We start from the raw sequence: 128,258 nt of genomic DNA on the forward strand, positions 1-128,258 counted from the left end.
GCCCAGGTCCCAACGGCTTCACTGCTGAATTCTATCACATTTAAAGAAGAATTAATTCCAATTCTTCTCAAGCTATCTAAAAACAATCGAAAGGGAGGGAATCCTCTCAAACTCTTTCTATGAAGCCTGCATCACCTTAATTCCCAAGCCAGAAAAAGATACAGATATGACAGAGAAAGAGAACTATAGGCCAATATTCCTGATGCACTTGGATGCAAATTCCTAAACAAAATACTAGCCAATCAAATTCGACAACACATCAGAAAGATCATTCACCTGAACCAAGTAGGATTTATTCCTGGTATGCATAGATGGTTCAACATCCGAAAATCAATAAAGGTGATTAACCACATTAACAAGCTGAAGACCAAAAACCATGATTATCTGAATAGATGCAGAGAAAGCATTTGACAAAATCCAATACCCTTTTATGATGAAAACCTTAAGCAAACTAGGTATAGAAGGCACATTTCTCAACATAATCAAAGCAGTTTATAACAAGCCCACAGTCAGCAGTCAACAAAATGGGGAAAAACTGGAGGCATTCCCATTAAGATCCAGGACCAGACAAGGATGCCCACTTTCACCATTGCTATTTAATATAGTCCTAGAAGTTTTAGCCAGAGCCATCACGCAAGAAAAAGAAATCAAAGGGATATAAATAGGGAAGGAAGAAGTCAAACTATTCCTATCTCCTGATGACATGATTCTATATATACTAAACCCAAAAGACTCCACAAAGAGACTGTTGCAACTCAAAAGAGAGTTTGGTAAGTAGCAGGATGTAAAATCAACACAGAGAAATCAATAGCCTTTGTATACACAGACAATGTCATAGCTGAGAAAAAACTTCTAAAATCAATCGCATTCACAATAGCTATAAAAAAAAGTAAATATTTTGGAATAAATTTAACCAAGGACGTCAAAGATCTCCATGATGAAAATTATCAAACATTAAAGAAAGAAATAGAAGACATAAAAAAGTGGAAAAATCTTCCATGTTCATGGATTGGAAGAATTAACATCTTCAAAATGTCCATACTACTGAAAGCAATTTATAGATTCAATGTGATACCAATCAAAATACCAACAACATTCTTCTCAGAGCTAGAAAAAATGATGCTAAAATTCATATGGAAACACAAGACCCCAGATAGTTAAAGCAATCATAAACAACAACAAAAAAAGCTGAAGGCATCACAATACCAGACCTTAGGACATACTACAGGACAGTTATAATCAAAATAGACTAGTACTGGCACCAAACTAGATGGATAGACCAATGGAGCAGAATAGAAACTCCAGAAATAAATTCACACATCTACAACCAACTTATCTTTGACAAAGGAGCAAAATTCAACTCCTGGAGCCAAGAGTCTTTTCAACAAATGGTGCTGGGAAAACTGGATCTCCACATGAAGAAGTATGAAACAAGACCGCTACCTCACACCTTACACAAAAATCTACTCAAATGGATTAGAGACCTAAATCTACAACTTGATAACATCAAATTATTAGAGAATATCAGGGAAACCCTATACAACATAGACATAGAGAAAGACTTCTTGGAAAAGACCCCAAAAGCATAGGCAATCAAAGCCAAAATTAACAAGTGGGATTAAATCAAACTGAACTTCTGCACTGCAAAAGAAACATTCAGGAAAATGAAGAGGCAACCAACAGAATGGTAGACATTATTTGCAAACAATGCAACTGACAAAGGATTAACTTCCAGAGTCTATAAAGAGCTCAAGAAAATTAACAACAAGCAATCCAATTAATAAATGGGCAAAAGAACTGAACAGACATTTTTTTTTTAAGATTTTAATTATTTATTTGAGAGGTAGAGTTACAGAGAAAGGGAGAGAAACAGAGAGAAAGGTCTTCCATCCACTGGTTCACTCCCCAATTGGCCACAATGGCTGGAACTGAGCTGATCTGAAGCCAGGAACCAGGAGCTTCTTCCAGGTCTCCCACGTGGGTGCAGGTACTCAAGCACTTGGGCCGTCTTCCACTGTTTTCCCAGGCCATAGCAGAGAGCTGGATCAGAAGAGGAGCAGTTGGGACTAGAACTTGCACTCATATGGGATGCCAATTCTGCAGGTGGAGGATTAACCTACTGTGCCACAGTGCTGGCCCCTGAACAGACATTTTTTGAGAGAAAATTCAAATGACCAATAGACACATGAAAAAATGCCCAAGCTGGCTAGCCAACAGGGAAATGAAAATTAAAACCACAATGAGGTTTCATCTTACCCCCGTTAGAATGGCTGTCATACAGAAATCAACAAACAACAAATGCTAGTGAGGATGTGGGGAGAAGGGAACCTTAATCCACTGTTGGTGGGAATGTAAACTGGTACAGCCACTGTGGAAGAAGTATGAGGGTATCTCAGAAATCTGAATACAGACCTACTATATGACCCAGCAATCCCACTCCAGGGAATTTATCCAAAGGAAATGAATCAGCATATTAAAGAGTTATCTGTAGCCCCATGTTCATTTCAGCTCAATTCACAGTAGCTAAGACATGGAATCAACCCAGTTGTCCATCCACTAAAGACTGGATAAAGAAATTATGGTATATATACAATATGGAATACAACATAGCAGTAAAAAAAAAAATCCTAATTTGCAACAAAATGGATGCTGGAAACCATTATACTTAAATAAGCCAGTCACAAAAAGACTTATACCATATGGTCTCTCTGATCTGTGGTAACTAAAAGAGTACTCAAAATGTAATCTATAGGAGCAATACTGACACTTGGAGATGCAGTGATTTTGAACAACTCTTGCCTTGACTGTCACGGAACAATGTTTTTCTTCTTAAGCTTTTTTTCCTTCATACAAATCAGTGAACTCTACTTAGTATAGGGTTAATTTTATGAGTATAAAAATTAACTGAAAATTGATCTCCCTAAAAAATAGGAATGGGAAAGGAAGGAGGAGGAAGAAAGGTGGGATTATGGGTAGGAAGGAGTGGAGGGGAAAGAAGCACCATGTTTCCAAATCTGTACATATTACATGCATGAAGTTGTATTCCTTAAATAAAATAAATGATAAAAGAACATGTGAAAAAGAACTGGTGACTTTGATTGAAATGGCAAATAATTCTTAGAGTAATTTTGAGGAAATTACATTTATATTTGTTAAACATTGATCTCTTTGACTGTCATATATTTTATGCAGTTTTCTATAGTGAAATAATGTTCTATAAATTTCTCCAACACACACACAAAGAAAATGTTTAAAAACCCAAAGAATAATGACAGTCTGCCTCCAGTGATACTGGTTAAGGACCTGCAAACTGACATGAGCAGGAGAAATTTGGGATTTTTTTTTCCCACATCATCTATGTGGGAGAAAGGATTATTGAGTTTGCAACTGAATTCATTAAAGACTTCTAATCTTTAGGATAGTACTCTTGCCAGAATTTCACATTTCATATATACTGGATAAGTAAGTGGTTGGAAGACATTCACTGCATTGCTTTCCAGGAACTTTCATAATCTCTTTCCTCTTAAAATATCAACAAGATGAGTATTAAAATCATATTAGCTTATTGTGGATGACAAGCATCAGTGGTGTTTTACTACTATTGGGTCTAGGTTGGTCCTTCCTCTCCTCACATTCAACAGAAGCTGGAGTTAACTCTTAAAAGAAAAGATGAAGTACCTACTAATTCAGCCAAGCAGGCATTTCTCAAATTTTCTCTTCCAAACATAGTTCCTAATACCTGTGATAGCTGTAAACTCCTTTACATATGACTTAAGTTCTACTTTACCCTAGTCAGTCTCAGGGAAAGGTGTTTCATAGGTCCTTAATCTTCCTTTATTTAGACTCCATGACAAAAGTGCTGTTGGTTTTTGCATTTTAGATCTCTGTTTTCAACTCCAAGAACCGCTTTAATTCCTGAGAGCTACTACTGGCAGACTTAAAATAAATGAAAGGAAATTTGCAAAAGAACTACTAAATTGAACACAAAAGATTAAACAGGGCCGGCGCCGCGGCTCAATAGGCTAATCCCCTGCTGCAGCGCCGGCACACTGGGTTCTAGTCCGGGCCGGGGCACCGGATTCTGTCCCGGTTGCTCCTCTTCCAGTCCAGCTCTCTGCTGTGGCCCAGGAGTGCAGTGGAGGATGGCCCAAGTGCTTGGGCCCTGCACCCCATGGGAGACCAGGAGAAGTACCTGGCTCCTGCCATTGGATCAGCGCGGTGCGCCAGCCACAGCAACCATTAGGGGGTGAACCAACGGAAAAGGAAGACCTTTCTCTGTCTCTCTCTGTCCACTCTGCCTGTCAAAAAATAAAATAAAATAAAATAAATTAAAAAAAAAAAAAAATATTAAAGAGCCAAAAGGACACTCTCTCTGATTTGTTCGCTACTGAATTGAATGTGCTGGTACGCAGTAGTTGTTATTATGGAATATTAAACTGAATTGATAAATACATTGTTTTTCCATGAAGTTGCTTTTGAGTTTCTTTTTTCAGAAAGGCAATTTCTTAAAAGTGTAAAATTTACTTTTCTGCCATTTATTTTACAGAAATTCAATCACTAGGAAGTATATTGAAAGTACATGTAATTCTAACTTAGACAAAATCTAGAAATCAGGTAAATAGTTTTCTGTTCGTAATCTGTTCTCTGTATTTCTAAGAGAGCCCTAAGATTACCATTAAGAGTTCAAATTATACTGGAGAAGCAAAGCTCATCAACCTCCAAGCACCCCTGGGTATATCAAATTAAACTGTAACATAACATTTAGAGTTAACTTTTTTATTGGTGTTACAAAAAAGTTCATGGGTTCTCAAATTATGACACCACAAAACTAAAGGGAAATACACCTAATTGTACAAATTAAATACAATGATAAAAATCAAGGACTTCAGGGAAAATTTCTTGGAAAAATACTTTTAAAAGACTTTTAACAAAACAAACAAGATTCAAACAAAATAGCCTTACTAACACTGATTTAATTTTAGTGGCAAAGCATGAAGAACAAAATGTTTCTGTACAACTTCAACTGGAACACCTGGGAGATTGTCTCACAGCTTTGATGAAGTATGTTAGGGTGCACATCTTTGGCTGGCTAGCTGGCAGTGATGGTCTTCTCTGCTCTCAGCCTCTCTTTGGGCTTGGAATAGTCCCAGGGCCGTCTATTCTCTGTGAACCCGTAAAGTTTTCTGAGTGCCACTCGAGCAGCTTCTTCCTCTGCAACCAGTACTGTTTCCCCAGGTCCTTCTGCAATCAACTTTTTATCACTGGAAAGACAGAGAAGTCCTAAGTTACATGGTGCATAACACAGTATGCAAAAACAGTTAGTTACAGCTTCTAAGTCTTATTTTAAATGACCAGAAGAAACACACTACTTTAGATATTATCATCTTTTAGATTTAAAAAAAATTTTATAGAGGGGTGAAAGAGAGGACAGCAAGTGAGCAAGTGAGCACTCTCATTTGCTTGTTTACTCCCCAAATGCCCATGATGGCCCTGGATGGGGCTAAAGTCAGGAACCAATCCAAGTCTCCCATTTGGTGGCAGGAACCCAACCGAGCCATCACTGCTGCCTCTCAGGGTCTACATTAGCAGGAAGCTGTGGTCAGGGGCCGGGCCAGCCTTTAAATCCAGATACTCTTATGAGGGACCCATGCTTCTTAACCCCTAGGCCAAATGCTCACTCTGTCTTTTCAGATTTTAGCTAGTTCTGCTGCAAGTTCATTGTATGTGGAGAGGGCTCCAAAAGTTCATGGAAAATGAGTTTTATGAAAAAACTGCATGGATTTCCAATGTTTTTTCACTAAAATAAACTTACGTTTTAGTTTCATTTTGGAGTATCTCCTTGGTATTTTTAATTGTTATTGGGAAAATTAGGATATATAATCATCTTCTTATAAAAACCTATAGCTACTACTAATACTCCTGGCAACTATGATTGGATTTTTTAGTTCATTTCAAATGTGTGATACAACTTGAGGAAAATTCTGTTGAAAAACTGTCTTTTGAGTTTATCATTTAAGATTTAACACAATGAGAATCAAATCCATTTTTAAATTATTTTTAGATCTCCAAAACTTTCTCAGCTTTAAAAAATATTTTATCTATTTATAACCCACTAGGTAAAAGAATTGTAACATGGGAGGAATTCACTAAGAAATATTTACTGTGACAGTAATTTGAGCAATAGTTAATCACGTAAGTTAAGCCTGCTAATACTCATATATACATACATATATATATATAATGACAGGCAGAGTTAGACAGTGAGAGAGAGAGAGACAGAGAGAAAGGTCTTCCTATTTCCGTTGGTTCACCCCCCAAATGGTTGCTATGGCTGGTGCACTGCGGCCAGCACTGCGCTGATCGGAAGCCAGGAACCAGGTGCTTCCTCCTGGTCTCCCATGTGGGGTCTCTCATGTGGATGCAGGGCCCACTCCACTGCCTTCCTGACCACAGCAGAGAGCTGGACTGGAAGAGGAGCAACTGGGACTAGAACCCAGGGTGCCAGCGCTGCAGGTGGAGTATTAGCCAAGTAAGCCGCGGCGCCGGCCAATATATACACGTACATATTTGCAAAAATTAGAAACAGAGAAAATCAGAGTGGTTAGTCCAATGATGCTGATATTTTATCATATCATCTTTAAGGTCACTACATAATATCTGAAAAAAAAAAATTAGTATCCAAGAAAAAAATCAGGTAGTAACATGGTAAACTACTTCATCACTTTCCCAAATTTCCTAGTGTCAATAAACATTTTTAATATGCCATCTGTAGTAGTTGTAATTTATTCTATTGTGTCCATATGTCATTTCTTCCTGTTGAATATAAACATTTCTAATTTTTTATCAGTTCAAAAAGTATTTACTGGTCATTATGTCCCAGCAACTGTTCAAGGAACAGGGCAGAAATACTCAAACAAGAAAGGAAAATCTTTGTTCACAAACTTCAGTCTGCAATTTTAAGACCGACCATTAGAAACAGCAAATCAGGGGCTGGAGTTGTGACATAGTAAGTAAAGCCACTGCCTTTGATACCAACATCCATATGGGCCCTGGTTTGAGTCCTGGCTGCTCCACTTCTAATCCAGCTCCCTGATAAAGCACACAGAGCAGCATCAGAAGATGGCCCACGTATCTGGGCCCCTGTGGCCATGTAGGAGATACAGAGGAAGCTCCTGGCTCCTAGCTTTGGATTGGCCTACCTCCGGCCGTTGAGGCCATTGGGGAGTAAACCACTAACTCTGCTTTTCAAATAAATAAAAAAAAAAAAGAAAGAAAGAAAGGACTGGTGCTGTGGCATAGCAGGTAAAGCCACCATCTGCAGTGCTGGCATCCCACATGGGTCCTAGTTCAAGTCCCAACTGCTCCACTTCTGATCCAGCTCCATGCTAATGCACACAGGACAGAATCAGAAGATGGCCCAAGTACTTGGCCCTTGCACCCACATGGGAGACCCAGAAGCAGCTCCTGGCTTTGGATTAGCCCAGCTTTGGTTGGTTGCAGCCATCTGGGGAATGAGCCAGTGCATGAAAGACCTCGCTCTGTCTTCCAAATAAATAAATGTTTAAAAATAAAAAAAAGAAAAGAAATAGTAAATCAAAGGATATGAAAATTTTAGATTCTTGGTATTTTATCAAAGTTATTCACAGCAATAATGTACTTTTTTTTCTGCTAGCCATCTATGAACTGCTGACAAAGGATGTGTTTGTGGTTTGACTGGCAAGAGAGGAAACAGTAGATAATCATGGGGATAAGATTTTTAAAAATATGTTAATGTAATTAGAGGTTAGATTAAGGAAAAGTCTCCCAGTCAAATTTAAGAAACTAATAGTAAAACTTTACTAACCAGTATAAGCCAACAAAATACAAAGGCAAAGCTGTGGTACTTCCAGACTGCCTGGTAAGTCTAGATTCAGGAGCTGAAATTTTCCTTTTCTTCAATTCTTCTACCAGAAGCCCCATGGGATTTATTATCTTCCACATCTCAAAGAGTTCTTTTCCGGTCATTTGAGTAATTAAGAAATCCTGCATATAAAAATATGGTTTAAATATTTAAATTAGTATAAACAACATAAGGGTCATAATTCAAAGTTCTTTTTTTAAAAGGAGGCTTTTTTGTGAAGATTTATTTGATGGACATAGTTAGGGAGAGAGACCCTCAATCCATTGACCATCCTCCATTATTTTCCCAGCTGTTCCCACATCTGATCCAGCTCCCTCTTCATGACCTAGGCAAATAGGTAGAAGATGGCCCAACTCTTTGGGCCCCTGATACTCATGTGGCCACATCCAGAGCCCATGTGAGATGTGGGCTTAGCAGGCAGCAGCTTAACTCCATACACAACATGTTAGTTACGGGGCCGGTGCTATGACATAGCGGGTGGTAAAGCCGCCTGCAACCATTTGGAGAGTGAGCCAGCAGATGGAAGATCTTTCTCTGCCTCTGCCTCTCTGTAACTCTGTCTTTCTTTTTTTTTTTTTTTTTTTTTTTTTTTTTTTTTTTGACAGGCAGAGTGGACAGTGAGAGAGAGAGAGAGACAGAGAGAAAGGTCTTCCTTCGCCGTTGGTTCACCCTCCAATGGCCGCCGCGGCCAGCGCGCTGCGGCCGGCGCACTGCGCTGATCCGATGGCAGGAGCCAGGAGCCAGGTGCTTTTCCTGGTCTCCCATGGGGTGCAGGGCCCAAGCACCTGGGCCATCCTCCACTGCACTCCCTGGCCACAGCAGAGAGCTGGCCTGGAAGAGGGGCAACCGGGACAGAATCCGGCACCCCAACCGGGACTAGAACCCGGTGTGCCGGCGCCACAAGGCGGAGGATTAGCCTAGTGAGCCGCGGCGCCGGCCTTGTAACTCTGTCTTTCAAATAAATAAATCTTAAAGAAAATAAACCACCCAAATCTGAAATGTTCCAAAAATCTAACTTTTTGAGCATGCTAAAAGTAATGCTAAAAAGTTTCAGATTTGGGAGCATTTTGAATTTCAGATTTCCAGATTAGGGATGCTCATGCTTTATGCAAATATCCTCAAATCCAAAAAATTCCCTATTCTGCTCAACCTGCCCAATGAGCTATGGCTCATCTTAATTCACTTCTGGCTCCAAAGCTCAGCAAAGTACCTAGCCATCAATGTTTAGCAGATTAATGAATAAAGATAATTCCAACTTGTTGATTCTCAGAAATACAGGACACTTCAAAAGGTTCATCCAAGGGGCCAATGTTGTAGCATAACAGGTAAAACTACCACCGGAGATGCCGGCATCCCATAATGGTACCAGTTTGTGTCCCAGCTGTTCCCACATCTGATCCAGCTCCCTCTTATTGGCCTAGGGAAATCAGTGGAAGATGGCCCAACTCTTTGGGCCCCTGCTACTCAAGTGGAAGAGCCCGGAAATAGCTTTCGGCTTCAGCCTGGCCCAGTGCTGGCCATTGTATCCATCTGGGGAGTAAGACAGCAGATGGAAGCTCACTTGCTCGCTCGCTCACTCACTTGCTCTCTCTCTCTCTCTCCCCCTCCCTCCCTTCCTCTGTATCTCTTTCAAATAAATAATACTTAAAAAAATGGAATTTATGTGAGTTAAAAAAACTAATCTTGAAATAAAAATTTTGAAACTCATGCACAGTTTTTTCATAATATACATTTTCATAATCTTTTGAAAGACTCTTCATAAGCATTGATTTTGAAAAGTTTTTGCATATAAATAAATTTGCTTTTTAATTACATCTTCCATTAACTTTTTGAGTACTCTTGTCTATATTTGAATTATCTATGGTTAATAGGATCATTAGTTGAGAAACACTAATATATGGTAAAAAAAAAAAAAATTCCCAAATGATCTCTTGAATATCCTACAAAAATTTCAAGAAGGTGATCAAAATGTCCTTAGTTTTAAAATTCTGTAGAGGCTTGCAGGAGAGAGAATAGAGATCAAGGAGGACTTTATGAGCATTTCTTTAGAAAAAGCTATCTAATTATAGGAGCAGCCATTTGGGGAGGTGTAGCTTATCTATTATATTATAGGTCCTAGCTAGGAAAGGAGGAAGGTAGGTCTCACCTAAGAACAAAGTCTAACCTGCCGGTTAAAAGAGGTATATCTATCCCTAACAAGATTATCAAACTTGGTATAAAAACTAAATGAACAGATTTTCACAGAGTGTTAATCATTTAAGGGACCTCACATTCAAATATCTGAATCAAGACTCTCTTCATGACTTAATGTGACCTCTTTATTATCAAAGAGTGAACAAAACTGTTTTCATCTAATGGCAGAAGATAAATCTTCTCCCAGTTAGTAAGTTCTAGGACACAGTCAAGTTGTACCAACTGCATGAGGATTTTATTTAGCTAAGCTACTGGTTAACACAGAGCTGCACTTCACAGGAGCTCAGAAATCCAAGACTCCATCACTTAGAAGAGCACAACAGCAGCCAGCTGGCACTTAAGCATGAAGCTCCTAGCCACACTAAGTCCTTGCATGTTCTCTGACGTCACTCATTCACAAAACACCTACTAGTACCTACTGTACAGGCACTACCCCTGATCCTAAGAATCTAAAGCCGAAAATGACATGATTTACAGCTCTTCATGAATCACAACTCAGCACTGAATATTCGCTTCTGATGATGTCCTCAATAAGAGAGATCTAGAATAATTAAGGGCCTACCATAAAAAAGCTGTGGGCCTTCTTTGGTTTTTGGTGGGAGAAATATTCACTTCCAAGGTAACATATCTAAGAGGTGAATTTCAAAAGGAAAATTTTCTTGTCTTCACCTCAAGCATGGCCAAGCACCATGTAATTAATAATTACCTACCCTGATGAAAAGCGCCGCCCGCTCGGGGCCGCTGCTCTGTAGCAGAGCTCCAATTACTGCAAAGAAAGTCTGCTGCAACACCGAGGGTGGGACAGGAAAGTCTGCGCTCAGTGTTAGCTGCTCCACAGCCAAGTTTCTAGCCACGTGACACACGACTTCCTCACTAGTGAGGAAGTCCACAAGCCTTTCAATGCCTTCGGCAGGCAAGTCTGGGTATTCATCTTCAAGAAACTGTGTGAGGCAAGTCCGTGAGAAAGATGAACCTTGTGTAGACAGTTCCTGATTATCTTTAATATTCAGACGCACAGCCTCTTTCTCTATCCCGAGTTTTTGGCGTTTGGCCTCCTCACTTTTAATATAGCATTTATTTACAAATGCAGTTTTGAGAAGATCTAAGGAAAAGGTTTCCTGTAACCGCGGTCCAAAAGCTTGTACTTCTGCATGGTAATCCCAGTTGGGCTTCTCTGAGCTAAAAATGTAAAAACAAAAAGAGATGGTAAAGAAAACAAAACGTTATTAAATATAATGTAAAAATTTTTCATTGTATTGTAACGTCATTAATTACTAAAAGGAAATGACAAAAGGATGTTTCTTTTTAAATTTTCACTTATTTGAAAGGCAAACAGGGAGGAGGGGGGGATGGAGAAAGAGGGGAGAGGCAGGCAGAGAGAAGAGCTAACGCTCCCATGTACTGGTTTGCTCTCCAAATGCCTGTAACAGCTAGGGGCTGTGCCACTCAGAAACCAGAATTCAAGAATTCAACCTGGGTCTTCCTGAGCAAGTGGCAAATATCCCACCATCTGAGCCATCAACTGCTGCCTCCCAGGGTCTGCATAAGAGGAAGCTGGAATCAGGAACATGGTCTGGATGTGAACGAAGACCCTCTAATATGGGATGTGGACATCCCTGACAGCTGTACTCACTGCCAGACCAAACTCCCAGCGGGTCATGCTGCTTCTTCATGCCAGGCTGATTTTCTAAATGCAGCATGAATCCTGGCAGTCCTTTACCATATCCTACATAAACGGCTGGATTACTTTTCCCTCTGACTCAATCGCCACATTTTCATTTCAGAGATTAAGCCACTGAGCTAATTTTTTTGGTTCTTTGTTTCTGTCCCAATTCTAGAACTTCATGTTCCATCTAGGTGTGAAACCTGAATCATATTTTCATAGATTCAGGCCACCAACAATAAATACATTATGCTTACTTTGTATTTTATTAAGTTTTAAAAATATCCCTTTCAGTCAGTTAAATAATCCATTATCAATATTGTAAGACTGGAATTCATGTCAAGTGCCTCGGGTAATCACTGATGTACATCTAAGTGTTAATTGTTAAATTGGGGCTGGTACTGTGGCATAGTGGGTAAAGCCCAGACCTGCAGTGCTGGCATCCCATATGAGTGCCAGTTTGAATCCCGGCTGCTCCTCTTCCAATCCAGCTCTCTGCCATGGCCTGGGAAAGCAGCAGAAGATGGCCCAAGTGCTTGGGCCCCTGCACCTGCGTGGGAGACCCAGAAGCTCTTGGCTCCTGACCTCCAATTGGCACAGCTCTGGCCATTGTGGCCAATTGGGGAGTGAACCATCAGATGGAAGACCTCTCTCTCTGCCTCTCCTCTCTCTGTGTAACTCTGACTTTTAAATAAATGAATAAATATTACAAAGAGATTCTACTTTTGCCTATTAAGAAAAGGACGTCCGTAGGATTGCGTGTTGAGTGTTCCTACTGTTAGGGGTACAAACCGGATGGACATTTGAGTGGTGCGATATTAAAGCAGCTATCCGAATTTCACACTACATTCAAGTCCCCAGAGGTGACCTAACTTCAAAGATATTCACTGTCACACTGCCTGTGAAAGCAACAGTAAGAAACGCAAAGGCCCAGAAAAAGAGACGGGGGTGAGGGAAGCATCTACCTATATTTGTAATGCCTTGTCCAGAGACACGAGGAAAAGCAAGAATCCGCGTGGGGAGCGAACGATGCCACTGGGAGACATAAAATTCTGCCTCTCCTTTTGCCAAACCTTTCTCTCGTGCGGGAAAGCTAAACGAGAGCGGAAACAGAAAGCCTGATTCTGACGGACCGGGCTTGCAGGCAGCAATGCTGCGGAGCGCGCTCCCGCCTCTCCCCCGCCCCCGCACCCCAAGAATTCTCAAGTTTTACAAAGCCGCGGTCACAACCCTCAGCGTCCACAGAAAGGCCACCACCTCCCGCAATTTCCAGCTGCGAGACTCTAAATGGAGTTCCCTAGCATTAAGGGGCGCGGGCGGGGGTAGGCCGGCACCGCCCACGCAAGCGGCATAAATCCCGCCCCTCCGCCTCAAGCCACGCGGCCACACTTCACGGGTGTCCACCGCCAACCTCGGCTCCAGACCGGGCCGCATCCGCCGCCGGGGAGGAAGCCCAGGGTCCCCGACCCCTTCCCAAGGCGGCTCCTACCGGCGCACAGGCGGCGGCGGGCATCGGAGTAAGCGCCACCGCTCTAACTCCTTCTGGAAGCGAAAGGCGGCGCGGAACCCCTTCTTCACTCCCCGAGCCGGTGGGACGAGCGTGGGGGCTGCAGGCGCCAGGAGGCAGCGAGGCCCCGGCCGTAGCAGCCTCACCAGCCCAGACGCCATTGCACGGAAGCGAGCCACAGCGGCGGAAGGAAGAACGTCGGACCGGTGTCTCGGGAACACAGTCCCTGGGAGCTGGGCGCGGAGGCGGGGCCGCGGTGCTGCAGGTTCCTGCGCATGCGCAAGCGCTGGTGCGGGCGGTCGTCCTGGATTGAGAGGAGCTGACCTTGAGAAGCCCTGGGTGTCCGAATGTGCATAAGAAGTTTCTTTGTTCCCTCAGTTGCTCTGTTATTCCTTTTTTTCTCGTTAAAGAGAAAAAAGAAACTTGTTTCGCTTTCGGTTTAAAGAAAGCGCTTGAATTCTCAAAACGAAAACATTTCTTGCTTTATTTAGTCAAAAGGGCCACTGTTGAGCAAATATTTATTGACCTTCTACTTTTTAAGCTGTCAGTCCCAAAGCCTTACTTTCAGAAACCCTAAATTCAGGGATACTGATTTACCCTACACTTTTTTTTTTTTTTAAGATTTATTTATTTATTTGAAAGGCAGAGTTACAGAGAGGTAGAGGCAGAGAGGTCTTCCATCCGCTGGTTCACCCCCCAGATGGCCGCAGCCGCTGGAGCTGAGCCGACCTGGAGTCAGGAGCTTCTTCCCGGTCTCCCATAGGGGTGCAGGGGCCCAAGGACTTGGGCCATCCTCTACTGCTTTTCCATAGCAGAGAGCTGGATCGGAAGTGGAGCAGCCGGGATTCGAACCGGCGTCCATATGGGATGCCAGCACTGCAGGTGGCGGCTTTACCCACTAAGCCACAGAGTCAGCCCCAACCCCAAACCTTTAAAAACAATTTAACAGTACAGTTTTTGAAACGTTCAAAAAAAAAAAAAAAACAACTGGAAAAATACACCAGAAAGAAGTAGTAATGGAATTATAACTTGTATTTTTTTCTTCGACTTCTGTTCTTTTTTTTTTTCACATGTATATATTTTCATTTTACTTGAAAGGTAGAGAGACAGATCCTTCCATCTGCTGACCAAGACTCCAAATGCCCACAATAGCCGGTGTTGGACCATGCTGAATACAGGAGGCCAGAACGTTATCTGGGTCTTCCACCTGAATGGCAGGAGCCCAGATACTTGAAACATTACTGCTGCTTTCTGGAATGTGCGTTAGGAAACTGGATCGGAAGTGGAAGAACTGGGACTTGATCCAGGCACTCTGTTAGGGGATTTGTACCTCCTAGGAGCATCTTAACTGCTGCACCAAATGGCCAACTCACCTTCTACTCTCTTTAGCAATGTAATGTTGCTTTTTTGTCAAACAACGTAAGTTTTAGAAGATGTAATATTTTGAAGAACCTCCGTGCTGTTTTCCACAGTGGCTGTACTACTTTTTATTCCCATGAACAGTGTGTAAGAATCCCTTTAGAGGGACAAGCAGCCTCTACCTGTGGCGTGGGCATCTCATACAGGCACCAGTTCATGTCCTGGCTGCTCCTCTTCTGATCCAGCTCTCTGCTTACGGCCAGGGAAAGCAAGTGCTTGGGCCCCTTTACTCGGGTGGGAGACCCAGAAGAAGCTCCTGGCTCCGGGCTTCAGATTGGCTCAGCTGCAGCCACTGGGGCTATTTGGAGAGTGAACCAGCGGATGGAAGACTCTCTCTCTGTCTCTCGCTCTCTTTCTAACACTGCCTCTCAAATAAATAAATAAATCTTTAGCAAAAAATCCCTTTTGGAGCCAGGCCAGAATTGCGGCATAGCAGGCAAACCTACGCTTGGATGCTGGCATCACAAATGGGCCTGGTTCAAGTTCCCAGTACTTCACTTCCAATCCAGCTCCCTGCTAATGGCCTGGGGAAGCAGCAGAGGAGGGCCCAACGGCTTGGACCCCTGCACCCAGCTGGGAAACCTTCCAAAACTGCTGACACCTGGCTTTGGCCTGTCCCAGACCCAGCCATTGTGGCCATTAGTGGAGTGAGGCAGCGGGTGGACGACTGTATCTCTGTCTCTCACTGTGTGTGTGTGTGTGTGTGTGTATCTGTATCTGTCTCCCTGTGTCTCGGTCTCTGTAACTCTGCCTTTCAAATAATAAATCTTTTTAAAAAACTCCCTTTTCTCCACATCCTCACCAGCTTTTGTTGTTGTTGCTGGTTTTTTTTTTTTTGCTTGTTTGTGTTTTGATAATAGCCATTTTAAGTGGAATGAGATTATTTGTCATTGAGCTTTAATTTGCATGTCCTTGATAATTAGTGGTGTTGGACATTTTTTTCATATACCTGTGGGTCATCTATTTATCATCTTTTGAGAGGTGTCTGTTCTTTTTCTCATTTTTTAATCGACTCATTGGATATTTTGCTATTGAGCTCTGGAATTTCTTGTATGTTTTAAGTTATTAACTCCTTTTCATATAGTTTGTGGACTTTTTTCTCATTCTGTTAGTTGTCTCTTCACTTTTGATTATTTCCTTTGCTATAGAGGAGATTTTTGGTTTGATGTCCTGTTTGTCTTAGATTTTCTTCATTTGCCTGTATGCTTTTGTCCAAGTTTTGTGTATGTTTTTGTCCAAAATTCTTTATTTTTTAAAGATTTATTTATTTATTTGAAAGGCAGAGTCACAGAGAGGCAGAGTTCGGGGGGGGGGGGTGTCTTCCATCCGCTGGATCACTCCCCAAATGGCTGCAACAACTGGAGCTGTGCCAATCTGAAGCCAGGAGCCAGGAGCCTCCTCCAGGTCTCCCACATGGGTGCAGGGGCCCAAGGACTTAGGCCATCTTCTGCTGCTTTCCCAGGCCATAACAGAGAGCTGGATCAGAAGTGGAGCAACCGGGACTCAAACCGGTGCTCGTATGGGATGCCGGCACTGCAGGCAGCAGCTTCACCCACTATGCCACAGTGCCAGCCCCCGAAAATTCTTGCGCAAGCTAATGACACAGAGTTTCTCCAGTGCTTTCCTTTAGTGGTTTTATATTTTAAGGTTTTACACTGAACTCTTTTTTATGGATATTTATTTTTAATTTTTCTATACAAGCATCTCATTGGTAAAAGTATATTTCATTTTGTGTTTTTTCTATTTTTAAAAATTATATTTAAAATATACGTATTTCATGTATTTCATATTTACAGGTTTAAGAACATATTGATACTTTCCACCATACTCTCCTCCCACACATGCACCCACCCTTCTTCCTCCTCCTTCTTCTAATCACACTGTAAATTTTTACAAAAATCTATTTTCAGTTTATACTCATAAGATTAATGCTACATTAAGTAAAGAGTTCAACAAATAGTATGAAAAAAAAAACTGTTAACAGTACAAACAAAGGCTGTAAGCAATCATTGAATCTCAAAATGTCAATTTCACTCCAATACATTACATTTTAGGTTACCACAGATCAGGGAAAACATATGGCATTTGTCTTTTGGGGACTAGCTTGTTTCACTAACTATAATGGCTTCCAGTTGCATCCATTTTTTTGTGAAGGAAAGGATTTCATTCTTTTCAATCTCTGAATAGAATTCCATGGTGTATATATACCATAATTTCTTTACCAGTACATCAGTTGATGGACATCTGGGTTGATTCCATATTTAGCTATTGTGAATTGTGCTGCAGTGACATGGGGGTACAGATAACTCTTTCATATGCTGATTTAATTTCCTTTCAGTAAATTCCCAGGAGTGGGATGGTTGGGTCATATGATATATCTATTTTCAGCTTTCTGGGGGTATCTCCTCCATACTGTCTTCCACAATGGCTGCACCAGTTTACATTTCCACCAATAGTGGATTATGGTACCTTTTTCCCCTACATGCTTGCCAGCATTTATTGTTTATTGATTTCTATACTGAGCCATTCTGACTGGGGTGAAGTGAAACCTACTTGTGGTTTGGATTTGCATTTCCCTGATGGCTAGTGATCCTGTGCATTTTTTCATTGTGTGTTGGCCATTTGAATTTCCGTCTTTTAAAAAATGCCTACTCAAGTTCCTTGCCCATTTCTTAACTGGATTGTTTAATTTTTTGTAGTTCAGTTTCTTAAGCTTTTTATAGATTCTGGATATTAATCCTTTATCAGTTTCATAGTTTGCAAATATCTTCTCCCATTTTGTCATTTGCCTCTTGCTGAATGTTTCTTTTGCAGTGCAGAAGCTACTCAGTTTGATGTAATCCCATTTGTCTATTTTGACTTTGATTGCCTGTGCTTCTGAGATGTTTTACAAGAAGTGTTTGCCTATGCCAATGTCTTGGAGAGTTTCTCCAGTGTTGTCTAGTAATTTCATGGTATCAGGTCATAGATTTAGGTCTTTGATCCAATTTGAATGGATTTTTGTACAAGGTGTAAGGTAGGAGTCTTGTTTTATACTTCTGCCTGCAGAAATCCAACGTTCCCAGCACCATTTGTTGAGGGCACTGTCCTTGCTCTGGGGATTGATTTTAGCTCCTTTGTCAAAGATTAGTTGTTTCTAGATGTGTGGATTGATTTCTGGAGTTTCTATTCTGCTGCATTGGTCTACAAGCTTTTTTTTTTTTGGCCAGTACCAGGCTGTTTTGATTTTAACTGCCCTGTAGTATGTCTTGAAATCTGGTATTGTGATGCCTCTGGCTTTGTTTTGGTTGTATAAGATTGCTTTAGCTATTAGGGATCTTTTGGGTTTCCATATGAGTTTCAGCAATGTTTTTTCTAGATTTGAGAAGAATGTCATTGCTGTTTTGATTGGGATCACACTGAATCTGTAAATTGCTTCTGGTAGTATGGACATTTTAATATTAATTCTTCCAGTCTATGAACATGGAAGCTTTTTCAATTTTTTGTATCATCTTCTATTTCTTTCTTCAAGGTTTTGTAATTTTCATCATAGAGATCTTATACCTCCTTGGTTAAGTTTATTCCAAGGTATTTGTTTTTGTAGTTACTGTGAATGGGATTGATCTTAGAGGATTTTTCTCAGCCATGGCATTGTCTGTGTATGCAAAGGCTATTGATTTTTGTGTGTTAATTTTATATCCTGCCTCTTTACCAAACTCTTTTATGAGTTCCAATAGTCTCTTCATGGAGTCTTTTGGTTCCCCCCTCTATAGAATCATGTCATCTGCAAATATAGTTTGACTTCTTTCTTCCCAATTTGTATCCCTTGTATTCCTTTTTCTTGTGAAGTGGCTCTGGCTGAAACTTCTAGTACTATATTAAATAGTGAAGTAAGAGTGGGAATCTTTGTCTGATTCTGGATATTAGTGGGAATGCTTCCAACTGTTCCCCATTCAATAACATCCTGGCTGTGGATTTGTCATAAATTGCTTTGAATGTGTTGAGGAAGGTTCTTTCTATACTCAAATGGCTTGAGGTTTACACTGAAGTCTTTATTCCATTGCAGTCCCACTACTGTTATATCCAAAGGATATGAAATCAATATGTTGAAAATATATTGTACTCCGATGTTTATTGCAGCACTGTTCTCAATAGCCACAATATGGAATCAACAGATATATCTGTCAATAAATGGCTGGATAAAGGAAACATATCACATACACAAAATGGATTACTACTCAGACATAAAAAGGACAGAATTTTGTCATTTACTGCAACATGGATGAAGCTGGAGATCATAAGGATAAGTGAAATAAACCAAGCACAGAAAGACAAATGTCATCTTATTTTGCTCAGATATGGACTCTTGAAAAGCTGAATTCACAGAAGTAGAGAGCAGGAATGGTAGTTGCTAGAGGCCAGGGAATGCAAAGGAGGCAGGGGAGAGATTTGTTAACAGGTATGAAGTCAATGCTCTATAAAAGGAGTAAGTTGTATTACACAGAAGGGTGATTATGGTCAACAATATTTATTAGGATTAAAAATAGCTAGAAGAGAGCACTTTAATGTTTTCATCACCAAGCAATGACAAGTATTTATGAAAATGGATAATCTATATATTCAGTTAAACATGATGCAACTTATGAATGTACCAAATATCACACTGTATATCATAAAAATGTAGTTATCTGTACATAAAGATTAATTTTAAAAAATTTTATATTAAATCACAAAAGGAGACTTCTCTGAATTCCCAGTTTTGAGTTTTCTACTGAGCAACTACATCTTCAAAAGAACTTCTCTTTCCATGGCCTCTTGTTAAAAGCATTGGTGTCCCTTGCAGTCACCCAGATTGGATCCTGATGTCTTTGACTGTTCCTGTTTGCACAAACACCCTCTTTTGCCAACTTACCAAGTCCTTTTCCAATTTATTTCCACAGCAGGTACCTGATGACTCACCTTGTCTTTTCTCCTGATTATTGTAAGTGGCCTCTAAACAGGCCTTGTACTTTCGTCCCTTCTCCAGACACAGATCACCCACATCCACCTCCCACATAACCCAGACTAACTCATGTTACTACTTAGTTCCAGAATCTTCAATGCTAGAACCATACAACTCTTTTGGATTTCTTGGCCCAAATTTTCAAGTGGGGGAATCCAAATGGTTGTGTCTCAGCCAAAAGGTTCCCTCTGGGGAGGAAGAGAGCAAAAGAGAGAGTTGGTACATTTTGAAAAAGCAAAACCATGAATTTCTGGTTGAAGTAAATGTCTAATAAGAACTGAAAAGAGATTATGATTGGCAGTCATATCACACTGCATGTAAAGTACTGAAAATTCATGGAATGTAAATAAATGTATTTGAAGAAAGTCCCGGCAACTTTCTTTCCTGCAATACTCTGTTTATTGGGAAAAATTAACTTAAAGCTGGTGGAAACACAATAATGTTAAGTTAAAATGAGATGCCTCTGTATTGAGAGATTCTCAGCAGTACGAAAATGAGAGCATCATTTGCAAGTTTAAAAATCTGTGGTTTCAAGACATTTCTCCCACTGACACCCCACAATACCCAGGAATTAACAATACTTTCAAAATTCATTCAGACATTTATTGATTCATTGAATAAATACATAGTAAAATTATTACATGTTTGCAGGAGCCAGGCCCAAAAAACTTGAAGGCAGAGAGAAGGCCAATGGAGTTTTTGTTGTTTTGTTATTGTTTTTGCCCTCAAGAACCTGGCTTTTCTTCAACTGCTGTTAGCTCTAATTTGACACTCACAGGTGTCAACAAGTTTCAGGTTTCCAGCAGGTCCAGGTCAGCTGGAAGGGTGGATGAACAAAGGCACACTAAGGAAGTGAAGAAGATGTGAAGAGGATTCACTTTAACCCCTGGTGAACACTTTAACCCTTCATGTCTTTAATTCAACTCACAAGAAAAACTGCAGGCAGAAAAAACTACCATAAAATAAAACTCTCAACTTAGAACTCTTTTTTTTTTTTTTTTTTTTTGACAGGCAGAGTGGACAGTGAGAGAGAGAGACAGAGAAAGGTCTTCCTTTTGCTGTTGGTTCACCTTCCAATGGCCGCCGCGGCTGGCGCGCTGCGGCCAGCACACTATGCTGATCCAATGGCAGGAACCAGGTGCTTCTCCTGGTCTCCCATGGGGTGCAGGGCCCAAGCACTTGGGCCATCCTCCACTGCACTCCCAGGCCACAGCAGAGAGCTGGCCTGGAAGAGGGGCAACCGGGACAGAATCCGGCACCCTGACCGGGACTAGAACCCGGTGTGCCGGCGCCGCAAGGCGGAGGATTAGCCTAGTAAGCCGCGGTGCCAGCCTAGAACTCTAAAATAAGAAAACTGGGGTTACTGATAAATACTGATATTAAATCTTTTTTTTTTAACATCTTTTTTCCCTTAGAGGCTGAATGTTCCCACCGGAGCCCTGGGGCTGCTTTTCTTTTTATTTTTTTAAAGATTTATTTATTTCTTTGAAAGTCTGAGATACACAGAGAAGAAGAGGCAGGGGGAGAGAGAGGGAGGGAGGGAGGGATAGGTCTTACATCTGCTGATTCACTCCCCAAATGGTCATAATGGCTGGAGCTGGGCCAATCTGAAGCCAGGAGTCAGGAGTTTCTTCTGGGTCTCCCACGTGGGTGCAGGGGCCCAAGGACTTGGGCCATCTTCTACTGCTTTCCCAGGCCATAGCAGAGAGCTGCATCAGAAGAGGAGCAGCCGGGACTCGAACCGGTGCCCATATGGGATGCTGGCGCTGCAGGCGGTGGCTTTACCCACTACGCCACAGTACCAGTCCCAGATGTAAATCTTCTTCACCAAAGCTATATCTATAAAATTTAGTTTTGGAGAATTTGACTTGGTAGATACAATAGCCATATAAGAAAACTCATGATAGTAATGCTAATTAGCAAAAAGCCTCAGTAAATCTAAGCAGTGAATAGAACAGTTATGAATTAAGTGAAAACAGATTCATTTAAATACATTAAGCAAAATAAAAATGAAAATACAAATGATTAGAAACAGTTTGTGGGGCCAGCACCATGGCGCAATGGGTTAGTGCCCTGGCCTGGAGCGCCGGTGTCCCATGTGGGTGCCAGTTCTAGTCCCGGCTGCCCCTCTTCTGGTCCGGCACTCTGCTGTGGCCTGGGATGGTGGTGGAGGATGGCCCAGGTCCTTGGGCCCCTGCGCCCACATGGGAGACCCGGAGGAGGCTCCTGGCTCCTGGCTTCAGAGGCGCAGCTCTGGCCTTTGGGGCCCTCTGGGGAGTGAACCAGTGGATGGAGGACCTCTCTCTCTCTCCATGTGTGTAACTCTGCCTTTCGAATAAATGAATAAATCTTTAAAAAAAAAAAAGAAACAGTTTTCCTGTATAGTAAAGAAAATTGATCAATAAATTAAATTGAACTAATGGAGTTCATCCCAGAAAAGACTTTCTCAAGACAATGTATCACTGTTAGTGTAATTATGATATAAACATATTAATTCATAATAATTAAAGGATTAACTTCTTTGATGTGGTAGCTCAAGACAAGATGATTTCTGAATACTCCCTTCTAGTATTTATACCCTACTATAGGCCGGCGCTGCAGCTCACTAGTCTAATCCTCTGCCTTGAGGCGCCGGCACACCGGGTTCTAGTCCCAGTCGGGGTGCCGGATTCTGTCCCGGTTGCTCCTCTTCCAGGCCAGCTCTCTGCTGTGGCCAGGGAGTGCAGTGGAGAATGGCCCAAGTGCTTGGGCCCTGCACCCCATGGGAGACCAGGAGCAGCACCTGGCTCCTGGCTGCGGATCAAGCGCGGTGCGCCGGCCACAGCGCGCAGGCCACGGCGGCCATTGGAGGGTGAACCAACGGCAAAGGAAGACCTTTCTCTCTGTCTCTCTCTCTCACTGTCCACTCTGCCTGTCAAAAAAATAAAAAAATAAATAAATAAAAATAAAAATATACCCTATTATAGTCCCCTCTCACATGTATTAGGGTTGGTGTGTGTAATCAACAAACCATCCATGTTATATTCCTTCTGAAGTTTTTTTTTTAAAGATGTATTTATTTATTTATTTGAAAATCAGAGTTACAAAGAGAGAGGAGAGGCAGAGAGAGAGAGAGAGAGAGAGAGATCTTCAATCTGATGGTTCACTCCCCAATTGGCCACAACGGCTGGAGATCTGAAGCCAGGAGCCACAAGCTTCTTCCAGGTCCCCCACATGAGTGCAGGGGCCCAAGCACGTAGGCCATCTTCTACTGCTTTCCTAGGCCATAGCAGAGAGCTGGATCGGAAGTGGAGCAGCCAGTTCTCAAACCAGTGCCCATATGGGATGCCAGCGCTTCAGGCCAGGGCGTTAACCCACTGTGCCACAGCGCCGGCTCCCCTTCTGAAGTTTTTAATAAAATACACTGTGGCTTCCATTTGGTCAGGTGCTGTTGGGAAGTCAGCTGTCATGTTGTGATGGTGATCAACAAACCATGAGGACTCATGTCTTGATTAGCTTGGGTACTTTGCCAACACCATGTGAATGAGACATCCTAGAAAAGGGCTTCCAGCCCCAGTCACCCATCGGTTGACACAACGCCCTGAGAGGCTCTGGGCCAGGATCCCTCAGCTAAGCTGCTTCCAAATTCCTGACCTTAAGGACCTATGTGAAATAACAGATGTTGTGTTACGTCGCTAAGCTTTGGAGTAATCTGTTACACAGCAACAGAGGACTAATATACGAGTGGTCAAATCAACTGGTCAATACATGTTAAAAATATATTCTGTATTCATGAGACTAGGGGGAAGGCCTTAATGGTGGGAAGTGAAGGATGTGAAGATTCTGCTGGATGCGGCAGGGATGGAGGGGAGGAACAGCCGTCCAGAGCATGCTCAAAGTCCTCAGAGCAAGCGTGATTACGACTTACTCAGCAAACACGTTCCAGAAAGAGAAAACGGTCCCACCCCTCAATCCCCATGGTGCAGATCCACTTTCCTGTCACTAGAGATACTTTTGAGAAACGAGTTCAAGAAATACTGAGATCGAAGATCTCAAGGGCAGTGTCTCCACTTTACCAACATTTCTCGACACTTCTGCTAATCCACACCAATTTCACGAAGGAAAATATTTTAAAAGGTGATTAAAAATCAGTAAAAACAGGGAAAATGTAAATGTTAGACCACCATGTTAGAGACTTGAAACGTCAAACTGCACTTTGTTACTGTTTTGTTTCCTAAATAAGCATTATAAAAGTGGTTGAATTCTTTTTGTAATGTGGTTATTTTGTGAGCCTGCAGCATGAACCTTGTCTAAAATCAGAGAACAATTTAAAAGAATTTCTGGCAAAACTTCTGAATGAGAGCATCAGATCTTCCTTCCTCTCCAGGACAAAACTATTTCTTCAGATCTTTTGGCCAGGTCCAAGGGGACAAAGCTTGTCCCAAAACAACAAACTTCTGTATATTCCACTTTCAGTGTGTTCCACAGATTTAATGTGTTTTGAACAGATATAAACATTGATTAGTACATAAAACAATAACTGCTGAAAATATGCTGATGCTGACAGTAATTGTACCAGTCAGGGACCAGTCAAGAAAACAGACCCTATACCAGATGGCTCCATGGGAGGAATGTAATACAAAGAACTAGTCACAAAGCCATTAGGAGAACTGAAAAGATCCAAGAGGAACCATAGAGTAGCCTAGAGATTAGCAGCAGCAGAACTGGATGGACAAAGGGGTGATACGGGAGCCCAATGAAACCTGGAACCCCAGAAGAGACTGCTAAGGGCTGAGACAGAAGGATGCTATATCCAGTGGGAATTGTGGTCACAGAAGAAACACACTAAGGAGAGTGAGGAAGATAAATACCCTGGTTTCTCCTTTCCTCCTACTCATCAAGTTCCCATCATTACTCCCATTTTACATATTTAGCAGGAAGTGAGTTGGCAAAGGAGTCTGGGAAATGTCATTTGTAGAAGTCAGCCTCTTCAACATAGACTGAGCAGGGTAAGTGTAGAGAGGGGTGATTTGATAGCAAGCAGGTAAATGACCAGCATGGTTATTAGGCTTAAAATATGAGAAACATGAAAAATAGAAAGTCAAGGCCATATCACAATGGTGACTCATTAATCTAACAGACTTTAATTCATTCAAATGTTAAAGGTAGGACTTTTTTTGTTAAATAATGATGATACTTATTACTACAATAAAACTATAATGTCCTCCATCAAGGAAGTCCAGCAAAAGGCACAGGTATATAGAATCAGAGAAGGTGCTGTAGGACAGACATTTGGAGATGAAGTCCAAGGTAAAGAACCTGAGTGAACAGTAATTGCTGCTGGGCATAACAGGTGCTTCCTATATCACCAATAAAAGGTGTATTATTCTCACTTTAGAGATGCAAAGTTGGTGAAGATCTTACCTGACTGGCCAAAGATTTCTCTGTTAGTTAATGGTAAAGCTCTTTGACTCTAAAGGTCATGCTTTTTCCACTGTTAGGATAACGCGATGCCCTTGATCACCTAGTTGGTAGTCAACAGTAGAAATCTAATAGACTTTGTCTTCTAACTCAGTAGCCCAGCTCGGGAATCAATTCTCTCTGTTTACTTAGAGTCCATCCATTTCAAAAGATTGCTAAGATCTTCTACTATCTCCACTTGAACCCACTCAGGTTCTGTCCTTAAAGTTTCATGGAAATTTCTAGTCATCTTATTTGACTAATTGTAGTATTTGAAACTAAACGTTGGTGTTTCCAAGGACTCTGTCCTGGTGCTTCTTTTTAATTTATATACACATTGCCTCCCAGACTTCATTTACTCCCATGTGTATAAGCAACACACACACACGCACACACACACACATTTCAGGAAAAAAGATTGTGTTTAGATACCAATTTTCAAAAATGGATAAAGGTGAACTAAATTTGGAATTTAATTTGCTCATGTTAATTCCTTCAAGACTTATTACAACTAAGATGTCTTACATACATTTTGGACAAAAATCAAATAGAAGTAGATGTTTTTTCAATAAATTGAACTCATTTCTTTTTTGGGTCAGTCTACTGCAGGTGTGCAAGGTAAGAGTTACCTGTACTTTGTTCACAATGAACCATTCTGGGTGATGAATCACCTTCTCTGCTTGTAGGTCTACATTAGATATAAGTCCCCATTAAAAAGGTAATCTGAGGCCCAATAAAATGTTTAATGAGTATACTTGAGCAAGCGGTGATTCATGACTTGGGTAGCTCCAAACCAGAAGTAGTTTAGGGGCTCCATTAAAGAGTGCCTCAGACAGGCATTTATACAGTTAATACGGAAGTAATAAAAGTGTGTGAAAATGGAATTGAAAGATAAGTTCTCTTGATAAAAAAATTTCAAGTTCATGCATAGTTTTTTCATAGTACATATTTCATCAAATTAAATAAAACGCCATCCTACAAGGAAAATATTGATTGGTTATAGTTATAAAGTAGCCTTATTTGGCCTTATTAAAAAGTTTATTGAAAATTATTGAAAAGTTCTAGTTATGTAAGTTTGTTGACTGCTTGTGATTGATTGAGGTTAAGTTCTGTTTCTCTTTAATATAGGCACAAAAAATAGTTCAAATTACATTTTGCTCATGTTTGCCATCTAGCAAGGTTAAGTTCATTTATCAGGCACTGGCATTGTGAGTAGCAGGTAAAGCCACTCCCTGAGACACTGCTATCCCTTATGGGTCCTGGTTCTTGTCCCAGCTGCTCCACATCTTATCCAGATCTCCACTAGTGCTTGAGAAAAATAGTGGAGTATTTGGGCCCCTGCCACACACGAGAGAGACCAGATAAAGCTCCTGTTTCTTGGTTTCAGCCTGGCCCCTGGCTTTGTTGTGGCCATATGGATAGTAGACCAAAGGATGAAGATTCTCTCTCTCTCTCTCTCTCTCTCTCTCTCTCTCTCTCATTTTCTCCCTCTCTCCCTCTCTCTCTTTCTCCTTCTCTCTCTGTAACTCTAACTTTCAAATAAATAAATTAATTTTAAAAACAAAAAAAGCTCGTTCATCAGGCCCAATTAGCTTTGTATGCTCAGGGATACTTTAGAAGGCCAAAGACCTGATTACATTTATTTGGCAAGGAAAGAGGGAGAGAGAGCTCTCCCATCCATTGGTTCAGTTCCCAAATGCCTGCAAAGGCTAGGGCTGGGCTAGGGCTGGGCTAGGGCTGTGCCAGGGGCCGGGCTGGAGCAGTCCAGGTTTCCCAATCCTGGTCCCCATCACTGCTGCTTCCCAAGGGCTGCACTGGCAGAAAGCTGGAGTCAGTAGCAGGAGACTGTGATTGAACCCAGGTACTCCAATGTGGGATGCCAGCCCTTTAGCACTAGACTAAATGCTTGCTCTCTGATTACAGTTTTGAACAACTCTTTGTAGATGCCTCTAACTCACTTAATTCCAGTTGTCTTACTGCCTGGAGATCCAGGATAAACTTGGTTCCCTGCTTGCTTGCCAACCATTGAGTGTCTGCTGATCCTGTCAAGGGCTGCGCCATATATACAATAAATTTTTTTCTTTTTTAAGGTTTATTTATTGATTTGAAAGGCAGAGTTACAGAGAGCCAGAGGCAGACAGAGAGAGAGGTCTTCCGTCCACTGGTTCACTAATCCAAGTGGCCACAATGACCAGAACTACACCGATCCGAAGCCAGGAGCCAGGAGCTTTGGTTCTCCCAAGTGGGTGTAGGGGCCCAAGGACTTGGGGCATCTTCCACTGCTTTTCCAGGCCATAGCAGGGAGCTGGATCGGAAATGGAACAACGGAGACTTGAACCAGTGCCTGGTACTGTGGGTACTGTGGGTGGCAGCTTTACCTGCTAAGCCACAGTGCTGGCCCCAACCACCATAAACTTTTAACTCTCAAAGTTGCATCTGCAGTCCAGACCTCTCCACTGTTTAGTGGTATATACAAAACCCTTGCATCTTCCTGTCTACTCAGCACTTGCACTTGGCAATCTAATAGGCACCTCAAGCTTCCTATGTTCAAAACTAAACTCTTTTTCTCCCAAAAACCACCCCTCCTGTGTCTTCCCAGCTTAGTAAATGGTCCTTCTTGCGGTTTCTCTGCTCACAAATCTTGGTGTCACTCTCAGCTTTTCTATTTCTTTTGTATGTTATATCCAACAAATCTCACTGGCTTCACCTTCACATATGTCCAGAATCTGATGCCTTCACCCCACCACCAGTACCCTTGGACCTCATCAGTTATCAACTGCTTTCTTTCGTTAATTTCCTGACACCCTCGATTTCATTCTTACCGTTTAATGTTAAAGGTAGATTCAGCCAGTATCCTGCTTAAAACATGCCAATGGCTCCCCATCTTATTTAGAGTAAAAGCCAGTCTTTACAATAACCTCTGGGCTAGACATGGTCTGTCTTGTGATCTCTGTATCTTTCTCTGCAGGAACTCTTTCTCAATCTCGTTGGCTGCCTGATGGTTCCTGCAAAGTTCCGTGCATAGGGGCCAGTGTTGCAGCAGCCCAAGCTTAACCATATGGGAACCGGTTTGAGTCCCAGCTGCTCCACTTCTGATCCAGCTCCCTGCTAATGCGCCTGAGAAAGCAGCAGAAGATGGCCCAAGTAGTTGGGCCCCTGCCACCCATGTGGGAGATCTGGATTGGGTCCCAAGCTCCTGGCCTTAACTTTCTGAACTTGTCTCAGGTTATATTCTTCAGAAACAGATACTGAGACAGAAGTTGGCACACGGGGTACTTATTAGGACTCAATATTTGTGAAAGGAGGAGAAGGCCACAGGATTAAGCAGAAGTCCGCTGCAATCCAGGCCTAACAAAGCCTCATCCAGTCTAGAAGGGAGTCCGGGGTGAGGATTGCCCATCCGTGTGTCCTGACCAGGCTTTTGTATTCCTGACTTGTTCAGTTCCAGAATGTGCAGCTGTCTGACAGGGGCACAGTGGTGGTCAGATCCTGAGGGTGCTGCACACTAGGACCCATCTGCTGACCACCCTTCTTCCACGAAGGTGAAGCTGTACAGCTTATCTCTGTATCCACACACCAGCCTGTGGGAAATGCCACACCCTTCCCTGTGGAACTTTCCCCACTGCACTTCACACACTCTCATGTATTAGGATTTATTTATTGCATCTGTGATCTAGTCCTTTGCTGGAAATGTAAGTTCCAATAGCAAAGGGAGTTTTGTCTCTCCTCAGTATGCTCATATCGTGCGTTTAATAAATGGTTGTTGGGGCCACTTGCAATGCTGGCAACTCATATATTACAGTGCTGGTTCGAGTCCCAGTTGCTACACTTCTAATCCAGTTCCCTGGTAATATGCCCGGGAAAGAAGTGGAAGATGGGTCAAGTACTTGGGACCCTCCCATCCATGTGGGAGACTGAGATGAGTTCTTGGCTTCAGCCTGGTCCAGGCCCAGCCCCAGCTCAGTTGTTGTAGCTATTTGTGGAGTGAACGAGTGGTAGAAGATCTTTCTTTTTCTCTCTCTGTCTGCTTTTCTTTATCACTCTGCTTTTCAAATAAATAAATAAGTACATAAATCTTTAAAAAGCCACATATTTGATTTACAATTATTTGTCACAATAAAAAAAGAGGTCACATTAATTTTAATAGTTTTATCTTGATATATCTAAAATAATATTTCAAAATGTAATCAGTATAAAAATTATTAATGCCATATCTTACATCCTAAAAATCTGGTATTCATTATGTACTTACACCACATCTCAATTTGGAGCAAGCACATTTCAAGTGCTTAATAGTTGGGTGGACAGTCCAGCTCTAGTGCAATAACAATATAGTATATTTGGGGAGGGTAGAGACTGGAGTGGAGGAATCGCTGGAGTCATTGGCTTTCTGTGTCCCTATCAAGATTGCTTAGCTTAGAAGCTGTTGCTATGCTCCATCCCAGACTACCAGGAACACATTTATAGTTGAGCAAGTGTGCTGACTGCCTTTGGGAAGGAGAAGGCACATTGTGAGAAGCCATAGGTGTCTGGGTAAGATGCCAGAAAGGACTTGATAGAGGATACGATTTTGTGTTGGATTTGGGGAGGGTTGAAGGAAGAAGGTTTCCCTCTAGACTGGATGTTGTCAGGAAGTTGGGGCATTCAAACATTGGATTCTCAGTAAGTCTTATCCAGACGGAGCAAGACTAGATAGAGGCTAAAAGCTGCAGTAGGTAAGGAAGTGGGAGTCAGTGCCATTAGCAGGATGAAGGGGTATCTGTGCATTTGTGGTGGGTGCCAGTTTATGTTCTGGCTGTGCTGAGACATGACTGTGGAGAGGTCTTGCCCAACGTCTAGATTCCGTAAGCAGGAGCTGTGAGCGCCCAGCCATCCCCTAGCCAACACTCACTCCTGGAGGACGGTTCCAGGCAGGTTCCTGGAGTGCCACGGCTCTCTTTCTCATAGTGACGCACCCTTACGCGAATGACTGCACTTCTCTGTAGATCAGTTTTCTCTTCTTCACGTGGGAATACGAAAGCACCACTTCTCCATCACACAACGGCGCCTTAGAATAGACGTAGAGCAGTAGTGTTTTGGGGAGAATCCCTCGTCTCCCTCAACTGCCCAGTCCATACCCAAGTGAGGACCTTACTTCTCCACTCTCATTTCTTTCCGTTATTTCTCAGCAGGCAGGCACCGTCTGTGCTGAAGGACTTTCCTGCTGCGCGGCATCTCTAAGCAATACGGGCCAGGCGGCGGCAGTACTCGGGCGCTTACGGCGGCGGCGCGGCGCCCACGCGGCCCGGGTAGTCCGGGGAAACCGGCGCGTCCCCGCCCGCCCGGCCGTCAGCTGCTGGGCCGCCCGCGGGAGAGGCCGCGGCCGCGCGAACATGGCGGCGGAGATCCACTCCAGGCCGCAGAGCAGCCGCCCGGTGCTGCTGAGCAAGATCGAGGGGCACCAGGACGCCGTCACGGCCGCGCTGCTCATCCCCAAGGAGGACGGCGTGATCACCGCCAGCGAGGACAGGTAGGGCCGGCCCGGCGTGCGCGGGGCTGCGGTGCGCCGGGGTGCGGGGCTGCGGGGTCTGTGGCGGCGGCCCTCCCCGCGCGGGGGCGCCCCGGGACTCGCACCGGACGCCCCCGCCGCGACCCTCCCTCCGGTCCTCGGGTCTGCTCCGCATCCCCCTCTCCAGCCCAGTCTCCTCCACGTCCGTCCGGCCCGGACCCCAGTTCCACAGCGCCCCTCCAGCCCGGGACCCCAGCCCGAACGCTCCCCTCCAGCTGGGCACTCGGGGCTGCCGGGCGCCTCCGGCCTCGGACCCCGGCCCCACCACGCCCCTCCGGCCCGGGACCGGTCTCCACCACGCCCCTCTGGCCTGGGACCCAGTCCTAGCGGGCGCCTACAGCTCCGGACCCTCGACCCGGTCCCGCTCCTGCAGCTGGGTCCCCAGCAGGCTCATGCAGCCCCGGGCCTCAGTGCCCCTGCGCCTCTCTCCAGGGATCTTGTCCTGCCGTGCCTGGGACCTGCACCTGGGGTTCGCATGGTGCCCAGGAGTTTCTGTTCCTCTCCACCCCATCAGCTCCAGATCGCCGCCTGTGGGAGCCCAGAGGGCTGGGCTCTGGTTCCCGCGGGTCCTGGTGCCCGGAATTTCCTTATGGCAGGGATCCTTTTTCCTTCTAGTTTGCTTATGGTTTGCACCTGACTATGCCCAAGGCCGGCCTCTAGGTTAGTTATTTTTGCTTCAGCTGCTACAACCACGTGAACTCTTATTTACTACTTTTATATATATATATAAAAGCCACTCATATTTAAAAATAGATGCATTTATTCTAAAGTGATTTTATTTATATCTTCGCCATTAGGAAAATTACATCACTTTCCATAATGAATAATAACTGCACACAGGACCTTTTTAAAAAAGCTCTGCTTTAAAATTTTATTTGTATTTATTTATTTATTTGAGAGGCAGAGAAAGAGCAAGCAAGCAAGCAAGCTAGCTCCCATCTGCTGGTTTACTCCACAGATATGCACAATGACTGGATTGGGCCAGCCAGACGACTGACCCAGGAATTCGATCCAGGTGTCTCATCTGGTTGGCAGGGACTCAACTAACTACTGGGGTCATGGCCCGCTGCCTCCCAGGGACTGCATTCGCAGGGAAGTAGAGCTGTCACTCAAACCCAGGCACTCAGTAGGCAGCGCAGGCATCAAGCCAGTCACCTGCCCCGCGTTCTCTCTTCCCTACACTGAGATGTCTTGGCTTGGATGCCCACCGCACTTGGGGAAACGCTGATTTGGTCCAGTTTTCTCATCTTGCCAAAGAGGTAGCCGAGACTGGAGGACACGGAGCTCCTTCCTGCGAATCACCGAGATTGGTGAGGCTAGAGAGGCAAAGCAGCACTGGCCACGGGCTCCCTGGTCTTCAGGGCTGTGTGATTGCATTGGGTGGGTGTTATTTGTTTTAAATAGTGACTTTAGAACCCTAAAGGTTTGGCACTTCAGTGGCTTTCTGATGGGAAACGCAAGGAAATAGCTGGTTTTCTTGAGACAAACTGTGTTTCTTTTGTACAGTTTGTGGTCTTAGTGATATTCCAGGGGAGTCTGGGAGGAGGGGAGCAGGAGGCTTAGTCCAGCCTTGTGTAACCCCACCTTTTGAGGGCCTTTCCTGAGTGGGAAGACAAAACCCAAAGTGCGCAGCTCCTGTTTGGCCTTTGCACTTTGCTTTCCAGTGAGCCGCGTGCCTTTTTCTGCCAGTGAACTGGAGAGCTAGTGTGACCGGAAGCCTTTGCAGGCCTCTCCCTCCAGTTTACTGCAGTTGCCCTCAGACCAGGTGGGGAGTGAGCAGTGGGATCCTGGGCATGGGTGTATGCGTAGGGAGGGAGTGGGATGGAGACGAGTGCATGAAACACAGGGGGAGAGGGGAAAATAAAAGAGGCAACAGACAGAGTAATGTTATTTACATGATAGGAGCTTAGATGCAGGCAACACCATAAAAGTTAGCGGTCTCTATTCAGTAAAATATTTTTTTCGTGACTCATGCATGTTGAGTAAAGTGCTGAATATTTGAGATTACTAGCCAGGAGCTATGCTGATAAATGTTTTATGGAAAGTGATTACTAAGCTGCTCTGGGACTGAAATTGTTCTAGGGGAGGTTTGGTCAGCTCATTTTTTCACTTGGACACTGCTTTACTACAGTGCCCTGAGAACTGGAGCTGGTGCTTCAGGTTAGTATTATTATTTTTAATTTATTTGACAGGTAGAGTTATAGACAGTGAGAGAGAGAGACAGAGAAAGTTCTTCCTTCTGTTAGTTCACTCCCCAAATGGCCGCTATGGCCAGCACTGCGCCAATCTGAAGCCAGAAGCCAGGTGCTTCTTCCTGGTCTCCCTTGCGGGTGCAGGGGCCCAAACACTTGAGCCATCCTCCACTGCCTTCCCAGGCCACAGCAGAGAGCTGGACTGGAAAAGGAACAACCGGAACTAGAACTCAGCACGTATATGGGATGGTGGCGCCACAATGTGGAGGATTAACCAAGTGAGCCACGGCGCTGGCCCATGTTATTATTTTTAAAGATTTATTTATTTATTTGAAAGAATTATAGAGAGAAGAATATAGACAGAGAAAGAGAGAGGGAGAGAGATCTTCCATCTGCTGGTTCACTCCCCAAATGGCCACTACAGCCAGAATTGGGCCAGGCTGAAGCCAGAAGCTTCCTCCAGGTCTCCCACATGGGTGCAGGGGCCCAAGCACTTGAGTCACCCTCCATTGCTTTCTCAGGTGCACTAGCAGGGAGCGGGATCAGAAGTGGAGTAGCCAGGACTAGAACTGATGCCCTTATGGCATGCTGGTACTGCAGGCGGCAGCTTAACCCATTGTGCCACAGTACTGGCCTCTGCTTTTGGTTATTAAGAGTCTGTGTTTCTGGCCCATGGAACTCCCGTGATGGTGGGATAACTTTTTTAGTAGGTGCTGCACTATGAGATTAATTAAAACACACAATTGTGGCATTTTCATCAGTGGTAGTTGTGGTGGTTTGTTTTCAGATTCTCATAAATATGTGTAAACTCCTCATTCATTGAGTCACTCATTCCTACTGTGTTTATTGAATACCAAGTCCTGGGAATACAACAGGGATCAAATGCTGTAGTGCCTTCCCTGATATCACTTTTCTTTTTTAAAGATTTTATTTATTTATTTGAGTGGTAGAGTTGCATACAGTGAGAGGAAGAGACAGGAAAGGTCTTCCTTCCATTGGTCCACTCCCTAGCTGGCTGCAATGGCCGGAGCTATGCCGTTCTGAAGCCAGGAGCCAGGAGCTTCTTCCTGGTTGCCCACACAGGTGCAGAGGCCCAAGGACTTGGGCCATCTTCTACTGCTTTCCCAGGCCACAGCGGAGAACTGGATTGGAAGAGGAGCAGCTGGGACTAGAACCAGCGCCCATATGGGATGCCAGCACCGCAGGTGGAGGATTAACCTACTGTGCCACGTTGCCGGCCCCCCTAGTATCACTTCTGATTCACAAATTTTTGTGGCTCTTGACTTGATAAACCAACACGTATGAGGAAGGAGAACACTGAGACCTCCCTTACTCATACAAAGACTTGTTGGACACTTACCACATGCAGGGCTGGTGCTAGACTTGTGGGGTGGAAAGACAGCTGACTCCAGTGTCACTCTTTCCTAGGGGCTGGCTGGTGTCGGGAAGAAGTAGCGCTGTATGCTCAGCTTGAAGGGCACTGGGGAGACACAAGAAAAGAAGGCTCCTTGGCTGGGGCCAGGTTCAAGGACATTCTGCTGAGGCTGTCCCTGGAGCTGGCCTTCCTGGATAGAGGAGTGATCTGTTGGAAGGCAGGAGGATGTGCATCCCTGTTTCAGGCAGAAGGGAGGCTGGCAGGGAATTTTAAGTAAAGAGCTATAGCTACTTGTAGGTGACCAAGCAAGAGGTATATGACAGGCCATGGCAGGGGAGAGGATGGAGAGCCAGAAGGGCCCAGGCCCAGTTTTGGAAGAGCCTTTAAGTGTGTCACTCTTAGGAACTTGACAGTCAAGAGCCATCAGAGAGTTCAAAACAAGCAAATGATGGAATTGGAGTTTGTACTTAGAAATAACCCTAGCTGGCCGGCGCTGTGGCTCAATAGGCTAATCCTCTGCCTGCAGCGCCGGCACACCGGATTCGAGTCCCGGTCGGGGCACTGGATTCTGTCCCGGTTGCCCCTCTTCCAGGCCAGCTCTCTGCTGTGGCCAGGGAGTGCAGTGGAGGATGGCCCAAGTGCTTGGGCCCTGCACCCACAAGGGAGACCAGGAGAAGCACCTGGCTCCTGGCTTTGGATCAGTACCGTGCGCCGGCTGCAGTGGCCATTGGAGGGTGAACCAATGGAAAAGGAAGACCTTTCTCTCTGTCTCTCTCTCTCTCACTGTCCACTCTGCCTGTCAAAAAAAAAAAAAAAAAAAACCCTAGCTAACCTTTTGAAGTCGCTTCTCTGTCAGTACAGAGTCAGCCCTTTATGTGTATTACTGCATCCAGCCTTTGCTCTCCCTGCTTAGGTATTGTTGTCTTCCCTTATCAACAGTTCCAAAATTGAGTACGTTCTAAAAGCCAGAAGTTTGTGTGGGGGGTGGGTGTTTGGGGTAGAGGTTACGCTGCTGCCTGAGAAGCCTGCATGTCGTATTGAGGTGTCTGGGTTCAAGTGCAGACTCCACTCTCCATTCCAGCTTCCTGCTAATGCACACCCTGGAGGCACCAGGTGATGACTGAAGCACTTGGATCCCTGCCACCCACATGAGTGACCTGGATTGAATTCCTAGCTCCTGGCTTCGACCTGGCTTTGTAGGCATTTGGGGAGTGAACCAGCAAATGGGAGATCCCCCTCTGACTCTCTGTCTTTCAAATACATTAAAAAAATTTTTTTTGAGGGAGGGGTTTGTATGTGTGTGTGTGTGAGAGAGAGAGAGAGAGCGAGCAAGCGAGTGAGAGAGAATTGGACCTGAAAATTCATTTGGTGACAAAACTTGATCTGAACAGATGGAGCTATTTATAATCTTTGTTTATCCCATGAAATGTGAATACTATGTTTTACTGTAGAAATAGCAGTGCACTTGGGGGCGGGATTTGTGGTATAGTGGGTTAAGCCACTGCTTGCGACACCTGCATGCAATTCAGAATGCCTGGTTCAAGTCCTGGATACTCTGCTTCCATCCCATATGCTTACTAATATGCTTCCTGGGAGGCAGCAGGTGGTGGTTCAAATATATGAGCCCCTGATACCTATGTGGGAGACTCGGATGGAATTTTTTGGCTCCTGGCTTTGGCCTGACCTAGCCCAGGCTGTTGTGGACATTTGGGGAAGTGAACCAGTAGATGTAAGATAACAATCATTCTCTCTCTCACTCTCGCTCTCACTCTCGCTTTCTCTCCTCTCTCTTCCTCCCTCCCTCCCTCCCTCCCTCCCTCCCTCCCTTCCTCCCTCTCTTTCTGCCTATCAAATAAATAGTGGTATTTTTTAAAAAAGAAATAGCATTACATTTAGTTGCAAGTGATATCCTGCTATCCCAAGTTTTGCTGGGAGTGTTTTGGAACAAATGGTAAAAGTATATACATCATGTTGTAATGACCGTTTAACAGGTCAGAAAACTGAAACACAAAATATGTTGAAGTGACTGCTCAAGATCTCATAGTTATTAAGTGATGGGACTGAGATTTGAACCTAGATATGACTCTGAGGCCCAATTTTTTTCTGCAATTCATCTGACTTTTCTATATATTTGGGAGGAGCTGAGACCAAGTAGTGTTGGTCAACGATTGACTCCTCTGGCAGCAAAGGGTAAAATGCTAGGATTCTACCTATTGTTGTGTTTTAGGTATTCTTTATTCCTTCCCAAGAATTTTTAGATCTTAAAATAAAATTTGCTTATACATTTTTTATGCAACTTTTGTTTTAATGCTCAGAAAAGTAACTTCTAGCATTTTAAATGGGCTCTGGCTGATTGATTTCATTTTATAAAAACTGAAAACCATGAGAATTATATGAGAGCAGTTTGGGAATAAAGGGAAAGATTGAAGGTCCTCCTGAAGTTAGTATCTAGTTTTCTAAGATGTAGGCCGGTGGTTCTTGACCAGGGGTGATCTTGTTTCCCAGTGGCCATTTGGCAATATTTAGAGACATTTTTGATTGTCATAACGGGGGAGTGAGGGCCACTGTCTTCGAGGTAGAGGCCAGGGATGCTGCTCGCTATTCTGCAGGGCACAGGTCAGCCTCTCCAGCCCTATCAGGTCATTCAGCCCCTATGTCAGTAGTTCTGGGATAAAAAAACATGGTCTAGTGTTAATGCATTTGTTTGTGTTGTCTCTCTAGACCCACAGCTCTTAAACTTGAGCATGCATCAGTATTACCTGGAGATCTTGGTACAGCATGGATTACAGGGCCCCTCTCCCCAAAATTTCTGAATTAAAAAGTCAGGAGGGGCCTGAGAACTGGCTTTTTTACCCTGTGCCCAGGTGATGTGGCTGCAGATGCTGCAGACCCAGGGGCCACGCTCTGAGAACCACTGCCTGGCAAGACAGGAAAGTTATTTGTCACTGTGCTTGCCTATATAGACCCACTGGGGGATGACACAATTTACCTCTTGTTTTTGTTTTTGTTTTTTTTGTGGTCAGCTTCTGAAATAGAATTTGCCTGGGGTCATTCACACATACTCACCTACCCCAATAAACCAAACCAAACTGCATATGATGGTGCTAAATACAGTCAAAGAGTATAATGCCAGCATATAATATCAAAGCTTAGTTCCATCATAGCTAGAGTCACAGGTAATTTCTGATTTGGGCAGTGAGCTTTAGGGGTCTGATTAGAAACCTTTGTGAGTTCGACTGTCATGAAGAGTTAACAGAGAATGCCACTACATGCATGAAATCATTTATATATAGTTTTTTAGAGCAACAAATACTGTAAGCTGTCTCATTTAAACTTCAGTTAGTATTGATACCAAAGCCTAAATTAGTGTTTTTAACTCTAGTTTAAATTGCCTGAACTTTGGAACTAAAAAGTTGATCTTTGGAATTTGAGCCAAGTGTAAGAATGATGAATTCCTTGAGTTCTCCACAATTCTTGAGTCCATAAGGTAGAGCTGTCTTTCTTATCTGTATACTGTCAAAGCAAGAACAAAAACCGTTCAGTGTGAAGTTTGGACACTGGAGCTGCAGCAGTGACTTTCCTGGTGAGGAAACAGAAACTGAGACTGCTTTCAGAACAGAAGTGCCATGTGGCGAGCCAGCAGCGCCCCAGTCCCCAGCTAGATTTGCCTTTTGGACTCTTCTGGGGACTGCACCGAGAATTTGGGCAGTCAGTTGGTTGAGTGATAGATTTTTAGAGCAAAAACTTTATTATAAATCTTTGTAAGTAAATTCAAGCTATAGGCCTGCTGTCCTCATTTTGGAAAAATAGAGTTAAGAGATAAGCATATTATGCTTTTTCTTTAGGGACCTGGGCTGGGGCTAAGATTAGTTTCTGCAGAAAATTCAGTACGTGTGGCCCAAACAAAGACAGCTCTCATGTGTTTTAAAATATTTTAGAATGTTGTGATTAGGCTGGTAAACATGAAAAATATATAAAATGAACTTTTAAATATTTTGGATCTTATTCCTTTTTTAAAAAAAGCATAATAAATATTTAATATATTTGTTCCCTTTTTAGATATTTCTAAGCACACTGAGGTGACTTGGGGGAAATATGTATATTTCCTGCTTGTTTGTATAAAACAACCCTGAATAAGCATGTTAAATGTTAAAAGTGTTGTGCTTGGGAGGGAATCCAGTATAGCTGGAAGTTGCTGGTTTATACAGAAAACCAGGGTGTTAACTGCTGTATTTGAGTTGTCAAGCAGTGCCTAAAAGTAGATTCTTTAATTTGTGTTACAAAATAAGCATAAGTGAAAAGGTAGGAAGCCTGGGTGAAAATGCATTTATTCCACTATTGCTCGAGTAGTCATTGTCACATTCATTTTTTTTTTTTTTTGACAGGCAGAGTGGACAGTGAGAGAGAGAGACAGAGAGAAAGGTCTTCCTTTTTGCCATTGGTTCACCCTCCAATGGCCGCCGTGGCCAGCGCTCTGTGGCCGGCGTACCGCGCTGATCCAATGGCAGGAGCCAGGTACTTATCCTGGTCTCCTGTGGGGTGCAGGGCCCAAGGACTTGGGCCATCCTCCACTGCACTCCCTGGCCACAGCAGAGAGCTGGCCTGGAAGAGGGGCAACCAGGACAGAATCTGGTGCCCTGACCGGGACTAGAACCCGGTGTGCTGGCGCCGCAAGGCGGAGGATTAGCCTAGTGAGCCGTGGCGCCGGCCACATTCATTTTTTATAGTACAGTTAAAAACATAGATTTATGGTTAAGACATAGAGCCAGCATACCTGAGTCTGAATCCCAACCGTGTTACTTGAGTCCCTTACATTGTAGTTTTCTCATCGGCAAAGTGAAGATGATAATAGTGCCAGTCTCATAGAGTTTTATGAGGAGTGGATGAATTAGAGCAGATGAAGAGCATTGGCTTGCACAATGTACTGGACAAGTAGTACCTACGAGTATTATTATTTTCATTCCTATTTGTTTTCCATTTAATTTAATTTCATCAGAAGTTAAATATGTTTCTACTTTGTGTGTATGTATGTTCATAAAATAACAATTTTCCTGCCTGAATAGGGAAATACCATTTGGGGAGTTATTTATAAACCTAAATTCTTGTCATTGTGTTTGACTCATGCCTTTTGTTTATTTCCATATTTGGTCACTTCCAAATCATCTCAGTCATATTAGTTTCCCTTAAGAAATCTTCTCCCTGCTGTGTTAGGGTTCCCAAGATCAGTTTTGTTAATTCACTGATAGGAATGGCACATTCACTTCCTTAATGTATCACAGCCAGACAGACAAAATAAAATCAGCACATGGGGCAAGCTGAGGAAACTGGCATGAATTTCCAAGAATCTTGTCATTGTGGACTCATACAGGACATGCTAAAGTCTTTCAGCACTTAGTTGTGACAACATGGGTGAAACACTGTGTATCAAGGAAGGTTATTAGAAACTCAATAATCAGGGTTTCTATGGGGGTCTGATTCTATAGGCACCCTCCTCCTGGTGTGTGCCAAAATTTTAAAGCCCCAGAAGAAAAGCAAGTGTTCAGCATAAGCCACGTATTTTGTGTAAACATTAAGCACAACAGGCCTCTCTTACAAGTTGAAAAATGGTGAGAACCCTTTGCAAATCCAAAGTCCAAGACACTTGACAAGGGCCAAGCAGGCCTTCCCAAGGGCAGCAGTGTCAGGTCTGCCTTGATAATTCTTTTCTGCATGGTTGCCTGTAATTATCCTAGGGCTTGGCTTGTCCCCATCCTCTTTTAAACCTCAATTACTGCAGCATCATATTAACCCATTTCCCAGAGTCCAGGAATGCCCTACTTGAAACTGTACTGCCAGGCTCATCTCTTCAACATGGCTTTTATCATGTCTTTTTCCTGCCCATAACATTTCATTAACTCCTTATTTCATCATGACTATAAAAGTACTTTGGGGACCTTATAACTAATTGGTTCCTGCCCGGCTTTATTTCCATCTTTATTTCTCACTTCTTAGTGGTTCCTCATATCCAGGAAAGCCACTGTAGTCTCTGCCCATCAATATCTGGTACGTTTCCCACCTGGACGCTTTTGTTCATGTGCCTACCTCCACCAGGCTCCTCCCATCCCCTCTTTCCCATATTCAAACCCCTATGAAACAGGTTCATTCAAGTTGTACCTCCTCCATTAAATAATTCTCCCCAGCTGTATTAGTCAGCTTGCTTTAGATTTAAAATTCCTGAGATGAATTAGAAGGAAAGAAGGTTTATTTCAGCTTACAGTTGAGGAAGTTCAAAGGCCAAAGTTGGGCAGTCCCATTGGGACCCTTTGGGACTTATGAGGTTAGAACTTGGAGGAGGAACAATCACCTGGTGAACCAGGAAGCAGAGAAACAGGAAGATGTGCATCATCCATGTCCATCTGTTTCTCTCTCAGCCAGCATGATCTGACCTTGGGTCTTTACCCTAAGAATCCAATCCAATCCAGTCACTTCCCAAAGGCCCCACTGTCATCCTATGGTTGGATCAAGTCTCCACCCTGAGTCTATTAACCATGAGCATTAATCCATTAACATTAATGTAAGACTTTGGGCACCAAGCCCCCCAGTACATGGGTCTTTGGGAGAATCCAAAGTACTATCCAAAACAGCACCAGCCTATCATGTTTTTTATGAGTTTTCTTCAATGCTTACAATATCTTACCCATTATGCTTAGTTACTTACAATCAGATATTAGTTATTGTTGCTTTGTGTTTATTCTTACTTTCCTATGTGGTCTGTATCTCCATAGGGCAGGTCATATGTCATCTCCTTCATAACTAGCCACTAGCTGATTGATACTCAACCATTGCTGTGTTGTAGGCATTAACTTTAATAGTCTGTCAATTTTTTCATGGGAAGCACATCATAATACAGTGAATGGTATTTATTTCTAGAATTCAAGAATTTCCTTCCCTCTCTTCATTGTGTACTTAGCAAACCTTTCTGAGTTGAGATATTGTGAACAAATAGACATCGGTTTAATGATGTGCTTTTGTCAAACTTCATAGTGAAATAATATTTTCAAGTATTCATTTTTCTTTGTTGACGATATGGTAGTTTACTAAGAATGGTTACCTTTAAGAAGGTCCAGCAGATTGTTCTTAGAGAACTCTGAGGTGATAGTCGTCTATTTGAGCTTTTCCCTGTCCTCCTCATCCTCTTGGTATTTGATCTGCCTGCCTTCCATCAACAGAGTCCATCTGTGCAACCTGATGGGAAGCAAGGGGTGCTTGGAGTGCAAGTGGTATTGATGGAGTACATGTTGGGTTCTAGGCTATGATTTGTGGAGAACACCCTTTAGTAAGCAATTCCAGGGATACCTGCAGTACCCCTAAAAGGCTTCCTACCACTGTGCTCTTCTCTGTTTTGTGTGCTTGACTCACTCACTATCCATGCAAACTTGTTAAATGTCATCCCTTCTCAGGCAATCTTTGCCAAATCCCCAGCCCACCTTCCATACTCCCGCTTCCTTCCGTTAACTCCCTCTTACCATGGTATATTATTAATGGTTCTCATTTATGTGTTTGTCTTTACTGATTAAATGGTGACGTTTGAAAAGTTTCAATACCTAAAACAGTGTAATGCTCGTAGCATTGTTTCACGTGCTGGTTTGATTGGCTCAGTCAACAGAACTATTGGGAATAAGGAAGCATAGAACAGAATTAAAAATAGGCCATTCTTCTTTACTGCCTCAAACTGTGCTTCTTTAAGCTTGTTTCAAGACTTCTAGACTGTGGAAAGAGTTTGAGATTTTTTTTTTTTTTAACTTAAGAATGTTGTATGGACCCTGCACTTCCTGTACCCTGTCTAGACCCCTCTTGCCTGCAGTGCTTGGAATGGACTTCAGACTTCTTTGTGGCAATAAGAGTTACAAGAAACCATGTTGATGCCAGTGGTGAAAAGAGTACAGTAGGAATGGTTCTTTTATTCAGAAAGCAGACTTCTTGGATAAATGATCTGGCATCTGACTTCTGGAGACATATTACCCGTGCAGGTGGTGCAGACGCTGTGGTCACCCGGGGACCTTCCTCTCTGTGAGGAAATCAGCTGACTCACCAATGTCACGGACCCTAGAAGGCGCCCAGTAGGTTGCAGTTAGGAATGGTCGTTTGTAGTTTCCCCAGCTAGTCATCTTTCTTTTACAAAAAGAGGCTGTTTTCTGTGCCTTTTAGTTTAGAAGCTCGGTGCAGTAACAGGCTCATGTGTTCCTTCTCTGTTACCAAAGGAGAAAGACTCCTTTCTGCGGAAGGAACCAAGTTCCAGAGCACTGGCTAGAAGAAAGTTGCCATTTATTTGATAAAAATAGATTCACTGAGGGTCATATTATTCTCTCTCTTTTTCAGACTAACATCTCAAAATTACAGAAACCATGTAGGGAACCAGAATTAATTTTTTTTGTCTGTATTCTTTGGATATACTCTCAGAATAGGAAAAACAAATATCCTTTTCTATAAGTGAGAGAAATGTTTGGAGGTTTTTCAGAATATGAAGTAACACCAGCATCCCTAAGAGCAACTAAAAAATAACATTTCCTCAAAATTACCATTTGCCCAGAGCTTAAAAGAAATCAAGACTTTGGACTTAATTTGTAATGTATAATATACTATGAAATTCTCATTTTATTTAATTGAGTAATCTCTAAATGTCAGTTGAAAGTTTAAAGATGCTAAAATCACTTCTGTTGTTTTAATGTGATTGGGTGTTTCTTGAAAAGTTTTCAAAATATATTAAATTTTAAAAATGCTATTGTTTCAGGTGAGATAGAACTTGACCACGTAATTTTATCAGAAATATTTGCCTTTGAGTCCATGTATCAAAGCATGGACATAATTTTCCTTCTTCGAACTATTTATTTATTTATTTAAAAGTCAGAGTTACAGAGAGGGAGATCTTCCATCCACTGGTTCATTCTTCAGATGGCCACACGGCCAGGGCTGGGCCAGGCTGAAAGCAGGAGCCAGGAGCTTCATTCAGGTATCTCACGTGGGTGGCAGGGGCCCCATCTGCTGCTTTTCTAGGGCACTGGCAGGGAGCTGGATCGGAAGTGGAGCAGCTAGAATGTGAACCAGCACCCATATGATGCCAACGCCACAGGTGACAACTTAACCCCACTGTGCCACAATGCCAGCCGCCTGGGCGTGATTTTCAGGGTACTCATACCAATAATATGTACTGAAAAATGTGTATTGAACTCAAATGTATTTATGTCCATGTGGAATTACAGATTTGAAGATATTGATCATAAATGCTTCCTGGTTTGAGAGACAGTTCTTTTTGGAGGAAAAAAAATCATCCTTTGATTCCATCTTTGTTCCTACTATATAGTAGCTTGAACAGATAAGGCTTAATAAACTTGGCAGTTCTCTAAAGTATATTTTAAACTTGCTTTTAATTAACTCTTGTGATTCCAACAATGGGGCTGGAAGAGATTAAAAAAGTCCATCTACTCTCTTTGATTTCCAGACATATGTTTTAGCATATCAGTGACAGTGTCCTTCCAATAAAATTGCAGTCTTAAATCAGAACTGTGGTCTTTTTTAAAAAAGATTTATTTATTTATTTGAAAGTAAGAGTTACTCAGAGTGAGAAGGAGAGGCAGAGAGAGAGAGAGAGAGAGAGAGAGAGAGAGAGAATCTTCCATCTGCTAGTTCACTCCCCAATTGGCCACAATGGCTGGAGCTGTGCTGATCCAGAGCCAGGAGCTTATTCCAGGTCACCCATATGGGTGTGGGGGCCCAAGGACTTGGTGTGGTGTTACATACACTTTTCATGTTTCTACCTTAAGAAAATTATAGAACATCCAGAATTATTATCCTTAGTAGATAGGGTGAAAAACCTCATTGTACAAAAGTTCTTCAAAAGCTTTGTAGAAAATGGAATTAAAAAATGAGTTCATTGTGGTATAATAAAGATTTGAAATCCATGCATAGTTTTTTTCATTATAAAGATAAGGGAAATGCATATTTTAAAAAATTACACATGGATTTCAAAAAAGTTTTTGCACCAAAATAACGTTGCTTTTAATTCCATTCCTCTCAAAGTTTTGAATTTCCCCTATTTCTTGTTCAAGAGTGACAACTTCATTTATATTTCTCCAGTAACTTCTTTAGATTCCAGAGACTCAAATTAGTGTCTATGCAAATTGAGAATGCTACACTCTTGTTTCAATTGAGAGTTAATGTAGGGGGCCAGAACTATGGTGTAGCAGGTAAAGCCACCACCTGCAGTGCTGGCATCCCATATGGGTGCCGGTTCAAATCCCGGCTGTTCTTCTTCCAATCCAGCTCTCTGCTATGGCCTGGGAAAGCAGTAGAAGATGCCCCAACTTCTTGGGCCCTTGTGCCCAAATGGGAGATGCGAAAGAAGCTCCTGGCTCCTGGCTTTGGATCAGCTCAGCTCCAGCTGTTGCGGCCATGGGATTGAACCATTGGAGAGAAGATTCCCCCCTCCCCTCTGCCTCTCCTCTCTCTGTGTAACTCTGACCTTCAGATAAATAAGTCTTTAAAAAAGAGAGAGAGAGAGTTAATGTGGGGTTACTTATTTCCTAAGTGCTTTGAAATCATGACACTTTTATTTTTAATTTCAAGATTAGATTCCTAAGTCGTCTTGAGGGTATGTTACTTATTTGGAATAGATGGCATTGTGTCAGTTAGCCCCTGCTGTGTATCAGACCACCTCAGAACTCACTGGCTTAGAGCAGCTTGGTATTCATTACTGTTCATGAGCCTACGGGGTCACTTGGGCAGCCCTGGTCTTCACTGGGCTCACCGATGCTTGTGATCAGCTGTGGGTCAGATCTGCTGACCTTAGCTGGTCTCGTTCACGTGTTTGGGGCTTAGCTGGCTACAGGCTGGAGGATGATTTCAGCTGGGACAGCTAGCTGTCTTTCTTTCTTTCTTTCTTTCTTTCTTTCTTTCTTTCTTTCTTTCTTTCTTTCTTTCTTTCTTTCTTTCTTTCTTTCTTTCTTTCTTTTAAGATTGTTTATTTATTTGAAAGAGTTGCAGAGAGAGAAAGAGAGAGGTCTTCCATCCGTTGGTTCACTCTCCAATTGGCTGCAATGGCCAGAGCTGCGCCAATCCGAAGCCAGGAGCCAGGAGCTTCTTCCGGGTCTCCCACATGGGGGCAGGGGCCCAAAGATTTGGGCCATCTTTTACTGCTTTCCCAGGCCATAGCAGAGAGCTGGATCTGAAGTGGAGCAGCTGGGTCTTGAACTGGCGCCTCTGTGAGATGCCGGAGCTTCAGGCCAAGGTGTTAACCCGCTGCGCCACAGCGCCACCCCAGCTAGCTGTCTTTCATGTTGTGGCTCACGGTCCAACACCCTCTAGTTCCTCTGACTTGGCAGGCTCCCAGGAGAGGGAATGCGAGCAGGCTTGGCCCCTGTGCTCAGTACTGACTTCAGCGCACTCTACTGGCCAGAGCATCACCAGCCACTCATATTCAGAGAAATGGATTCTACCTCTTGATGGGAAGAGCGGCAAAGCCACCTCATAAAGAGCGTGGGTGTGAGGAGAGAGGAAGAATTGAGCACACTTGGTAAAGTAACTGCCACAGGCATTCTAAAAGGGTACCGCTCATTATAACTAGATTCGGTGGCTCACCATTCCTAGTTAGCAGAAAAGTCAGGATTTCTTCCAGCTAAGAGGAAGCTTTGAAGTGTAAACACCTGAACTTTGCCATGTTCTGGTGTTATTTTTTGGAAAAAAGTAATTTAATGCTCCATTTTTTTCTTTATTGTTTATGAATGATTGCTTTGGAGGATAAAATAGGGGAATCGAGTCATATATATTTCTTTTCTATTATTTATTTTATTAATTTTTTAAAGTTTACTGTTTATCTATGAGCTGCTTTGCTTTTTTTAAACGAAGAGCCAGGAACTCCACCCAGGTCTCCCACGTGGGCGGCAGGGGCCCAGTGCTGGAGCTGTCCTATGCCTTCTCGGAGGCATGAGCAGGAAACTGGATCAGAGGCAGTGCTCCTGGGACTCACACCAGTCCTCCAGTATGGGATGCTGGTGTCCTAAAGCGGTGGTTTAACCCGCTGTGCCAGCTCCTGTTGCTTTGCTTTGAATGAATGTAGATTGTCACTGTCTCCTGATAAAATAAACACAATTGGACAGAACAACTAAATGGAGTCCAGACAATGTGATGCAACACTGATGTAGATTTACATGATTTTTGTACTGTTTCTCTTCTTGCTTCTGCCTCCTGGAGCATAACATGGAGGCAGAGGTGCGTGTCATCTCCCTGAAGATGTGGTGTCTCTTCCTCAACAGACCACCAGCTTCTCATGAGCCCTGATGTGTGTCTAGATTTCAGTAAGCAGCCTTGTCTGTGCCACCGCCACAGTACACGGCTGTGAACTTGTAAGCAGCTAAGCAGGGACTCGTGTTTATGAAGAGGCATAGTTTACTGCCTTGTATCTTTTAGGGTGGAGAGCCCGGTGCCTTTTGGGTGTCTTCTTTTCCCTGCCTCTCTGCATCTGATTTCTTTGCCCAGCTCTGCAGCCTTGCCCTCAGCTCTCTGCCCCTTTGCAAATGATACTTTCAAGGCCCCAGTCCACCCAGACACCTCTAGCCACTGTATTCAGGCTTGTCTTTTTGTTGGCGTCAGGGCTCCTTCACTCCTCTGCACTGACCTCCATGGATGTGGTGGATCGCCCACTGGGGGCAGGACATACCACAGACTCTCCAGCCTGACCCAAGGTGTGAGTTCACATCAAAGGTGTCTCCATGGTGACAACTTAACAGACACACTCAGAGGGAGTGGAACATTTTTACATTTAGAACTTCAGATAGCCACAAAGTAAGTCCCTGAGCACCCTAGAGCTCATTGCTAGGTATTTAGTTACTGCTTCTGGGGAGGTCATGAATGGACCCTTCAGCTCTCCAAGTCCTCAGCCTCCCACGAAGAACCAAAGTCATTGGCTGCCTTGTAGGTGTGTTCCCTTCTTCTCACCCTCCTCCTGCCCCATATTAACTTCCCATCTGCCCTGCCCAGCCTGATGCCACATGTTTATGTAATTTAATAATGCAATTTTATGTTCTGCCATTTTCTCATGGCTTTAGGTCTTCATAACTGTCATTAATGGCTATATAAGATTTTTGAGTCACTACATCACTCATTAACACAGTTCATTACATTTCTTCCCCAATATTTACTTCTTGAGTGATGCTTAAATGTACTTCTTTTTATGTGTCATTCTGTTTTTTCCCATTAAATAATTTCTTTAGAACCAATTACCAAGCCTGGAATTCTTGAATTAAAATTTATCATAATTGCAGTTGTCATTACTGATATTGTTATTATTATCATTATATCTTTCACTATATGGAACAAAATTTTTGCCAAGGAGTTAGTTAGTTCTAATTTACAGTGCTGACAAAAGTTATGAGAGCCCAAGAAATGGCATTTCATTGTTGTTTTCGATTGTTCTTTGCCCATCCCCTCAAAGTAATACTTTAACAAATTTTTCATCTGAACTATTTAAAACAATAATTTTTGAATTTTTTTGAGTTCCTTATGTATTCTATTTTTTTTATTGTTAATTTTTTTTAACTTTTATTTAATGAATATAAATTTCCAAAGTACGATTTATGGATTACAATGGCTTCCCCTCCATACCGTCCCTCCCACCCACAACCCTCCCCTTTCCCACTCCCTCTCCCCTTCCATTCACATCAAGATTCATTTTCGATTATCTTAATATACAGAAGATCAGTTTAGTATACATTAAGTAAGGATTTCAACAGTTTGCTCCCACACAGAAACATAAAGTGAAAAATAATAGATGATTTTTTTTAAATGATGATGAAATCAGATCAGACCTATTGTCATGTTTAATCCCAGTGAGAGTCAAGTTGGGAGTTGATAATTTCTTTTCTTTTCTTTTCTTTTCTTTTCTTTTCTTTTTTTTTTTTTTTTTACAGAGGATCAGTTTAGTATGCATTAAGTAAAGATTTCAACAGTTTGCACCCCCATAGAAACACAAAGTGAAATATATTGTTTGAGTACTCGTTATAGCATTAAATCTCAATGCACAGCACATTAAGGACCGAGATCCTACATGAGGAGTAAGTGCACAGTGACTCCTGTTGTTGACTTTACCAATTGACACTCCTGTCTATGGCATCAGTAATCTCCCTATGCTCCAGTCATGAGTTTCCAAGGCTATGGAAGCCCTCTGAGTTCTCCGATTCTTATCTTGTTTAGACAAGGTCATAGTCAAAGTGGAGGTTCTCTCCTCCCTTCAGAGAAAGGTACCTCCTTCTTTGAAGACCTGTTCTTTCCACTGGGATCTCACTCACAGAGATCTTTTGCCAGAGTGTCTTGGCTTTCCATGCCTGAAATACTCTCATGGGCTTTTCAGCCAGCTCCGAATGCCTTTAGGGCTGATTCTGAGGCCAGAGTGCTATTTAGGAAGTTCCTTATGTATTCTAGATACTTACTCCATACCAGTGTACAGCTCTCAAGTATTTTCTAGCATTCTGTGTGTTATCTCTTCACTGTGTTGATTGTTTCATGTGCTGGGTTGAATCATTTCAGTTTGATATAATCTCACTTGCTTATTTTTACTTTTGTTTCCTGTGCTTTCAAGGTCTTACCCAAAATTTCCTTTGCCCATTCCAGTGTCCTGAAACATTCCCCTATGTTTGCCCTAACAGTTTCATAGCTTCAGGTCTTACATTTGAGCCTTTAACCCATTTTAAGTTGACTTTTGTATATTGTGAGACATGGTTGGGGTACTACAGTTTCATTCTTCTACATGTGGATATCCAATTTTCTAGTGTCATTGAAGCAACTATTCTTTCCCTAGTTTGTGTTCTTAGACTTGTAGGTTTACTTCTAAGTTTTTATTCTGTTCCATTGGTATGTCTGTTTTTATGCCAGTGTCATGCTGTTTTTTTTTTTATGCTGTTTTGATTAGTATAGCTTTGTAGTATATTTTGAAGCTAGGTAGTAGAGTGTGTACCCTGTAGTTACACATGTATAACATTATAGTCTTATGTGAAGATACCTAATCTGTCCATGAACAATATTACAGCTATGAGTAAGACTCTACTTCTTCAACTAGAAGGGCAAAGGAACCTATGGCAGAAGGCCTGCACAGTAGCCTGGGGAAGTCTGAAGAGTGTTTATTAAGGCTCTGAAAGAAATGACACATTTCCTACATACCTTCTGGAAAAATGTCAGACTATTGTTTTAAAAAAAACTTAAAATAGAGCTTGGAAAAGAATGAACATGTTTTGGTTCTAAGGTTGATGTGTTAAGAAAAGACTTTGTTTTTTCAGATTGGCATGGTTTTGGAATGGCAAAGAAATTCAGCCACTAGAAAAATCAGTGGAATAAATAGAAGGAAAAATATAAAATTAGTTTAGATGTATGGTGTAAAGTTGTTAAACTACTAAAGGAAAGGAAAAATTAAATTCTTTTATCTTAGTGGAAAGATCAGCTTAGACATTCATCTAGATAGACAGTATTGCGGTTGATGTAACAATAAAACTATCTGATCTTGACAGGTTAGAGATTAAATGTTTATTAATATCACCCTTGAGTTTTTAATAGTTTATTACTATAAAATGTTAGTAAACTGTATTACTGTGTTGCTTTCAACTTACTGAATAGCAGATTTTGTTTCCAGTGTTGGAATAGGTTTTTCAGTCTAGAACTTGTGATTTTTTTTTAAATAAATGGCCTAATTTGAGCCAGTTTTTACAACCATTTTCTAAACCAAGGAGAAATATTCTGAATATAACACAAAACAAATTCCTATATTACTCATAGAAATAAGGCAACTCTGTTTGATCCATAGGATATTAGGCAGGCTAGCATATTAGGGGTTAAACTTAACATTGGATAAATTTATTCTTGGAAGTGGAAAGTTTTAGGGAGGAGGAACGATCTGGTTTGAAGAGAGATGAGAGAGAATTCCAGATAGAAAGTGTGAATGGAGAGCACCAACCATCAAGGTTGAGTGCTTAATTTGGAATCTGATTCCCAAACAAGCATGGACTTCTTTCATCATGGGTGTGGTCAACAATTTTCCAACTAAATACTGTGAGAGATCATGCAAACCTTGCTAATTTCCTAGTCTGTTAGGTGGGTTCTAGCATGAGTCCAATTTGTGCAGACTGAATCATACGCTCATATTTTTCCTCCAAAGGAAATAATATGTTCCAAAATACTGGAGTCTAAATCACTTCTGTTTTGACCTTGGGCTACATTGATTTCATTCTGAAGCTATGGGAAATTTCAGTTTTGACCATTCCGAGTTAAATGACTTGTTGAGTGAAATGAATGATCGTTAAGATTTCCTCCTCCCATGAGAATTCTGGATAGTGTCCTCTCTAAGAGTACAGAGGCAGAGCACATGCCACAGAACCCTCTGAGCTACCTATGCATTCATGACCCAAGACTTTTGGGATTGATGTGAAAGTTTTGACAACACATCAGGATTCTATTCTTCCTTACACTTAAAAAGGGCTAACAGATAGGTGGTTGTCAGGTTCAGTGGCTCACACAAATGCAGTGAGTAAGTGTATGTGGCCCTGCATGAAGCTTTGATCTTCAAGTGTCTTGTCCATTGTTACTGTGCATTTGGAAGGGCATGAGAATCCTTGGACAGATTAAGTGCTTAGCCAGGACTTGGCCATTCACTTACTGCAATTTTTTTGGTTTTATCCCCCATGCTGAAATGTATGCATGCGAGAAGGATTCTGGTTTAAGTAATATACAATATACTCAACATAATTTGTTGGTCAGACTTAAGAATCCTCATTATAAGCTCCAGTAGATTCTTTTTTTAAAAAAAAAATTTATTTATTCGAAAGAGTTACAGGAACCGGCGCTGTGGCATAGTGGGTGAAGCCACCACTTGTGGTGCCAGCATCCCATATGGACACCGGTTCAAATCCTGGCTGCTGCACTTCTGATCCAGCTCTCTTCTGTGGCCTAGGAAAGCAGTGGAAGATGGCCCAAGTCCTTAGGCCCTTGCACCTGCGTGGGAGACCCAGAAGAAGCTCTTGGCTCCTGGCTCCAGCCGTTGCAACCACTTGGGGAAGACCTCTCTCTCTCTCTCTCCGCTTCTTCTCTGTGTAACTCTGACTTTGAAATAAAATAATAAATCTTAAAAAAAAAAAAAAAAGAGTTACAGAGAGAGTGGGAGAGACAGAGAGACAAAGACAGAGACACAGAGAGATCTTCCATCTGCTGGTTCACTCCCCAAATTGCCACAAAGCTGGGCCTGGGCCTGGCTGAACCTGGAAGCCTAGAACTTCTGGGTCTCCCATGTGGGTGCAGGGACCCAAGCACTTGGGCCATCTTGTGCTACCTTCCCAGACACATTAGCAGGGAGCCAGATTGGAAGTAGAGCAGCTAGGTCTCTAATCGGCACCCGTATGGGATGCCGGTGTCCCAAGCAGTGGCTTTACCTGCTATGCCAAGGTGCCGGCCCCTCCCATTGACTCTTAGATGACGGAATTGTGCTCAAATGGTATCCATCTGTCATCTACCCAGAAAAGTGCTGTCTGGAGAGAAGAGTTTTTGGTAGGCTGATAAGGCCTATGGGCTTAGGGCATAGCCTGTGATGGACATACTTGGGGAATTAGGGGATGCAGAGTCTGGTTTGGGGTGTCAGAGGAACTAAATCTGTCAGCTGAACCTAGGATTTGAGACAACCACTGGCAGATGCTGGGGATAGGAGCTGTTTGATGCAAGTGGCTCCTTGGGAGACATCTCTGGCAATCGATTCACTGGGGATGGACCAGTGTGATGGAGACTGACAGCTGTGTGGGAGATGAGAGCCCTAGACTGTGGTGGTCATGTTGAGGACAAAGGAGGGACAGTGTGGTGTAGGAATTGTATTTTACTTCTTAGACATAAAACAAGACAGAAGCACCATTATTATACCTAAAAATTTGACAGTAATATTTAGTATCAAATATCTGATCAGTGTTTATATTTCTAGTTGTTTCATAATAATTTATATATTTTTGAAGGTTTTTTTTGGGGGGGTTTAATTTTTTGTTTCATTTGAGTGTCAGAGAGAGTGAGCAAGAGGGCACTCTTATTCACTCGTTCACTTCCCAAAAGCCCACAATGGCTGGGGCTGGACCTGGGCCAACGCCAGGATCCAGGGACTTAGACCAGATCTCTTTGTGGGTGTGAAAAACTCAGTTAGTTGACATTACTGCTGCTAATGTTTGCATTAGCAGGAAGCTGGAGCCAGGAATTAAACCCAGGTACCACAATGTGGGATGTGGGTATCTGAACAGCTAACCCAAGTAACTGTTCCTGTTTGCTTTAATTAGATCCAAATATGTCTATACATTGTAATTGCTTGATATATCTATTAAGCCTCTTTTCTTATCAGTTTGTACCTCATTTCTATTTTTCTCCCTTGCAAATTATTTGTAGAAGAATCAGGATCATTTGTGTACACTCTTGCTTTTGCTGAACGTGCGTTTATGGTGGTGTTTAGCATGTTCCTGCGTATGTATTTCATGTAAATCAGTAGTTGGATCTGGAGGCATGATCAGATTGCATCAGCCCTAGAGCTTACATCCAGTTCAAGTATAGCTATATGCCTACTGTGATGTGGAGTCGTCATATTTATTTGGATGAATGAAGGTCAACTTGCTGGTTATTATTTACTTTTATTCAAATATAGTAGTCTGTACATAATTTAAGTAAACTTAGAAGGTTCTAGTCAATGTGTATACCCAAAATAACGAACTTCCAGAGCCCTGCCACTTCCCTTGGATGTTCCCTTAAGTCCTTCTGCACTCTGTCCTTCTCTTCCCCAATAAGCAACCATGATTCTAATTTTTGTCCCATAGAACAGTTTTACTTTCCATGGACTAAACAAAGTGGAGATATATTGAACTGACATTTAATGTATGTCAGTCTAAGTTGTAAACTTTTATTTGGCACCTACTGTGTGCCAGAATCTAGGTTGCTATTAGTATAAAAATGGCTGTCAGAGTTGACAGTGAGGACAGTAAGAATTATAATTACAAAGGCGCAGCAGGGCGAGCACCAGAGGAATCTGTGGGTGCTCAAGGGATGCAGACAAGGAAGAGCCGGGAGCTCCATGAGGTTCTGTGGGCCAAGAGCGGGGGCTGCACTGTTCCTGTTATTCTGTTCTTTGTAATAAACCCGAACGGTGCACTTGGACTGTTTTGATCGTTTGTCATTTTCCTGCATATGCACAGGATTTCCTCATCACCCTGTGCATGTTCTGATGAAACGGGGGCCCAGACACCTGGTGGGGAATGATTTCCTCCAGGGGCGTGGAGACTGAGAGCCACGGATGAATGAGCGATGCGGGGGGCTCTGCTGTCTGTGCAGCTCCTCTCTTCCTGCTAGCTCCCACTTCTCCATGGCATGTTCCTTCCGTTTATATCTACAGATTTCTTCAGTGGCTCCTGTTCAGACAGTCCAGCGGCCAAGTTCACACAAGTTGCTTTTACTAGAAAAGCCTTCAATAGTTGGTTTCCTTTGCATGTGATGAACATTTCCATAGCATTAAAATAATTAGAAATTCTGACTTCCAGGTATTTCATAACTTACTATATATGACACTATATGAAACTATATACTATGTGTCTATGTATTTTCTGCATATACACATAGATGTGTATTTGCTGTGTATCTAATATACTATGTATGTATATAAATGTGTGTATGTATTTGCCTAATACATCCAAATGATTTTCTAAGATTAGTTACGAAATAATATCGAAAACTTACAAATTCAGTTTTCCTTGAACAAAAAGAAGATAAAATTAGTAAAGACACCCTTGTCTGTCATCTTTTTTCCACAGAACCATCCGAGTATGGCTGAAAAGAGACAGCGGTCAGTACTGGCCCAGCATTTACCACACAATGGCCTGTAAGTAGCTGAACTATGCACTTAGAGAAGATATCTCTAGTGTCTTGGCTTATTTAAATTTCTAATTATTTGTTTGAAAATTGCAACTAGAGTTCAGAGTGAGTTTCTTAGTTGCCTAATTCCTCTGACAATAAACTACAGGAAAACTCGTTTTCTTTTTCAGAGGAAGTGGGGTCGAATGGCTTAATTGAAGTTGACTTTTATAAAACTGAGAACAAAAAAGGAGGAAAAAGGCATGTTCTCTGCTGGTTCTCCTTTGTCTCAATTTGGATAATTTACATTAACAGCAGCTGTGTACTCAGTATTTGCTGATACTGGCACCGAAAAGCGTTCTGTTCACTGCCACTGCCCAGGAGCAGCCTTCTGCCCAGCCTTCCCATAACCTCTGTGTCCGACTGGGAGATGTGGTGTGAGAGAATCTTCTCTATTTAGAATATTCCAAAAGTAAACCTACAAGATAAAGCTTCTGCCCTGAGGCTTTACAATTGCCCTGGGATGCAGTGACATAAAATTGCATGTAAACTGTAGCCCTTCATGTGACTCTAAGCAATGTTGCCATACTTATCTCTCACCCCTTTTCTTCAACCTTTCTGGAAAAGCAAGCCCTGCAGAGAATGCCAGAGCTCACCCAAGCCTTCGGAGGAGGTTGGACGCTGCTATCCCAAATGACCATGTGGGACCCATCTATATATGCTGAGTTCTGTGAAGCCTTAGTGCTTAATGAAGGATCTTCCTCATCTAAGGGTTTCAGTGTTTAGGGTCTCCCACCCCAGGAAGAGAAAAGGCTTGGTGGACGCTTGGTGGTTTGCTACTGAAGACCATCGTAAATGTCTTCAGAAAAGAGTTGTTTTTGTTTTTTACCTAGAAATCTTTTATTTAAGGTATCCAAACATCATGCATTTCATATATAAAAATTTAGGAGCATAGTTATTCTTTCCACCCTATCCTACCTCTGTCTGCACTCCCACACTTCTTCCTCCTCTCCTATTCCCATTCTTATTTTTTACAAAGATCTATTTTCAATTAACTTTATTTCCTCCTCTCAGAAACCTTTTGTTTAAGGAATACAAACCATATATTTCGTAATTACAACTTTAGGAACATGGTGATTTACAATGAATCACCATGTTCTATTAACTTTTTAAAAATTTTTTATTTTATTTATTTATTTATTTGAAAGTCAGAGTTGGGCAGAGAGAGAGAGACAAACAGACAGAAGCCTTCCATCCGCTGGTTCACTCCCTAGTTGGCTGCAATGGCCCGAGCTGCACCAGTCTGCAGCCAGGAACCAGGAGCTTCTTCTGGGTCTCCCATGTGGTTGCAGGGGCCCAAGGACTTGGGCCATCTTCTACTGCTTTCCCAGGCCATAGTAGAGAGGTGGATTGGAAGTGGAGCAGCCAGGACTCAAACCAGTGCCCATATGGGATGCTGGTACTGCAGGTGGAGGTTTTACCCGCTATGCCAACAGCACTGGCTCCTCAATTAACTTTATACTCATAAAATTAACCATACACCAAGTTAAGAGTGAAACAAATAGTATTAAAAAAAAAAAAAGAATTGTTACTCAACAGTCAAGACAAGGGCTGTTCAAAATCATTGCCTCTCAAAGTGTCAGTTTCTCTTCTATAGATTACCTGTTTAGCTAGACTCTATTAGTTGCCACAGATCAGGGAGAACGTATGGTATTTGTCTTTTTGGGACTGGCTTATTTCACTAAGTATAGTGGTTTCCAGTTCTTGGTGGTTGTTCCAGATACTGTTGATGCTGCTCACAGGTTTATGAAGGTGCATATGGAGTTTGTTAAAAACAGAACAACCAGTCATTCAAGCAAATTACATATAATTAGTTTGAGTACCTGGTATCTTGGTTAGCATTTTCCTATTTGCATGTATGTCCTGTGTGCATTCAGTGTTTGGTTTCTGTAATAATTTCTGTAAGAAGTTAGTAATTGTTTTGGATTTTCATTTTTTTACCTTCCACCAACAGCTTGGGGAGGCTTATTAACTTCCCTATCTTGATAATCATTCAAGGAAAATGAGATTGACTTTTGGGAATACTAATATAATGATAATGATTATAAAAGGAACAATAAAACTTTATAATACATAGAACATTAGAAGACTGTTTGACAACCTGATCATAATTTATTCTGCCAAGCAGTAGTACTCCTAATTTCTCACGTCTATGCGTATGTGGATGTTTGACCTTGGCTTCTTGCTCTGAATTTCCACTTGAAATACAAAGTGACTGATGTCTTAGTAAAGATGTTTATGGAGCTGGTTTGATAAATTTACTTTGGGAATTTTTAGAGCAGTGCAGAGGTGGGTGGCACACCCTGGGCCTCTGAGCCCATCCTTTACCCACCCCCTCTCTGCAAAGAGACTTCTGTTAGGTTGATAACTTCCTTTGTCCCAGTGCCCAGTGATAGATCTCAGAGCTGGAAATAATAGTAGTAGCCTGGGAATTCATCCCAGTTTAGGGACTGTTTTGCCATCAGTGTGGGAAATCGTGTAATGCTGTTGCTGCTACTACTCCCACCTCCCCCTTCCTCCATAGTTGAATTTTAAAAAAAAAAAATGTATTTTTTGAAAGGGAGAGTGACAGAAAAAGAGACAGACAGATTGATAGATCTTCCATCCACTGGTTCACTCCCCAGATGGCCACAATGACAGGGGCTGGTCCAAGTTGAGGCAAGGAGCCCAGAGCTCCATCTAGGTCTCCCATATGGGTGGCAAGGGCCCAAGTATTTGGACCATCATCCTCTGCTTTCCTAGGTACATTAACAGGGAGCTGGATTAGAAGCAGAGCTGCTGGGACTTGAACCTACACTTCGATGTGGGATGCTCCATTGATTAGCTGACTATGCCAGAACACTAGCCCCCATAGCTAATGTTTTTGTCATAGTTTAATTTCTCTGGGTCCTTATCTGTGAAGTTCATGCTTATTACGAGAGAGACAATAATCAAGATAGATTTTATCTTATTTTTAGTTGTTTTTCCCTAATTTCTATTTCCCCCAAATATCTAGTACAACTTTGTAATTAGCTTCTCTCCCAGGGCACCAAAACCTGATAGTATTAGAGCTTATTCTTTTGACTGTTAGATCTTGATCATGTAGCTGTGGGTCTCTCTATTCCCATCTTTTCTCATCTTGGCTTAACCATCCCCCTGAAAGACTTCCCAGCACAGGACCGACTGTCTGCGAGGAAGTCCACTGCATCTCGGTAGTGGGTGGCTGACGCCTGCATGCTTGTATCTACACATGTTCAGTTTGCTGCGTCCAGATGCTTCTCTATTGTTCCACTTGGACCTGTGTCTACTTATAAATCTGTGAGGATACTGCCAGAGGAAAGTGGAAAGAATTATAAGAAATAAATGCTTATCTGTTTAGAGTGTTTCAAAATTAAACTCAAAGTACCAAAATTTGAAAAGCGCCATGTTAGTTCTAAACACTCTGCAAATTACCCAAATTACCCAAAATGTTTCAGTGGTTGTCACCAATAGGAACATCTTCCTGTGACCTGACAGAGTGATCAATAAGCCATACCTTCATAAATTGCTGTATGCAGTCCAATTGTGTTCTACAGCATTACCTCCTATATGAAAGCACCACTCAGCATCTGCTGTAGCTGAAGGGGAATGGGAACTCCGTTTCTGTGTCTATTATGTGCTTCATCCTTTCTTCATAATCTAATTTTGTGGAAACATCACAATAGCATCCTAAGAACATGATGTTTTTACCGTTTTGCAGATGAGGATATTGCGGCCAGAAGGCTTAAGTTGATCTTCTGTTGGAATTCTAACCCACACCCACTTCTGACTCCAAAACCATGCCTCCCACCACAGTTTGGGGGTGGGTCCACAAGTTTTTTTATGCACAGGACCATGCAGTAAATATTTAGATTTTGTGGGCTAAACGATCTCTGCGGCAACTACTTATGTCTGCTATTGCAGCATGAAAGCAATCGTAAACAACACATGCATGAAAGGGCCTGGCTGTGTTCCAAAAAAATAGATTTTATGAAAATGCACAGGGGGCCTCATTTGTCCCTCTGTGTGAGCCAAAGTTTTAAGCATGCAATTTTGGACTCCAGTAGTGCCTTTTAAAAAGTTCACTAATTTGAAAGATAATTTGCATTTTGCTTGTTTATAAAATATCTGAGTATAGTTTTTAGAATTTATTTTTAAAGTTCCTTCTTTTTAAAATTTATATTGCTCAACTCCAGAGAAACTTTCCTTCTAGGGGGAATGAAAACAGGACATTACTATCTACAAAATAAAAAGATTTATTTATTTATTTATTTATATGGAAAGAGTTATAGAGAAATAAGGAGAGACAGAGAAAGAGAGCCTTCCATTCCCTGGTTTACTCCTCAGACTGCTGCAATGGCCAGGGCTGGGCCAGGCCAAAGTCAGAGGCCAGTTTCATCCGGGTCTTCCAAATCAGTAGGCACAAACACTTGGGCCATCTTCTGCTGCTTTTCCTAGGCCATTAGCAGAGAGCTGGCTTGGAAGTAGATTGGAACCAGCACCCATATGGGATGCTGGCATTGCAGGCAACAGCTTTACCTGCTATGCCATGACACTGGCCCCCTACTTAAAATTCTTAAACATGATTGATTGATCTTATCATCTGAAACATCATCATGGTGGGTAGGGTGGACAGGCTTATAGTTGAGTCTACTTGTTTTGTACAGTCTCAGAATTTAATCTTTCAGCTCCATGGTTCTTGAATGCAACCAAAAAAGTTTCTTTCTATGGTCCAATCCTGCGGTTAGCTGTGATTTTGCCTTTTGAGTACAATCCAGTATTATAATTCACTTTCTGCTGTTGGTAGGGAATATCAGCCCATCTTATTGAGAAAATGTCGAGCCATTTTCAAATGATGGCTTCACTTAGATCTTTTTTTTTCTTTTTTTTTTTTTAATGAGACATTTTATTTCAAAGTAAACTCCAGTTTGTTACATTTTTTTTCTTGGCATTAATTTCTTTTGTTTTAGTTCTTCTGTTGTTAACTAAAATTCTTAGGCCAGTATGAACCCAAGCATTTCTTTCTATGAATGTTCCATTTGATAAGTCACTTCAGTTCTGGTTTTTAGCAGAAGAGGACCGTTGAGAGCTTCTCCCCTCTAAAACCTGTTCTGCAGCCCATGCTCTCTGGGAGAAGGGTGTGTGCCTGAGGAGAGGCAGAGGCCATCCCAGTCACCTGATGCTGCTCTGGGCCATCAACTCTGCTGCTCTTGGCAGCCCCAGTCTCAGACTGGGTTGTGGGAGTCATTGGAAAGGGACCACTTTTTGACCATTGGGGAAGAAACATTCCCAAGGTGGCTTTCCCAGCTGACTTCTGATTGCCATGGGATGGGAATTCTGGTGCTGGGAAGCCATCTTTCCCCAGATTTCAGGTACTCTGTGGGCCTTGACGGGGCAGGATGACCTCCTGAGTCTTGGGTAATAGACCGCCGACTGTGAGTCCTGGTCCCCAAGCCTTTCTAGACCACAGGTAGGGGATTCAATCAGGTGAAACTGTGCTGGCTAACCTTGCCCAGTTATAGACGTAGCAGAGGATTAATGAAATCAGGACTTGCACACACAGATAGAACATTAAAAACATTGAAAGTTTGCATGATTGTTTTTATACAGCATTTTTGCCCTGTGTTTAAACCTAACTCATGTAGGCCTTCTTCATAGTAATGAACTTTCCGTGATGGCTTCAGATGTGCTCTTTGTCTTCCCGGCAGCCCCTTGCTCCACCATGGCTTACCATCATGACAGCAGACGGATATTTGTGGGCCAGGACAACGGCGCTGTGATGGTGCGTAGATTCCCAGATGTCTCTGCATGTTCCTCATATCCCACCTCCCCATTTGCTTATGTCAGACAGCTCAGAGTTAGCAGCGGATGCCTGGTAGTTTGGCATAAAAACTTAGTTCAGTATAAATGCAAGTCTAAGTATGGCTTAATTATAATCAGCACTTAATTTAAACTAGTTTCAGGGAGCTCAGGATGCTGTCATGATTGATGACGTGGTGCTCAGGCCAGCCCATAATGCACAGCTTCTGCACAGTGAACGCAGAGCTGCTGTTCGAGCTGCCCTCCCTCAGCCGTGACACTGGAGAGCCTCGAGAGTTTAAGAGAGGAGGGGGAGGGACCAGCCATTCAGCCCACAACTCATATTTGACTTTTTTTTTTTTTTTGACAGGCAGAGTGGACAGTGAGAGAGACAGAGAGAAAGGTCTTCCTTTTGCCGTTGGTTCACCCTCCAATGGCCGCCGTGGCCGGCGCGCTGCAGCCGGCACACCGTGCTGATCTGAAGCCAGGAGCCAGGTGCTTATCCTGGTCTCCCATGGGGTGCAGGGCCCAAGCACTTGGGCCATCCTCCACTGCACTCCCTGGCCACAGCAGAGAGCTGGCCTGGAAGAGGGGCAACCGGGACAGAATCCGGCGCCCCGACCGGGACTCGAACCCGGTGTGCCGGCGCTGCTAGGCGGAGGATTAGCCTAGTGAGCCATGGCGCCAGCCTCATATTTGACATTTAAGGCAGTGCTTCTCAAACTCTTTGGTGAGGCCTTCCATTTATTTTAGACTAGTATTTTTATGTCTCTAATGGGGTGCATACATTTATTTTTTCCTTAATTTATATAATATACTCAGCATTTTAAAGTATGCAATTCGGTTGATTCTATTAGTCAGCTTTTCTTTACTTTAACTACAGTATCTGAGAGTGCTATTTAGGAGAAGAAATGGTTTATTTAGTGTACAGTTTTGGAGGTTCACAGTCCCAGGATTGGGCAGCCCCATTGCTTCAGGCATCTGCTGAGGAGGATGGTGGAGAGAGGATCACAGGTGAGCTAGCAGAGACACAGGGAGCACACTCTCCATCTGTTCTGTGTGGTCTCTCCTAAGAAATCCGTCATGATTGGTTCATGGGGTTCCACCCAGCAACCAGAGCCCATCTAATCACCTCCCAGAGGTGCCACCTGCAGATACCATAATTGGATCAGACCTCCACCCTAATCAATCAACCATTAATATTAGTCTATTAACATTAACATAAGACTTTGGGCTTTAAATGAGTACATGAGTTTTGGGAGCCCAAGTCCTAATTAGACTGAAGCAGTGGTTTTGTAGCCTATTCATGAGGTGTACAGCTGTTACCACTTTCTAGTTCTGGAACATTTTCATCATCACCCAAAAAAACCTCATACCTGTCAGTAGTCATCCCTCATCCCCACTTCCCCCAGCTCCTGGCAATCCCTAATCTACTTGGCTGTCGAGGGAATTGCCTGTATTAGACATTTTGTGTAGATAGGATTATGCAGTATGTCCTTTTGTGTCTGTCTTGCTTTACATAAGATTTTTTTTTCCTTTTTTTTTTTTTTTTTTTTGACAGGCAGAGTTAGTGAGAGAGAGACAGAGAGAAAGGTCTTTCTTTTCCATTGGTTCACCCCCCAAATGGCCACCACGGCCCGTGCGCTACGGCCGGCACGCTGCGCCGATCTGAAGCCAGGAACCAGGTGCTTCCTCCTGGTCTCCCATGGGGTGCAGGGTCCAAACACTTGGGCCATCCTCCACTGCACTCCCTGGCCACAGCAGAGGGCTGGCCTGGAAGAGGGGCAACCGGGACAGAATCCGGCGCCCTGACCGGAACTAGAACCCGGGGTGCCAGCACCGCAGGTGGAGGATTAGCCAAGTGAGCTGTGGCGCCAGCCACTTTACATAAGATTTAAAGATTTATTCATGTTGTAGGTTTATTTTTAAAATATTTATTTATTTATTTGAAAAAGTTACAGAGAGAGAAGGAAAGAGAGAGAGAAATCTTCCATCCGCTGTTTTACTACCCAAATGATTGCAATGACCAGGGCTGGGCCAGGTGGAAGCCAAGAGCCAGGAGTTTTTCTGGGTCTCCCACATGGGTGTAGGGGCGTAGGGATGTGGGCCATCTTCTGCTGCTTTTCCAGTAACATTAGGAGAGAACCAGATCAGAAGTGGAGCAGCTGGGACTTGAACCAGTGCCCATATGGGATGCCAGCACTGCAGGCTTAACCTGCTGTGCCATAATGCCGGCCCTCAATGTTGTAGTTTGAATTAGCTATTTCATTAATTTTTGTCGTAGAATAGTATTTTATAAATATATACCTCACATTGTTTATCCATTCATTAAATACTGGACATTTGAGTTGGTCTACTTTTTGGCTATTGTGAATAATTCTGCTATGAACATTCATCTACAAGTTTCCATATAAACATGTTTTCAGCTGTCTTGGCTATTCCTAAGGAGTGGAATTTCTGGGTCATACATAAGTGTATTTAACTTTTGAGGAACTCACAAACTATTTTCCAAAGTTGCTGCATTAGTTTACAGTACCACCAGCAATGTGTGAGGGCTCCAGTTTGGCCACATCAGTGCTTAACACTTGTTTGTTTTTATCATGGGAGTATGAAACTATCTTGCTGTGGTTTGGATTTGCATTTGCCTGATAACCAGTGATAACGAGCATCTTCTCACATGCTTGTTAGTTGTTTGTGTATCTTCTTAGGTGAAATATCTGTAAATCCTTTGCTCCCTCCCCCCTTTTTAAGATTTATTTATTTATTTATTTGAAAGGCAGAGTTACAGAGAGGCAAAGAGAGATCTTACATCCTCTGATTTACTCCTCAAATGACTGCATTGACCGGAGCAGGGCAGGTCCAAAGCCAGGAGCCAGGAACTTTTCCAGTGTTCCACGTGGGTACAGGGGTCCAAGGACTTGGGCCGTCCTCCACTGCTTTCCCAGGCCATAGCAGGGAGCTGGATTGGAAGTAGAGAAGCCGGAACTCAAACTGGCACTCATATGGGATGCCCAGGCTGCAGGCGGCAGCTTTACCTGTTGTACCATAGCACAGGCCCCATACAGTTTAGCTCTTATATTTAGATATTTGATCCACTGTGAGTTAATTTTTGTACATGACAAGAGGGAGGGTTCTATATTATTTCTTTCACTTGAGGGATATCCAGTTACTCTGGTACCATTTGTTGAAAAGATTATTTTTCCCCCAATTGAATTGAATGGCCTTGGTGCCATTGTCACAGAGTCAGACAGCTGGAGAGCCAGGGCAGTTTCTAGAAGTGGATATATTGTGAGGAATTATAGGGAGAGGGATCTCTGCATGTTTGAGGACTTGGAGAAGGCTGTCAGGGCTGGATAGACCCTAGGGGCAATTGGAGAGGTGGGCAGAGGCCATGTCATGCAGGACCTTGTAGGTCTGGGTAGTTTTAAATTTCATTGCAAATGCAGTAAGAAGCTATTAAAGGGCTTTTCAGCAGGTAAATGGCATGCTGTAATTTACAGTTTTAAAAGAAGCCTGTAGCTACTTGGTTCATAATGGATTGAGGGGCAGCCAGAGTGGAAGGGGGAGAGTGAGGCTGTTGGAGCAATACGGATGAGAGGACCCAGCAGTTGAAGTGGACATAGTGTATTGATTTCAGATGCATCTTGGATTACATACACGATGTGGGAAAGAAGGGTGAAGAAGGTAGGTAATATCCAGGTTTTGAACTTGAGCATCTAGGTAGACAGGGAGGAGACAGCTGGAGGGAAAGGGACAACTAGGAGAGCCCTATGTTTGAGACACCTGGGAGACATCCTACTGGCTCATAAAGCTGGAAGTGGATGTACACACCAGGAGCGCAGGGGAGATCTGCACAGGGGGAGCCATCAGCTGTGGGTCAGTTTTCAAGCCATGAGAAAGACTGTGATCTCCTGGGGAAGAATGTGAAAAGACAGGGGCTGGCTTTGCGGCATAGCAAGTAAAGCTGCTGTTGTAGTGGCATCTCATATGGGCCCTGGTTTGAGTCCTGGCAACTCCACTTTTGATCCAGCTCCCTGCTGATGACCTCAGAAAGCAGTGGAGGACAACCCAAGTTGTTGGGCCCCTGTGCCCACCTAGGAGACCCCAATGGAGTTCCTGGCTCCTGGCTTCAACTGGGCCCAGTCCCTGCTGTTGTGGCCATTTGGGGAGTAAACCAGCAGATGGAAGATCTCGGTCTCTCACACTGCCTTTCAAATAAATAAGTAGATCTTTAAAAAGAAGACAATGAGAGAAGACAGGGCCCAGACCTAAGCTCTGAATAACTCCAGCATTTAGGAGTGGTGTTGAAGGGGTAGCCATCCAGGGAAGAGTATGGTATTAGGGAGCGTAGACTACCTCACAGAAGCCAGGTTACCGAAAGTCGTGCAGTCAGAGGAATCATTTAGGGAACATCAGGATCCAGGTAGGGGCTGGGAGTCTATTTTAGGAAGTCTTCCCAGTGACCTTTGGGATCAAGTGGTTTAGAGGGGGGAAGGATTGAGAAACATTAGGCAGGAGGTGATGGAAGGGTCTGGTTCTGGTTTTTGTCAGCTCCACGTGCCAGTGTGTGGATCACAGGTTTGAGGGTGCAGTGTTGAAAATGAGGATGCCAGTTAGGAGGTTGTTTTAGGACCACCACCATAAATTGTGAAACACTGGGGTAGTGATGGAGAAAAGGTGATGACCGCACAAACTGTCTGGACAGCAGGGCTTAATGTTGATTTGATGTGAGTGTTGAAATAGAGAGCAGTGTTGAGATGGTCCTTAGGTTTATAGCCAGGAGCTTCGCTGCACACAGAGACAGAAAAGGTGTTGGTAGGGGAAAAGTGACAAGTTCAGCTTTGACAGTTAGTTACTCAAGCCTGAACTGCGGTGGTTTGGTCTGCACTGGGGTTTGGGGGATCACTGAGCAGAGGTGTCAGTGGAAACTGCAACAGTGGCTGCCATGAAGTAGGAATGAGGGGTAGATTGGGAAGAGCAGAGGATACCTAATGCCTCGTTTTTACAATAACTACAGACTCTGTAGTGGGTCTTTGTAGTTTTGTTTTAGAAGCATCTCGATGGATTGTGTGTGTATGTGTGTGTGTGTGTAGCCAAGAGAGCAAAAGCAACAAAATTTTGTAGTCAGAGAAGAGAATACAAAGCACTCACTTGTGGAGAAAGAACTGGACAGAAGTTCCCATTCCGGTCAGCGGCAGTTCTTTATTCCGTTTGATCTGATCCCCCAAAGAAGTGATGGCCTGAGGACAAGTCTGTTGAAAGAAGCAATCATATCCTTAAGTAGCTCCTTTGAAGTCCTTGGACTTGGAATACCATTTTGGGATTTTACTGTGCTTTGAAAATTAAGTTTCTGTTGTTTTTGAAACCATAATTGTTTTCTCATTGCATGTGTTTACTTTTAGGAATTTCATGTTTCAGAAGATTTTAACAAAATGAACTTTATCAAGACCTACCCAGGTAATATGATACACACATGCTTGCATTCATATGCCTGTAGATATACACACATGAAACTAGAACACTGTCTGTTACGACCAGAATTAGGTTTCCACATTAAGCTTTATTTTGTTCCAATTAAAGGAGAGACAATTAGCTGTCCAGAATTATTTACCATCCTTTTTCTACTTACTAATATCCAAAATTGTGTACATTGAATATATGTATGAGATTAAAATTAACCATTCTTCTATTAGCAGATATGTGCACTCCTTCCATTTTTTGATAACAGTGTTACCTATGTGGATGTGTGTATGTATCTCTGTGTGTATAATTTGTAGATTTATGTATGTGTATAAACACACACATGTATGTGTGTGTGTTTCCTTGACTATTACTCTGACTCTAATCCTATAATTCTGGTTGCTTCTATTTAAGACGAATTCTTGCGAGTGGAATAAGTGGTCAAGCATCAAAAGTTTTTTGGTAATGAAAAACAAAACAAAACAAAGTTTTTTAGTGCTGTAGATTTTTGCCAACTATTTCTTAGCAATAGTATGCAGTCCTATGAGTGGTGACTGAGAGTGCCTGCTCATTACTTCTTCACAACGTTGCTGCCTTATAAATGATATTTTATATTCAATGATGTTTTCAGCTTGAAAATTAATGTAACTGTATTTAACGTTAGCCGTTTTTCAGCAATTGTGAATGTTCAGGGTTTGCCCATGTTCCCAGGAGTCTTTTCTAACTGAGCTGTAAGCACTTCCACTGCAGCACAGCCAATGCCTTGGAACAGCTGTGGGATATGTATTTTTCCCACTTTTCACTTTGCCATGTAAACTTAAGTACTTTTAAAATTAACTAAAGCAAGTCACAGAGTTAACTTTGGATTAGGATTTTGGGGCCAAAGCCATTTGACTAAGTTATGGGTCCCATCAGACCAATTAGCACAGAGTCCCAGGAACTTCACCTGAAGGCATAATAGTTACCCTCATTTTTCCAACCTGGTTTTCTGAAATTTTATATTTCATGCAGTGGATAAAGGTGAAAATTAGTCTAGCTGGTTTCTACATACACTGATTATATTGTTGAATTTGGGTCTAATAACAGGATATAGAAAAGAGAGTTCGAAAATTTCACTAAGAAGGCCAATTGCTTTCCTTTCAATATTGTTTCATCTGTTCCAAGTTGAAACAGGAGAAAAGTGATGCTACAGGACCATACATTTGAAGTTGGAGGATATGGTTGTACAAAGTGTTTTGTGACAAGTGATAAAGGTTTCCAATCTTGCATTGTTGAATAATGTACAAGCATTACGGTGTTGCTATGGCAATGAAAACAACTTTAAATTGTCAGCTGTCATTTGCAGATTTATGTTTAAAATTATCAAGAATTCGTAAACTTTTATGCATCATATCCCTAGGAATTTGGAGAACTTTTCTTATATGCCTGATTAATGTTTTTGTCAAAAAGCAAATTCTTTAGTGAATTATTTCACTTGTCATTAATTCTTTGTCAAACTGCATATTCACATGTCTCTTTTTTTATGCTGTATTTTGGTTGTCAAAGTTTTATGAGCAATAAGGCAGCATAATTTTGGGCCTTTGCATTTCATTGACTAATAAAATTTTTAATACATTTGAAGGACTAATACTGGGGCTGCCAAGCTTTTTGCGGGTGAGTTTAAAAAAAATAAAATTGAAGCAACAGTAAGCGTTACCATATGTAATCATGATTTCATAAAAGAAAAGTCACCTACAAAATAAAACAGCAGAAAGGACATAACCTTGAAAGGAACAGTTCTTCTCAAGAGAAGACAGTTGTCTACTCCTTACAACATCTTTACCATGAACTAGTATAACGCTTAGTCCTGAGTTTGACTAGGCTGTAGGTTTAGTGGGCTTAGTGGGAAACATGGTTAGTGCAACACAGAACAGGTTATTAGAATTTGGGCATGTATTTAATTATTTAATATTTGCTTCTCAGTTTCCTTTTCTGAAAATGGGCAAAAAAGAAGAAAAAGCACTAAGCCATACATGAGTCACTGAATTAGTTATCACCTAATGGTAGTTGTTATTAGCTGAGACTTGGCTTATTAGAATTTAAGATCACTAGCTTTTAGAACATCCTTTAACTTTCAGGATCCTTCATGAATATTTATTTGTTTAAGTGTGAATCTGATCTTCAGCAAGACTTGGAGGAGAGTCCCTCAGTTCTTCTGAAGCAGTTTGTGCAACTAAGAGCAAGGCCAGAGGTTTTTCTGTCTGGCTTCTGACTTCCTTCATCAGACTGGATATTTATTAAACACTTGCTACATGTAAGGTCCTGTACCAGATGAATTAGACCTGATCCTGTTGTGGTTTGCCTATAATTGACCTGGAAATATTTTAGATTGGGTAATACAATACCTTCCTTATTCCCCACTATTATTTGTGAATAGAGAAACTTATAAATATTTTGTCTTTATAAATAATAAAGGCTACACACAAACAGAAATTACTTTAGAAACAAAACATGTTATCACTATTTTTGTTATTTTAAAAAATTTCAGCTGTTCCTATTTACAATGCCAGTATTTTCTTTTTTCCCCTCATCACTACACTGATTTATTCTGAGCCCTGTTAAAGCTTTGTTGTACAGAGAGATTGTAACATTTGCCCTTAGATCAGTTTTTTTCTATTTAAAAATTTTGTAATATGAACAGATTTCATGTATTTCATATATATAACTTGGGAGCATAGTGATATTTTCTACCTCACCCTCCTTCCCACCCATGCTCCCACAGTTCCTCTTCCTTCCTCTCTTATTCCCACTCTTAATTTTTACAATGATATATTTTCACTTTATTTTATACTCAAAAGATTAACCCTACACTAAGAAAATAGTTCAACAAATTTATGAATGAAAAACTGTTCCTCAGTAGTAGAGACAAGGACTGTAAACAGTCATGGAATCTCAACATGTGAATTTCACTCCTATACATTACATTTTTTGGTATTCTAGTAGTTGCCACAGATCAGGGAAGACATATGGTATCTGTCTTTTTGGAACTGGCTTATTTCACTAAGTATAATGGCTTCCAATTGTATCCATTTTGTTGTAAAAGACAGGATTCCTTTTTTTACAACTGAGTAGTATTCTATTCTCTCTCTACATATGTGTATAAGCACACACACACATCACAACTTCTTTAGTCATCAGTTGGGGCTGATTCTATATCTTAGCTATTCTGCATTCAGCTGCAATAACCATGGGGGCGCAGATAACACTTTGATATGCTGATTTAATTTAGTTTGATAAATTCCCAGGAGTGGGATTGCTGGGTCATATGGTGTATCTATTTTCAGCTTTCTGAGGTATCTCCATACTTTCTTCCACAATGGCCACACTAGTTTACATTCCCACCAGCAGTGGATTAGGGTACCTTTTTCCTCACATCCTTACCAGTATTTATTTTTTGTTGATTTCTGTATGAGAGCCATAATTACTGGGGTGAGGTGAAACCGCATTGTGATTTTGATTTGCATTTTCCTTATGGCTGCTGATCCTGAGCATTTTATCATGTGTCTGTTGGCCATTTGGATTTCCTCTTTGGAAAAATGCCTGTTCAAGTCCTTTGCCCATATCTTAACTGGATTTTTTGTTTTGTTGTTGAATTTTTTGAGCTCTTTATAGATTCTGGACATTAATCCTTTCTCAGTTTTAGTTTGCAATTTTTTCCCATCCTGTTGGTTGCCTCTTCACTTTGTTGAGTGTCTCCTTTGCAGTGCAGAATCTTCTTAGGTTGATGTAATCCCATTTTTCTATTTTTGCTTTGATTTTCTGTTCTTCTGGTGTCTTTTTCAAGAAATCTTTGACCATGCCAATATCTTGCATTTTCCCCAATGTTCTATAGTAATTTGATGGTATCCATTTATAGATGTAGATCCTTGATCCATTTTGAGTTGGATTTGGTATAAGGTATAAGGTAGGAGTCTTGTTTCATACTTCTACACATGGAGATCCAATTTTCCCAGCACCATTTGTTGAAGAGACTATTCTTTCTTCAGGGATTAACAAGCTCCCTTGTCAAAGATTAGTTGGTTGTAGATGCATGGATTGATTTCTGGGGTTTCTGTTCTGTTCCATTGGTCTACATGTCTATTTTTTTTTAATGCCAGTACTAGGCTGTTTTGATTATAACTGTAGTATGTCTTGAATTTGGAATTATGATGCCTCAAGCTTTGTTTTTGTTGTTTTAGATTGCTTTAGCTATTCTGGGTCTCTTGTGTTTCCATATGAATTTTAGTATTGTTATTTCTAGATCTGAGAAGAATGTTGCCCATATTTTGATTCGGCTCTCACTGGAATTTGTAAATTGGTTTTGATAGTGTGGATTTTTTTTTTTTTTTTTTTTTTTTTACAGGCAGAGTGGACAGTGAGAGAGAGAGACAGAGAGAAAGGTCTTCCTTTGCCGTTGGTTCACCCTCCAGTGGCCGCCACAGCCGGTGCACCACACTGATCTGAAGGCAGGAGCCAGGTGCTTATCCTGGTCTCCCATGGGGTGCAGGGCCCAAGCACTTGGGCCATCCTCCACTGCACTCCCTGGCCACAGCAGAGAGCTGTCCTGGAAGAGGGGCAACCGGGACAGAATCCAGCGCCCCGACCGGGACTAGAACCTGGTGTGCCAGCGCCGCAAGGCGGAGGATTAGCCTAGTGAGCCACGGCGCCGGCCTAGTGTGGACATTTTGATAATATTAATTCTTCCAATCCATGAATATGGAAGATTTTCCATTTTTTATGTCTTTTTTTTCTGTTTCTTTACTTAATGATTTATAATTTTCATCATAGAGATCTTTCACCTCCTTGGTTAAATTCATTCCAAAGTATTTAATTTTTTTGTAGCTATTGTGAATCTTAGAAGTTCTTTCTCAGCCATGGATTGTCTGTGTATACAAAGGCTAATGTTCTTTATGTGTTAATTTTGTAACCTGCCACTTTGCCAAACTCTCTTATGAGTTCCAATAATCTCTCAGTGTAGCCTTTTCATTCCTTTATATGTAGAATCATTGCCAGTATGTTCTAAAGGGCCAAAACACTGACGTTATAGACAATTAAGAAAACATTGCTGTGTTCTTTCCATGTGGACCTCTTTGACAGTTAAGGTTTTCCAGAACAAAGTAAAATGATGCAAAAAAATAATAAAAACCTACTTTCTAATTTATTATTTGTATTCCTGTTGAGTGTTCCTGTTTATGATCCATAGCTCCTGATAGTTTTATTTTATTATTTAAGATTTACTTATTTTTTTTTTTTTTGTAAGAGAGAGAGGGAGAGGGGGAAACAGAGAGAGAGAGAGAGAGAGTGAGCTTCCATCTATTGGTTCACTCCCCAGTGGCTGCCAGGCCTGGAGCAGGCCAAAGCCAGAATTCCCAAGCTTCCTCTTCTCCCACATGGGTACACGGACCCAAGGACTTGGGCCATTCTCTGCTGCTTTCCCCGGGGCATTAGCAGGGAGCTAGAATGGAAGTGGAGCAGCCAGGACATTGGCATTGCAGTTAGCGGCTTAATCTGCTATGCCACAGTGCTGGCCCTGCTCCTGACATTCTTCCCTGGGGGTGCCAGAGGGAGGGCCTGGAAAAGATCCTGTGCCGGTACTTGGGGGTGGGGCAGATGGTCAAATCCTCTGGCAGAGGGTGACCATTTCTGTGCTAGCACCTTTTAGCTGTATACAACAGGGTGTAGGCTGACGTCTCTGGCAGGCAGAGCCTCGCTCCTACCCCACGTAGAGCTATTTCTGAAGAGCATCGGTCCTCCTGAAGAGCACAGCCTTCCCCCTTATCTTCCTGCAGCTCATCAGAACCGGGTGTCTGCAATTATCTTCAGCTTGGCCACAGAGTGGGTGATCAGCACCGGCCACGACAAGTGCGTCAGCTGGATGTGCACCCGCAGTGGGAATATGCTGGGCCAGCACTTCTTCACTTCCTGGGCATCGTGTCTGCAGTATCCTTCCAGGCGCCCACACACCTCTCCTTCCACACCTCACCTCAGTATTTAGTTTTGAGTATGATTTGTTGTTAATTGAGATCCAAAGATTGAATGGTTCCTACATATTTACCTAAAATCCAAAAATTTCTGTATCTTCTTTGGTATGAAATGTTTCTTAAAAATAATAATTAAATGCTTTACATTCAAATTTGAAGACTTTTATTGCATGAATAAGGAAAATAGGAATTGATATTGTAGTAATTGGTTATATGCTGCAGGCTCCACAAAAAAAAAATAAATTTTTGACCCTGGGATTCATAAATGGGCTATAAGGAGTTATGTATAAAATATGTTCCATGTTTTGTGTGTGTGTATATATATAGAAGGCCCATAGTCCTTATAACACCCTTAAAATTACTTCATAATCCACCCAAATGTTAAATATTATCGCCTTAAAAATTCCCTACTCTTATATGACATTTTAAGGGCCTACATAAGCATATCTCTGCTTGCTGTGTATTGTCGTGACCGGGAGATCAGGACTGTCAACAATAAGCAATGTCCCTCAGTACTTTCTCTCTCAGAGTTAAATGTCTGGCAGAGTAAAACTCTTTCTTTCCATTGAATGTATGCATTTAAAATGCTTACTACAAATGAATGCCTGTTTACTATTAATGAATATTTAAAATGGTACTATATGCTTTAGGATCAAACAAGGGAAAATTGTTTACTAATAAAGCATTTCTGTTGTGCAGCAGATTTATAGAAAATGGCACAAAGTCACACTGAGGACCTGGCTCATAGTGTTCCTTCTGGAGTTTGTTTGGAATAGCAGTAGCTATCCTGCTGTAAATAGTAGTTATCCTGTTGTGTGTGAATGACTGGCTTCCACCAATTTTTATGACCACAAACTGAGAAAGTAATGAATTGTTAATATATATTAGTTAATGCATTTAATAGAAAATTAATTTAATATAATAGTTAATATATTTTTAAAATTTAATCTTACTACTATCATATATAATTGCCTTTTGAATTATGAACTTACCCACAATAAGTTAAAGGGAATCATCCTCTTAATTTAAAGCTAAATCATCTAGGGCAACAACAGCGTGCGTTTAAGTCCTGTGTTTGTTGTCAGCTTTATGTTATTTGTAGAGATATTTCATAAGTAACTATTTTTGTGCTTTGTGTTTTCATTAGTTAGCACTTATACTCTTTTATACTTGATTGTTACTAATTAGTTTTATGTGTGTCTTCTCTTTTTAGTGCCAGTTCCTTACAATATTACTTGGTATAGTAACAGGAAATCAATGAATTCTTGTTGAATGAATGAATATGAACTTTCCCAATAATTCCAGTTGTTTTACATGAGTTTCCACTGGATATTTACTGTCTTGGCAAAGTTTTAAGTTAGTGTTTATTCTCTTTGAAATGCATATTTTTCTATTTTATAACTGACTAAAGCAGTTATGTTTTTTATGAAGGGACTTTGCAAAGATTTTTTTAAATTTTTATTTAAGGTATACAAATTTCATGTATTTCATATATACAGATTCAGGTATGTAGTGACACTTCTCACCCTATCCTCTGTGCCACCTGCAATTCCCACCCTTCTTCCTCCTCCCTGTCTTATTTCCACTCTTAATTTTTATGAAGATCTTTTTTCAGGTTACTTTATACTTTTTTTTTTTTAAAGATTTATTTGTTTACTTGAAAGACAGAGTTACAGAGAGACAGAGGCAGAAAGAAAGAGAGGTCTTCCATCCACTGGTTCACTCCCTAGATGGCCACAATAGCTGGAGCTCTGCCGAACCTAAGCCAGGAGCCAGGAGCTTCTTCCGGGTCTCCTATGCCAGTGCAGGGGCCCAAGGACTTGGGCCATCTTCTACTGCTTTCCCAGGCCATAGCAAAGAGCTGGATCTGAAGTGGAACATCCGGGACTCAAACCGGCACCCATATGGATGATGGCACTGTGGGCTGCATCTTTACCCGCTATGCTACAGCGCCGGCTCCTACTTTATACTCTTTTTTTTTTTTTTTTTGACAGGCAGATTCGGGGAGAGAGAGAGAGAGAAAGGTCTTCCTTCCATTGGTTCACCCCCCAAATGGCTGCTAAGGCCGGCACGCTGCACTGATCCGAATCCCGGAACCAGGTGCTTCCTCCTGGTCTCCCATGGGGTGCAGGGCCCAAGCACTTGTGCCATCCTCCACTGCCTTCCCAGGCCACAGCAGAGAGCTGGCCTGGAAGAGGGGCAACTGGGACAGAATCCAGTGCCCCAACCGGGACTGGAACCCTGGGTGCCAGCGCTGCAGGCCGAGGATTAGCCTAGTGAGCCATGGCTCTGGCCCCTACTTTATACTCTTAAGATTAACTCTTACACAGTAAAGAGTTCAATACACAGTAAGAAGAAAAGAAAAAAAAAAAAAAAACTGTTCCTCAAAAGTTGAGACAAGGGCTGTAAGCAATCATTGAATCTCAAAATGTCCATTTCACTCCTATGCATCACCTTTTAGGTACACTAGTAGTTCCCACAGGTCAGGGAAAACATACAATATTTGTCTTTTTGGGACTGGCTTATTTCACTAGGTATAATGGTTTCCAGTTGCTTTGTCAGTACATGTACTAAAATTGGAACAATACAGAGAAGATTAGCATGGCTCCTGTACAAGGATGACACGCAAATTCAAGATGATTTGTTAGATACCCTTGACTGCTTCTCCTCAGATACGATTTTGATACTCAGTACGCTTTTGTTGGCGACTATTCTGGGCAGATCACCCTGCTGAAGCTGGAGCAGAACTCCTGTTCAGTTATTACAACCCTCAAGGGACACGAAGGTAGGCTGTTACTCACCCACCTCATTTTGTGGTCATCAAAATAAGTAATCTGCTCTGGGGTTTCATGAATTGTCAATTCCTCACCATCTCTCTGCTTTTAATTTGTTTGGCTAGATACAGGCATTAGAGAAAATTAAGTGAAGATAGGGTGTTGAGTGGGTTTCATATTACCAAAATGCCTTCTAAATTGCTTATATGGATAATATTTTCCATGTTGTCTACATTTTGAAATGAAGTTACTGATTTCAGAATCCCCTTAAGATTTCTTATAAATTATAATATATTGGGAAGAATTATTGTTATTATTTTTTACTTTGTCATTTCTAGGACCTGAATAACACCTGCTACAACAATTAGAAGAAATGTATGGGCTGACTCAGTCTCTATTTGGGAATCATACCCTGAGTAGAGACTGAGGGACAAGAATTCTTGGGTAGAATTTCATTACTTTTAGGGGGCAGTAAATAGGTGAAAATCTGTAGAGGACCTTTAACATTCCATTGGCTATTCTAGATAACTTACCACATTTACATGCAGACTCAAGAAGTCTTATTGGATAATAAGCTCTAATGTAATGCAGCTTTTATGCAAATCACAGGATCAAATTCTGGTGTGAGTTACTCATTAGCAGCTTTGAGATGGAGGAATTGGGGATTTATTGAAAGAATTAAATATTGGACTTACTGATGCCACTCGTTACTGCTTCAACAAATTAAATGTACTCTGTGTTTTCTGTTTGGGTGAAAGAGAGTATATCAGATCAGGGACTCTGCAGGGGGAAGGAAGAAATGAGAACAGCAGACAGAATATTTCTGGGCAGGAAAGCAGAGGCCCCTGAAGAAACCACTTTCCGTTTATGACTAATCCTCTCATGACCCCCAGGCTCTTCAGGATTCTCTGAGTTGCTAAGGGCAGATAGCTTCTGGTAACTACTTAGTCATTTTCAAATTGAAAAACTATGTTTAGCTGCCATTCTGCCTCTAGCTGAAGTGGATGGGGCACAGTATTAAACAGCCGGAGAATTCATGCAAAATTGACTCCTAATTCCAGTTTTCCTGAATAAGTTTTTTTTAACTTTTCTGATTTTGGAAACTTTGTGTGTGAAACTGGTTTATATTGTTTTCTGTTGAATATGGCTTTATTAATTTTCAATATTCTTACCAAAATGTATGAGATCGGTTCAATTTTATGATTTATTTATACCTTTTGTGCTAGGCAAGTAGCAGTCAGTTAACAATGAAGAAATACATTGAAAGAGAAACTGTATAAACCAATGTATCAAATTGGATAAACTACCCCAAATAGAAGATGGAATGTAAGGTTTAGATTTTTTTACTCTAAATTCTTTGGCATAATTATGTGATACATTTGCAGGCTCTCCCCCCACCTCCACACCTAACACTTAATTGAATTTTCTTAAACATAGACATCTTGGGGCAAAATGCCTGTGAAGTCCCAGAGCCCTGAAATAATGTAGATTTTTATCTTGTATAAGGTAACCATAGTAACTGTACTGGTCACAATATTTTTTTTTCCAAGAGCTTTCTCTGAACTAACACTTCATGTATAACTACTTTATAATAATTTATTGTGACAGTACAAGAAGAAATTTGTTTAAGAATCTTTGTATAACTATAAAAAGTAGTTTAATGGACAGAGGATGCGATGTGTCTTCTCTATGGCTCAGGATCGTGTGGTTCAATGAACGGTTGTACAGTAAGGATACATATTCTCATTTAGGTAACTCAGCTGGTCCTAGTTCTGTCTTCAGCCATCAGATGTACATGTCCTGATGCAGTCACACTTGATCTCTCCTTCCCTCCCCGCGTCCCTCCTTTCTCTCTTCATATCCTCAGGTAGTATTGCGTGCCTGTGGTGGGACCCCATTCAGCGGTTACTCTTCTCCGGAGCTTCTGACAACAGCATCATCATGTGGGACATTGGAGGCAGGAAAGGCCGGACGCTGCTGCTTCAGGGCCATCAGTACGTGACCCTTTGTGGGGTGGGGAAAGGGTCAGTTGTCAGGGAACCAGGGGACAGCATTGGTGTTCGGCCATGACTTCATGCAAGCCCCATCTTTTAGGATGCCAGTTTAGTGGGATTCCATCCACTTCTGTCTGCTTTCTCTCAGTCCTGAGTCACTGGTGTTCAGCGGAGGGTTTCAGTGGAGGATTCATTACAGGGTTTTCCTCCTCATTAGTCTAAAGGGCACTTGGCACTTTCTCTCCCAAGGGGTTGCCCTGTTGAAGTATCTGCTCAAGGAGGGTGTGAGTTAGATTGCAGGTGAGGACACTGACCATGGAAGATTGTATGCCATGCAATACCAAGCCGTTCTTGAACTGGTTGTCTAAACTGCTTTGTGTTCTAAAATATATTTCATTCAGAAGTAATGTGTGGTCTGACACAGTCGTATTTGCCCAAGTTCCAACATTAGAATTCCTGGGCTCTTGACTTCTGGTCTTGAACAGAAAAGGAATGTAAAGTTCCTCCCCCACCCTTTTCCTTTCTTCTTTGTTCAGTAGGCTGTAGCTGTTTACTGTAATCACAAGCAAATTGACAACCAGCCAAGGAAAGGTTCCACACAAAAGTAAACAGGCCAAGAGGTTGTTTCCTCGGGCATCCAGGGGAGTAGTCTGACAAGCATGTAGGAAGAGGGCAGGTTTCTCCACCACATCTGTGTCTACACATGTGTGTGTGTTTATACTGCTGGTGATCTCCATGGTGTCTATCATACGAATCGTACTCCAGCAATGGAATTAGATCCCGTTTGCTTTTTGTCTGTTTCTTGTCCATCTGAAAGAAATCATGGAAATTAGTGTAGAAAATCGTTGTCCTCCTCTCGGCTCTGTCCTGCAGTTCTACGTATTTGAAAGCAGCACTCCTCATTGTATGAAAACTGTGATTCTGTGTGATAAGGTATAGAATGTCCAAGTTTATATACTGGAATCCTTATTACATACCAAGCAATCAGAGATAAAATGCCATTTGCTTATTCAATTGAGGGAAGAGCTGTGGGCATCAATGAAGGCAGTTCCTGTTTTTCCTTATTGAGACGAGTGACCATTTTGTGTGCTGTCTGCAGTGACAGGGTACAGTCGCTGTGTTACCTTCAGCTCACAAGGCAGCTGGTTTCCTGTTCCTCGGACGGTGGGATTGCAGTGTGGAACATGGATGTTAGCAGAGAAGAGGTAAGATGCAGAGCAAGTCGTGGCGGACCAGGAGAGGCTGGGCAGAGCCTGGCTTCTCGGTGTCCCACCCTGCAGGCTGTAAATCCTGACTGCGATGTGGACAGTCCGACCTCTCAGTGTACCACTCGCAGACAGCTGTCTGACAGGGTCCAGCATGTCAATTTGCATTGTGTGCAGTACTCATGAAGTTTCCACCGATGCAGACAGCGTGTACGCTGATTCTCGGCCTTGAGAGAACACGTTGAGACACACAGCCTCCCAGCACATCCAGGGATTTGGACTGCATGGGAGTCCTCCAAAGCATTCTAGGGCCCCGTAGCATTCGTGTGTGGAAACCTGAGACATTCTTCTGTGGCAACCCTCAGGGACATAGCTAGGCACTTGACGTTTTTGCAGGAAAATATTTCTCTGCTTTTGTTTTCCATGAAGTTCCGTCTCACTGAGTTCATGTTGACATAGGGTCCTTTTCTGGCAACCTGACTTCCAACTTGGTTGGGCTACTAACTGGTTTTGAGATCTGGTTTGGATAAGTATTTTAATGAATTTCTGAGTGTCCATTCGCTCCTTCATAAGGTGAGATCATTGAATGAGATGGCGTCTGAAGCCTCTTCCAGTTCCTCAGACACTCTGACTCATCTGCATAATCGTTGTATTCTGTTTTGAGTAATTCTAGAGTGCATATTTTTGATTTTTCATTGTATGATTGTTCAGTTAAGTATTTCAGACATAATTCTGAAAACAGACCTTATGTATCCAGGGATATGCACATTTCAAGGCTTCTTATGGATGTCATCACATGATTTCCAGGCAGTTTCCATACTCACTTCTGCTCTTGTCTGCATTTCCTAAGCAGCATGTAAAAGCCTGTGATATCAGTAGCAAAGGAATTGATTCCAGAGAAGAGTTTAAAGTATTAAGGACTTAATGACTGGTAGTTTTATTTCATGAACACATGCCAGGCACCTGCAGGGTAGCTGGGTGATCTGGAAACATGGATGTTTGTTATAAATGTTTATTGATGTTGCATCACAGTACATACTGTGTTGTGTGTTGTCACAGATCAGTGCAGTGTGCTGTGCTTTGTAGCAGTGCATAGCTCCGTTTGCTGGGTACTGTCAGAGCAGACACCAGGCACTAGAGCAGACTTCCCACTGACCCTTGCCTGTGTGCCTGCTTTGTGTTGCCTCTGATTATTTGTGAGTCTGTGTCTCACTGAATAAACCTTGCCCCAGAAGAAACAGTCCAGGGAGTTTGATCTTTTTAAAAAACACAGTGACATTACTCATTTCCAGACATTGTGGCTACTGTATTCTTTATACAAAGATCCTTGTCCTTGAGAGGCTTGTAGTCCAGTGAAAGAAACAGGCTGCTCTATAAATAATAAAATGCAGTGCATAATACAGTGAGGTACTGCTTGCTGGCCTTTCAGTAACCTACAGGACAAGTCCCAGTGGAAGAATTTCAATGAACTATATGCTGGTTAATTTCTCTTTTTGAATTTTCTAAAAAAAATGGTAAACATATACAAAATTATCAAACTTAAAATTACCAAATTATATAATGTTGGCTCAGTATTATATGTCATAATTTCATTGCAAAAATTTATTTGAACTGTGTTTCATATTTGTTAGCTACTGGTTGTATGTACCAAGAAAGACTAAGACAGTATTCTGTTTCCTGAGCTTTCTTCAGTCTCATTCTGAAAGAGCAGAAAACCCAGAGAGACGATGTATTTCCTGAATAATGAGGGACAGACGTCTTTGGTGCTGAAGGCTACTGGTAGCATTTAACAGTTAGATTCCAGGCTACTGCTCTTCTCCGTGATAAGTTCTTTTAGAAAAAGTGCTTAGAAAGTAGAAGCAGGATTCCTACCTTCACTGTTATATAATTGTAGAATATATTTGTACATCTAGGGAAAGAAAAAATAGTTCCATCAGTCAAGGTGCTTCCTGTGTGGGGGCAGGTCACTTCCTTTTACTCATCTGTAGGAGAGATGGGAGAGCCAGTTGTGTTCAGAATGCATTATTTTTAGTAGGGTTCTCCTTTACCAGTTGAGTAAATGTAGCACTAAGGCCAGCAACACATGGTCTGTGAAGTTCTCGCCTCGAGTTCGAGTTTTGTATAATTTATAGGATCTTGAAAGGCAGAGGCATGGAGGATTGATGGATTCTCTCACTCCATGTTGCACATCTAGAATTTTCTCCTAAATCCTGGAGATACTGGTGGGAGCATTCCAGCTCACTGTGACTATCAGCCACTCCACCGTCAGGTTGGAAATGAATTTGCTCCCTGCCAGACAGAATTAAAGGGGCTCCTTTTTGGATATCGTCACAAAATATAAGTGGGCAAGGAACAGTAATAAGAGAAAATGAATCCTCGTGCAACAAAACTTTATTATGAACTGGAAGATTACAGAATGTCTTACATACTAGTGCAGTGTAGAATAGAGCAGCGGTTAATGGTTAGTAGTACAATGGAACTAGTGCAATGCTTGTGTCATCTTTGTTCAGATTAGGCAGATAGGACAGGATCTAAACGATCAAGTGAAGCAGTCATCGTGATCAGTTAATACTCTCTTCCGTTCTGCTCAGACAGAACTTTTTGTCCTTAAGTAACAGCATATAGCAGGTAGCTCATGGTAGCTAAACTGAATCCTACTAAAACTGCTTGTATTTCTTATATTAAAATCTTCCAAAACCCTATTATGTATTATTTTGGTTTGTTATTTCAAGTTGTTTTAAGCATATCTTTTCCTCTTTTGTGCCACTGTCTCCTCCAGCTTACCAAAGTAACATTCTTTCTTGAACTCTTAGACACAGATAGGCTCCCTGAGGCAAGAGCTCAGTTCTCTTGGCCAGCGTCCCCCAGATGTTCGGAGTTCCCCATGGGGTGAAGTAAATGGGACCCAATTCCAGAGGCTGTAAGAGTGCTGTGGGCATGCAGAGGGACACGTGCTGGACTGCTTGATCTCCCAGGATGCAGCTGCTTCAATCTCTGAGCCACAGGTTTTTTCCCCAGTAAAATAGAGCTGATGTTGCTCTGTATCTCCTGGATTGTGATGAGAACTCAAGAAATACATTTTGTGCTGTTTTTGCTCCATTTGACTGTGATATTACAGGAGATATACCTGGATCCGTCCCTCAACATGAGATGGGGATATGGGGCCAGCATTGTAGCTTAGTAGGTTAAGACACCACCTGTGACACCGTGTCCCATATGGGCAACAGTGCAAGCCTTGGCTGTTCCCCTTCTGATCCAGTTCCCTCCTGTTGTGCCTGGGGAAGCGGCAGAGGATGGCCCAAGTGCTTGGTCCCTTGCACCCATGTGGGAGACCCAGAAGAAGCTCTTGGCTTCTGGCTTTGACCTGGCACAGCCCCGACCATTGTGGCCATTTGGGGAGTGAACCAGTGGATGGAATATCTATCTCTCCCACCCCACCCCCAATAACCTCCCTGCAACTCTGCCTTTCAAATATTTTTTTTAATTCTCCCTGCAATTAAATGTGTCCTTGCTGTTGGTAACACAACCCTGTGTCTCCTAGTTTAGTCTCCTAGTGTTGTTCCCAGGCAGTATTCCCAAACATCATTAGCCTCTAACATCTTCTCGCTTCCATTGACCACAGAAAGAAGAGTGTTCTACATCAAGGTGATAGTCTTCCTCATAGCTACACATCTCTGTCACTTGCTTCCCTCTCTTCTGACATTTCCCCCAGTATTTAAGGAAGCCTCTCCTCTGTGAGTCCACTGCACTTGGTGGAGAATGCCTTCCTCACCCACCTCCTCGCCTCCAGAGGGAAAAGGCCTTTCTAGTGGCTGGCATCTGTAGACCTGCCAGTAATATCCAAAACAAGCAACAGGAAGGCCAAAAGGTTTGATGTAACAGGAAGCAAAATAAAGAACTAGGGGCACTCATCCTTTAAGCCACCAAAACTCCCTAGAGAGCCTGTATAAACTCCCCATCCACACTGCGTGTTTTTGAAAGGTCAGTGCCATTTGGAAATTTTTATTCCACCATCCTTGTCTCTCTTAAGAGACATGTTTTTTTCTTGAGTGTTAGCTTTCAAGATGAAGAAAAAATTATTTCTTATCTCATAATCTTTGCTTGGATCAATTTATGGAAAATGGTATTTCCTACCATTTTATTGAACCCTAACACTAAATGGGGTTAAACAAGCCTTTAACAGGTTCCTCTTGGAATGTAATATAGTTTGTATTTTGTTTAGAGAAATATTTTCTAAGTTCTTAATACATTTTGAGACTTTGATTTCCTGTGTTTCAGCAACAACAAAATGCGTTGAGAAAGTACTGTGTGGCAGGCTGTAAATATGAGTATGCATGGATTTCAAATTTTTTTTACGCCAAAATATGCTTATCTTTTATTTCTTTTGATTTTGGATTAAAGGTGTACATTTGTATGGGGCACAGTGCAATCTTGCATTTTTTCATTCACTTTTTGAGGTATCCTGTATAAAGATGAGTAGGACTAGCAAATATGGGTTCATTGGAGGTACACATTCTCCTGAAATGTGTACAAAGACTTAGACTGCCAGAGCTGACTGTTCCGTGGGGGCTGCAGGATGGCTGTGGGGGCTTACAGGAGGGGAGGGTTGGTGAATTTTGGACCTCTCCTGATTATCACCTAGGACTCCGCAGGTCGTCCCAAGAGGTAGTTCATCAGGTGATGCAAGAACTGGGTTTCTACTCAGCTGGATGTAGATTTCAACCAACTTTAGCATAGAAAAGAAATGTATAAAGACAACCCTTAAGAGATCACAATCAAATTGAATTCTTCCCTCTTAGCTGTAGATTACAAGTTAATAGCTCTGTAAACATCGGTAAAATTCTAATAGTTACTCAAAACACTAACATAATATTGAGCAAGGTAACCAGCTAGAGTATACTGCAGGATTAAAAGGAAATGCAGCAGGTAGAACTCCAGCAAGGAGTAGAACTAGGGTATTAATATCTGAAACATCGGTGTAAACACCCAAAGGCATTAAAGTTGGCTTTGATTTTCTGCTCCCAATCCCCAGGCTCCTCAGTGGCTAGAGAGTGACTCTTGTCAGAAATGTGAGCAGCCCTTTTTCTGGAACCTAAAGCAGATGTGGGACACAAAGACACTGGGGTTGCGACAGGTGAGTGGCCAATGTTGGGCCATAACTGGGATGTCATGTGTTTCCTTATTTGTATAATTAATCTGTCTTGGGTTTATGTTTTGGTTTTTGTTTGTTTGGAATCATACTTTGTTCCTGAAACTGCTGTTAATTTCTACATTTTTAAAAGTCACTATCATTGTGTGACTCACAATGAGTAAGACTTTTCATGGGGCCTGCAAGTCTGTGTTACCTAACTATTCCATTGCTTGTCCTGCATTGGAAAAACAGGGATACATGGAAAATCCTGAGAGCCTCTCTTTAAATAGATGAAAGATCTATCAGAGACAAAATTTTGTTTAGATGTTAAGACGCTAGTTGGGATGCTCATGTCCCATATCAGAGTGCCTGAGTGCCACTCCTGATTCCATCTTCGTGTTAATGCACACCCTAGTAGGCAGCAGGCGATGGCTCCAGTTCTTGCATCCGTGCCACCCGTGTGGGAGACCCAGATTGAGTGTCCAGCTCTCAGATTTGGCCTGGTGGGCATCTGGGAAGTGAACCAGTGGATGGGAGCTAATTTTCTCTCTCCTTCTCTCCTCTCACTCTGCCTCGCAAATAAAATAAATAGTATAGTATTTTAAAATTTATTTTTTAAAAACAGGAAATGAATACATTCTTTTTTTAAAAGATTTATTTATTTATTTGAAAGAGTTACACAGAGCGAGGAGAGGCAGAGAGAGAGAGGTCTTCCATCCGATGGTTCACTCCCAAATTGATTGCTACAGCCGGAGCTGCGCCAATCCAAAGCCAGGGGCCAGGAGCCAAGAGCTTCCTCCGGGTCTCCCACGAGGGTGAAAGGGCCCAAGGACCTGGGCCATCTTCCACTGCTTTGCCAGGCCACAGCAGAGAGTTGGATCGGAAGAGGAGCATCTAGGACTAGAATCGGTGCCAACATGGGATGCCAGCACTTTGGGCCAGGGTGTTAACCCACTGCGCCACAGCGTCGGCCCCTTAAAATTTCTAATGATTTTAAGAAGCATCTTTCAGCTGAAGATTACTACTTATTAAAATCAATGTTTCATATTATTAGCCAAGCACAAAATTAGAATAAATTAAGACCTACAATCGTATGCCTTATGCTGTTGCAAGCAGATAAAAAGTAATGATTTAGTCCTTACTGGAATATTCAAACCCTAAGAATTTTAATTATTCTAAATCATTCCTTCATAAGTATACCTAGAACATTTTTATTATAAACATGTTTTAAGCACCATGTTTTTTTAAGTATCATGCTAAACATTTTATTATTTTGTTTTTAGGTTAGAAGTTTAATGTAATTAAGTCAAAACCAAAGCCAGACATTTTTAATTTTCAAAAAGATTATAAAACTCAAAATCATCTAATAGAAAAGCAATCAATAGTTTTGAAATGTTTAGAAAAAGTAAAACAGGAATGGAGACTGCCTATTAAGATATAGCTTACATGTTTTAAAGGCTATATAATTAAATTTGTGTAATGAAATGGTCCAGAAGTAAGCCTAAAATATTGTATTTAACTCACAGTTGTCTCATGATTCTAAGTCATTTTCTACCCCATTAAAAAAGATTTTTTTTTTTTGACAGGCAGAGTTAGAGAGAGAGAGACAGAGAGAAAGGTCTTCCTTTTCTGTTGGTTTTAATCAGTTTTAACAGATTCAATGTGACTTGTAGATACAATTTTGTACAATTTTGTACATAATGATATGTCCTTCCTCCTTTTTCCTTCCTCCCGTCTTCTTTCCTTCTCCTTTTCCTTATTCTAAAAATTATTTGTTATACAAGTTTTGTGTATTATATACATAAAGCTTTAGGCACACAGTGATTCTTCCACCCTACTCTCCCTCCTGCCAACGCTCCAAACCTTCTTTCTCCTCTCTTTCCCATTCCCACTCTTAGTTTTTTGTTTTTTGTTTGTTTGTTTGTTTTTTTGACAGGCAGAGTGGACAGTGAGAGAGAGACAGAGAAAGGTCTTCCTTTTTGCTGTTGGTTCACCCTCCAATAGCTGCTGCGGCTGGCACTCTGCACTGATTCAAAGCCAGGAGCCAGGTGCTTCTCCTGGTCTCCCATGGGGTGCAGGGCCCAAGCACTTAGGCCACCCTCCACTGCACTCCCGGGCCACAGCAGAGAGCTGGACTGGAAGAGGGGCAACCGGGACTAGAACCCAGCACCCCGACTGGGACTAGAACCCGGTGTGCCGGCACCACAAGGTGGAGGATTAGCCTATTGAGCCACAGCACCAGCCTCCCACTCTTAGTTTTTACAAAGATCTATTTTCAGTTTCCTTAATGATCATAAAGTTAACCCTACACTAAGTAAAAGAGTTCAACAAATAGTATGAAGAAAAACATACTGTTCCTCAACAGAAGAGACAAGAGCTGTGAACAATCATCAGATCTTGAAATGTCCATTTCACTCCAATGCATTACATTTTAGGTACTCTGTAAGTTACCTCAGATCAGTAAACACATATGATATCTGCCTTTGGGGCTGGCTTATTTTACTAAGTATAATGACTTCCAGTTGTGTCCATCTTGTTGCAAAAGACAGGATTTCATTTTTTTTTTACAGCTGAGTAGTACTCCCTAATGTATATATACCATAATTTCTTTATCTATGCAATAGTTAAAGAGACATCTTGGTTGATTTCATATCTTAGCTATTATGAATTGTGCTGCAGTGAACATGGGAGTACAGATACATGTCCCAAATGGCCTACAGATTTCAAATATTCTTGTAAAACTGATATTCATGAAGTACTAAAGTTCTGTAATATATGTATATATATATAATATAAATAAATATATATTTCTACAGCAGCCTTGAAGGTAGCCACTTAGGGTGAATGTGAATTTCTGTAGGTGAATCAAACAAAATGCTGATTTTATTCCTCTTACTACTGGTTGTGCCTCTAGGCTGATTAGCCTGAAGCTTGTATGTGTTAAACTTTGATTTTACTCACAAAACTACAGTAGCTTTGATATGGGATGTTTTTGATATGATACTAGCAGGCAATATAGGAATTATTTTAGCCTTCATAACACTCTAAATCTCTGAGCACCTAAATTCTATCATTAGCCATCTTCTCACAATGCATGTCTGGTGTTAACTAGTGCATTGTAATTGATGGTGGAATATTGAAGTATTCCCTCCTTTTAAAGGAAGCTGCTAACAACCAGAAAAGAGAAGAAAAAGTACCAGTCACTAAACTTTTAGTGGTAAAAGAGTATGTTAGAATCAGTAATTATAATTGTACTGTTTTGGAATTTGTGAAAACATTTCCAGAATCATAATTTGAGAGATTGAAAGAAATAGCAAATGTGTGATTTTATAGTAGTTTCTTAATGAAGACATAATACATTAAAAAGTTATTTTAAAGCTTTTTACAAACATAGGAATAGATTTTTCCTTTGCAGACTCTGCAGTGATTATGCTCTTAAATGAACTTGAACTTGGTTTTAATAATGTTGTTTGATATGTAGATAGCTACTAAGAATGAATAAAAAGTATTTTCCTCAAAAAACAAGATTATTTGTAAATCCTTGACTGGTGTTAAGACTGTCTTTTGAGTGTTGATGCATCGAATTGAGTGATTATAATTCAAGGCAGGTCTTTCTCAGTCCTACTGCCTTGCCCTGAAGGAAGACCGTCTACATTAAAGCAAAGACTAACATCCTGTGTTCCTCCTCCCTGTCACTCTGGAAGCATCACTGCAGGAAATGCGGGCAGGCTGTCTGTGGGAAGTGCAGCAGCAAGCGTTCAAGTTACCCCGTCATGGGCTTCGAGTTCCAAGTCCGGGTTTGCGATTCCTGCTACGACTCCATCAAAGACGAAGAGTGAGTGTTTACATCCCTTTGTCTTTTTGCAACTTACTACCTCTGTCTATTGGGTTTCTGCACTGTGAAGACCCTGAAAAATAATGACAGATGTGTACCCATGTATTTCTCTCTTCCGAATTATATAAAACTTTTCTGTTCTAGTCTTATGACTTAATACCACTGCTATGTGCCCCCATTGGCCTGAGCACCGTGAAGAACACTAACATGAGTCCAGCAACTGAGTAGACATTCCCAAGTCCTCGAATCCCACAGGGTGCTTTGTGGGAGCAAGTCCCTGTGCGCACGCACAGCAGTGGTTGGACTGTCTCTACAGAAACATCCAGTGCTCCGACCTTTGCTCCCATGTAGATGTAAATATAATTGCTGGGAAAACTCAAGAGACCAGTGTTCTTTCTTGCACAGAAATCTAACCTAGCAGTCTATTCTTAAGTAACTATTTGTATGAGACGCATCTGTCTGTGCACTCCATTCAGCCCTGATTCAGGCAGATCCATGAAGGCCAAGGCACCATTTTCTTTCCCTTCCCTTTGAATCATTTTTAAAGTACACGTGGAAAATTGCTGTTGCCTAGTGACATGGTAGCCTTGGTATGTTCAGATAAACAAATAGCATTGTGTTACAGTTGCGTACAATATTCAATACAATAACATGAAACACAGGTTTGGGGCATTGGCGCCACAGGCTGTTTTATACAGCCTCTGTGTGCAGTGGGTTGCACAATCTAGGTTTGAGTAAGTGACCTTTATGATGCTTGCACAGTGACATATTTGTCTAATGACACATTGCTCAGAACCCATCCCGTCCTTGAGTGGCACGTGACTGTAGCAGATTTCCTAACCTCAGCAGAGGCGCACGTTGGAAGCTGTTTTATCACCACCGGTGTTGACGAGTGAATTATCACTGGGGGTTTTAGGGCTGCAGTGATGGAGCCGGTGCTGTAGACAGCACTGCCCCTGTGAATGGCAAAGAATTTTGGAGACACCTGCAGCCTCCCGATGAGAGTTTAGCTCCCAGCATCGCATGATCTCATCCAGTGCAGTTCCTCTTGCATACGAAAGGCTCGCGTTGTTTTTTTTTTTTTTTTTTTTTTTTTTTTTTTGGTCTAGGAATATAAGTCTTTCTAGTAAAAAAAAGTAATTTGGCAATTTCAGAAAACCTTTTAGAAAACAGTCTTGCAATTTACATGCTTTCCGACATTTTTAAAATAATAGAGTTCGGTTTAAAAAGTATAGCCACATTTTAAAGAGCAAATTTTTACACTATTTTGGATATATTCTTGTGTTGCTTAAAAAAAAGAAATCCCTTCGTTCTAGGTACAGGCTGGTGAGTTTTATCTTTTTCTCTTTGTTAGTCGGACTTCTCTAGCAACCTTTCATGAAGGAAAACATAACATTTCCCACATGTCCATGGATGTTGCTAGGGGACTGATGGTGACCTGTGGGACCGATCGTGTGGTAAAGGTAGGCTGCCTTAGGTGTGTCCTCTAGCATCTCAGTTTAGATTACTCCAGCATCGTGCTGTGCCTGGGCTTACGACGCTTCTGGTGTACCCCCTTTTCTGACTGGCAAGCCTGCCTTCCCTTTTTCTAAGCAACTACTTCCAGTTCAAAGCCATGAGTGACAGACTGCATGCTTTGTGTATTTCTGTGCCCCAAGTGGCAGTTCATCCTGGTAGTGTTTTCCTCCGCCATGTGGGTCTGGGAGAGTGAGCTGGTGAGGGCCGGGGGCCCATCTTGTGGGTGCGGAGCTCTGGCCTCCAGCATCTCTCCCTCCCCTGCCAGCCTGGGCCTTCACCAACCACTGTCTCTAGGTGTTCCTTTCCTTGTCAGTGTTCCTTTAAACCCTGTGCAGAAGGCACCCTGAGTGTAAGGAATAGCCACACGTATTTTTTCCTTAAATCTTAGGGTCACTAACAAGGAAATGGAAAGTAAGTCTTTAGTGTTCAGTAGCTTTCTTGAATTGTGAAGCTATGAAGTATTTTATATTCCCAGTGAACAGCTAAAAAATTAAATGTACAGTGAAACATCATTGTGATATAATTTTCCAATGTGAAAATACTACTTCTAAGCATTTTTCATATTTTAGTGAAGAACATTGCTTTATCTCTGTCTAAATCTGAAGGAGGTTCTGTAGTGGAAGAAGAGAATGGGAGAATCCATTGTTGTTTCGCTGTTAGGCCACATGAGCAGTGCGGCCTTGTCTGTGCATCTTTTCTCCCTTGCAGATATGGGACATGACACCTGTGGTGGGCTGCAGTCTGGCAACTGGATTTTCTCCACATTGATCCAGGAGCTTGGCGATGTCTACACCTTGTGAGCAGCAGTTTCCACCAAAAGAAATTCTTCCCATGTAGCCCCACGGTCCCTGTCATGTGAATGGACAGTAGCCACTTAAAACAGTCCACACTTTTAAAAAGAAAAATGTAAAGGTGTATCTTTGGGGGACATTTGTGGAACCTACCAGTGGGGACTATCATGGAAAAAGTCCTGCAGTGGTTCCCTGTGGAATGGGATTTCTTCAAGGAAGCTCCCTCATGAGCAGCGAGCTGATGCGTGATGAGAGTCATCTAGCCAGTGAGGGCTTCAGAGAGGAAAACATTGAACAAAAACATTAATGCTTAGAACTTTCTTAACGCAGTCCCAAGTACAAACACTCAGACTAGCGGGCCTCCCAGGTCTCCAGGGCTCTGTGTCAGAGCAGGAATGACAGGAAGGAGGACTTGTTCTCTCTTTCTTGAGGGGTGGCAATAGGAACTTAAGAAACCAGGAGCTCTCCTTATATGCTGGCCGTGTACGAATATTCTCTACATTTAGTTACCAATAAACTTCTCAAAGATATCCGTTCTCTCCAGGTAGTGCCATAGTCTGCACCTAGCATTTGGCTTGCTTCACTTGCTCTCTTCCCAGCCAGTGTGCCCTGGGCAAACTTCTTGCAATTGTTGTTAAGTTGTGAAATTTCTAGAATAACCGCGGCAGTCCACATTCTCTCCTTTCCCCGAAACGTGCTTTGAGAACAAAACTTTTCTATGGTGCTGTTTTCATGGGAGTCACATGAGCCGTCTGACTTGTTCTCATTGCAGTTAGGAAGGACTAATGGAAAATCCAGCTGTCAGCCTGACGGTGAGGGGAAATGGAATAGTCCAGCACTCCTAACAGACACCTTCTATGTGTGGCTCCCACAGGAGCCACTCCACAGCTTTTAAACAATGTTGACGTTAGTTGTAACTAGCATTATTTGTATTTGGTAGAAGGAAATTGGTCTGTCATATCAATCAGGTTGTGCAGAGTTACTCCTAAATTGTAAATCACTTTCTTAACAACTAGCAAAGTTGTCCTTACTGGCATTAAAGCCTTTGGCCACAGAGTACCAGGATGAGGAAGAGGTGGGGAATAGGAAGCCTATTTTTTTAATATTCAAATATTTATGTATGTGTGTTTTTTAATAATAGTAAATGTATCATTAATTTAGGACTATGGAAGTGAGTGGAGAAGAGCCTACTTTTTTAAACAACAAACATATATATAGCAACAGTATCTTTGTTAGTCTTACAATGGATATTGGTTAAAAAAACCACTCAGTACTGCATCACTACATTGGGATCATATCAAGGCAGCATAATATTTCTATGTGATGAAACTAGGGGACTAAATCTGTTTTATAACTTCTTAGAGGGACTAAAAAGCTTAAGACAGACGATTAAACTAAGATGTCTTAATGGCCATGGGACAAGGATAAAAAGGAAAAAGAAGGCAGCAGGGCACATCATGTGCTGGACCCATCTGCATTGAAGGTTGGCTTGTCTTCAAAAAATAAAGACTGAGGGTTTTTGTTGTTCCTTCTAATTTTTGTGTTACATCACTTGAAAGAGGAGTTTCCTTTAAAAACTTTCCCTAGGTTCTTTCCAAAATGTGTATCGCTAACAAAATTTGGAAGAAAAATTGAACGATGGTAAGTCATTTTTATACCCCAAGGTCAAACATCAAGCTTCTTACATTAACTTTAGTTTGGTTCGTGGTTCAGTCCACACAGAGGTGCTATCCTGGGGATTTTTATTAAGCCCTGAAAGGAAAATGGAATATGGTTGCTCCCTTGCCCTGTGGAGGAGTGCTGACTGTGTTTGTGTTTTCATTGAACTTCCAGGACGTGCGACTTCCTCACGTCTGAGGCAGATCGAGCAGTTTCACAGCTGCCGAGAATACTGTCTAGCTTCCAGAGTGTTTTCATTTTAAAAATGTCTTGATGACAAAGCCCCGTGTCCCATAGAGAACATAAAGCTGTAGTAGTGCCTCCTGAGGGACGGAGGTAATATCAATCAAGAAGGAAATGTGTATTTAAGGAAGAATTGAAGTATCTCAGAAAAGCAAAGGAGAACACTTCAATATAAGCTGCTCTCCACAAGCCTATTAAAATGTTTCTATCTGAAAACATACATGCCAGGCTTGTCTTGTCTCTAACACACGCTAGGTAGCACATGGGGTAACATTTTTTGCACAAGTGGGCAAAATTGTTTTCTCAATTTTACTGACTAGGCACACAAAAAGAGGGACAGATGGGCTTCTAGTTACTGCCTTATTTTGACTGCATTTCTCTTGAAAGGGCCATTTAAAATGGTGATTCAAGAAACAATTTACTGGTTTTTCCATTTCTGAATACTCAAGTTAACTTGTACAAACAGGGATTAAGAAGCCCAGACTATCAGAGAAGATCCTTGTATTTAGAGCTGGTATGTATGTGATAAGGAAATGCCAATTCATTATTATAAAAACGTTTCTAAATTGCCCTCTGTTAGTCCAGGTGATAACAATACCCCTATAACATTTAATCATTACATTGTAAACCTCCATTAACTGAAGTTCTGTTTCCGTCCTGCTACCTAGAGGATATAAAAATCTCTCTCAAGAATGTTTGACCTTGCTTTTCCCCAAAGAGTTCAGTTTGTAAGTACCTACATTTTTTGAACTGTTGAAACTGACCCAGATATGTACCACAATAGCTCAGACCCAAGGAGATATTTTCTAAAATCAGTTTTCCTTAAAGTGCTTTCTACTTCTGTTACTGGGTCTGGTATCTCCTAAAATCTAAGAAACCAGTTACTATTAATGATTAAACCATCTGCTCATTATAAATGTGAGGTTTAACAAATAAGTAATATGTTCTATATTTTTCAGGTGTCTATTGCTTAATTGTTAATTGTGAGCAGATTGTTGAATGCCTACTCTATTTTCTGCAGTTTACTATATAGTAACTCTTTGTGTAAGTTGAAGTTTAATTGTGCAACAAATTTATATTAGAGTACAATTTAAAGTGTTTTTCTCTATAGCCTTTTTTGACATGGTAAACAAAAGGTAATGTTATTGGTACAATTTGTTCTTGTACTAGCTATGTTTCTATAAGATACGGTGCCCTGTGTATCCCAGAGAGGCTAGGAAACTTTGCTCCTATTTATGTGTTCTGTTTTTGTGTTTTTTGGGGGAATATGCATACAATAAAATATTCCTTGCTTGTTACTGTGTTGCTTAATTTAGCTTTTGTTGTGTTTGATCTGAATACAAAGCAATGCTAGTAGTGACCATGCATTTAGCACCCTCTGCGTGCTGGGTGCTTTACCTACATTATGCTATTCAATCCTGGCAACACTTCTGCAAGCCATCACTTCCTTCATTTGACAGATGAAAAACCCAAGCGGATTGGATTGTCTCTGACTTGAAAGTCCAGGCCTTCTCCCTGCCTACCTGCCTTCACGTGGCAGCGTGCCATGGCATTGTCTGTAAGGGAAGTAGGCGTTGATCTCTCAGCTGAAGTTTGGGAAGGCCTGCTCGAATCACCCATCAGCACAGCACGGGACGCCCTGGCTCCCTGACCACACAGAGCCACGGGAGACACCAGGACCCGAGCTCCCTTCGCTCGGCAGCTCAGTTGTGTGAGTCCACACGGGGTGACTCAGACCCAGAGAGCTGACTCCTCTGTTAAGCCAGGAAGAAACTGACTTCTCTTTTCCTTCTCATCATCGAAATCATTTTTTCACATAATAAAAAGGAGAAGAAAAACATCTAACAGAAAATGTAAAACAAGAAGTCTTTTAAACCTCATCCTACCATCTAGAGAAAACTCTATTAAGCTAACCCTGAGTATCTTTCAGTCTCTACACCTAGGCAACATCCATTAATGGGACCATACTATTTTTTGCACTTGATACATTATGGGAGGTTTACTCACATCAAGAGACAGCGCTCTGAGTAAGTATTTATAATTGCTGCATGCTTGTGGTACACACTGAGATCCCAGGTCTCTAACCCTCTGAGGTTAGGTAAGGTCTTGTAACCTGTGTTACCAAATGAAATGTGCGCAGCAGCATTTCACTGCAGGTAAAAGGCTCTCTGCCATGACAATTGATTCCCTGGCAGTCCTGGAAACATCTTAGAAGAAGTGTGGGGGCCGGCACTGTGGTGTAGTGGGTAAAGCCCCAGCATCCCCATGTGGGCACTGGTTTGAGTCCTGGTTGCTCCTCTTCCAATCCAGCTCTCTGCTATGTCCTGGGAAAGCAGTAGAAGATGATCCAAGTCCTCATGGGAGACCTGGAAGAAGCTCCAGGCTCCTCGCTTCGGATTGGCCCACCTCCGGCCATTGTGACCATTTGGAGAGTGAACCAGTAGATGGAAGACTCACTCTCTCTCCCACTTTCTCCCCTTCTCTCTTTCTGCTTCTGCCTCTCTGGAACTCTATATTTCAAATAAATAAATAAATAAATAAATCTTTAATTTAAAAAAAGTGTGACACCAGTACGTCCTGTGGAACACAACTGCCCTGGACTTGCAGTGAACTTGCATGAGCAAGAAATGAATCTTCATTATTTGAATCCACTGAGGTAAGAGGAAGGTGAGTGTGTTGGGTGCAAGAGGGCAGCTAGTGGGGTGAATGTGTCTGAGTGTTTTAACAACAGCAGAATCTGGCCTATACATCAGTATTCTGTTGTAGTATAACAAACCATCACTGATTTTGCCAATACCATATTGAAATTAGACAATACTGTGGAAAACTAAAGTTTTAAACTCTGGTCTGTTGATCTGGAAACTCACGCTCCTTTTTCTAGTCCCCTTCTGGCTCCTTCATATTTGAAAAAGCTTTAGACCCTGAATTCGACATTCTAGAGAAAGAGAAAGCAATAGGGATTTCTTTTGTTTTTTTTTTTTTTTTTAAACACCATTGACAAAGGCAATATGATTTTTTTCTAAGATTTTATTTATTTATTTTAGAGGTAGAGTTAGAGAGAGGGAGAGACAGAGAGAAAGGTCTTCCATCTACTGGTTCACTTTCCAAATAGCGGTTAACAGCTGTAGCTGAGTCGATCCAAAGCCAGGAGTCAGGAGCTTCTTCCAGGTCTCCATGTGGGTGCAGGGGCCCAAGGACTTGGGCCAACTTCTGCTTGCCAGGCCATAGCAGAGAGCTGGATCAGAAGAGGAGCAGCCGGGACACAAACCAGCGTCCATACGGGATTGGCACTGCAGGCAGAGCCTAGCCCACTATAACCGTGCTGGTCCTGGCAATATGACTTTGCATCAGCATATTTTCTGGAACGCTGGAGTCAGGTCAAGAGGCACATGGAACTCTACTCACCATTCATTGTTTTCTTCTAGAATCATGATTCAGTGAAGGTACTGGTAGGTGGCCTCTGTGATGACATTTACAAAGCTGAGTTTATTCCAAACCATTCATTTCCTATATACTTTAAAAGGCAAGGTTTTTTTTTTTTGTTTTGTTTTGTTGTTTTTTTTTTTATTGTTTTGTTTTTGTTTTTTATTTTTTTTTTGGACAGGCAGAATGGACAGTGAGAGAGAGAAAGGTCTTCCTTTTCCGTTGGTTCACCCTCCAATGGCCGCTGCGGCCGGCACACTGTGCTGATCCGAAGCCAGGAGCCGGGTGCCTCTCCTGGTCTCCCATGCGGGTGCAGGGCCCAAGCACTTGGGCCATCCTCCACTGCACTCCCGGGGCACAGCAGAGAGCTGGACTGGAAGAGGGGCAACCAGGACAGAACCCGGTGTGCCAGCGCCGCAGGCGGAGGATTAGCCTAGTGAGCCGCGGCACCGGCCTCTGTTTTCACTTATGTTGAAACTTGCAGAATTCCTTCTAGAAAGTACATTCTATTTTTATCTTGGATAAATTAATGCACAGCAAAGAATGTGTGGGTGTCCCAAAATCTAATGAAAAAAAAATGAGAATCACTCTTCTAGGATGTGGCTGTTAAACTTACGACCATCTAAAGGGATTTTACTTAAATATGCCCTCACAGCAGGGATTATCTGTAAGGGAGATAGGCATTGTTATCTCAGGTGAGGTTTGTGGTATCAGTCAGTACAGCACAGGCCACCTATGCTCTGACCCCAGAGCTATGTGAGACATTGTACTGTGCTAGATTTGACAACAGCCAATACCTTGTAGACTCCACCATGAAAATAAAGTCACAAAGCAATCACAATTTCCATATTTCAGAATTCCAGGTGTTTTCCCTTTATTAAGTAAATGTGATATTAAACTTTGAAAAGATAATGCTAAGCAACCCCATATTTTAATAACTAAATTTTGTTTAGCTAATCTTGTAATGTCAGGATTTGTGTGATTCTATAATTCATTGGACTCAAAATACCCTAACTCAAATTATTTTCAAACAATTGGAAGTGTATTTAATCACTCTTCCAGATGTACCACATACTTTAATTCATGTCGTGATTTTTAATGCACCCATGTTAATGGCCTGTAGCAGGAGCTTCACTCACCTGCAGGCTTCCAGAAGGCAGGGGGCAGCCTTGTGTTTGTATCCTCACTGTCCATCACACAAGCTTCTAGATCCTTGAAGTTTTTAGCCTTTTGGTTCTCTGAATCATTTGGTTTCATTCAGTTATCCAACAGATGGAAAGCTAAACTTGGTATGTTTCTTTCCATACTTTGAAAATGCCACATTCGGCTGAATATATAGAAACTTCTGTTGTGCACTTTATTGAGCTGTTGACGTTAGAGAAAGTAATTACAGAGAAACTTATCTAAGTAGGAACATCTGGCTGAATTCACCCAGTATGATATTAAGAGGAAAAGCAGGAGAGACAGAATAAAGTATATGTGATCACAGAGAAATTGCTTGATTTCTGGGTGTACCTGAATAAAAAATGAGTAATTCTTCACTCAAATGATGTGGGAACTTTGCTTCTAGTTAATTGGCTGTGCCTTCAAAATACATCCCCCAAACGGCAACTTCTCACCCTTCAGCTGCTACTACCACGGTCCAGTCCACCACCTTCTGGATTGTTCTAGTGGCTCCCCATCCAGCCTCTCTATTCCTGCCCCACCCCTGTTTTTAACACTGTTAAAACATGGCTCCGATCATGCCATTTGTCTCCACAAAACTCTAACAGCCTCCATCCCACGCACAATAGAATTTCAAGTTCATTATCACCCCAGCAACTATGGTGGGATTTTTGCTTGCTCTTATCTAGCCACACAGTTCTTATTCTCCCTCTAACTCATAAAGAGAACAGGGAATTTGTGCATACAACAGTATGAGCAGTGTCAGTCATAAGGCAGGCACTGAATAAATAACTGCTTACAAGTGTGTACTTTGAATGCTGTGTGCATGAACAAAAAGGAAACTTGATTTTCTTAAGGAATAAATGTAGTGAGACAGTTTTGAGGGTGTGCACCCCCACAACCACCCCACCACCGTTATTCCTAACCATCCCATTTCACCTGCTAAACCACTGTTAAATTTACAGAGGCTGAAAGGAGCAGTTAGAGGAAAGTGTTAGGAGAGATTTTAAAGGATATGTACATAAGGGACATGGTGGGATGATGTTTGTCTTTGTAAAACACCAAAATCTTGTTTCTGGGTGCCTGATCATCACAAGACTTACTTTAAGATAACTCCACTTTGCAGCTTCGTAGGGGTGGTGGTTGTAGTGTGGTTTAAAAAGATTTCTCCAAATTTTTAGGCCTTCCTCCTATTGAGTGATGAGATCTGTGTTCTTTCCCCTTGATGTGAGCCAAACGTAGTAACTCACTAGCAAAATATGGTAGAAATGAGGCTAGAATGGAAAATGCCATGCAGTTTTTACCTGGTTCTCTGCAGAATGCCAGCTGCCAGAAACTCTCAGATGTTCTGATCAATGGCTAAACCGAGTTCCCTGCAGGCAGCCTGCGTCAGTCACCAGCCATCGGAATGCACCATCTTAGACATCAGCCCAGGTGAGCTTTCAGGTGGTTGCAGATCCAGCCAACAACTGACTGCAATAGCATGAGAGGGCCCACATGAGAACTTCCCAGATAATCGCCCTTAAATTCCTGATCCACAAAATTGGGAACAAAATGAAATGATTGCTTTTGTTTGCTAAGTTTTGTGATTTGTTCACAATAAGAGTAACCTGAGCCGTGGGCCTCTGCTACCTTAATTCCAGAGGGCAGATCTGTATCTCAAGCCAAAGAAGGTTGTGGACATAAGTGAAGACAAGGAGCTTCTTCAGAAACAAGCCATTTTTCCATAAGGGCACTTGACAAGCTTCTAGCTAACAGGTCATGGTCCTCAATTACATTCTTCTTCAGACTTCTATGTTCCCTGCCCACCAAACACTTTCCCCTTTCTATGCTGCTAAGTTTAAGGTTTTTGTTTTGGCAACATAGAATTCGGTTTTTAATGAATCAGTCTGGGTTAAGCATGTATATATTTTTATATTGGCCGTAATTAAAGGGGCTGAATTTTTTCAGTTTTTGTCCACTATGTAATGTAAGTTATGCACCACGATCAGGGCTTGGGAAGTCTGCATTGCTACATTCTCAGTGTTCCAAGTGCACACACTAGAACTTAACCATGTGCTACATGTTGTGCGTATTATCTCTTATGTATTGTTCTTTCATTGACAACACCATTCATTGAAAAACTATTGAGTGCTTATCATGTATAGAACTATTCTAGATTCTTCAAAAACACATTCTCGCCGGCGCCGCGGCTCACTAGGCTAATCCTCTGCCTTGCAGCACCGGCATCCCGGGTTCTAGTCCCGGTCGGGGCACTGGATTCTGTCCCGGTTGCCCCTCTTCCAGGCCAGCTCTCTGCTGTGGCCAGGGAGTGCAGTGGAGGATGGCCCAAGTGCTTGGGCCCTGTACCCCATGGGAGACCAGGAGAAGTACCTGGCTCCTGCCATCGGATCAGCGCGGTGCGCCGGCTGCAGCGCACCGGCCGCGGCAGCCATTGGAGGGTGAACCAACGCCAAAAAGGAAGACCTTTCTCTCTGTCTCTCTCACAGTCCACTCTGCCTGTCAAAAAAAAATTCTCGAAGAAAACAAAGGTCTCTACTTTTGTGGACTTTATGCAGAGGGAGACAGACAATAAACAGTAGACCTAATAAATAGATGAATTATACAGGATGCTGGGTGGTAATATCTGCTGTGGAGAAAAAGAGAAGAGTAGGTTACTGCAGCCAGAGAATGCTGCAGAGGTGATGGTGACGTCAAGAGGGCAACTTGCCAGATGAAACTGAGTGATCATGGCGATCCATATACAAAGAATTTGAGGGGTTGATTTGAGGGAGACAGCTAAGTTGAAACCAAGAGAAGACATCCCAGGCAGACAAAATAGCTACAGCAAGGGCTGCAATATAGCAGTGAGCCTAAGGTGTCTGGGGTAGAACAAGGAAGCCAGAGTGGGACAGTGGGATGAGTGAAGGGGATCTTGACTGTGGGCTGGATCACAAGTCATGACAAGGATGTTGGCTTTCACTAAGAGTTAGCGGGAGCCATCAGAAAGTCTTGAGGACAGGAGTGAGCTGATCTGGTTGGTAGGGTTCACAGAGCTCTCTGCCATATGTAGTCTAAATGGGCAGGTGTGCAAGCAACGAGGCCACTGAAAAGGCTATGGAGCAAACCAGAGAGAGGATCAGTTAGTGCTGACGGAGGGAATGAGTGGTTGCTATATTCTGGGTATATTTTAATGGGAAAGCCTGCATGATTTCCTGATGTTGTATATGTGAGGTGCAGGAGAAATCAGTGAATCAATGGAGACTCCAAGGTTTTCCTTGAGCAACCTGAAAGGCAGAGCTGCCAGAAAGCTCAGAACTCCTAAGGTAATCAGGGGTTGAGTTGAAGAATTGATGCAGTGGAACCCTTACCCAAATTTGTGCTAGCAAAAGAGACCAGCATACTCAGAACAGACCAAACACCATCTGTATTTCATATATGTGTGTTTTGTTCACACATCCACCCAACATACAGAGATGACCCCTGTTTTACAGACAAGAAAACTAAAGTTCAATAAAGTTAAGGAACTTGCCCATTTTTACAAAAGAGCCAGGATTCAGTTGCAGCCCCTATTGTCTTTAGCTGTCTATTCTTTCTGCTATACCAGTTCAGAAACTGTCTTTTCAGCTGGAAGCTCATCAGTTGGTATTCTTACCATTTGCTTAACTGCTTTTTATAGAAGACATAATATTCTAATTATAGATCCATTTCAAAGTAGGTATTTAAATATCTATGTTTCCAAGTATTGTATACAAGTGAACTATAGTTTCTCTGTTTTTTAAAAATTATCTATTTATGCATTTGAAAGGCATAGTGATGGGGGAGGGCGGGAGGGAGAGATTTTTTTTTTTTTTGACAGGCAGAGTTAGAGAGAGAGACAGAGAGAAAGGTCTTCCTTCCGTTGGTTCACCCCCCAAAATGGCCGCTACAGCTGGCGTGCTGCAGCCGGTGCGCCACGCAGATCCTAAGCCGGGAGCCAGGTGTTTCCTCTTGGTCTCCCACGCGGGTGCAGGGCCCAAGCACTTGGGCCATCCTCCACTGCACTCCCGGGCCACAGCAGAGAGCTGGACTGGAAGAGGTGCAATCAGGACAGAATCCAGCACCCCGACCAGGACTAGAACCCGGGGTGCCGGTGCCGCAAGGTGGAGGATTAGCCTAGTGAGCCGTGGGCCTGTGAGGGAGAGATCTTGTATCCGCTGATTCACTCCCCAGATGGATGTTACAACACCTGTCTGGCCCAGGCTGAAGCCAGGAGCTAGGTTCCATCTAGGTCTCCCACAGGAGAGACAGGGCCCTAACTACTTGGGCCACATCCTGCTACACACCAGCAGGATCAGAAGCAGAGTGGCTGGACTCACACGGGTGCTTTTGTTTGGGATGCCAGCCTCACAAGCAACAGCCTAAGTGGCTGCACCACAGTACCAGCCCCAGTCTCTCTGCATTTTTGTTACCATGAACCATCTGAGTTTTGACATCTGGACTTAGTGTAGTGCCAGATTATGTTAATTAGGCATGCCTAATAAAGTATATTATGTTCGAAAGACCTCTGTTATATGGTGATATTTAATAGAAGGAAGATACTAATGAAATATGGAGATGCTTGCAGCTTAGTTACTGCCACACAAATGCCTGTGCCCGTTGGGATCTTCAGCACTAGGGATGTGGCAGGTGTAAGGAACGGGGTGGAGACCTGTTTGGGAAGAGTTTGTTAGATGTCCATAATGTTGATTGAGAAGAGAGGACTGTACATATTGTATTATCCCCGTGCGGAATAGCCATTCCAAATGTACTACTTGGGGGAGGCGGGTAAAGGGTGTCCACTGATACCTTTATCATTTGAAAGTTGAAAATACACTACTTGGTATTCCAGCTGTGTGCAAACTTGCAACCATCTGAGAAGGCCTGGAAGGTTCTTTAATCTGGAATTCCAAAGAAAACTACAAGGAGGCTCTCACCGTCAGGAGCCTGCAAGGACAGGCTTAATATTGCTTGGCTTGGACTCGACTCTTCCACTCTAGGAGCCTCACTTTCCTGAGCCCAATCCCAACTCTGAGTCCTGCATGGTATTTGTCACCCTCCAAAACTATCATTTTTATTTATTTACTAATGTCAGTATTACTATTTATCTCTCACAAGGAGCCATCAGCACAGTGAAATATCAACTTTGTCACAGGTAGAACCCCTCCGTGTGCAGTCAGCACAGTGTCTAGGACCTGGGACACTTTTTGGGACCCACAAACACACCTTCATTTTAATTTCTTTTGGAAGCAACAGTAAAATAAATACAACAAAGATAAATATGTAGTAATCTAGTCTGGGAGTACTTGTCATGACACCAATAAAGTCATGAAATATATTTTTAATACGTTTTTAAGGAAGCAAGGGCTGTGAAAGCAAAAGTGGTGTGGGACCCACGTAAGTCCTAAGGCATCCTTGGTACAGAATATGGAACTGCCTGGCACGTGGCAGATGCTCAGGGAGTTGCTAATCCAGTGAAAGTAACATTCAACCAAAATAGAGATTCGGAGTTGCACTCAGATGTTGGGCACATAGTTTTGTCTTAAGGTTTTCCATTCCTAGTATTGCCCCTAATTTTAATCCGTGTTGAAAGGGATGCCCAAAACTCTTAATTCCATCTCACATTCCTTTATGGGCCTCACAAAGCTATCTGTGTGGTTCACAAAGCCTGCAAGGGTTATGAGAACTCCTTTGTAGAGCAGCCCAGCATTTTCTGACATGGAAGATCATTATTTTTTCTGCTTTTGGTGAAAATAATTGGTTCCTTTGCTCTCTGATATTATAGGTTTTAGAGATTTGACAGCGAGTTTTAGCCCAGATGAAAACAATTTCAGTGGCCCTCTATCTTTAAAATGAGGGAGATAGCTTTATTGATTAATTGATTGATTTGAGAAGCAGAGAGACAGAGAGAAAGAGAGAGCTCCTATCTACTGATTTATTCTGTAAATCCCAGGGCTGGGCTGGGGCTGAAGCCAGCAGCTGAGAACTCTATCCAGGTCTCCCACATGAGTGGCAGTGACCCAATTACTTGAGCCATCAGGTCACATACAAGAAGCTAGAGTCAGAAGCTAGAGGTGTTTCTTCACCAAATTCTTTTATTGTTATTATTATTCAGCAATATTGTGTCCCCTTCCCCCAAGGAAACCTGTACCTTAGTGGCACAGTTTAATGAGTTATTTGAAGGTATCTTTTTGCCAAAACTTTTGAAAGGGGATAAGTGAAAATAAAGAAATGCATATTCTAACATACTGCTCTTTTTCAAATCTTCATATTAGATTATGGTAAAAATGATCAATTTCTAATTATATAATGTTAAATTTTTACCTGGTATCTTGGAATATGAAGTATGTATCTTTCACATGGTTGTTTTTAAAACCATTTAAAAGTCAAATATTATTATTAAATATTAAGCAGATTATATTTACATGAAAATTTTTCCTTTCAAAAACTCTTGAGACAGGAAGGGTGCTCCTCGCCATTGCTTCACTCCCCAGATCTTGTAATATCTGGCCAGGACTGGGCTGGTGCCAGAGGCGGGAGTCAGTAGCCAATTCTAAGCCTTTCATGAAAGTGGCAGGAAACCAATTGCTGAAGCCATCATGGCTGCCTCCCAGCGTCTGCATTATCAAGAAGCTGGAGTTAGGAGCTGGAGCCAGGAACAGAACCCAGGTCGTCTGATGTGGGCCACGGCATCTTATCTGACAAGCTAAATGTCTGCTCCTATCTGTGTGACTCTGAGCCATTTAAAGCTTTAGAAACAAAGAAAAGAGAGTACAGAGAAATTATATGTTTTTCACATTTCCAAAAGGCAGTAGGCAAAGGTAGTTATTTTTTGAAAACATCTAATTTTAACATCTGTGTTAAAATGCATTAACTAAGGCTAGCACACAGTTAGGCATCTAATTGTGTTGAAAATGCAATTGCACATTTAGGAACATTCTCATAAGCTGCAGAAATTGCTTGCATTTTCTCCTGTAATCATTTCAAGTGCTCTTTAATCTCTGTATTTAAACTATTTATTTGCATTCTCATGAATGCAGTGGAGGCTTCTAAATTAAATCATAGTGCTGGGTTTATTTACACCTTTTGCCTATGTCTCAAAACCAAGCCACAGCAGGATCCAGAGAGGCAGTTCCATTTCAGAATCAAAGATACCATCGAAGAATTTATCTCAGTGTTTGTACTTAGTATCTAGAAATCAAATACTAAAGGGAACATAAAAGTAAGTGTACATTCTTCAAGGAAGTGTTGAAGCCTAGTTACTGTTTCTTTCTGGCACCAGGGACCTTATTACAGTAAATTCAGTGAAAAAAAATATGTCTCAATATATCCTTCTAAACATCACTGGTGAAGGCAAATTGGCTATTTAGAGCCAATTGGTGATTTTAACAATGTCAAATGAAAGGATAAGGCATTGAAGAAACAAGTATCGAGTATCAAGGTGGGTGAATATCTATTTTTCATTCATGTATTCAAATATCCTCTTTGCATTTCTAGGTGCTGACATGGGTTTAAGCAAAACACCAGCACTATAGTAGTGAGCAAACCAAATGAATACCTGTCCTTATGGCCACTACCTTGCAAAAATGAAACAGAGAGAAATATTCAGCTAAAACGTTGATATCAAGTGATTACTGATAATCAATCTGGACAATCATAACAATTCCAGAGTCCTTTCTTCATAAGAAAAGGTCCTGGGAAGCTGCAGTTAGAGGCAGCTTCTTAGCTGGGCTGGGTGGGGAGCATTGTACAGGTCACGAAGATGGTGGAAGGCTAGCTGGATAGACTGGCGAGGAGGCCCTAAGGGTTGTGGTGGTAGTAGCGGGATTTATTTAAGAGGAACCAAGCAAAGTGGTAGAATGGACCAACAGTTGAGGTAGCATCGCTGTGGTTTGTGCAGGCAGACAGAGGTTTAGAGGAAGAGGAGGAGACTTTCTCTGCTGTGCCCTACATGGGGAGGACAGTGAATCAGCGAGCTGTGGCCTCACTTGTGCTGGATGATCTGTTTCCTCTCCTGCCACCCTCTTCCTGCCTGCACGGCTCCCTTGCCCCATCCACCTCTCCCTCCCTCTCTTCCCTCCTTCCTTCCTTCCTCCCTCCCTCCCTCCCTCCCTCCCTCCCTCCTTCCTTCTTTCCTTCCTTCCTTCCTTCCTTCCTTCCTTCCTTCCTGTCTGTGGTAGAACATTTCTTCTAAGCTTCTTAAGAAAGGATGCATGACAGGAGATCACCTTACTAGTCCTAAATGTCAGTGAGGAATATTTCCCATCACATCTCACAGCATGCCCACTAAGAGCAACCTACATAGATCTGCATTTTTTTTATTGTACAAAACCCAGAGGCAGGCATTTCAGCTGTGTGACAGTGCAGCCAGGGACGCAGGTGTTTTTGGAACTTATCCTTCACCATCCTCAACAAGTTGGGCTTTGTGCCCTCTGGCTGCTCAGCTCAAGGATGCAGAGACCCAGCATCATCACTTGATGATGTTCTAGTGTCTGACCGGGAAGAAGAGGTACAGGTAGAAGAAGCTTCATAAGCTTCATAAGCCCCTGCCATTCTCCCCTCTCCACCTTTCTAAGAAAAAAGCTGCTTTCCCAGAATAGCCTGAATTGCTTTCTACTCACAGGTCATTCACCAGAACGGGGTTGTACACTCATTCCCAGCTGAAACAAGGCCTAGGGGACCTCACTTTCCTGAAATAAAGAGATCTTCACACACTTCCTGAACCATACTGGAATCTGTTGCCTGGAAAAAGAGCATTAATTGGTTTTTGAGAAGACAAAAGATAGGACCTATCATTCCTTGAACATGAGGAAATGTCTGTTTTCTTCCCTAATATACCCTTTAAATTTTAAAAACTTAATTGTTTTCATTTTATTTGAAAGGCAGAAAGAGAGATCTATCCATTGGTTCATGCCCCAAGTGCTTGCAACAGCCAGAGCTGGGTCAGGCCAAAGCCATAATCTGAAACTCAATCAGGGTCTCCCATGTGGGTGGCAGGGAGTCAAGCACTTGAGCCATCACTGATGTGTCCAAGGGTGTGCATTAGCAGGAAGCTGGATTGGAAATGGAGCAGCTGGGACTTGAACCAGGTACTGTGATATAAGATGTGGATGTTCCAAGTGATGACTTAACTGCTATGCCAAATGCCCTCCCTTTTCTCTAATGTTTGAATGATTGGTTGGTTGCGAGCATAATTTTAGGATTGAAATTTCTTTGTCAAAGTTCTGGAAGGATTTCCACATTGCTTTCTGAGTTCCCATGTTGTAATGACAGATTTAATCTATTTTTATCTCCCCTCCCCTCTTTTGGAGGTTAACTTGTTTTGTTTTCCTTGAAGATTTTAGGATATTCGCTTTATTCTCAATATTTTGAAATTTCCTAATGAAGTTCCATAAGTGAGTCTTTTAGTCATTAGAGAGGACATTCAGTGGGCCCTATAACCTGAGAACTTGTGTCTTTAAGTTTTGGAAAATTTTCCTGAATTATTTCCTTCATAATTTGCTTCTAGACATTTTCTGTGTTCTTTCTGAAGCTTCCATTTTCAGACATATATTGGACCAGTCCTATAGTTTTCCCATTTTTGTCCTTGGGTCTGCTTTTCAGATAATTTCCTCGATTTTACCTTCCAACTTTTCTGCTGAATATTTCAGTTTTTGTATGTATAATTTCCAAGAACCCTACATTGCTTTCTGATTTTTAAAAAAATATTATGCTGTTCCAGTTTAGTAAATGAAAACTCTTCTGTTCTCCTTCTGCAGATTTTAAAATTTTTAATTTATTTATTTATTTTGCGGGGGTGGGGCAGAAAAAGAGAATGCACTCCCACCCATCACTGGTTCTCTCTTCCAAATAGCCACAACAACCACCATTAGAACTGAGGCCAGGCACTCAGAACTCAATCCAGGTCTCCCTTTCAGGAGATGGGGACCTCATGGACTTGAACCATCATCTGCTATTTGCATTAACAGGAAGCTGGCATCAGGAGCCAGCGCTGGTCATGAACCCAGGTGCTCTCTATGTGGGATGTGGGTTTCTTAATCAGTAGGTCAAATGCCTGCCCCTTTCTGCAGATCTTCATGACAGCTTCTCGCTGTGTTGTCTCTCCTCTTTAATTCCATTCCTTATTTATTCTTGCGTGTTTCTGTCTCTCATTCACGGAAGAATCTATCCTGGAGGCTCTGGGGCTCCTAGTTGTCTGCTCACATCTAAGAACAAAGCACTGAGAAGTTGGCATCACTCTAACAGTATTGTAGAAAACTTTAATCAAGAATGTTCCAGTTGATTGTATTTTTTATAAAAGCAAACTTGAAAGTGTCTGCCTTCAGAGCATAGCCCATTGCTTGCTGAAAAAGGAAGAAAACGGGCACAGAATATGACCTCCTGACATTCGCTTTTTAATTCATCACTTGTGGGCAGCGTGAGGGGAGTTAGGCCCATTTGCTTTGGCACATGCCCTCTGCAGTGCCCCATATTCTTGTTATTTGGTGCTTTCTCTTGCACTTGAGCAGGTTTTTCTGGTTGATTTTAGGTAGTTTGCTTAAAAATCTGAATCAGAGCTGAACTAACCCCTATTGAAAAAATCAGGTGTAAGAACACTATTTAATTTAAACAGTTTTTAGTTAGTTATTTGAAATGGAGAGAGAGAGAGAGAGAGAGAGAGAAACCAGAACTCCACCTGGGTCTCCCATGTGGGTTGCAGGGATTCAAGAACTTGAGTTATCTCCTGCTATCTCCCAGGGTGCATATTTGCAGGAAGCTGGAATCAGGAGGGGAGTTAAGGCTACAATCGTCAATCCTATATATGATATGGGTGCCCTGAAGGGCAACTTAAACTCTGTGCCAAAGTCCCACTCCAGCAAATGGCTTTAGAGCCTATTCACTGAGTCCAACCCTGTGTGGGTTCAATGTCATCCCATTTACCACCATGTGCTGCTGCCGTACCTTCCAAATGACCTCGCATTGCTGCTTCTGTTGTGCGAGGCCCAGTGGGGGTTACCTGGGTCCAGAGTGGGGAGAGGAAGTCAAGGTGAAGGAGAAAGAGGAGGAAGAGGATTGCTAATATGTATTATTCTTTTCTAATACTTTTCCTGGAATATTTTATTTAATCCGTTTTAAACCCCTGAGAAAGGAATTGGTTTTAGTCTTCATTTTACAGGTTACAAAATCATCTTCAAATTCCAGTTTTTCTGCCTCCAAAGGACACCCTCTTACTCTCTGTGCAAACAGCAATTCTGGGATCCCAGAGGAAGCCAGCAGGAGGTGCTAACAAATACAGTGGAGACTGCACAGGGCAAAAGAGCTTGGACTTTGGCCCTAGCCTTATCTAGGCTTGAATTCCAGGGCTGCAGATCCAGTTAGCTGTGTTAACATTTGCAAGTTGTACAAACATTGTGTGTATTCACTGGTTTCATGATGTGTAAAATGTGTATAATAATATCATCTATGTAAAGCAGCTAGCCTAGTATCCATGGTAAATAGTGGTTCCTTTCTTATCCCTTCTTTTAATTAGAAATGATGGAGATCATGGTAGCTTGATCCTGCTTTGGGAAAGGAGATGGAGGGGAAGAGAGGGCTGGGTAGGAAGAGCCGTGGGCAGCAAAGCTCACTCTTCAGGAAAAGCTGAGATGTGTGGCTGGGTCCCATCCTGAGCTCCTGGTTCATGGCTTAAAAAGAGAATGAAGGGTACTTTCACAAGTGGCCAATTCTAGGTAGTGAGACTCAAGAGGTCTGTAATCCACTCCCTGGGGTGCTTGTCACTGAGGTTTTGAAAGAAAGAATCTACAGGCCTGGGCGGAGCCAAGATGGCGGAATAGTGAGGGCGCGCACCAATAGTCCAGGAAAAGATAGTTTGATAAAAGTGGAGTTACTGTAGCCTCAGGAAAAGGCTCAGGAAAAAATTGCAGAGGAAACTCTTCTGGACCTAGTGGATGTGACACGGAGGACCTACGGGGAGAGCAAGGTCGCCCACCGCATGGAAGCCGAGCCGCAGAGTCTGTGTGCCAGCGCTGGAAGGGGAGGTGAGACAAAAACCTCCTTAACCTGAGACATTGGCAGGGAAAGGCAGAAAGAGCCTAGAGGGAACGAGGCCTGAAGCCCCACTGGGGAAAGTTCACCAGGCTGACTGGAGGAGAGAAAAAAATGAATAAATTAGGGGAACTGGCATGGACACTAGCCTCTCTCTCCACTCACCTTACAAAGCCGAGCAAGACAAAGAGAAGGTGCCATTTTATGTATGTAAAGCAGCACCTGCCATTAGCCAAGCAGAAAAACCTGAATCTAGTGGGGAGAAATAACAGGATGTTAGGACCTAGTGAAAGTGTGGAGCTAACAAACTGAGACTGTGAAAATCTGAGGGGGCGGTGAGAAAACTCACCGAGTACACAAACTCGGTAACCTTGGCAACCCGGTGAGAGACTGAGGAGAAATTTGAGACCACACTGAGGGCTGCATCAACTCTCTGTGTGGTCCTAGGGGTAGAGCAGACGAATACCCACAGGGGCCAGATTTCATACATCAACTACCCTCAATTCCACTCAGCTGTGCGGAATTACTTCCCAACTGAGTCAAAAAAAGAGAGAGCGAGCGAGCGAGAGAACAATCTTTGGCACACCCTTAACCCTGAAGAACCAAACAGAGCTCTCTGGCCACACCCATCACAGCCTCTAAGGATCCATCAAAAGCAGACAGTCCATTTAATCTAGAGTCATAGTATAATGAGAAAAAGCACCACAGTGAATAAACCAAAGAATATCTCCACAATGTCAAACAAACGTAGAAATTGAGGTAACAAGAACAAGGAAGACACTATGATTCCCCCAAATGAAAAAGACACCCCAATTCAAGATTATGAAGATGATGAGATAGAAGAAATGCATGAAGCAGATCTCAAAAAATTGATAAGAACATTAAGAAGTTCTCAAAAACAAATTCTTGAACTACAGAAATCCTTAATGGACAGGATAGAAAATCTCTTGCAAAAATGAAATATTAAGGAGGAATCAAAATGAAATGAAATAACTAGTAGAAGATGAAACTGTGATAGTGATGAGAAATCATAATGAAATGAAGAATTCAATAGATCAAATGACAAACACATTAGAGAGCCTTAAAAACAGAATGGGTGAAGCAGAAGAGAGAATATCGCACTTAGAAGACAGAGAACAGGAAAGTATACAGTCAAACCAAAGAAAAGAAGAGGAAATTAGAAATCTAAAAAATATTGTCGGGAATGTACAGGATACTATTAAAAAACCCAACACTGGCCGACGTCATGGCTCACTAGGCTAATCCTCTGCCTTGCGGCGCCAGCACACCGGGTTCTAGTCCCGGTCGGGGCACCGGATTCTGTCCCGGTTGCCCCTCTTCCAGGCCAGCTCTCTACTGTGGCCAGGGAGTGCAGTGGAGGATGGCCCAAGTGCTTGGGCCCTGCACTCCATGGGAGACCAGGAGAAGCACCTGGCTCCTGCCATCGGATCAGCGCAGTGCGCCGGCCACAGTGTGCCAGCCGTGGCGGCCATTGGAGGGTGAACCAACGGCAAAAGGAAGACCTTTCTCTCTGTCTCTCTCTCACTGTCCACTCTGCCTGTCAAAAAACAAAACAAAACAAAACAAAAACCAAAAAACAACATTCGGGTTCTAGGAGTTCCTGAAGGCATGGAGAGGGAGAAAGGATTAGAAGGCCTTTTTAGTGAGATACTAGCAGAAAATTTCCCAGGTTTGGAGAAGGACAGAGAAATCCTAGTACAGGAAGCTCACAGAACCCCTAATAAACACGACCAAAAGAGATCCTCACCACGACACGTTGTAATTAAACTCTCCACAGTGAAACATAAAGAAAAGATCCTAAAATGTGCAAAAGAGAAATGTCAGATTACTCTCAGAGGATCTCCAATTAGACTCACAGCTGACTTCTCATCAGAAACCCTACAAGCTAGGAGGGAATGGAGAGACACAGCCCAGGTGCTAAGAGAGAAAAACTGCCAGCCCAGAATATTATATCCTGCAAAGCTCTCATTTGTGAATGAAGGTGAAATAAAGGCCTTTCACAGCAAACAGAAATTGAAAGAATTTGTTGCCACTCGTCTAGCCCTGCAAAAGATGCTTAAAGATGTGTTGCACACAGAAACATAGAAACACGGTCATCAATATGAAAGAAGGTAAATGAAGGAAACCTCACAGCAAAAGATCACAGGAAGTTCAAAACATATATTGGAAAATATCTTTGGCAAATGGCAGGGCAAAGCTACTACTTATCAATAGTCACATTGAACGTTAATGGCCTGAACTGTCAAGTTAAAAGCCACAGATTTGCTGATTGAGTTAAGGAACAAAACCCATCTATTTGCTGCTTACAAGAAACACATCTTTCCAACAAAGATCCATACAGACTGAAAGTGAAAGGCTGGAAAAAGATATACCATGCCAACAGAAATGAAAAAAGAGCAGGCGTAGCCATATTAATATCAGACAACATAAACTTTACCACAAAAACTGTTAAGAGAGACAAAGAGGGGCACTATATGGCACTATATAATGATTAAGGGATCAATTCAACAGGAAGATTTAACAATTATCAATGTATATGCACCTAATAACAGGGCACCGGTTTATTTAAAAGATTTGTTAAGAGACTTAAAGGGAGACTTAGACCCCAATACAATAATACTGGGGGATTTCAATACTCCACTCTCAGAAATAGACAGATCAACAGGACAGAAGATCAACAAGGAGACAGTAGATTTAAACGACACTATAGCCCAAATGGATTTAACAGATATCTACAGAACTTTTCATCCTACACATAAAGCATTTACATTCTTCTCAGCAGTACATGGAACCTTCTCTAGGATTGACCACATACTAGGCCATAAAGCAAGTCTCAGCAAATTCAAAAGAATTAGAATCATACCATGCAGCTTCTCAGACCATAAAGGAATGAAGTTGGAAATTAGCAACTCAGGAATCCCTAGAGCATATGCAAACACATGGAGATTGAACAACATGCTCCTGAATGAACAATGGGTCATAGAAGAAATCAAAAGAGAAATCAAAATTTTTCTGGAAGTAAATGAGGATAACAGCACAACATACCAAAACTTATGGGATGCAGCAAAAGCAGTGTTAAGAGGAAAGTTTATATCAATAGGTGCCTACATCAAGAAATTGGAAAGGCACCAAATAGATGAGCTTTCAATTCACCTCAAGGATCTAGAAAACCTACAGCAAACCAGACCCAAATCTAGTAGGAAAAGAGAAATAATTAAAATCAGAGAAGAAATCAACAGGATGGAATAAAAAAAATTACAAAAAATCAGCCAAATGAGGAGCTGGTTTTTTGAAAAAATAAATAAAATTGACACCCCATTGGCCCAACTAACTAAAAAAAGAAAAGACCCAAATCAGTAAAATCAGAGATGAAAAAGGAAACATAACAACAGACACCACAGAAATAAAAAGAATCATCAGAAATTACTACAAGGACTTGTATGCCAGCAAACAGGGAAACCTATCAGAAATGGATAGATTCCTGGACACATGCAACCTACCTAAATTGAACCAGGAAGACATAGAAAACCTAAACAGAACCATAACTGAGACAGAAATAGAAACAGTAATAAAGGCCCTCCCAACAAAGAAAAACCCAGGACCAGATGGATTCACTGCTGAATTCTACCAGACATTTAAAGAAGAGCTAACTCTAATTCTTCTCAAACTATTCAGAACAATCGAAGAAGAGGGAATCCTCCCAAATTCTTTCTATGAAGCCAGCATCACCTTAATTCCTAAGCTGGAAAAAGATGCAGCACTGAAAGAGAATTACAGACCAATATCCCTGATGAACATAGATGCAAAAATCCTCAATAAAATTCTGGCCAATAGAATGCAACAACACATCAGAAAGATCATCCACCCAGACCAAGTGGGATTTATCCCTGGTATGCAGGGATGGTTCAATGTTTGCAAAACAATCAATGTGATACCCCACATTAACAGACTGCAGAAGAAAAACCATATGATTATCTCAATAGATGCAGAGAAAGCATTTGATAAAATACAACACCCTTTCATGATGAAAACTCTAAGCAAACTGGGTATGGAAGGAACATTCCTCAATACAACCAAAGCAATTTATGAAAAACCCACGGCCAACATCCTATTGAATGTGGAAAAGTTGGAAGCATTTCCACTGAGATCTGGTACCAGACAGGGATGCCCACTCTCACCACTGCTATTCAATATAGTTCTGGAAGATCCAGCCAGAGCTATTAGGCAAGAAAAAGAAATTAAAGGGATACAAATTGGGAAGGAAGAACTCAAACTATCCCTCTTTGCAGATGACATGATTCTTTATTTAGGGGACCCAAAGAACTCTACTAAGAGACTATTGGAACTCATAGAAGAGTTTGGCAAAGTAGCAGGATATAAAATCAATGCACAAAAATCAACAGCTTTGTATACACAGGCAATGCCATGGCTGCGGAAGAACTTCTAAGATCAATCCCATTCACAATAGCTACAAAAACAATCAAATACCTTGGAATAAACTTAACCAAGGATGTTAAAGATCTCTACGATGAAAATTACAAAACCTTAAAGAAAGAAATAGAAGAGGATACCAAAAAATGGAAAAATCTTCCATGCTCATGGATTGGAAGAATCAATATCATCAAAATGTCCATTCTCCCAAAAGCAATTTATACATTCAATGCAATACCAATCAAGATACTGAAGACCTTCTTCTCAGACCTGGAAAAAATGATGCTGAAATTCATATGGAGACACAGGAGACCTCGAATAGCTAAAGCAATCCTGTACAACAAAAACAAAGCCAGAGGCATCAGAATACCAGATTTCAGGACATACTACAGGGCAGTTGTGATCAAAACAGCATGGTACTGGTACACAAACAGATGGATCGACCAATGGAACAGAATAGAAATGCCGGAAATCAATCCAAACATCTATAGCCAACTTATATTTGATCAAGGATCCAAAACCAGTCCCTGGAGTAAGGACAGTCTATTCAATAAATGGTGCTGGGAAAATTGGATTTCCACATGCAGAAGCATGAAGCAAGACCCCTACATTTCACCTTACACAAAAATTCACTCAACATAGATTAAAGACTTAAATCTACGACCCGACACCATCAAATTATTAGAGAGCATTGGAGAAATGCTGCAAGATATAGTGCTGGCAGAGACTTCTTGGAAAACACCCCAGAAGCACAGGCAGTCAAAGCCAAAATTAACATTTGGGGTTGCATCAAATTGAAAACTTTCTGTACTTCAAAAGATGCAGTTAGGAGAGTGGAGAGACTACCGACAGATTGGGAAAAAATATTTGCAAACTGTGCAACAGATAAAGGGTTAATAACCAGAATCTACAAAGAAATCAAGAAACTTCACAACATCAAAACAAACAGCCCACTTAAGAGATGGACCGAAGACCTCAATAGACATTTTTCAAAAGAGGAAATCCAAAGGGCCAACAGAAACATGAAAAAATGTTCAAGATCACTAGCTATCAGGGAAATGCAAATCAAAACCACAATGAGGTTCACCTCACCCCAGTTAGAATGGCTCACATTCAGAAATCTACCAACAACAGATGCTGGCAAGGATGTGGGGGAAAAGGGACACTAACCCACTGTTGGTGGGAATGCAAACTGGTTAAGCCACTATGGACGTCAATCTGGAGATTCCTCAGAAACCTGAATATAACTCTACCATACAACCCAGCCATACCACTCCTTGGAATTTACCCAAAGGAAATTAAATTGGCAAACAAAAAAGCGGTCTGCAACCTAATATTTATTGCAGCTCAATTCACAATAGCTAAGACCTGGAACCAACCCAAATGCCCATCAACAGTACACTGGATAAAGAAAATATGGGACATGTACTCTGTAGAAAACTATACAGCAGTCAAAAACAATGAAACCCGGTCATTTGCAACAAGATGGAGGTATCTGGAAAACATCATGCTGAGTGAAATAAGCCAGTCCCAAAGGGACAAATATCATATGTTCTCCCTGATTGGCAAGAACTAACTGAGCACCAAAGGGGAAACCCGTTGAAGTGAAATGGACACTATGAGAAACAGTGACTTGATCAGCTCTTGTCCTGACGGTTGATGTAAAATGTAATACTTTATCCATTTTAGTATTTTTTTTGTTCTAGTACTATTGGTTGAACTCTGTAATTAACACACAATTATTCTTAGGTGGTTAAATTTTAACTGAAAAGTGATCCTTGTTAAATATAAGAGTGGGAATAAGAGAGGGAGGAGGTGTACAATTTGGGACATGCTTAAGCTGACTTGCCCCAAACGGTAGAGTTAGAAAGTGCCAGGGGATTCCAATACAATCCCATCAAGGTGGCATGTACCAATGCCATCTCACTAGTCCAAGTGATCAATTTCAGTTCACAATTGATCACACTGATAGGTCTAAGAGTCAAAGGGATCACACAAACAAGATTAGTGTTTGCTAATACTAACTGATAGAATCAAAAAAGGGAGAGAACGATTCAACATGGGAAGCAGGATACACAGCAGACTCATAGAATGGCAGATGTCCTAAATAGCACTCTGGCCTCAGAATCAGCCCTTAAGGCATTCGGATCTGGCTGAAGAGCCCATGAGAGTATTTTAGGCAAGGAAAGCCAAGACACTGTGGCAAAAAAAAAAAAAAAAAAAAAAAAAAAAACCACAACCTAAATTAAAGATCTCTGTGAGTGAGATCCCAGTGGAAAGAACGGGGCCATCAAAGAAGGACGTACCTTTCTCTGAAGGGAAGAGTGAACTTCCACTTTGACTATGACCCTGTTGGAATAAGTTCGAAGTTGGCGAACCCAAAAGGTTTCCATAGGCTTGGCAACTCATGAGTAGTGCCTAGGGAGATTACTGACTCCATAAGCAACAGTGTCAAATTGTTAAGTCAACAACAGGAGTCACTGTGTACTTACTTCTCATGTGGGATCTGTCCTTAATGTGTTGTCCAATGTGAAGTAATGCTATAACTAGTACTGAAACAGTATTTTTACACTTTGTGTTTCTGTGTGGGTGCAAACTGATGAAATCTTTCCTTAATATATATGGAATCGATCTTCTGTATATAAAGATAATTGAAAATGAATCTTGATGTGAATGGAATGGGAGAGGGACCAAGAGATGGGATGGGTGTGATTGGGAGGGAAATTATGGGGGGGGGCCAATGTAACCCATAAACTGTACTTTGGAAATTTATATTTATATATATTTATTTACTCAATAAAAAAATTAAAAAAAAAAGAACCTATAAAGACTGAGGAATAGGGCTGCAGATGTGGGTGAGGCCTCTCTCCAGGAGTGGCCAAGATTGCTCAGCAGGGGAAAAACTCCACCAATGTCAGGGGATTTATAGAGCTGCTGGGCTAAGTTTCAGGGCTCAGAAAGAAAGGGAAGGCCCTGGGAGAACCTGGAGCCCAGAAACACTCCTCTTGAAGTGAGTTCCATATCTATCCATTCAAGATGTATTCTTCGAGCATATGCTGGGTAGTAGCTGCTGGGAGGAGGAACAGAGGAGCTAAGAGCAAGAGCCATGGAGACCCCACCGGATCAGAATCTCCTGAGGAACCGTGTGCTCCAGGGCTGGTTACCAACCTCTGATCTCTGATCCCCTTATCTGCAACTGGGGGGAATAATAACCTCCAGAGAGTGTTGTGGTAAAGACTAGATGATTAATATGTTTAATGTGCTTTCAACAGCACTAGCCACATACACAATGCCTGGTAAATTTTGGCTTTTTTTGTGTACCAGATTGGGCCAGAAAATCAAAAATTTAAAGCCTCGTACGTCTCAGAGGCCTGCAAGATTCGCAGAGGTCTCTCCCCAGGTGGCTGGTGGAGACTGAATATCCCTCTCTGAACTGAGTTTCCAACACTGCCTTGAGGGGTGGATTTTGAAATGTCCAAGTTGCATCCCGTGGTTTCCTGCCCGAATTTCTCTTCTCTGATGCCTGACCTTGTTTTTATGTCATCTCTTTTGGTGGAGCGCTGTGTAATAGGAGTGACCCCCAACCTAAGACTCAAGCTTGGGCAGGGCCATGGACTTGGACAAGGTACATTAGTGAACTCTTTCAAGCCTGTGAAGTTGGATGGAAATGTTGAATACATTACATTACATTGATGTTGAATGCTGTACATTTTCTGTGCAGCAGAAGTAACCAAGGAAACACTCAATCCACTCTCCCACCTTTTCCATCTCAGGACTCTAGGAGCAGGTGAGGGGCAATACTGGATCACTAAGTCAAAGGCAAGGCAAAGGCCAAACTCTGGTTCTTACCAGAGACTGCCAGGACTTTACATCCGATCGCAGTTGTTCCACAAATCTACCAACTCCAGAGATAACACTTGGAGTCCAGTGAATGGACTCCTTGCTTATTAAGTTTTCTTAAGAAAGCTGTCAGGGCCGGCGCCATGGCTCACTAGGCTAATCCTCTGCCTGCGGCGTCGGCACCCTGGGTTCTGGTCCTGGTCAGGGCACTGGTTGCTCCTCTTTCAGTCCAGCTCTCTGCTGTGGCCTGGGAAGGCAGTGGAGGATGGTCCAAGTGCTTGGGCCCTGCACCTGCATGGGAGACCAGGAGAAACACCTGGCTCCTGGCTTCAGATCAGCGTGCTGGCTGCAGCAGCCATTGAGGGGGTGAACCAACGGAAAAAGGAAGACCTTTCTCTCTGTCTCTCTCTCACTGTCCACTCTGCCTGTCAAAAAAAAAAAAAAAAAAAAAAAAAAAAGCTGTCAGCCAAATATACTCAAAGAACAAATGAATCAAGTTCCTAAGAATGGCTCTGTGGCAAAAGAACATTTCCCCACATAATACCTTTAACTTTATTCTGACCAGGCTAAAAAAAATAAAAAGGTTTTTACTGGGAGCTATTACTCATAGTGGACATAGGAGGTCTCCACTGGGATGTCTTGGCCTAAGATGACCTCGGTCTTCAGTAGAAGCCACTTACAAGGAACTCTTAGAAAACTGTGAGAATCTAATGTTAAAGTTCAGGAGGAAATTAGGAAAGGTTTATTTACTGGGACCGGTGACACCATTTAAAAAAGGTTGCAAAGAAAAAGGGGTGGGGTAGTAAAAGAGGGTTCTGCCAATGAATTCTTTAATGACGAGAACTAATGAGATTTGGGCACCATTTTGCACAGAAAGCTAATAGAAAGTTTTTTTTTTCCCCATTAAAATCCCACCTCTTACAGAGGCCAGAAGACCTGCCACACCTGGGATCAAGACCTCCTACCACCTGTTCTCTCCTATGCACTGCCCCCACCTGCCTCCATTCAGTCCCTCAAGCACCCACCTATCCCCCACCCCTCCCCTTGACCTGGCTTGTTCCCCTAAGCCTTCAAGCTAAATCTCTCTCTATCAGAGAGTTTCCTCCTGGATCCCCTTCTCAGCCAGTTCCCAAGTATTCTGCATCAGTGATCTCCGGTTTTACCCATCACAGAACTTACGATCTGCAATCATACTATTTTTGCTTGTGTACTGGTCTGTTGGGCATGGTCATGGACTTGGATAACTTGCAGTGATGACTCTGCTGCTAGACTGGGATTTCACCAAGAGCAGGAGCAACTGTTTCATTCCCTGGTGCATATGTCCTTAACACAGTACTCAGCACATAGTAGGTACTTAACATAGAATTGCTAATTGGGCTCAATAAAGAAATAAATCATGGTGTATAGATATAGAGCTTATGAATAAGGAAAGTGGGTGGAGGACTTTCTAATCATTTAATAAACTAAGTATTATCATAAATTAAATGATTATGCAAGTTGTCTTGCCATTTATGTTAACAAGGTGCATCTGTTCTCTGCCTTCAATCTGGAAATCTGGGTAGCCTTTAGGAATTCCCTTCTTTTGGAGAACTGAATATAAAGCAATTCGCTGAGTGTCTGGGGCTGAACTGAACAGAAAAATAACTCCCTTGGGAGCCTGTTGAATGTGGTTGTCATAAGCAGAGTGAGAGTAAGCACTCTAACCCTTCCCATGGTCCCAGGACAGATGTAATCTAAGTGAGATCTTTGTTTGCCTAGGACAATAGTTCACAAACTTTGGTATCAAGAACAGTTAATCTTTAATAAGTGCTTACAAGGTACCTGGCACTGGGTTAAACGCTTCTTAGGTGTTTTCTGTTGTGGTTAACTCACACAACAAAACTATGAGTCAGGTGCTAATACCATCTCCATTTACAGATGGGGAAACTGAGGCATAGAGTGGTTAAGCAGTTAGGCCAAGGCTGCACAGGTGATATGTGGGGAGGCAGGACTAAACCCCAAGTCCCTGGTAAACCTCCACATAGATCTCTTGAATCTGCATTTCTGAGTGGATAGGGCCGGGCAGTATCTGTGGGTAACAAAGCCTGAGCCCACTGGCTCTAGTTGGGGAGCAGTCTGATGGGTCCCCCAGGACCTCAGCAGGGTGTTTCCCAGGTTCAGCTTTTCTCTTTTCATCAGAAGGGCCCTGACCTGGGTGCAGGTGGCAACTCCACACCTTGGGCTGGAAGAAGAGTGTGGTGTGGTGGAATGAGAAGGCCATGCCAAGATGGCCACTGGCAAGCCAGCGTCAGTTACTCAGGAATGGCTTCGAAACCCACCTGGCAACAGGCTGTGATTGGATGGCTTTGGAAACCACATGGTAATGGAGCCTGCCTGGCAACAGGCTGTGATTGGTTAGGGCATAAACCACCCCTTGACTGGATTGGCTGCCTTAGCTATTTAAACTGCTGTACCAACTGAAATAAACGACTCTGCGGGAGGCTTGCCTCTGGCTTGCTTTCACCCGGCTCCTGGGGTCTGTGTGGTGACTCTGCGCCTCTTGCCCCACCACGCTCCTCCTCTCAGAATGAATCCACAGCAACAGTGTGGGACAGGTACATTCTTCAGAATGTTGCCCACAGACTCAGAAAGGTTGAGGCAGTGTTAACACAGAAAATGAGCTGGGAACTGAAAGGACAAGAACCAAGGAAAGCGCATACAGTAACAACCCATGCAGGAGGCTGCAAGTAACAGCAGTAGAAAGACAATGGGCTTGGGGGCCAGGGAACCCCCAACTGGAATTCCAGCACTGTCTGCATTTTACTAGCAAGGTGATTTTTCTATTGGTTAACCTTTCGAATCAGTTTCCTCATCTACAAAAGAGGGGTAATAAGTTAGAGAACATCTGGAACAATCTCAATAATTCGAGTGTGACAGAAAAGAATGTGCTTGAAGAAAATGAAGTGAGGATGAGTCTGCAGAGAAAACTTGTCCTGCAGAGTGAATTCCTGGCAACTGTTTGCTTCATCCACACCTTAACATTAGGTCAAAGGAGCAGAATGTTTGTTTGAAAGACAGATTAGCTGGGCCAGCACTGTGGCTCAGCGGGTTAAAGCCCTGGCCTGAAGCACCGGCATCCCATATGGGCACCAGTTCTAGTCCCTGCTGCTCCTCTTCCGATCCAACTCTCTGCTATGGAGCTGGAAAGCAGTGCAAGATGGCCCAAGTCCTTGGGCCCCTGCACCCACGTGGAAGACCCAGAAGAAGCTCCTGGCTCCTGGTTTCAGATCGGCACAGTGGCCATCTGGGGAGTGAACCAGCAGATGGAAGACCTCTTTCTCTGTCTCTACCTCTCTCTGTAACTCTTTTAAATAAATAAAAATAAATTAAAAAGAAAAAAAGATTAGCAGCTGGATGTGGTGCAGTGAGTTAAGCTGTAATGCTGCATTCTCATATGAGCTCTGGTTCAAGCCCCAGCTGCTTTGCTTCTGACCCAGCCCCCTGCTAATGAGCCTAGAAGAGCAGCAGAAGACGGTCCAGGTACTGGGGCCCGTGCCACCCTTGAGAGAGACCCATATGAATTTCCAGGCTCCTGGCTTTAGCCTGGCCCAGCCAAGGATTCTGCAGAAGTAAACCAGCAGATGGAAGATCTCTCTTTTTTGATCTCTCCATCTCTTTAATTCTGCCTTTCAAATAAATAAATCTTTTTATTCTTTAAAAAGACATAACAGTCAAGACTTAATACCTATTAACAGTGCTCTTAGATTGACACTATAAAAAGCCAACATGTATGTAGATTTCTATGATGGAATAAGAAATTAGAAGGAACTGGAATGCCAGCGTCTGATCACGTTAAACGAAGTAAATGAATGCATTTTCACACACATTCCTGAACATGGGACACAGACAGCTGCTGACATTTTCACAGCTGACAGTTAGGCCCTGCCTTTGCAGGCCCACCAACACCAGCGTGCACTCAAAGACTCTTGGATCATGGACTCACCCAGATCCTGCTCCGCACACAGATCAGCATTGTATTGGAAATTCAAGCGTGGCTAGCAGTGCTGGTGACAGCCCGTTCCATCCTGCTCAGCTCTCACCACTGCTTTCTTTCTTTTCTTTTCTTTCTTTCTTTCTTTTCTTTCTTTCTTTCTTTCTTTCTTTCTTTCTTTCTTTCTTTCTTTCTTTCTTTCTTTCTTTCTTTCTTTCTCTCTCTCTCTCTCTCTCTCTCTTTCTTTCTCTCTTTCTTTCTTTCTTTCTTTCTTTTGACAGGCAGAGTGGACAGTGAGAGAGAGAGACAGAGAGAAAGGTCTTCCTTTGCCTTTGGTTCACCCTCCAATGGCTGCCGCGGCCGGCACGCTGTGGCCAGTGCACTGCGCTGATCTGATGGCAGGAGCCAGGTGCTTCTCCTGGTCTCCCATGGGGTGCAGGGCCCAAGCACTTGGGCCATCCTCCACTGCACTCCCTGGCCACAGCAGAGAGCTGGCCTGGAAGAGGGGCAACCGGGACAGAATTCGGCGCCCCGACCGGGACTAGAACCTGGTGTGCCAGCGCCGCTAGGTGGAAGATTAGCCTAGTGAGCTGCGGCGCCAGCATCACCACTGCTTTCAAACCTGCTCTAACAAAGGTGCCTTGTAACATGATTTGGAAACGGCACTTTGATCAGTGAGGGTGCAGGGCAGCTTTTTAATAGGCTAATACCAACATTTACTATATGTAGTAATAATTATAACTATGGAATTGCTACTTAATTCTGCAGGCGTCTTCAAGAGGCATGAGAATTACCTTCATTTTATGGATGAGGCACTGAGGTACCATGAGATTAACCATGTTACCTAAAGTCACTTGGCTGGTAGGACAGGCTGGATGGGGACACAGGGTATCTGTAGACAGCACCCTCCTCCTGTAAGACAATTCCAGGGCACAGCACTGGTCTATGGAGCCTCATTGTCTTGGGCAGGATCCCACCCCTTTGGCTGTTCTAGTTCACTGGAGGGCTAGTTCACTGTTTCTACTCTGTTCCCTCCATGCTTTAGATTTTGAGTTGCAGTCTAATATAGCTATCTATCCAGTGTTTCTGGGCCTACACATGGGAAATTCATTTAAAATCCACAAAACCAACGACTGTTACTAATTAGAAGCACCAGGGCTGATATTTCTCTGGTTGATGTTGAAATGTAAATACACCAAAGAGTCCAATATATGGGACTTTGGAGGCTGGGAGTGTAGGACACCAGTATGACATAAAGCTTCAGACCAAACTGAAGGCCTCCCATATATGAAGCTCTTTCATTCACAGCTCTGAGCCTGGCCCCAGATATCACTTCTCACTTCTGTGTTTTGGGTGATTCATCAGCATCACCAAGAGCTTCATTCCTGGAGCTGTAGACCACTGGATCTACTAAGCAACCTCAAGAGCTTCAGGGAATGTGGCAATTGTTTGAGCATTCAGAATTCCAATGTAGAGTGGATGAGGGTAGTGAGAAAATGGTAGCAAAAATCAGATGCAGCACTCAGAATTGACACTAATGCTTTCAAATCAAGACCTGCAGTAGGGCAGGCAAGTCTATAGACACCAAATAAGGGATTATATCAAAGGCTGTTCTTACTCATGAATACATTCTGACTGTTTCAAAGTATCTAATCTTTCTCAGTACCCTGAACTTTACTGCATTTCTAATTTGTGACTGTAATGGCCTACTGATCTCTCATGTGCATCTGCCTGTGCTGTCTTCATTTTGTGTTGCTGTGATGAGCATGACATGCTGTGTTCAAGCACTTTGTATTCAACAAGACTAAGGAGATGAAAAACTCAGGAGCTGCTCCTCCTGGATCTGTTTATCTGCAGTTTAGTTAGTCTTTAACCAGATGACCATTGTGACCTGGCTGTGTAAGACCTGGTTCACTTCCTGACAAGTCTTCTTTAATGAAGCCAAGTAAGCCTTGTGTATTTGTAGACTCCAAAGTTACCATTAAGAATTCAGGAGCCACCAGGAAGAGCTTTGCAAATGACACAAGAATGCCCTCTTTGCCTTTGATCATGCACCCTTTGTTTCCTAAAGACAATCTAGTATTCAGAGTAGGACAAAAACATTTGGATAGTATTAATTAGTATACACAGGTCATCTGGGTTAAGATGCCATTATACCTCTATAGCAGAGACGAAGGTAACTCTAGGGATATTGGCTTCATTCTTTAACAACCCACACTCTCATGGGTCTTCTATATCTGCACAAATCCTCCAGGATGTCAAGAACAGACAGTACATTGTAATGGTGATATATGTATGTATGATTTATATATGTATGATATATATATGTATGATACATATATGTGTGGGGAGCAACTCGGACTAGACTAAGTTACTGGAATTAAGACTTATTCTATGCATCTGCTCTCCCACAATATGGCGCTGGGAGAGGAGGAAACAGCTTCTACGCAGCTGCCTCTTGCCAACTTGAGTGATGACCTCCAGGAGCTGATCCTGCTCCTGATTGGAGGAGAGCAGCATACTCGGCGTGTGGGCAGCCGAGTTGGGATTGGCGGAAGAGGACTATAAAGGAGGAGAGAGACAACATGCACCAGGAACATCTAAGAGGAACACCTGTGCAGCCCCCGAGAGAGCTGGCCGGCGGTGTGCCGCTCCCCTGCGGAAGTGGGGAAAGTGGCCAGGGGGAACCGCCCTTCCACGGAGGTGGAAGGGACAGCAGCCAACCCGGGAAGAACCAGCAGCAAACCCGGGGAGGGCCGAGCAGACGAAAGAACAGCGCAGGGTCCTGTGTCGTTCCTCCACGAAGAGGGGGAGCGACATAATGGTGCCGTGACTTGGATATGAAGCCTAGGCAGGGTTCAGTGTCGCTCCTCCACGAAGAGGGGGAGCGACATATATGTATGGGATTTTTTTTCCTAGCAAATTTGTGGTCTCCATAGATAATGGATTAAAATTAATTTAAAGATGGAGCAACTAACCTGGACAGTACAGACATTTCCCTGATGCAGGAGGAACCCACTCTGTGTATCCACCAGACAACACACCTGGATGACTCCAAATCTTCAGTATTTGACCTGCTAGTTTTCAAACCTTCCTCGAGGAACTATCTCACTCCTACCATGTCTGGCTTTGGGGCTCGCATCTATCATTTTATAAATCTTAACTGCATGAAAAGCATGTTGTAAGCATAATCCTGTAGAAATGAAAACAACTCAAGGGTTGTGTACCGCTTTCCCTGGTGAGCAAAGCCATAGCCTAGAGGAAATGAGTTGCTCCAAGGGCACATATGTGTGTGCACATGCACATGCGTGTCTATGAATGAAACCACACACGCACTCTGAGTTTGCTTGCCAGCTTACCAGTTTCTTCTCCCATTTCGAAAATTCATTTCAAGCCCCACCATATTTGGCACACAGTTGTTTGAACCTTTCCTTCTGGGAGTGTGTCTGTATGCCCTGCACCCAGCTACCTCTCCAGTTAATCTCCTTTCAGCACAGTTTCACTCCAGCTATGCACCACTCCTTGCCCTGAAGCCCAATTTCCAGTCTTCTGCTAGATCCTCATTGCCTAAATTATTGAATTCCATATATGCCTTTCACAGACTGGTCTAAACTAGCAGCTTTAAAACACTCAGTATCTGTACTAACTTACTCTACATGCCAGCTATGCAAGGTACAAGTTTGGTACAAAGACTGAGCATTGGTATAACACATATACAGGTTTGGAGGATGAAGCAATTCCACAAAGGCAAAAAGACAGAGATAGGGGCCCAGTGTGGCATAGTGAGTTAAGCTGGCACCATCTGTAACATGGGCATCCCATATAGGTATCAGTTTAAGTCCCATTTGCTCCACTTCTGATCCAGCTTCCTGTTAATGCTCCTGGGAAAGCAGCAGAAGATGGTGCAAGTACTTGGTCCCCTGCTACCCATGTGAGAGATACAGATGGAGTTTCAGGCTCCTGACTTTGGCCTGGTCCAGCCCTGGCCTTTGCAGCCATTTGGGGAGTGAACCAGTAGATGGTAGAGCTCTCGCTCTCTCTTTCGCTCTCTCTCTCTCTATCTATATATATACACACATATATATATATCTCAATATATCATCCTACCTTTTAAATAAATAAATAAATATTTAAAAAAAAAAAGAAAGGAAAAGGGGAGAGAGGTAGAAGGGGGATTTCAGTGGTCAAGAGCTGTTGCCCATTGGAATGGGCCATTGGAGCTCACTGTTGATCTTGTAAAGGCAGTTTGGTGAAGTGGTAGAGACAGAAGCCCAATGAGGTGGAGTTAAAAAGAATATAGGGGTGACAGCAAAGGTAGCGGGCCATAGGTAACTGAGACATTACTATAAATGGAGTCATGGATACGCTACAAAAGGAAGCAGAGAAGTAGGGCAGCAGCTATAAAGGAAATGACGCCAAAGGAAATTTTGTTTGTTTTGAAAAGATGGGAGGATCTTACCAAATATTTAGATATTGCAGGAGACTGATCTCATAGACAGGGAAGAAATGTCATTGAAAAAGAGCAGCAATTTTTAATAAGATTCTTTCTATGTGAAAGAGCATGGGACCTGGTGCCCAGTCCTACAGTAACAGGCAGGACAAGCCAATGGGAGAGAAGGCACGAAGGCTTGGACATTTAATGTTTTAAATATGAGGAAGTGTTCTTTCGATTGATTTTGCTTTCTTGGTGAGAAGCTGATAGGGAGGAAGGGAGAGGCAGTGCTGAGGTATGAGGAAAGTAGAGAAGAAGATGGACAAAGTTGAGATTGCCTAAGGCATTTCAAACTCAGGAGCAAGAATTTAAAGTGAAACCAGCCAGCACTGATGTGAGTTTTCTCCAGCTAAATTCAATTGGAGCTATTTAAAATTGAAATTTATTCTTAGGAGTCATATGGGTTGTTCATTATTGGTAGGAATGTGGTGAAAAGGGACTCTTATACCAGTGTGAACTAGTACAGTCTTTCTTGATGGAAATATGGGTAAAAATAGTTAAATAGATATTGAGGCCTTAAAGGGTTTGCTTTTTAAACTAGTAATTTAATTGTTATGAATTTATCCTGGTTAACTAGATCTTGGGTGCAAATATTATATGCATTATTTCTGTTATAGTATTTGTAAAATACCAACTGGAAACAATCTCTGCATTTAGTTATAGGAAAAGACTCTAGGACATCTGTTACTTACTCCTTTATAAGGTGACATATCATAAATAGAATATTAGATGTCCTTTAAGTATGACTTTTTAAAGGTAATGCTCAACTCTTGCTTTCTTCTTTTTTTTCCAAGTTAGAGGTCATTCATTTATTTGAAAGCCAGAGACAGAGAGAGAGAGGGAGAGAGAAAGAGAGATCCCATCCACTGGTTCATTCTGCAAATGACAGCAACAGCCAAGGCCAGGCCGGGTTGAAGTCAGGAGTTAGAACGTATATGTGGGTCCCTCACATGAGTGGCAGGAGCCCAATCACCTGGGCCATTATCTGCTGCCTCCCAGGATATTCATCAGTAGAAAGCTGGATTGGAATAAGAGGTGGGACTCAATCTTAGGCAGTCTGATATGTGATACAGGCATTCCAAGTGGCAGCTTAAACTGCAGTGCCACAATGCCTGCCCCTGAGTATCATTTAAAAAAAAATAGAAATTGAAATGGGGGAAATTCTCAGCATCTAAAAGTAAGTGAAAAATCCATGACAGTCATCCTTGCTGAAGCCATCATTATCATCTCTTGGTTGAAGTATTTTAGGCCTCTTAATAAGTCTCCCCTCTCTCATACATCCTCTCTCCTCTGCCACTCATTGTGCTCTCTGGACCACAGCAAGTGGATCAATAAACATCTCTAAAACATGATCTTGTCATGTTTTTGCTTGTACAAGTCTTAAATGATTTCATGCTTCATGGTCTCCTATTCTGGGGAATCAATGAGACCTGGAAAGGCCTGTGTGATCTTCCGCTGCCCAAACACTGATATTCTTGCTCAAGGAATCTACTCATGATGTGGCTGTTCTGTTTGGCTTTCCAAACTTGCCTCCTGCCCTAGGCCAGCCTACCTATTACTTATCCTCCAGGTCTCAGTTTACATGGCCCTTCCTCAGGGAAACTTTCCATGACGGGATTATGTTGCAAATGATCTTGATTTCAAGTAGCAACTCAAACTGGTTAAGGTAACTGTGAAATCCAGGGTTACTGTTAAGTTTGTCTCAGAAAGTGTTGACAGGACCTGCTCACCTTTTCACCTTTTGACTTGATTTCCTTGAAATTGGCTTTATAGGGAAACTCATCCATCAGGGAGATAAAATGGCAGCACCAAGGGCAGGCATTGGTGACTCAATAAACTAAGGTGTCACCTGCAATATAGGCATCCCGTATGAGTACCAGTTTGAGTCCTGGCTGCTCTACTTCTGAGAAAGCTCCCTGTTAATGCACCTGAGAGGGCTGAAGAAGATGACCCAATCACTTGGGTCCTTGGCACCCATATGGGAGACCCAGATGGAGCCTGGGCTCCTGACTTCAGCCTGGCCCAGCCCTGGCCATTGAGGCCATTTGGAGAGTGAACCAAGATGGAAGATGGGAGATAGAAGATCTCTTGCTCTCTCTCTTTCACTCTCCTCTTCAAACAAATTAACTAAATAAATAAAACTTTAAAAAAGAATGTCACAGTAGCTCCAGCCTCCTCTTTCACATTTAAACCTAGCAGGAAGAGTAGAAGAACTCCTCAAATAAGGTCCTAAAAAAAGTCCCAGGTTTTAGTCTTATTGGTTTGGGCTGCTGCCTACTGCCTGTTCCTCTGAGCATATGCCTATTTCAGAACCAGTCATTGTTGCCGTGGAAAGGCAATCTTGTGCCGAGCCAGGACTGGGTCGTGTGCCACTCCTAAAGTCAAGAGTTTGTGTGTAGATTGGTTCCTCAAATCCAAACTGGGAAGTGCCGGAAACAGAGAGGAGGGGTCCTGGAGAGGCAAACAACACACATCTGCCAGGAATTCCTGTATTACTTGTTTGCACAGCACCTAGTTTTTTCTTTCCTAGCATTGGTGACAGTTACATCTGACAGGTATTATTTGTCTAATCTATGTTTTCCCACAATACTGTACACCACCTAGAGAGGAGCTACATCTCCTTTTCTCTGTTTAATGTCCAGCACAGTTCTTAGCAGAGAACGGATGCTCAATAAATGTTTGTTCAATAGCTATGCTGCTAAAAAGCAAAACAGTAGGATGCACAACAGCATACAAGTTCACTGGGGCTCTTTAAAAATACTGGATACTAGTGATTTATAAAGAACAGAAATTCATTTGTCACAGATCTGGAGGCTGGGTATCCAAGGCACCAGTAGGTTTGGTGTTCAATGAAGGCTCAGTCACTGCTTCTAAGATGGCGCCATATTGTGCTGTTGGGAGGAGATGGACATTGTGTCCTCACATGATAGAAGGGACAGATGGTAAAAAAGGGGCTAATTACCAAAAGCCCCATTTTTTAACACCCACATAGTGGGGATCAAGTTTCAACATGAATTTTAGAGGGTACACATTCAAACCATAGCAGAATTCCAATTTTTATTTTAAAAGTGAAAACTCTCTCCCTCACTCTCTCACTCTCTCTCTTCCTCTCTTTCTCTATGTCTTCTGTGCCTCTATAGGATACAAATCTAGAAGGAAACATGCAAAATATAAACATGCTTATTTCTCTTTGGTAGAATTAAGAGTTTTTAAAATAATACTTTTATGTATATTCCAAATCCACCATGAATCAGTATTATTTTATAATTGGAAATGTTCTGAAAATATCCTTCAGATATAGGTAGGGTTTTTCCATTTGGAATGAAAATGTCCTATTATTATAAAGTAAAGGAGGTTTTGAAAGAACAGAATGAGGCCTGATACTAAAAGTTTCACCATGACAAGAGGTATTCCTGAACACTGCAGAAGGAATTACTGGAGCCTTTGATTTCTTAAGACATTAATGGAAGGGCACTGAAGAACACCAGGGCCAGGTTTCAATTAAATATGTGTACTGCTGGGAAGGCATTGCATAAGTTGACTTTGAAGTCGGCCTCTCCTTTGCTTCATTTCTTTTTTCAAACTTGTAAATTGATAGTTCTACATTGTTAATATTTTGGCTTAAGGACTGTCATCACTTTACTATCACATCTCTAATTTGCCCATCTCCCTTACTGTGGACTTGATGGTGACCTTTACTGCATTCCCTCTGTACCTCCTGTTAATATGTATTCATGGAATGATCTGCAGAGTGAAAATCCTCAATCAAGTTGACTGGGCATTGTATTGTAAGTGTGCAAATGCAGAGTCACATGCACCAGCTCAGACATCCTCATCTGAAACACACAACACACTGTGCACCCATGGCAGCACACATTGAATCAAAGCCCATTCAGGATCTAATTGGGAACTCCTCTTTGCAGTGAAATATCTTGAGCTACAGAGCTATTGGCCCAACCAGTGGTTGGCCTACCTGCTGGTGAACCTATGGAACCAGGAGTCCAAAGGAAGCAAAGGTAGCATAGCGAAGTCAAGACTCAAAATTACAACTTCCTCTGCTGATACAAACAGTATTCAGAAGCCACTGCTTCACCCCCACTGTTGTGTCCTCAGAGAGTCTGCTGGGTGTGGGGCCCCAAGGAGAATCAGCTTGAGTCTTGGTGCAGCCTCATTTCTGCCTCTCATTAGTGATCTAGCCTACTTTGGTCTTGTCATCGCTGAGCCTCAGGTTGTCATCTATACAATGGGCACCGTGCCTATTTCTTACAGGTTCTCTGAAGGGCAGGGGAGGTAAGTATGTGCAGTGTCCAGCCCACCGCAGGCCTCTGTGTTAGGATGA

The 128,258-nt window shown here is 42.3% G+C and overlaps 2 protein-coding genes and 1 non-coding gene across 5 annotated transcripts; 2 read left to right on the top strand and 1 right to left on the bottom strand.

Moving 5' to 3' along the window:
- Positions 1–4,760: 4,760 nt before the first annotated feature.
- Positions 4,761–13,543, bottom strand: MRPL44 (mitochondrial ribosomal protein L44). The gene is made up of 4 exons (XM_002712503.5): positions 13,246–13,543; positions 10,804–11,272; positions 7,844–8,022; positions 4,761–5,261 (listed from the first exon to the last, which is right to left on the bottom strand). The coding sequence occupies exons 1-4, from the start codon at positions 13,422–13,424 to the stop codon at positions 5,090–5,092; spliced, it is 999 nt and encodes a 332-aa protein (XP_002712549.3). The 5' UTR covers positions 13,425–13,543; the 3' UTR covers positions 4,761–5,089.
- Positions 13,544–30,224: 16,681 nt separating this feature from the next.
- Positions 30,225–91,855, top strand: WDFY1 (WD repeat and FYVE domain containing 1). 3 transcript variants are annotated; one of them, XM_002712502.5, is made up of 12 exons: positions 30,225–30,611; positions 54,053–54,120; positions 59,858–59,931; positions 65,351–65,405; positions 71,216–71,366; positions 74,080–74,192; positions 76,049–76,175; positions 77,275–77,380; positions 82,413–82,514; positions 86,216–86,346; positions 87,701–87,809; positions 88,573–91,855. In XM_002712502.5, exons 1-12 carry the CDS (start codon positions 30,475–30,477, stop codon positions 88,630–88,632), a joined length of 1,233 nt encoding a protein of 410 aa, XP_002712548.2. In that variant the 5' UTR covers positions 30,225–30,474; the 3' UTR covers positions 88,633–91,855. The 3 variants fall into 3 exon arrangements, with proteins under 3 accessions (XP_002712548.2, XP_051704076.2, XP_069926249.1); XM_051848116.2 differs by lacking the exon at positions 30,225–30,611 and adding an exon at positions 31,777–32,030; XM_070070148.1 differs by lacking the exon at positions 30,225–30,611 and adding an exon at positions 31,844–31,960.
- Positions 73,958–74,060, top strand: LOC127491877 (U6 spliceosomal RNA). The gene has a single exon (XR_007920810.1). It is a non-coding gene; the product is annotated as a U6 spliceosomal RNA (small nuclear RNA).
- Positions 91,856–128,258: the final 36,403 nt, after the last annotated feature.

This window comes from Oryctolagus cuniculus, chromosome 3 (genome assembly GCF_964237555.1).
Source record: "Oryctolagus cuniculus chromosome 3, mOryCun1.1, whole genome shotgun sequence".
Classification (NCBI taxonomy): Eukaryota; Metazoa; Chordata; class Mammalia; order Lagomorpha; family Leporidae; genus Oryctolagus; species Oryctolagus cuniculus.

Coding starts and splice junctions, on each gene's coding strand:
- MRPL44 (XM_002712503.5), bottom strand. CDS start 13,424: ATGGCGTCTGGGCTGGTGAGGCTGCTACGGCCGGGGCCTCGCTGCCTC. Junction 11,273..13,245: donor CCGCCGCCGCCTGTGCGCCG/GTAGGAGCCGCC, acceptor TTACATTTTTAG/CTCAGAGAAGCCCAACTGGG. Junction 5,262..7,843: donor TATTTTGTTGGCTTATACTG/GTTAGTAAAGTT, acceptor CTGTCTTTCCAG/TGATAAAAAGTTGATTGCAG.
- WDFY1 (XM_002712502.5), top strand. CDS start 30,475: ATGGCGGCGGAGATCCACTCCAGGCCGCAGAGCAGCCGCCCGGTGCTG. Junction 76,176..77,274: donor CTGCTGCTTCAGGGCCATCA/GTACGTGACCCT, acceptor TGCTGTCTGCAG/TGACAGGGTACAGTCGCTGT. Junction 82,515..86,215: donor AGACACTGGGGTTGCGACAG/GTGAGTGGCCAA, acceptor TCACTCTGGAAG/CATCACTGCAGGAAATGCGG.